We start from the raw sequence: 144,179 nt of genomic DNA, 5'->3' as shown, positions 1-144,179 counted from the left end.
GAAGCTTAAAGGCGGTCTCAGGTTTCCAGATCCAGCCCCTATATTATACTGCGGCACATATGACCATGGTTGTGGACTGGTGCCAACTCAGTCATTTGAAACTGAGTATTGCTGGAACAGGAAGCTGCCCAGGCCCCACTCGTTGGTCTACCTTGGGCAGGGAAAACTTATGTCACCCACTTGACTACTCATCCACTGATTGGACCCATTCTTGTGGAACTGAATAGGTTCTTCTGTTTATCCTCAATAAAAAAAATTTCCATTCCCAATGATGCCACTTGTTGGTCATCCGGATTTTATACCTGGTCTCACTGACCCATCTTTTCTTTCGCAAGCCCCACAGGGACTCATGAGGGCCTCTTTGTTTCTAAGTTCCTCCGGTTGGTTAACTACGGAGAGCTTGCTCTCTGGTCAGGCTCCACTCTCACTAGATCACTGGAGGATTATTCAACTATCACATTTTCTCGGCTCACTGCCCAAACCAACCCTTTTTGCCCGAAAGCTCCACTCTTGAGGAACTTTGCCTCGGTGAGGGACCGATCCGGAGGTCCCCATCAACCTCTTACAAATCTCTGCTAGATCTTCAAGCCACGGAAGACCACCCATTCGTGGCAAAATGGGAGAGGGACTTGCAAGTCACCTTCACCAAACCCCCAAAATAACGCATACTGTTTTTCGCACAGAAATCTTCTCTATGTAGCAAATATCAAGAGACCACATATAAAATAGTGACACATTGGTATAGAACGCCCTCCGTTCTATTTCCTCTACAAACTGATCGTTGTTGGTGCTGTGGCCTACACACTCTTACATATTTTCTGGGATTGCCCTGTGCTCCAAACTTTTTGGCAACCGGTGCTTAAGCTCATACATAAATTCACAGATATCTCCTTACAAGATAACCCAGCCGCAGTCCTTCTCAAACATCTACTTAATGCTGCACGGGCCTGCATCCCACCTTTATGGAAGCAACAGTCCACGCCAACGGTGGCCCAATAGCTCGCATAAGTGAAGTACATTGAGCAAATGGAAGATCTGACCTATGCTTTGCGAGATAAGTCAGAAGAACATACGTCCAGATGGTTTTATTGGGATCTCTTTGGCTGCTCTGACGAATTCCCCCAACATACATGTTAGGATCCATCGTCTAGGATCCCTATTGCTTGTTTAGTGTTATCAATCTTGGCTCCCTGGGGGTAACACCCACATTTCCCCCCCCTTTTTTTTTTTCCTCCCCCCCCTCTCTCGTCTTTTTCTTCTTCACTTTCTTTCCCTTCTCCATCTCTTCTTTTCAACTAAAAAACAAAAAGTGATGGACGGAGAAGCATATATTTACTCTGTATTAGACTTCAGCTAGTGATGTGAGCCTGACTGAGTGATTCTCTTCACTCACATGCAATTGTCTTGTATGGTTGTGCATATTGCGCTCATCACCATTTATATGCAATGCAAAGTTGTCTTTATGTTTGTATCTTTAACCAGTTGCCAACCGCCGCACGCCGATGTACGTCGGCTCAATGGCATAAGGGCTTACCTGCATGTCCCTGCCTGCCTATCGGACCCCCCCCCCCCCCCCGATGCCTGCGGTGATGGGATTCTTGTAAGGAGCGATCCGAGGTGAGGGGGAGGCCACTGATTCATGGCCACCCCCTCACGATCGCTCCTGGCGAATGACAGGCTTCCTCTGCCTCTGTAGTGTAAACGGCGGCAGATGAAGTGATGTCATCTCTCCTCGTGTCGGTCTTTCCGTTCCGGCGCTGAGGAGAGAAGACCTCAAGTAAGTTCACCAAACACTACACATACAGTAGAACATGCAGGCACACTTTTCACTCCCCTGTACCCCCTGTCACAGTGACACCAATAGCAGTTTTTGTTGTTTTTTTTTTTTTTTTTTTTATTATTATTATTGCATTGGTGTCATTTGTGACAGTTATAAGTGGTAGGGCAGTTAGTGTTAGGCCCCTTTAGGTCTAGGGTACCCCCCCAACCCCCCCCAATAAAGTTTTAATCGCGTGATCACCCCTCGTCGCCAGCGTCACTAAGCAATTGTTTTTCTGATCGCTGTATTAGTGTCACAGGTGACGCTAGTTAGGGAGATAAGTATTTAGGTTTGCCGTCCAGCAATTTATAGCGTCAGGGACCCTCATATACTACCTAGTAAAGGTTTTAACCTCCTGATTGCCTCCTAGTTAACCCTTTCACCAGTGATCACTGTATAACTGTTACCGGTGACACTGGTTAGTTTATTCTTTATAGTGTCAGGGCACCCGCCGTTTTATTACCTAATAAATTATTACCTAATAAAGGTTTAACCCCCTAATCGCCCGGCGGTGATATAAGTTAAGCTTTAGGGTCAGATAAGGTCTGCGTCGCCCCAGGCAGCGTCAGGTTAGTACCAGTACCGCTAATACCCACGCACGCAGCATACACCTCCCTTAGTGGTATAGTATCTGAACGGATCAATATTTGATCCGATCAGATCTATACTAGCGTCCCCAGCAGTTTAGGGTTCAGTCAGCCCAGATACCTGCTAGCACTTGCGTTTTGCCCTTCCACCCAGCCCAGCCCACCCAAGTGCAGTATCGATCGATCACTGTCACTTACAAAACAATAAACACATAACTGCAGCGTTCGCAGAGTCAGGCCTGATCCCTGCAATCGCTAACAGTTTTTTGGTAGCGTTTTGATCCAGTCGCTAACAGTCGGGAGCTTTTTTGCCTGTGAGTCTCACTAGTGTACCACTAAATTTAGAGCCCAAAATGGCAAATCAAAGGTACACCAGTGAAGAGGCCTACACGTTTCTGAGCATGACAGATAGTGAAGAGGAAGTCACTGGTCTGTCAGATTCAGGCTCAGAATATGAACCTGTAGACAACAGCGGCTCTATGATAGATAGCTCTGACAACGCTGTGGTCCCTGCCAAGGTCAGGCGTACCAGACCCCAATCTTCTGCTGTTGAGGTGCAAGAACCGCAGGTCCCTCGTATGGAGCAGAGAAGTACTAGCGCCGCTATTCCTTCTGGTGAACTGGCAAGCACCAGCGGCCTAGTACACCCTGGTCGTACATCCAGCACTGCAGTACCACGTGGTGATGTGGCGAGTCCCATAAGTGCAGTTCAAGCCGGCGAGGTGGTAAGCACAAGTAGTGTCCCGTTGTCACCAAGAAGACGAACACAGGCCCGTCGTGCCCATAGTGCCCTTCCTGCTGCATTCGCCAATCCTAATTGGGAACCCACCACTTCTGCAGCACCCGTACTTCCCCCATTCATTGGCCAACCCGGCATTCATGTGGAAACAGTTGATTTTACGTCCCTTAATTTTTATTTGCTGTTTTTCCCCGAAAATCTCTAGATCTATTGTGGACCAAAGCAATTTGTACGATGGTCAACGCATGGCCAATATTCCCCAGTCCTCCCTTGCCAGAGATTGGTTTCCGAATTTAAGATCTTTCTGGGCCTTTCCCTCCTCATGGGCATAACCAAAAAGAGTGAGTTGCGGTCATATTGGTCCACTGACCCAATTCACCATATGCCCTTGTTCTCTGCTTCCATGACCAGGGCACGATACGAGCGATTTTGCGGTTCATGCACTTCAACAACAATGAACTCTGTCATCCTCGTGGAGACTCTGGATACGATCGGCTCTACAAAATTCGACTCCTCGTAAACCACTTCAACCAACGTTTTGCAGACTTGTTTACTCCCCATCAAGCTGTCTGCGTTGATGAGTCCCTGATTAAGTTTTCTGGCCGCTTGTCATTCAAACATTACCTTCCCAGCAAGCGTGCCAGATACGGGTCAAGATGTATAAGCTCTGTGACAGGGCTACAGGCTATACATGTAGTTTTATGGTTTACGAGGGAAGAGATAGCCACGTAGAGCCAACAAACTGCCCTGACTACGTAGGAAGCGCTGGCAAGATTGTGTGGGACTTGGTGTCACCCTTATTCGGAAAGGGGTACCACTTATATGTGGACAATTATTGCCACTTTTTAGTCACCTTTTTGATCATCAGATTGGAGCATGTGGCACTGTGCGACCTAATCGCCGGGGCTTTCCCCAGGGGCTTGTAGATTCCCGTCTTAGGCTGGGGGAGAGAGCCTGCTTGCAGTGTAATAACTTGCTCGCTATGAAGTGGAGCGATAAGAATGTTTTCGCTCTCACCTCCCTTCATGCAGACACGACTGTCCAAATTACTACGGCGACTGGTGTTGTGGAGAAACCCCTCTGTGTCCACGAATATAACCAAAATATGGGAGGGGTGGACCTCAACGACCAGTTGTTGGCGCCGTACCTAGTTGCCCGTAAGGCCAGACGCTGGTATAAAAAAGTGTCTGTATACTTATTTCAATTAGCTTTGCTGAACGCTCGTGCTATACAGAGCTTCAGGATGGATTGGATCCTTCCTTACATTCCAGGAAGAGATCGTCAAAGCTCTTCTGTTTCCAGATGGTGCTCCACCTCACCTTCCCAATCCAAATGCAGTAAGCCGGCTGCATGAGAGGCATTTTCCTTATGTCCTCCCGCGTACCCCTACCCAACGAGCCCCCCAAAGAAAATGTTGTGTCTGCAGAAATCGCGGATATAGGCGTGACGCCCGCTATTATTGTCCCTCCTGTCCTGACAATCCTGGTCTTTGCATTGGTGAATGTTTTGAGCGCTACCATACTCTAGTTGAGTTTTAGCGTAGGGTACAGCACTGCACAGACTAGACACACTTTCACAGGGTCTCCCAAGATGCCATTGCATTTTGAGAGACCGAAACCTCAAAACCGGTTACAGTTACAAAAGTTAGTTGTAAAAAAAAAAAAAAAATAGTAGTCATTTCTATTGTTCTCTCTCTCTCTATTCTCTCTCTTGTTCTGCTCTTTTTTACTATTCTATTCTGCAATGTTTTATTGTTATGTTTTATCATGTTTGCTTTTCAGGTATGTAATTTTTGTATACTTTACTGTTTACTGTGTTTTATTGTTAACCATTTTTTTGTTTTCAGGTACGCCATTCAGCTGCAGCACGGTTTTATTTATCTTGACAGCAACAACGTTTGCTCCCACGATACATAAAGCCGTGACTCCAGCGCTGTTGGAGGTAATTTCACCACCACAGTTAAAAAAAAAAAGAGCATATATGCCGAACCATGGGGGCAGCAGGGAGCGATTTGCTCCTACCTTTTGCGGGTGGATGCCCCCATGCTTCGGCATATATATATTTTAGGCACAGGTTGCGTTAAAAAATGTTTTGTTTTATACTATGTTTTTTTTGTATTTGCTTTGCAGGTATGGTATGTCTTACTGTTATACTGTAATGTTAATTTGTTTTATTGTTAACCATCATTTGCTTAGCAGGTACGCCATTCAGTTGCAGCGCGGATTTATTTATTTTGACAGCAACAACGTTTGCTCCCACGATACATAAAGCCGTTACTCCAGCGCTGTCGGAGGTGATTTCACCACCACAGTTTAAAAAAAAAAAAAAAAAAAAAAAAAAAAAAGCATATATGCAGAAGCATGGGGACAGCAGGGGTGGAAGAGCGATTTGTTCCTAACTTTTTGGGCGGATGCCCCCATGTTTCGGCATATATAAATGGTGCATGTAGGCCCATCATTAGAAGTGGGTGGATGAAGGGAGGTAATCTAATGGTGGTCATACCCACCGATCAATCTCTCTTTTTCGTTCAGCCCACAGGCTGTATGAAAAAAAAGATTACAATATATGCCCAACAAGGACCAGCAATATACTGGTATGTTGCTGGACTTTGGTTATACCAGAATGATGCCTGCAGGTTTAGGTATCATCTCGGTATCATTCTTTTCAGCCAGCGGTCAGCTTTCATGTAAAAGCAATCCTAGCGGCTAATTAGCCTCTAGACTGCTTTTACAAGCAGTGGGAGGGAATCCCCACACACACACACACACACACCGTCTTCCATGTTTTTCTCTGGCTCTCCTGTCCCAACAGGGAACCCGAGAATGCAGTCATTGATTCAGCCAGCTGACCATAGAGCTGATCAGAGACCAGAATGGCTCCAATCATCTCTTTGGCCTAAGAAACCGGAAGCTACGAGCATTTCATGACTTAGATTTCGCCTGATGTAAACAGCGCTGTTGGGAAATTGGGAAAGCATTTTATCACACCGATCTTGGTGTGGTCAGATGCTTTGAGGGCAGAGGAGAGATCTAGGGTCTAATAGACCCCAATTTTTTCAAAAAAAGAGTACCTGTCACTACCTATTGCTATCATAGGGGATATTTACATTCCTTGAGATAACAATAAAAATTATTAAAAAAAAAAAAAAATGAAAGGAACAGTTCAAAAATAAGATAAAAAAGCAAAAAATAATATAAAAATAAAATAATAAAAAAAGCACCCCTGTCCCCACCTGCTCTCGCGCAAAGGCGAACGCAAGTGTCGGTCTGGTGTCAAATGTAAACAGCAATTGCACCATGCATGTGAGGTATCACAGCGAAGGTCAGATCGAGGGAAGTAATTTTAGCAGTAGACCTCCTCTGTAAATCTAAAGTGGTAACCTGTAAAGGCTTTTAAAAATGTATGTATTTTGTCGCCACTGCACGTTTGTGCGCAATTTTAAAGCATGTCGTGTTTGGTATCCATGTACTCGGCCTAAGATCACCTTTTTGATTTCATCAAACATTTGGGCAATATAGTGTGTTTTAGTGCATTAAAATTAAAAAAAAAGTGTTTTTTACCCAAAAATTAGTTTGAAAAATCGCTGCGCAAATACTGTGTGGGAAAAAAAAAAAAAAAAAAAGAAACACCAGCCATTTTAATCTGTAGGGCCTTTGCTTTAAAAAAATATATAATGTTTGGGGGTTCAAAGTAATTTTCTTGCAAAAAAAAAAATGTTTTCATGTAAACAAGTGGTTAGAGTGGGTGATGTGTGACATAAGCTTCTAAATGTTGTGCATAAAATGCCAGGACAGTTCAACCCCCACCCAAAATGACCCCATTTTTGAAAGTAGATGCCCCAAGCTATTTGCTGAGAGGTATGTCAAGTCCATGGAATAATTTATATTGTGACACGAGTTGCGGGAAAAAGACAAATTTTTCTCGAATCGTCTTCCAGGGCAGCATCTGAGAGGCTCCTCCTCCCTGAAACAGAAAACACATTAGTCCACCATTATAAATTTCACAGTCTTACTTGCGTGCCTCAGTTGTTTGTGTTTCCTCTGGACCCACAGGAGCTGCAAAGAAACGTTTGTTATTTTAAAACCCTGCCACCATCCCATTCAGCCCAGCGGGCTTTGGGAGGGCGAGCAGGAGCAGCAAAATTTGAGCAAAAAAGACTTTGCTCTGCCTGAGATTTCACCCCTACAGAGGGGTCTGCAATCATCCCCTCAAGCTGATACAAATGCACTGGCATTTTTCTCCCCACACTACAGGCTGAAGGGACATGCTGTTAAATCAACCCATGGCAGTAATCCTCCTGACTCCTGAGAACTCAGACCGCACCAGGATCCCACAGACGGCATAGCGTGGTAGGTGTCAGTTTTCTTACTTTCATCTGGTCACCTACCGCCCGTTCGTCCGTCCGCCAGCCCGCTTGTTTTCCCCCTCTTCTTGCCGCCGACCTTGGCATTCCACCGCATTCTGTGGAAGAGCATTCCCTCATGGAGGCCCGGCTGGGTGTACCAAGATGGCGGCGTTGCCACTTCTGGTCACATGTTTCCGGTCGGCGGCCATTTTCCCGGGGTCCAAGAGACTTCTAGGAAAGATTATAGAGCGGCACGAAGGGTGACATCACTTCCGTGTGGAGGGACATTTAATTAAAAAAAAAAAAACAAGAAAACAAAACAGCAGAGTCCCCCTCCCTAATGAAATTTCAGGAAGGAGGTCATCAGCAACTGTAGTATGTGCAGGTGCATCCACCAACCTGCACGGGGTCAGCTGGGGGCGGGGCCGGAGCTTAAGCAGGAGGTAGTTAAAAAGCCTCTCCGAACAGAGGCTCCGAGGGCTGACCATGTTGGATGCTTCTCCACCCTGCCCTGCAGATCCTGCAAGCCAGGACAGCTCCAAGGTAAGCCAGAATACTCCAGGGTCACTTCTGTCTTAAACCTTACTGCAAAAACTACTCCTAAAAATGCAGTCTTTAGCCTCATTTCCTCACGAGGGTCTCTTTATGCTTGATTTCAGGCAAGGACCCCAGAGGAAAAGAAAACTAAAAGCATGTGTGTCGTACAGCCATCAGTTTTCACCAGAATGGAAAAAACCATTATGCCAAAAATGCATAGACAAAATGGTGGCCAAGGAGTCGCAAGGTTACCTGAGAGATCTGCTCACCTCTTTTAAAAAAGAGATTAAGAGCACCATGGCACCACTACGCTCAGCAATTGAGAGATTGGAAGCACCAGCAAATGCAGATCAAGCCAGTACCCCATCTACCAGCGGGACCTGCTTTCTTTCAGGCAAAAAGGTAGGAACAAGAGGAGGACTCAGAGGAATCCGAACAATCCGAATCAGAGGACGGACTCTGCTCAGAATCAGAGGAGGAAGATCTGCACTCAGAAGGCAATCTATTTCCCTTAGAAGACACAGATAACCTGTTAAAAGCCATAGCCGACATGCTGGGCATTAAAGAGACAAAAGCCGCAGAGCTCACACTACACGACAAGATGTACAAAGGGCTACAACCCAGGAAGCCTAGAACATTCCCTGTACACCAGACTCGTAAAGATATCTATAAAAAAGAATGGGCAGACCCAGAGAAGAAACTATTCATACCAGCGGCAGTCAAACGCAGATATCCGTTTGAAGAAACAGATATCAAAACCTGGGCTAAATGCCCCAAAGTAGATGCGTCTCTGGCAAAAGTTAAATAAATCTGATTTAGCCTTTGACTACGCAGGTACTTTAAGCAACCCCATGGACAAAAAAATAGAAGCCCTTCTAAAGAGAGCCTGGGAAGCAGGGGCGGTGAATCTAAACCTAGCAATATCTTCCACCTGCACAGCCCGCACCTTGCTAATATGGCTAACCCAGCTGCAGGAACTTCTGGAAAATGACACTCCTAGGGAAGAATTAATAAAGACCATCCCTACATTGACCAGAGCGGCAGCCTTTCTAGCAGATGCTTCAGCTGAAACTGTCAGAATCTCCTCAAGAGCCACAGCGTTACTCAACTCAGCCCGAAGAGCCCTGTGGCTGAAATCTTGGGAATGGCAACATCTCTTCTAAGAACAGGCTGTGTGGAATTCCGTTCACTGGAGACCTACTGTTCGGGCCTGAACTTGAAACGGTACTAGATAGAACTGCAGCAAAAAGCAAGGGGTTTCCCCAAACCAAAAAGGAGCAAGGGAAGCCGCCCTTTAGGCAGTTCAAAAAATCTAATAAACCGGGGGCCAGGTACAGTGGGAAGAAGCGTTGGGGACTACAAAATAAGAAAGGCAAGGATGAATTCATCCTCAAGCCCCCTAACCCAAAAAACAAAAAACAATGACTGCCATCAGGTGGGGGGCAGACTCGCAGCTTTTTCCCACCAATGGAGGGCAGCAACAAAAAACAAATTCATCATACGCACGATAATGGATGGCTATGCGATAGAATTTTCCACCCGCCCCCCAACCAAGTACACAGTAACCATGGTACCAAAAGAAAAAGAGCGAGCAAAGCCCTTTCTAGAGTCACTAAAGAATCTTCTACATCAGAAAGTGATTCGCCATGTACCTCAAGAAGAGGAACAAAGAGGTTTTTATTCACATATTTTTGCAAGGAAAAAACCGTCAGGCAAACTAAGGCTCATACTGAACCTCAAACCACTCAACAGAGTAATAAAATACAAAAGATTCAGAATGGAGTTAATTTATTCGGTCAGAAACATCCTTGGGAGTCATTTATGGCGACAATAGACCTACGGGATGCTTACCTACATGTCCCCATAAAAGAGGAGCATCAAAAATTCCTGAGGTTCGCAATAAAAGGGCCAGCTACCACTCTGCACCTGCAATATACAGCTCTCCCTTTCGGCATCTCTTCGGTACCCAGAATCTTTTCAAAGATAATGGCAGAAGCACTAAAGGGTTTAAGACAACAAGGTATTGGCATCATACCATATCTAGACGATCTACTCTTCTTTGCTGACTCAGCAGAGACTCTAGAGATCAACTTGCGCACAAGTATGTCCTACCTACAGAACCTGGGGTGGATAGTGAATGCAGAAAAATCACAGATGACCCCAAGCCAGAGATTGCTGTATCTGGGATATGTGTTGGATCCCAGACTAACCAAAATCTTCCTAACAGAAGAAAAGAGCGAAAAGATAACGCAGGCAGTAACCTCTCTAACAGGGACCAACGCCATCACAATCAGACAGGGAATGGCAGTTCTAGGTCTAATGACGGCTTCAATGCCAGCTATCACATGGGCACAGATCCACATGGGACCACTACAAAACTACATTCTGTCTCGGTGGGATGGCAAACACTCATCCCTAGACAAATCCATTCCTGTTCCGACCACGGTCAAACAAACACTCCAATGGTGGCTCCATCCACTTCGATACATCGAAGGGTGCAAATGGACTCAATCCGTCCCTGTCAGGATCACCGCCAGCGCCCTAGGCTGGGGGGCACACATGGAGGACCTTTTCGCACAGGGAAAATGGAGTCCCAGATGGTCCCAAGCCTCCTCAAACTTGAGGGAGCTAAAAACTGTGGAAGAAGCATTAAAAGCATTCAAACCAGCAATACAGGGGAGAGACGTAAGAATACAATCGGACAACGCCACAACTGTGGCATACCTAAACAGGCAGGGAGGGACAAAGTCCCTAAGCTTGATGAGGTTGACGGACACAATCCTACTATGGGCAGAACTAAACCTAAGCTCTATATCAGGCATCCACCTGAAAGGAACGGACAATACACTGGCGGACTTCCTGAGCAGGAAGACCATAAAACAGATGGAGTGGTCACGAAACCAATCGATCTTTGCACAAATCACTCAAATGTGGGGGATACCCGAGGTAGATCTGTTCACCTCCAAAGCGAACGCAAAATCACCAACACTCTTCTCACTAGATCCCACAGATGGGAACAGCGGAATAGATGCTTTTAATCAAAACTGGAGATGGCAACTGTTATGCATTCCCTCCAACTGCCATAATACCAAGACTACAGTGATACTAATAGCACCGTACTGGCCCCAAAGGGCATGGTTCAGCCACTTACAGAACCTCAGCATCCAACGTCATCTAACATTGCCGGACCGGCCAGATCTTTTATCACAAGGCCCAGTCAACCATCCGAACCACAGAATCCTGAAACTCTCGGCTTGGTTACTGAAAGGATAAGACTCCAGAATAAGGGATTGTCAGACAAGGTGATCAATACCATCTTAGACAGCAGGAAACCAGTAACTAGGGCAATCTATAAAAAAGTGAGGAAAAAGTTTGTCTCCTGGAACAAAAATAAACCAATTTCCAAGCCCTGTCTATGATGGAACCATACTGTCTTATAAATATAGACAAGATAATTCTCTCGCCAGACCCGGCTTTCCTACCCAAGGTCTCTTCAACGTTCCACAGAACACAAAATATCATCATCCCTTCACTTCCAAAAAGCATGGATAGCAAAAAAAGAGACACTTACAACAAACTAGATGTAAGAAACACACTCATGACATACATCGAAAGAACAAAGGACTGGCAAAGAACAACTTCTCTTTTTGTCCTATATGCGGGGGTCAACAAAGGGAAGCAGGCTTCTAAGAATACCATCAGCAGATGGATAAGAATGGCCATACAGACGACCTACGAAGCACAAAACCTCACCCCTCCTGACAGGATCACACAACCAGAGCCTGGGCAGCCTCGGTTGCAGAGAAAGCAGGGGCAACACCGGAGCAGATCTGCAGGGCAGCAACATGGTCAAGCTTCGGTACCTTCGCAAGGCACTATTGTATAGACCAGCTGTCCGACCAAGACCAGGCATTTGGTCGCAAGGTGCTCCAGTCTCTGTCCCCACCCTAGTAAGTATTGCTTGATACATCGTCTCGGATGCTGCCCTGGAAGACGATTCGAGAAAATAGGTACCTGGTAACTCTTTTTCTAAGAAGTCTTCCAGGGCAGCACTAGTTCCCACCCTTGGAAGGACAAATACCAGGTACAAAGGGGGGGGATTTTAAGCTAACTGCGATTTCCTTTGGTGCTTTAGTCCACCATTATAAATTCCACAGTCTTACCTGCGTGCCTCAGTTGTATTAATGTGTTTCCTGTTGCAGGGAGGAGGAGCCTATCTCTCGGATGCTGCCCTGGAAGACTTCTTAGAAAAAGAGTTACCAGGTACCTAACTCTATTTTTTTTTTTTTTTTTTGCACAAAGTTGTCACTAAATGATGTATTGCTCAAACATGCCATTAGCATATGTGAAATTACACCCCAAAATACATTCTGTTGCTTCTCCTGAGTATGGGGATACCACATGTGAGACTTTTTGGGAGCCTAGCCGCGTACGGGACCCCGAAAACCAAGCACCACCTTAAGGGTTTAAATTTTTTATTTCACTCCTCACTGCCTATCACAGTTTCGGAGGCCATGGAATGCCCATATGGCACAACCCCCCCCCCCACACACAATGACCCCATTTTAGAAAGTAGACACCCCAAGCTATTTGCTGAGAGGTATGGTGAGTATTTTGCAAACCTCGCTTTTTGTCACAAAGTTTTGAAAATTGAAAAAAGAAAAAAGAAAAATTTTTCTTTTCTTTCTTCATTTTCAAAAACAAATAAGAGCTGCAAAATACTCACCATGCCTCTCAGCAAATAGCTTGGGTTGTCTACTTTCCAAAATGGGGTCATTTGGGGGGGTTTTGTGCCATATTAGCATTTTATGGCCTTCACAACTGTGATAGGTAGTGAGGAGTGAGATCAAAAATTTACGCCCTTAGAAATCCTGAAGGTGGTGATTGGTTTTCGGGGGCCCCGTATGCGGCTAGGCTCCCAAAAAGTCCCACACATGTGGTATCCCCGTACTCAGGAGAAGCAGCAAAATGTATTTTGGGGTGCAATTTCGCATATACCCTTGGCATGTGTGAGCAATATATCATTTAGTGACAACTTTTTGTAAAATCTATATATTTTGTCATAATTTAATCACTTGGGACAAAAAAATAAAATATTCAATGGGCTCAACATGCCTCTCAGCAATTTCCTTGGGGTGTCTACTTTCCAAAATGGGGTCATGGGGGGGGGTTGTACTGCCCAGACCCAGTCTTGTGCCCCATTGTTTGTGCCCTCACAAAATCCTGCATAGAAGTTCCGGATATTTCGGACATACAAAGGCAGGATGATAACATTAAGGAAATCATGCAAAAACTGCAAAATGAGACTGGGGAACTCTCTGAGGGGAATACTTTGGCAAAGTACATAAAACACCTCAAATTATCAGAAGATAAAAAGGTATTGTTGCATCAGGGAGATGAAGTAACGTGGGTGGTTCCTGAAAAATACCAGAATGAAATGATTTACATAGTGCATGACCTGCCTACTGGGGGTCATCAAGGGTCAGAGAAAACAGGTGAGCGGCTCAAGAACATAGGTTGGTGGCCTTCCATGATGACAGATGTGAAGCAGTATTGTGACAATTGTATTGTCTGTGCACAGGTTAACCCCGCACCAAGGAAGATCAATGCCCCTTTACGAATCCGACTGAAAGAAGGGCCATGGAATGCCTTACAAATGGATTACATGGGACCCTTGCCAGTCACTTCTAGAAACAACCGATACATTTTGGTAGTCACAGATTTATTTTCGAAATGGGTAGAGATTTTCCCAACCAAAAGTAACACTGCACAAACTACGGCTAAGATTTTGGTGGAACAGGTGTTCAGTAGATGGGGGCTCCCAGCATCAATAGAGTCAGATCAGGGGACCCATTTTACGGGAAAGATGGTAAAAACCTGCCTAGAGATGTTAGGGGTGGAGCAAAAGTTTCACATTCCATATCACCCAGAATCTTCAGGTCAGGTTGAAAGAGCCAATCGGCAGATTAAGACAATGCTAAAAAAATTTGTCCACATCAATGGTAAGAACTGGGATAATCTGTTGCCATTACTGGCCATGGCCATCCGAGCAACTCCCTCATATGCTACCCGGTTGACACCCTTTGAAGTGCTGACAGGTAGACAGATGAGACTCCCTGAACATCTCTGGCTAGAGATGCATACCCCTACAATAGACAGACTGTCAATGGACCAATACCTCCTTAAACTCCAAAAAGCGTTAAAAGAGATCCATGTATTTGCAGCAGCACAAATGGGTAAAAGTCAAAAGAAAGCCAAGGCGTATTTTGACAAAGGGGTTCGAGAATGCACTTGGGCCATAGGAGACCGAGTTATATTCTTGGAGCTACGTCCCCTGGATAACAGTTTATGTCAAAAATGGAGAGGCCCATTTTACATTATTGATAAATTAAGTCCGTCTGTATATAAAATCAGAATAGAAGCGGGCAAAAAGACACAAGATAAATGGGTTCATGCGAACCAACTGAAACAGTTCCATGGAGCCAAAGAAATCAACTAAAATGTGCTGCTTTCTTCCCTTTTAGAGCCATGAAGTCAATGTGGATTGTTATCCTGCTCCATCTGTTCGGACATACCAAGGGAGAGGAGACTGGACCACTCATCAGCGTGATCGTGGAGAAGAATCCGGTCTACTGCATAGAGGGGGAACCTGTCTTATTGCCTGTGGCCATTGTAGGAACTGTGGGGAAGCAAGTTTATTGGTGGAGTCCCATTGATAATCATTTAGTCTGGGTTAATGGCGTTGCTGGGAATATCACTGACTACCGGGATAGAGTCATGAGCTTTCAAAACGGATCCTTGTTGATTCAAGAGACACGGTTGAGTGATGCCGGAGAGTGGAAATATTCTTTTGTTATCTCCATCCCCTTGGCCAGCAACACACATGCATCCACTCTTCAGTACGTCCCAGGAAAAGTTACTTTGCATGTGTCCCCAAAGAGTAACACCACCCCTGCTTCTACAAATTTGCCCAAAACTACAGCTGCAATCCCGTATTACAAACCAACATCATTGGAATGCCCATCACTGCAAGAGGGACCACCTAGTGGCCTAACGGCAACATCAATCCCGGGAATAGTGTTCAATAATGTGAAGTTCATTCATGTACCTGTGGTACTTAATTTGTCCCAGTGGAACATGGCTGAATTCGGCTCATGTGCCCGGACAAATGTGTCTTTGTTTTATTCTTCCTTGCTGGTAGATTTGATTGCCTCCCATGCAAGCCGAACTCATGATCCATTTGCAGAACCAAACCTCACTCCGCACAGGGGCATTTTCAGATCCAGAAAGTTAAAGGGCTTGGACAACATACTTGGGTCCATCCCAGGACTTTTTGGATCTGGCATGTCAATTTGGAACCGAGCCGATTTGTCAGCGATTCGCAGGCATATCGGAAATTTTGAACAGAAAGAGGGTCGGCAAGTGCTGAAACCGGTTCTGCAGGGTGTTGAGGGGCTTGCAGAGGAGGAAAGGTTTACGGTCTATAACATGAAAGACATTGCCCAGTTGTTTGAAAAAACACAACAGAAAATAAACGAAATCATAAATATAAATAATAAGAAAGCTAGAGAGGATGGTATGGGCAAAGAGGTGATATGCACGGCATATGGGAATTTTGTTTTAACCAAAGTCACTAATGTTATCAGAGATATTCAAGCAGGTAAAATCCCTGATATATTAAAAGATACAGACCTTACCCAATGGTATTGTACTCACACTAATATTAGTGGTGGAATGAATGTACATTCGGGAGACAAGTGCAAACCTTTGCCGGTTTCCACAATTCGAAACATAGGGATAGTGACACCACACCCCAATAGAGGGCCATTTGCTTGCAAGAAGAGCCAGTCGCTGTGCGCCTACCGTGACCTAATGTATGTGTCCTTCACCATGTCACTGCCAGTGTTCCATCCCCAAGACGACTACTTTAACACGATGGCGTCCATACACTCCCTCGGGTACCTCGAAAACGACGTGTACAAGGAAAGGTTGCACCTCCCCGAAATGCTCATTCAAGTTCAAGGGCGATGGAAAGCACCACACACTGCCTGCTGCACTGTCAAAGACAATAGGTACTTATGCCGTTGTGATGTGTTCGAAATTGACACTCCAGTCTGTGGTCTAAGCAATGACCCGGATCCCACAGCCAAAGTAGCCAGGGACCCCCAACTGGAAAGTCCACGCCAACCACCTCAAGAAACTAGTCCAAGTAAGATGGAAGCTAACTGCCCCGTGAAGTTGTCAAAATGGAGAACACCCAGCACAAGGGTCACCTACCACATGGATGGACTGTACTGTGTCGTTACCAACCACCAGACATTTCTCTATGGGGGTCAGTCATGTCCGATACCCTATCCAAATTTCTGCTTCATTCCACATGAGTACTCTATTATTGGGGAAACTGTAGTAACTCCCATACCAGTGCTAACAGAAGACTATATCATTGAGAGTCCCCCTGATGTCCCAGATCCTAGAAACTACATACCCCATTTTGATATAAAAATTGATACTCTGTCAGTAAACCTTCACAATCTGCTTGCAAGGAAGGATACCCATATAATTCAAGTCAGTAATGATATGGTGAAAACAGAGAAAAGGTTAAATGAACTTTTACATGATGGGGATTTCAGCTTAGTCACCACTAGGACCTGGGTGGAAATGGGGATAAAAGGTCTTCTCATATTGCAGTGTGGGGTACTGTTATTTATGACGGGCATGGTAATATATCTGGGCCGACTTCTAAAATGGCAGAGGGAGAAACTCAACTCACTAATGGAGATTAGACATAAACAATTACTCAGTTAAGTGTGGCCTCGTCTCATCTGTCTCAACTTGCCACAAGGGGTCATCTGTTGCCTTATGAGGAGTTTATGAGTAATCTCCATTAGCAACTGAGAATATCTGTATATAGATGTGTATATATATTTTTGGATAAGAAATAATAGTTGTGTGTATGTGACAGGGTTTCAGTAAAGGGGTAATTTAGCTAGATGTGAATACGCGACAGGATCTGGCTGAAAAGAGCTAATGCATTTAACAGCTACTTGTAGTATGCGAGAAGGATGTGCTGGGAAGACAATCAGCTGATTACGTATATTTGATGTTCAAAGGGTCAAGGACAGATACCATCTGAAGTTTAATTGTTAAAGGGCCAAATTCATTAGGTCAATAAAGGCCTTTGTATTCCTCCATGCTAATCAACCATTTGTCCATTTCAAAGGGGTGTTTGAGAGGATGACAAATATTTCTTTCATCTGTTCAGGAAAGGAGGTTTTGCCCTGGCTAAGGCCATGCATAAGTTAAGTACCCCTTTCAAGAGAAGGTGATGACTCTCACCTTAATCCCTCTTCAAACAACTTATCCCCAGCTCGTTACCACAACAGGAGGAAGTTGCCCAAATAAGGAGATATGCCTGGTGGGAATAGAGGGCTAACAGAATAAACCAATCATATTGGCCCTATTCAATTCAATGAGAGATGGGCCTATAAGAAGGTATTCCAAAGAGAGTAGTGGAGGAGATGAAAGCTGACCTGGGCCCCAGGAACATTCATAATATAGGTAATTATCAGAACATCTTCCAGCACTTAAAGGTATACCTGCTTGTCATGCTTGTTTGTTTACCCTTTGTATTGTAATGATTATACTTTGTCTTCTTGTACTATAACCTAATATTTTCTCCCTTAAGACTATAGATATTGTCTGTGTATTAGGTAGACTTTTAACGCTTCTTTAATAAATGTTATTATATTTAAGCTTTCACTTCTGGCTATGAGAATCCTTATTTAACCAACCTCATATCTTATGGTTAATAATTCATAAATGTACGTTTAGAACGTCAAGAACCTCAAGAAATTAGATTTATGACTATAAACTAAAAGCTGTATAAATTCCACAAAATGTACCCGAGTTTGTAGACGCTATAACTTTTGCGCAAAACCAATAAGCATACGCTTATTGACTTATTTTTTTACCAAAGACATGTGGCTGAATACATTTTGCCCTTAATGTATGACTAAAATTGAGTTTATTGGATTTTTTTTATAACAAAAAGTTGAAAATATAATTTTTTTAAAAAACATTTTTGGTCTTTTTCCGTTTATAGCGCAAAAAATAAAAACCGCAGAGGTGATCAAATACCTTTAAGAGAAAGCTCTATTTGTGGGAAGAAAAGGACGCAAATTTTGTCTGGGTACAACATTGCATGACCGCGCAATTAGCAGTTAACGTGACGCAGTGCCAAATTGTAAAAAGTGCTCTGGTCAGGAAGGGGGTAAAATCTTCCGGGGCTGAAGTGGTTAAATAAAAAATGCAAAAAAAAGTGTCACCTAATTAGTAAATAGAGTCCACCTGTGTGTAATTTAATCACAGTATAAATACTGCTGTTCTGTGAAGCCCTCAGAGGTTTGTTCAAAAACCTTAGTGAACAAACAGCAGCATGAACGCCAAGGAACACACCAGACAGGTCAGGGGTAAGGTTGTGGAGAAGTTTAAAGCAGGGTTATGTTATAAAAAATATATATATAAAAATAATAATAAGCTTTGAACATCTCACAGAGTACTGTTCAATCCATCATCCATCATCCATCCATAAATGCAGAGAGTATGGCACAGCTGCAAACCTACCAAGACATGGTTGTCCACCTAAACTGACAGGCCGGGCAAGGGGAGCATTAATCAGAGAAGCAGCCAAGAGTCCCATGATAACTCTGGAGGAGCTGCAGAAATCCACAGCTCAGGTGAGATCTGTCCAAAGGACAACTATTAGTCATGTTCTCCACAAATCTTGCCTTTATGGAAGAGTGGCAAGAAGAAAGCCATTGTTGAAAGAAAGCCATAAGTAGTCCTGTTTGCAGTTTGCGAGAAGCCATGTGGGGGACACGGCAAACATGTGGAAGGAGGTGCTCTGGTTAGATGAGACCAAAATTGAACTTTGTCCTAAAAGCAAAACGTTTTGTGTGGTGGAAAACTAACACTGCACATCACCCTGAACACACCATCCCCACCATAAAACGTGGTGGCAGCATCCTGTTGTGGGGATGCTTTTCTTCAGCAGGGGCAGTGAAGCTGGTCAGAGTTGATGGGAAGATGGATGGAGCCAAATACAGGGCAATTTTAGACGAAAACCTGTCTGGAAAAGACTTGAGACTGTGGCGGAGGTTCAACATCTAACAGGACAAAGACCCTAAACATACAGCCAGAGCTACAATGGAATGGTTTAGATCAAAGCATATTCATGTGTTAGAATGACCCAAAGTCCAGACCTAAATCCAATTGAGAATCTGTGGCAAGACTTGAAAATTGCTGTTCAGACACTCTCCATCCAACCTGACAGAGCTCAAGCTATTTTGCAAAAGAAGAATGGGCAAATATTTCACTCTCTAGATGTGCGAAGCTGGTAGAGACATACCCAAAAAGACTTGCAGCCGTAATTGCAGCCAAAGGTAGTTCTACAAAGTATTGAGGGGGGCTGCATACAAATGCACGGCACACTTTTCTAATATTTATTTGTAAACAACTTTGAAAACCATTTATCGTTTTCATTTCACTTCACAATTATGTGCCACTTTATGTTGGTCTATCACATAAAATCCCAATAAAATATATTTAAGTTGTTGGTTGTAACATGCCAAAATGTGGAAAATTTCACATTTTGGAAAAAGTATGAATACTTTTCAAGGCACTGTATATACATTCCATCCTGAAAGTATTCACAGCACTTAACTTTTTCCACATTTTGTTATGTTACAGCCTTATTCCAAAATTGATTAAATTCATTATTTTCCTCAGAATTCTACAAACAATACCCTATAATTACAACATGAAAGAAGTTTACATAAGTATTCACAGTGTTTGCCATGACATTCAAAATTGAGCTCAGGTGCATCCTGTTTCCACTGATCATCCATGAGATGTTTCTACAACTTGATTGGAGTCCACCTGTGGTAAATTCAGTTGATTGGACATGATTTGAAAAGGCACACGCCTATCTATATAAGGTCCCACAGTTAACAGTGCATGTCAGAGCACAAACCAAGCCATGAATTCCAAGGAATTGTCTGTAGACCCTTGAGACAGGATTGTATCGAGAAGCAGATCTGGGGAATTGTGCAGAAAAATTTCTGCAGCATTGAAGGTCCCAATGACCACAGTGGCTTCTATCATCTGTAAATGGAAGAAGTTTGGAATCGCCAGGACTCTTCCTAGAACAGGTTGCCTGGCCAAACTGAGCGATTGGGAGAGAAGGATCTTAGAGAGGTGACTAAGAACCCGATGGTCCAGCATTTGTGGAGAGAGAACCTCCCAGAAGAACAACCATCTTTGCAGCACTCCACCAATCAGGCCTGTATGGTAGAGTGGCCAGACGGAAGCCACTCCTCAGTAAAAGGCACATGACAGCCCACCTGGAGTTTTCCAAAAGGCGCCTGAAGAACTCTCAGACCATGACAAACAATATTCTCTGGTCTGATGAAACAAAAAGATTAAACTCTTTGGCCTGAATAGCGAGCATCATGTCTGGAGGAAACCAGGCACCGCTTATCACCTGGCCAAAACCATCCCTACAGTGAAGCATGGTGGTGGCAGCATCATGCTGTGGGGATGTTTTTCAGCAGCAGGAACTGGGAGACTAGTCAAGATTGAGGGTACATCAAAATGTCTTATCTAAGATCTATAAATATTTGAATTCAGAGAATAAAGGAATGGAGCTACCCTACATTAAGAAATGGGAATTGAAGATAGGGATGGAAATCCCCAGGGAAACGTGGAAAAAGGCAATCATAGCAACTCATAAACTATCAATATCCGCTAAACATCAAGAAAGGAATTATAAAATCTTAGCCAGATGGTATAGGTGTCCCGTGGACCTACATAAGATGAACCCTGATAATGAGGATATTTGTTGGAGGTGTCATGCAGCTCAGGGTACAATGTCGCATATTTGGTACTATTGCTCTGAAATTCAACCATTCTGGCAGAGAATATTTGAGATATATAGAGATATGACCAAGACTGATTTATACCCTGGAATACAGGTGGCAGTATTATCTATGATCCCATGATTGGTGAAAAAAATAAAAAAGGGAATTTTGAAATTTTTTGACAGCGGCTCGAAACCATTATAGCAAGAAAATGGAAGAGCATATGTGTGCCTTCGGTAGTGGAGTGGGAATGTGAAATGGCGGAGATGCGTGCCCTGGAGGAAAGAATGGTGATAGAAGAGGGGTTTAAGGAACAATTATTAAATATATGGACTAAATGGGAAGAGTTCAGAGCCTCTTCAAAGCTTCTGAGGAATTTCTAATTTATCATAGGAGGGGAGGTCCCCAAATTTTTTTGTTTTGTTTTTGTTGTTGTATGGTTTGTTGGTATGAATGGGTATGATTGAGTAGTAAGAGAGGGTGGGGGTGGGTTTAGACTATGGAATGTACATCCTTGAATTAATTTTGTAGTTTAAAGGAAATAGAAAATTGAATAATGGTCTTGATAAAGAATTATAGAATTGCTTCATGTTATGGATGTGTATCTGTATTATAAAGTGTTGTTAAAAACGTTTTGATAAATAAAGATTGTTAAAAAAAAAAAAAGATTGAGGGTACATCTAACACTTCCCTCCCCCCCAGGACTGACAATGCTGCTGTCCAAAAGTGCCCCTGTGCTCCTTCATCCCGAGTGGGGGCATTCTAATTTAGGAGGTGTGTTACTGGCCAGATCACCAGGTAAAAAGACTAAGGCTGGCCATATATTTATAGAATTTTCTTACAATTTTCTTTAGATTTACCTTCAACTATGTAGTGCACGGGCTTGCCTAATTGGATACGATTAAAAGTGTTTAGTTTTGACCTCAAATTATATGGTTTTTGGTAAATCTAAAGGAAAATTGTACAAGACAATTTTTAACATTTGTGGCCAGCCTAAAAAAAAGGAAATGAATACAGCTATCACATTTTAATATTGGTAGGCTGCAATATATTACATTTTTGGTTTTGGGTTTAATACCGCTTTAAAGTGGTAGTAAAAGCGTTACTTTTTTAAAAAAATATCCAGGCCCCCTGCAGCCTTATGCCATAATGTGCTAGCATGCCCCATCTACTAGCACATTATGACAGACTTGTCTGTCAAAAGAAGCCCTCCACCACTGCTGGGGCACTTCCATCTTCACCCACTCTTCCTTCCATGTTTGGCCACTTAAATAACTAGGTTGTGATGATGTCGCTCCTGGCACACACAGGAGACGCATTGCCATGGCACATAGCGGGTGCCGTAATGTACTCTGAGCTGTGTATGCGAGGCTCAGTGTGTATTACTGCTGACAGGCAGGAAGAAACATTTATGGAAGAAGAGACCCTACTTTTTTTTTTTTTCTTCTTCTCCAGTTTATTACCACTTTAAGACCTTTAAGGGAGCCTAGACAGGTACACACAGGTTGTTCGGCATCAGTGTGAACTGGTATGGTAAAAAAAAAAACAAGTAATACATCCGCCCCTTTGAGAAAAGCAACCGCCCATTATAATAACCAGCCCCGAGCATCGTGTTGATTGTGTTCAGTGTATAACCATACATCCGCCCCTTTGAGAAATGCATCCACCCCTTGCTGTATTAAATGAATAGCCAGCCCCAAGCATCAGGAGCGAGCGGCGTGTTGATTGTGCTTGCGCAGTCCAGGCCGGGCACTATGCTCTCTGCTGACTGATGTCAGTTCCGGTTGCTGGCGTCAGTTCCGATATCGGCGCCATCAGCGTTCCATGCTGGTTCCGACAGCTTCTCCTCCGGGGGGGGGGGATCACAATTCTATATTTGAATAATCGTGGCAACTCTAATACAGAGTACTGATTCTTTGCGGTGCGATTTGCATCAACACAAAAAAAATTGGCACAAATTGCACTGCAAAGAATCGCATGCGATTTTCGTGTGTGTGTATATAAAGGCGCCATCTAGTGGGCAGTTTAGAACGCAAAAAATTCAGCGGGGGGGGGGGGGGGGGGGGGGGGCGCTGTCCCAGTAAGTAAGCAGAGAAATCAGATTAGACTCTCAAAGCAGCAATCATTTCATTTGGAAAACTGAACAGAATGATGACATTAGGTAAATAGATCACAAGCCCATGCAGGGAGATGGTAGTGTACCATTGAGGCACCGTGACTCTCGGGTTCCATAGTTTACGCCGCTGAGCCTGGTGAAACGAACGGCTGCCTCTAACCCTGGAGCACCTGCGAGCAGGTGGTGAGCCCAATGGATGCTGGATAAATAGACGGAGCCGGCAAAGGCTGGCGAACCCGGAAATGACAGCTGCGGTCAGAGCTCATCACCGCCGGCCGGAGGAAATACCAGGAGTGTGTGGAAGTGCTCAACTATGGAGACAGTACTGTGCGGGCAACCGAGGACGTCCATTGATCCGGCATCCATTGGGCTCAATCAATAATCGATTGCTGCTTTAAACGTCTAATCTGTCTCCACCTACTTACTGGAACAGCACTCCCTCTGCTGAATTTTGTGAGTTCTAAACTGCCCACTAGATGGCGCTTCTTTACACACACACGAGCAGTGGGGTGAAAATGCATGCGATTCCGATAGCAATCGTAATACATTCCTATTCGAATTGCATGCAATTTCTTGCAGTGCGATTTGTATCAACTCAAATTGCACCGCAAAGTATCAGTTGTGGTATCGGGAGCATTTGGGCAAGTACCGATACTCGGTCAAATGCCTGGGCATAGATAACGGTATTGGTGCATCCCTACTAGCAATTCAAACTTCTGATCTGGAGTAATTTCAGTTTGTCATCAGTTTTGTAACATGTTTTACTTAAAATCGCTGTAGACATTTCTACTGGAGGACTGGGGCAATGGAATTTAAGCAGACACATAAGTTCAGGATGGTTTAAACTACCGCATGACTTTCCTCTCCTTTTGCCTGATATCATGTTTCTGCACAGTACGTACTTGAAGATCTAAGTATAGTCCCCCCTCCCCAAACAGGCACTGGGCAGTCATGTATTTTTATACCTTTTAATCTATAACATAGAGAAGGTTTTCTAGGAGTCATTTAGGAAACAAAATGTGAAAAAGAGAACGCATAGTTGTGTACTAGTTGGTGAGAGGGTGTGTGTGGGTGTATATATATATATATATATATATATATATATATATATATATAAAGAAAATCTCCACTTCAGCCTCAGAAGGTTTTACCCCCTTCCTGACCAGAGCACTTTTTACAATTTGGTACTGCGTCGCATTAACTGGTAATTTTGCAGTCATGCAATGCTGTACCCAAATCAAATTCTCTTCCTTTTTTCCAACAAAGCGCTTTCTTTTGGTGCTATTTGATCACCTCTGCGTTTTTTATTTTTTGCGCTATACACACAAAAAAAAAAAAAAAAAAAAAGCGATTTTGAAAAATTTTTTTTTTCTTTTTGCTATAATAAATTTCCCCACAAATGTTTTTAAAAGACTAATTTCTTCATCAGTTTAGGCCAATATATATTGTTCTACATATTTTTGGTAAAAAAAAAAAAAAAAAATCGCAATAAGCATATATTGATTGGTTTGCGCAAAAGTTATAGTGTCTACAAACTATGGGAAAGATTTATGGCATTTTTAATTTTTTCTTTTTTTACTAGTAATGGTGGTGATCTGCGGACACTTTTGACACATTTTTGGGACCATTGACATTTATACAGCGCTCATGCTATAAAAATGCACTGATTACTGTATAAATGACACTGTCAGGGAAGGAGTTAACACTAGGTGGCAATCAAGAGGTTAAATGTGAGTTCTAACTGTATGGGGACAGGACTGAGTAGGAGAGGAGACATGTCGCTGTTCCTACCAGGGCTTTGCGTGTGCACACGATCGCACACTGGCAGCTCTTAAAGGAACCCCGTATATATATACACACAGGGTTTTGCGCAGCAGTGCCATTGTGGTGCAGTAAATGTATGCGAGCCGGTCGGGAACCATAATATATATATATATATATATTTTTATATTATATACACACACACACACAGTACCTCACAAAAGTATGTACACCCCTCGCATTTTTGTAAATATTTTATTCTATCTTTGGATGTGACAACACTGAAGAAATTACACTTTGCTACAATGTAAAGTAGTGAGTGTACAGCTTGTATAACAGTGTAAATTTGCTGTCCCCTCAAACTAACTCAACACACAGCCATTAATGTCTAAGCCTCTGGCAACAAAAGTGAGTGCAAATGTCCAAACTGAGCCCAAAGTGTCAATATTTTGTGCGGCCACCATTATTTTCCAGCACTGCCTTAACCCTCTTGGGCATGGAGTTCACCAGAGCTTCACAGGTTGCCATTGGAGTCCTCTTCCACTCCTCCATGATGACATCACAGAGCTGGTGGATGTTAGAGACCTTGTGCTCCTCCACCTTCCGTTTGAGGATGCCCCACAGATGTTCAATAGGGTTTAGGTCTGGAGACATGCTTGGCCAGTCCATCACCTTTACCTTCATCTTCTTTAGCAAGACAGTGGACGTCTTGGAGGTGTGTCTGGGGTCGTTATGTTGGAATACTGCCCTACGGCCCAGTGTCCGAAGGGAGGGGTTCATACTCTGCTTCAGTATGTCACAGGACATGTTGGCATTCATGGTTCCCTCAATGAACTGTAGCTCCCCAGTGCCAGCAGCCCTCATGCAGCCACAGACCATGACACTCCCACCACCAAGCTTGACTGTAGGCAAGCCACACTTGTCTTTTTACTCCTCAGCTGGTTGCTGGCACACACGCTTGACACCATCTGAACCAAATAAGTTTATCTTGGTCTCATCAGACCACAAGACATGGTTCCAGTAATGTATGTCTTTAGTCTGCTTGTCTTCAGCATACTGAGGGCTTTCTTGTGCATCATCTTTAGAAGAGGCTTCCTTCTGGGACAACAGCCACACAGACCAATTTGATGCAATGTGTGGCGTATAGTCTGAGCGACCCTCCCACCCCACCCCTTCAACAATGCTGGCAGCACTCATACGTCTATTTCCCAAAGACAACCTCTGGATATGACACTGAACACGTGCACTCAACTTCTTTGGTCGACCATGGCGAGACCTGTCCTGTTAAACCGCTGTATGATCTTGGCCACCATGCTACAGCTCAGTTTCAGGGTCCTGGCAATCTTCTTATAGCCTAGACCATCTTTGTGAGGTGCCATGTTGAACTTCCAGTGACCAGTATGCGAGAGCGAGAGCGACAACACACCTGCTCCCCATTCAAACCTGAGACCCTGTAACACTAACGAGTCACATGACACTGGGGAGGGAAAATGGCTGATTGGACCCAATTTGGATATTTCCGTGTACTCCAGCGGTATAGACATGAATGGCTGTGTGTCGAGTTATTTTGAGGGGACAGCAAATTTACACTGTTATATAAGCTGCACACTCACTACTTTACATCATAGCAAAATGTCATTTCTTCAGTGTTGTCACATGAAAAGATATGATAAAATATTCACAAAAGTCTTGTCTGTCTATCTGTCTGTCTCTTTATGACAACTGACAGCTTGAACTTATATCATCATCTTGTTGCAATGGCATCTTAAAATCAGCAGGGATATATTAGAAAAAAAATTAACATCACAGTTTGGTGTGTGTGTGTGTGTGTGTGTGGGGCTGCAGACTGGTCAGAGTACCCTTGCCTACCCACGTCCACAGCCAAAAGCACCTACAATGGGTACATGAGTAACAGCGCTGGAGCATGGAACAATGCAAGAGGATGGGCTGGTCTGATGAATTACATTTTCTTTTACATCATGTGGATGGCCGGGTGTGTCGCTTTCCTGGAGAAGCGATGGCAGCAGGATACACTTGAAGCAGTGGTGCTTTGGGCAATGTTCTGCTGGAGATCCTTGGTCCTGCCATTCATGTGGATGTTACTTTGACATGTATCACCTGTCTAAACTTTGTTGCTGACCAAATCCATCCCTTCATTGAAACAGCATTCCCTAATGGCAGTGGCCTCTTTCAGCAGGATAAAAGGCCCTATCACAATGCAAAAATGGGTCAAGAATGGTTTGAGGAACACAACATTGAGGTATTGACCCAGCCACAAGATCTTAAGCCATCAAGCATCACTGGGACAACAAGTCCAATCTATGGAGGTCTCACAGGCTACTGATGGCTTGGTGGCAGATACCACAGCATACCTTCAAAGGTTTAGTGGCATCTGTGCCTTGATGGATCAGGGCTGATTTTTTTTTACTTAATCATTATTGAGTGAGTGGTCATAAAGCTATTAGAGTCAGTCTCTCACCAATTTCGGCATTAGGTTGACCATGCTGTCTCCTACAGCTATGACATTATTAAGGTTGGGATCCCCTTTATAGGAGGCCTATATGTGAACTCTTTTTTACCCTAAAGATGAGTTCCAATCTTTACAAATACTTGAAAACTAAAGCCAGGCTTTAAAAAAAAAAAAAACAAACACACACAAACATTCCTGCGGCGAGGTGGATGCAGGAATCCCCCTCGCCAGAACATTGTAATCTGGCAGGGAGGCCTTTGCTTGTCAGTATACATTGATCAGCACTGTAGTCCCTAATCAAATAAAAAATATTCCAGTAGGTCCATTTGACAGAAACCAATCTAACAATCGGCTTCTGTCAAACAGAGAGGGTTACACACAGCTGTTCCCTGTTGAACCTACCAAGCTTCAAACTGTGTACCCAGGTTTACTAATATTCTCATAAATCCTTTACAGCTGCAGCATATAGACTACACAGAATGTTTTATAGAAATAAAGATAAGATTACTACACAAATGCAAGAACAATGTCACCAACCATAGTGTAGTAATCATCAACTGACAAAATGATCAGTCATTTAGAAATAAAACATTTGTGAAATTATATATAATGCTTTGAATAATAAAGTGTGTTACTTGAAGCAATTAATGTCCAAAAGGCAGCTTCACAGTAGTATATTCAGTTTTAAAATGTCCATTCTACAGTTATCAGTGCAAATCCACAAAAGGACTGCGTATACGGATTCATTTACCAACAACAATGATTGCTGTGGTCCTTCAGTTATTTTTGATTCATATGCTATGAGCAAGCATGAGCACCCTCTATGAAAGGGCAAGGCTGTGAAAACAGATTTAGGGTAGATTCACACTTGTGTTGTAGTTACATTGTATAAAAATTCAGAAGTGATGTAGTGTACGGTATTTTTGAACAACTGTAATGATTAAACAAAAATCGTGTGAGAAAAATCTTCGTGCTTGTCTAATCGGATAAACTGTCATGATCGGCTCGCGAAAGCTGTGTACTAATGATCAGATTATCATACGTCTCTGAAAGCGGTATTTTTTTTTTTGTATGATATTCTGATCATGTGTACGAGCCTTTAACGTAAAAGGTCTTAGCGCTCAAAAAGACTTGCATTAACACATGCTGTGAATAAGCTCTACCTGTTAGCGCCGATAGTTCATGCCTGCAAGGCTTGGGCTTTCTAATATGGTTGGAGCCAGAGCAGTTTTGTTAATAAAAAGAAACAGGTTACCCCACCACATGTAATGTTTACAGACATTTTATTTATGCTTGTCCCTGTTGTTGGTTTGTTTTACAGCTCTATTTCTGATAAGCAAAATGTTCCAATGACTAAACACGACAGGAATAATGACAATGGCACATAGGCTAGAGGTGAAGACACAGCATGTCTCACAAGGACATGACTGGACCACTGATCTATTTTTGCCATCACATTAAAAGCAGACATGACCTCTGCTATAATCAGGGAGAGGCTTGAGGCAGAATAATTGAAGACAAGTGGTCCCTGCTCTCTCCTTGCACCTAGGACAAGGCAACAGCCGGTCACCGCTTTCTAAAACAGAGTTCAAATGTTCTCCACAATGTTGCTTAGTCAGCCTTGCCAACATACAGAAAGAACATTACCAAAAACCATACCAAAGCATTTAAAAGGATGATTTTTTTTTTTTCATTCTGCAAGTTCTAGGCTCAGGCAGCATCAGAAGCTGAATGGGCAGTATTGCACTCCATTGTAAACGGTTTTGCCACAATCACCCATAGCTTTGCATCTCTAGTTGTGCCTTTTGGGTCCAAGGTGAAGGTTAGCTTTGTTTCCATTAATCCAATGTGATCATTGTACCTCAGCATACATACATACTCTCTAACTTTTATAAACATTACAACTACACTTCACACTCAAGACACCGGGAACCAAACCCTTTTTTATATTCACTTTGCAGCAAGTTTGGAGTCTCTAATGTCAACTGGATTCCAGCTGCAGGCTCCCATGCATACAGTATTGGGCAGCGGCACATTCTGTCACTACTAGTCTTTCATCTAGCCCCAAATCCAGCATTGTAACTGCAAAGGTCCATTTGGCACAAGGCCCCATGTCTCCCAGCATGTGGCATCCAGCTGTTATAGCACCCAGATGTTATAGCACCCTATTGCATAGATTGTTTCGTGTCACACGCTGTCAGGGGGAAAAAAAAGTCAGTGTATTGCATCCCTGTGTTACTGTAGTTTGTATCCATTATAGGGTAGGGCCACCATGCACATATACCGTATATCCTTTCAAGATAATTAAATTACAGTAGTAGTTTAGGGCATTCCAAGTGTGCTCATTAATGAAAAAGTGTGCAAGTATAACTATTGCAGATTCGGTGGAAGATTGTAGATTCTATAATCACTAGGTTTACTTTTTAATCTCAGTATTCAGGGGGCTGGGACAGAAACTATTTAATAAAATCTTAATATATGCAGTGAAACGGATAGAGGTGCTATGTGAACAAGCAGATTAAGGCTAAGAACAGTGCACAGGACAGGCAAACCTGATTGCTGCACTGCAATAAAAAAAAAAAAAAAAATTAAAATGGTCTACCGTAGCGTGCACATAGCCCCGCTCTCCTAAAGTGTGCTATTTTTGCATATGAAAAGTCGTTTCATCAACTACATAGCCCCCTCTGGAGATTCAAAAAGTAAAAATAGATCATCACACACATAAAATACCCTCCCCAGCTGCAGCATGCTCACCTCACTCCTCCCATCGGACACAGATGATAACTTATACATATATTTTTCAGCACTATCAGATGTGAAATGAAATAAATATTTGTTTTAAAAAAAAAAAAAAACAACAAAAATAAACCTAGGTGTGGTTCTGAGCTCTTATGTCCCAGTGAGTGCACAAAGTTTTGAGACTCATGTTCAGTATACAATATGTGGACTTTGGATTGGCTGGCGCGGATGTCCTATCACGGTCTCTCCCTTGGCAGCATAGCCAGTATGTGGTCATCACGTCTGATGGATTTCATGAAACATGAGCTCACGGGGTATGGGTGTTTCTGGACCATAAGTCTTCCCTGCCCGTCTCTCAAAAGCCGCAACCATCTGCTTCACAACTTCATCAAAAAAGACGGTGGCCAGCTGGGAATGCAGCAAAGAACGAAACTCAAAGGATATCTGGAAGGTTTAAAAGGAAAAAAGAAAACAAATGATAAAGCAGATTTTAACAAAAAAAAAAAAAATTAAGAAATTATGAACACACACACAAAACACATGCAACCATAAGTATTCAACTCAACTGATCTAAAGAAATGTAAATTTTGATTAGGCTTTGCACAATTTTCATATATAAAGATTCACTTTTAGTAGGAAAGAGCTGGAAGCAGATGCGCACATGGAAAGCACCAACACAGATCCACGTTGCAGTCCATGCTTATTAGAACCAGATGCAGCCTGAAGCAAAAGCTTCAATACACTTTTTCCAAACACAAGGTGCCATAAGTCACTTGGTACATAGTGAAAATACACAATTCTATTTTGTTACCCATATGCACAAGATCTGACATCAATTTATAACAGTGATTTAGAAGTATTAAAGTGATATTAAAAGGCATCCTGCCCCCTCCCTCCTGCCAAGTGCCCCCAGAGCAAGCAGCTTGCTCTGGGGGCATCCAAGCAGGCTTGCTCCCAAGCCACTGCTCTGTGTGTTCATTCACACACAGAGCCACAGCTCAGACCCTCCACCTCTCTCTCCTCATTGGCTCACTGGCTGTGATGGACAGCAGCGGGAGCCAATGGCTCATGCTGCTGTCTCAGCCAATAAAATGGGAGAGTCCCCGGAGAAACAAGGCTCTCATGCACATCTCTGAATCGTGAGGGTTCAGGTAAGTAAGAAAGGGGGACTGCTGCACACAGAAGGCTCAAAAAAAAAAAAAAAAAAAAAATCCTTGAGCCTTTAGAACCACTTTAAATGAAAGCGTAATGCTACCAAAACACCCATGTGTTAATTAGGCTGCCAATTAATTCAGAAAAAATAAATAATAAAAAAACAGCTGGTCCTGCACAAGTAGATACGGTATTTCAATAATATCTGACAGAAAGATCTACCGAAAAAAGCTTTTCTCTTCCAATTCAAGAGAGCGAGTTTTTTTGTCTTGTTAAGTGCTTAAACCACAAATATTCCAACACTGGAAGACCTATGACACTGACACAAGCTGTTTACAAAACTCTTACATTCCAAGCCATTACATAGAGTGTTTGGAGTTGCTGCATCACTTGCAGAAGCTACTAGCATGAAATATAGTCAGCAATAAAGAGCAGTTCCAGGAAACACGTGACACTAGTCTGCTAAACTTCTAATGCTACCCAGAAAATACTCAAAAATTTAGTTATTTTCTATATTTATAATTTATTCTGATTTCCAAATTGCATACCACTCTTCTTACATGCGGAAGGTGGTTCTGCTTCATGAAGCCTATGCCATGTAACTTCCTCCCACTCTGCTCAATATATAACCAGACTCAGCCTTCTAAGGCAGGTTTGAACGGGACTGGTGGCTGGAAAAACTTCTTTGGTCATAACATTCTGCATAAGAGAAATAGCCTGAAGTGAATGCGTTTAGGATTAGCTATTCGCCCTTACAAATAAGTAAACAAAAGGCGATCCTAGATTACCAGATGACTGGCAAATAGGAGCTGCAAGGACTGGTAACCAACAGCTATACCTTTATAAAAATCTGACGCCCTGGCTGGATAGAATAGCTTTAAGCGTTACTAAACCCAGGACCCTGCATTGACTATATCTGGTCTCCTACAGTACACAGAACATGGAAATGCAATAGTCTTAGTAAATATAAACTGCTAAATACCTTTTCTCATCAGCAGTATATAGCAGTCTTGTGACTTCTATCAGTGTCTGGTTAAAGCTTGTAGGAGGAGTTTTCGTTCTCCTCGACTGTCCTATGAGGCTGCAGGACCCCCTGACCCTCTGTCTGGACAGTGCCGATTGACCCTGTGCTGATCACATGCACCCTCCCAAGAGAAAATAAACTCTCTAGCAATACACACCAAACTGAGCATGTTCTATTAGCAGATGGATTGGGGACAGTAAAAGAAGGGGGGATCAGAAGAAGACAGGATTAAACAGCCTTTTCACACAATGAGGAGGATAAACCCCTTAGGTTCCACACGGAGTATACCAAGCATGCCAAATGCATATACAGACTGATTTTACTGTTGTGGGTTGCGCAATTCTGATTACAGTGAACCTTTCAACCTATGACCAATTCATTTCAGATTACCTAACACAGGGGTGTCCAAACTTTTTTCAAAGAGGGCCAGATTTGATGAAGCGAACATTTTGCCTGACATTCTTTTAACCATTAAAATTTGGTCTAAGTGTGTTCGTCCGAGCACGAATACACTGCCCAACAAGAATTCTCCTGCCTTTGTGGCTGTGTGTAGTGAAGAGTCTAAGGATGAGCTTGGGCGTGTTATTTGGATATACTGTATTTATCGGCGCATAACACGCACCTTCACTTTAAGAGGGAAGTTTCAGGAAAAAAAAAAATTTTAAATAAAGAACTGAAGCAAAATAAGGGTCAGTTTCCATCAATGCAGCCTAATCAGTGCCCATCTGCTGCCCCACTATTGCCATAAATGCAGCCCCACCATTGACATGAATGCACCCTGATTCATGCCCATTTGCAGCCTTGGAGGGGACAGGGAGGGGGTGGGACGAGTGCCAACAGATTACATACAGGAGAAAATCCCATTTTCTTGGCGGCCTCTTTAATACAAAGTCCTGCCTCCTATGATGGACAGAACAGTTGTTCAATGGCAGCGCAGGAAACGGGACTTCCTATTACAGGGGCCGCCGTGTAAACAGAGAATGCTCACTCACTGTATGTACGGCACTCGTCCCACCCCCTCCCTTCAAGGCAGCTAGCATATATGGGCGGCACAGTGGTGTAGTGGGTAGCACTCTCACCTAGCAGTAAAAAGGGTCGCTCGTTCGAATCCCAACCATGACACTACCTGTCTGGAGTTTGCATGTTCTCTCTGTGCCTGCGTGGGTTTCCTCCAGATACTCCGGTTTCCTCCTACGCTCCAAAGACATGCTGGTAGGTTAATTGGCTTCTGTCTAAATTGGTCCTAGTATATGAATGTGAGTTAGGGACCTTAGATTGTAAGCTCCTTGAGAGTAGGGACCGATGCGAATGTACAATGTATATGCAAAGCGCTGTGTAAATTGACGGCGCTATATAGGTACCTTAAGTAATAATATTATATATCTTTTGTGGGCCCCGGTGCTCAGGGATTTGTTGGGGGCCACAAAAGATATACATGTCCAAATTACTAGGTGGCTGTTTGAAACCGGAACGCGGGCCGGACTTTGGACATGCCTGACCTAACAGAAACGATCAGGAAGAAATACAACACATTAAAAGTGCACAGGGGAACATAAAAGCCTTATGTAAACTGTATTAACGGGGGGCGTGGCTTGGACGTTCATGTAGGCAGACGTGCTTCACTTCAGCTCCTGCATCCTGGACTACAAATCCTGTAAAGAGCCACATATACCGCCGAAATAGACCGCATACTTCGCTCCCGGAGTGGAGCTACCCCCTCTAAGACACCCGGTCAACAGAAAGATAAAGCAGGGATGCCTAAAAACAAACCGGAGAGCGAACCCGCCGGCGGAGCGGCCCAGCATGGCGGACCTCCGCTCCAGCAACGTGGGGGGAAGGGATCCTACGCCGCCGCAGCAGCTAAACTGGGTCAATATGCCCACGACAGCAGCGCAAAAACCGGACATTATCTACAGTCATCCAGCGCTGGAAACTCTGCTAAGCATGGCTCTCCTGAGAAATCCACCCCTGCTAAACAACATGTACCTGACAAGATGGCGCCGGCGGCCCAGGGGGACACAGTGAGTACACCAAGCTCTCCTATTGCCACATCTGACCTAGCTAGACACTCTGATATAGACTCCTCAGAACCGTCCTTGCAGGACATTCTTACAGCAGTGCACTCATATGGCTCTTCTATTACTGAACTGTCAGCAGATATTAAAAGTGTGAAAGAGGGCCTGTTGCATATAAGGCAGGATATGCAGAAGCTCAGGGAGAGAACCACTGCTTTGGAGGGAAGAGTAAGCTCTTTAGAGGATGAATTACCCCCCATGGCACTTGATTTGCATAAAATATCTACAAAACATAAGGAAACAGCAGAAAGAGTGGAAGATATGGAGAACAGGCTGCGAAGATCAAACATACGCATAGTTGGCATGCCTGAAAAAGCTGAGGGGAAAAATCCCACTGATTTCATTGAAGCATGGCTGGCTGATACCTTTGGGAAAAATAACCTAACTCCATTCTTCTCAGTGGAAAGAGCTCACAGGGTGCCATCTAGACCACCGCCACCAGGGGGCCAAGACAGACCATTCCTGTTGAAGCTCCTACATTATAAGGACAGGGACATTATACTTCGTCTAGCCAGACAAAAAGTAGATATGGAGATACAGGGAGCTAAGATCTCTATTTACCCGGACTTTTCAGCTGCTGTACAAAAACAGAGAGCAAAATTTACGGAAGTCAAAAGAAGAATGAGAGCCATACCATTGGTGTACTCAATGTTATACCCTGCTAAGCTGAGGGTGGTGGCGGATGGAGCAGTTCATTTCTTTGATAGCCCAAATATGGCTGTGAATTGGCTAGATCGACACGAAAGACGCCTAAGAGGAGAACCTCGAGGTCAATCACCCGCCTGATGATTTTCTGGAGGGAGAAAATATTTACCTTCAATCCTTTGCTCACGACTGTTTTCATATAGGAGCATTAAGAAGAGGAGTATCTGAGTTTAATTGTTAACTTTTACTTAACGCCGACTACGTCTTGTGCCTTAAAATAAGATCGCAGGGCCCTGGCCCTCACTACTACCCCCTGCACAGCCCTGCGGGGCAATTACAAAAGTTCTTTTTCAAGAATGCCTAAGTTCACGGGCAACATGTTTTTTGGTTTTTATGGTTTTTACGTTTGGCTTTTTTGTATTGATTACACTGTTTTTCGATCTGGATTGCTCGGATCGCACCTCTGCAAGTGCCCAAGCTGCATGCTTCCGTCTCACTCTGACATAGCTGGAAATAACACATCTCTACACATGGATGATCTCTGTCTACCATCAAGTAATGACTCAAGTAACCTTTGGTCATGGTCGAGGAGGTATTTTGTCTGGGCGGTGAACACCTATAGGCATGACCATCCGGTATTGTACCCCCCCTAGGATTCAATGAGTAACAAGAGAGACACAATTCTTTCGTGGAACATTAGAGGTTTACATGATCCTATCAAAAGAACTGCATTACTTACTTACCTATCTCAACAGAATCCCACTATAATCTTTTTGCAGGAATCACATCTTACCGGTGACAGTATACATTTATTACGTATGTCTAAATTTCAGCAGCAATACCACTCTACCCATACTAGATACTCTAGGGGAGTGAGTATTCTTTTTTCTAGGTCCACAGCATTTAATAAGCAAGACGCAGAAATAGATGCTGAGGGCAGATATATCTTCTTGATGGGTGTATGGGAATCTCAAAAATGTATTTTTGCCAATATATATATACCTCCACCTTTTACACTAACAGTACTGCAATGTTTTGCTAGATTTTTGTCTAAATACCCCCAGTTGCCGGTGTACGTTCTGGGAGATTTTAACAGTGCAATGGATTTATCTTTAGATGTACGTAAAAAATACTGTCCCCAGGGACCTAGAATATACACCCCGCTGGCTAAGTTTCTGGGAGAACTTGGACTGATAGATATATGGCGACGCTCATCTCCTCTGCAGGCCCAGTTCTCCTGTCACTCGCTGACACATTCAACTCTATCTAGAATAGACTACGCTTTTGGGAATGAGTTAATTTGTCGATATGATCCAAAAGTGATATATTTGGCTAGGGGGTTGTCTGACCACTCTCCGGTGCAGCTTAGTCTAAACCTCCAAAAAACTAGTATGCCTGTACACTGGAAACTAAATCCATTTTGGCTCCAATTGTTCACAAACACTGAATATATGCAAATGAGCATTGGCAATTTTCTAGAAGATAATAAACATTCGGCTGCACCTGGGATGGTCTGGGACGCCCTGAAGGCATTTATCAGAGGGATATGTGTAAGGGAAATTAGTACTATCAAGACCAGGAGCAAACAATGGGCTGAGGATGTGGCTAAAGGGGTAGAGAGAGCAGAGGAGGTATTTCTGAAGGATCCTAACTCTGATAATGAACGGCAGTGGATAAATGCACAGAAGTTATCCCGCTCTGTACACCTGCAACAAGCTAATAATAAAAGATTTTTTACAGCCCAAACATATTTTGAGGAAGGAGAGAAAACTGGGCACATGCTGGCAGTGATAGCTAGATCACAAAACCCCTCTCAAATTATACATAACATAAAAACTAAATCGGCATTGCTAGTGTCTGATACACCGTCCATACTGCAAGAATTTTCATCCTTTTATCAGGATTTATATTCCTCCAAAGTTTCTTACTTAGAGGAAGAGCTGACACAGTTTTTGGAATCCATTACACTGCCCAAACTCCAGAGTTTAGATAAAAAACTTCTAAATGCTCCTCTCTCCCTAGAAGAAATACAACTTGCTATGGCCACGTTCCCCAATTCAAAAGCTCCAGGTAGCGACGGTATACCGATCGAACTATATAAAAAGTTTGGAGGAATACTCTTGCCAGAATTACTACACACACTCACAGAAGCAATTAAAGCTGATTCTTTGCCGGGATCTATGTATGAGGCGGTGGTAGTGGTAATTTTAAAACCGGGGAAAGAACCGGATCAACCAGAATCATACAGACCCATTTCACTTTTGAATACGGATCTGAAACTTTTTACAAAAATTATTGCCATGAGGATTTCCAAAGTGGTGTCTAAACTGGTACACCCGGATCAGGCCGGTTTCATACCAAATAGGTCCACGGCAAATAATCTAAGACGTCTCTTTCTTAACATGCAAATCCCCACAGATAATCAGGGACAAAGAGCTATACTATCGTTAGATGCCGCTAAGGCATTTGATAGTGTGGAGTGGGAATACCTATGGAAAGTATTGGCGAAGTTCGATCTTGGGGACACCATAATCTCTTGGATCAAGCTGCTATATAAATCACCTAGGGCCTGTATCAGAATCAATAACACCTTATCATCATCATTTGATTTATACAGGGGAACCCGACAGGGCTGCCCTCTGTCGCCTTTACTTTTCGCTCTGGCTGTTGAACCACTGGCGGCGGCTATAAGGGGAAACACAGAAATAGTAGGCTTTAGGCGGGGAGAAACGGAAGAAAAAATTGCATTATATGCAGATGATGCCCTCTTATTCTTAGGCGACACATCCACTTCTCTGATTAAAATTATGGAACTGATTGGGAGGTTCGGAAAATTTTCCGGATTTAAAATAAATTGGGATAAATCGACAATACTGCCCATAGACCCATTAGTAGGACCCCTTCCTCAAATAGCCGAACAAATTAAAGTGGTGAATAAATTTAAATATTTAGGCATAATCATACACCCTAATTTGAATCAATATATAAAACTAAATATAGACCCACTCCTCAAAAAATTCAAAGAAAAGCTTGTCAGCTGGATCCGGCTTCCGCTCTCTGTAGTTGGTAGGTGCAATCTAATCAAAATGATTTGGAGCCCACAACTACTTTATGCACTGCACAATGCCCCTATTTGGATCCCTATCCATGTGTTCCGCAGATGTAATACTCTATTCCGAGCACTGATTTGGAGGGGACAAGTCCCAAGAATTAAACTAGAAACATTACAGGAGATGAGGGACTCGGGTGGATTGGCGGTCCCAAACCCATTTTATTATTTTATAGCGGCTCAATTGCAACATTTAACGGGCTGGCTCCACCCTGAGTCTTCTGATCCTATTCGGAACATTGTGAGTACACAACTATCTTGTGATGGTCTTGTGGAGTGCATAGAGGCAGGCGAGTTGGGAGCGCTGATACAGCTCCCCACGCTAATACTCATTGACAAAGTTTGGAACAAAACAAAGCAACATCTCCAATATGACGGATATACAAACTGGTCACGAATATGGAATAATCGTAATTACCCGGAACTTGGCAAGTTGGAGAATTTCTCTAACTGGGGGAAGAAGGGAGTTCAATACATTCCACAATTGTATTATAGGGGGGTTTTACGAGATTTCCAATCAATACGCTCAGAATTTAATTTGCCAAACACCTCATTTTATCAGTATTTACAACTTAGACATGCCATAACAGCACAAAGCAAAACATCCAAATGGGAACTGGTTAAAACTGGGGTGCTTACACAACTAGTTACGTCATCATCCCGGAAGGGACAAATCTCCGCTATATATGGTTCCCTTATTAACCATGTATCTAGGGCAATGACTTTGGGCTGTAGGGGGGGCTGGAGAGAGGACATAGGGGAAATCTCAGATGAGGAATGGAGTAACATTCTAGAGAATGTACTTAAGGTGTCCCTGTGCCCCTCTCAAAAGCTCACTCAATTATTTATTATTCACCGTACATATCACACACCTGAAAAACTACATAAATGGCACAGGAGAGATGATCCACTATGTCCTCGCTGTCTTATTGACAACGGTACACTTATTCATATGTTGTGGAAATGTCCGAAGTTACAGAGGTATTGGGCCTCAGTGATAAACACTATTAACAGTATATGGAATATCAAACTTATAAATGACCCTAAACTTTGTTTACTAGGATGGTTGGATGAAGAACAGTACACTCCTCATACGTACACTGCCATTTTAAGGGCACTATTCTTAGCTAGGAAGCTTATTGCCAGAAAATGGCTATCCACAATGAGCCCTACAGTAACGGAATGGACTGTGGCAGTAAATGATGCTCTAATCAGAGAACAACTCACATATAAGCATAGAGGCTGTCCAAACAAATTTGTAAATATATGGGATCCCTGGCTAGACACACCTGGACTAGCACCATTGAGCTTGGTCCATAATAGAATTTTGGGTGGCAGAGTCCATACAGTAGGAACACCAACATAGAAAATAATATGGAACAGGATACAATGATATTGATCTAGAGATGGAAAATCTTATATTGTACGTGTGACGTCTGTAACTGAAACAAATGTGAGGTGGCAGATGGGCAATGCAGAGGCCAATATGTACATAGTTTGCCTAATCTAATAATAGGTATTGTTGACCCCGTTGGGTCCAGCGGAAAGTAAAAGAAGGAAAGGGAACAATACAAAAAGTAATTGGAAAATGACTAATAGAAGTTATATAGAACAAATAATGATCTGCAAAAATCATAATTATAACAAATGCATCGCACAAATGCATATAACTCAGAGATAACGATTGATAAGTGCATTATGAGGAATGTCAGGATGTATTTGACCATGTAACATTAATATTGGTTGTTCCCATGTACTATGACATTGAATTTAAACTATGTGCTGAAATGTAACAACTTGATTTACTGTATTCAATGGAATCTTATTTTTTAATAAAAAAAAGATCTGATTTAAAAAAAAAAAAAAAACTGTATTAACGGAAAATAAAATTCATAAACATTCCATATTAGTCTAGAACAGCAGAACACTGAGATCTACTCCTCAATGCCCAAACTGCAGCCCTTTGGCACTTATTGTAGGGCACTTGGAGCCCCCCTTGTAGGCAGTAGTGCGTCTTCCTACCTAGGTACATGGGTAGTAAAAGAAACATTCTTTGAGACCCATTCACACCACAGCTCGTGTGTCATTAACAAGCAATGCAGTGCTTTTTATTAGTAAATGTATTTTTTTACTTCAATGGCATGGAAATGTATTACAGTGTACCAGAATGTGCTGCACAACAATGCAATGTTCTACTTTTTGTTAAGTCTACACCGACAGCACTTTAATGTGAACTGAAGCAAGAGGACATAAGGCAAATGGCTTTGTTCTTGTGTGATAATGTGCCCGACTGTGTTGGGCAACATGTGCGTAACCCATTACACCAGGTACTCAAAGTTTTAATTACTTATTTCACTTAATTTTAATCTATTTATATACATCTCCCTGTTCAGTACCAGTGTGTGCGTTTTCCTAAAATTTTAATGCTTAATACCTTCTTTGCAGAGCTCTGCTGTCCTGTCATGTGACCTGCCTCTGCTTTCCTTCCCAATGTGAGTACAGTGGGAGGGGCCGAGATTCCCCTCTGATGAATGCAAGCGGACAGAGGGAGGTCACATGATTGCATAGCAGAGCACTGCAAATAAGGTATTAAGCATTATCATTTTAGGAAAATGCACACATTGTACTGAACCGGGATCTAAAACCGAGAGGATCAAAGTAATTAATATAGGTTTCTTTACTTTTTAAGCACTGGAGCAGCTGCAGGGAACAGAATTACACAGGCAGGAGAGGAGGAGCTCGGCTCTCACACAGAATACGGAAGAGACAAGGTGAACTTATCCTTTAAGAACTTTCAAGTATATATGGAGAATTCGTAACAGAAAAGGGAAACAAATTTGGCCCCAGCACATGTGACTTGTCCCATGGTAAGAAGTGGTGCGCACACAGGCTTTAATGAGAAGAATAGGAGACTTCACACTGCACATAATCACAGGCCATGAGGAAAGAGCGAGTGTGCAGAATCAGTGGCACTGCAGACAAAAGCAAAGATAGATGCCAGCACACCAAAAGATCTGCAGCAAGTAATGCAGAACTTTGCTTACACAACATACCACCAACAGCATTTTGGAGATGTGGAGGACCCCTTTATCAGGGTCTGTGTGGCCCCCCAAAAAAATGTAATTGGTGGCATGTGTGCAAGCTGATCTTTTGGTGTGCTGCTGTCTATCAATAAGGAGAGATGGATCGGTTTTCTGTCTTACAGTTGAAGAATCTATGTGAGCAACAGAAAATGCTTTTGACATCAAAATCACTTGTTATCACTCCACTTGGTTAGCCCTAAATGGCCCAGTCCTCAAAAGAGGAGTACAATGGCTAATAAGGGTAGAATTAGCAAATGTATAGCCATCTTCACTTCAGAGATCTTCCAACGCCACAGAACAAACAATAACCAGACTGGCTGCTTAGCGTGATCCTTAAATAAAAGGACTTTGAAAACAGTGTTGTCCAGTTCAATAAGATTATAATTATAGTAATATAACATACCGAAAAGTCTACAGTGCAGGTGCGAGGATAGCCAGGGATGCCAGGACTAAAACGCCAAATGGTTTCCAAATGGTTGAAAAGTCGACCATCTGTACAGATAGCCTATAAATAAAAAAAAAAACAAAAAAAACATACTAATTATTTGTGGTATTCATCTAGGCAATATGAACATTTAAACACACATAAGTCTCCCAAATACAATTTAATAAGTGTGTGCTTTCTTTAATGTTGAAAATATCTGTTGTTCCTGTGAGTGACTCATTCTGCCTGCCTTGTGGCAACTAAATGCAGGCGCGTCTAGACTCTGCAGTGTCGCCCCCACAATTTGCATACTCTAGATCAGTGGGGGAAAAAATGCCATGTCTATGGCTTACTGTGTCCCTTGATGCACCCTACTGCCTCTGTCACAGGCAGCATATTCTCAAAGGGTGGATCAAAGCTACTGACAGTGGCCCTTTCATAGAGCCTTGATGTAATTTGTTCTCTCAGCAGTCCTGCAAAAGCAGACCATCAATACTAGGCTCTGAGCCCCCTCGCCCCCAGTGCTCAGATCACAGAGGACAGAAAGTATTCACAGATGAGCTCATAAATCACTGATTAAAATTTATTTTTCAGGCATTTGTTGGATAACTATTCTATTGTAATATTCAAGTGTAACTGTAAAAGGATGATTTTTTTATTTGGCAGCCTGTGGCTTTACTTGCACTTTACGTGCATGCCCAGCCATAACTTGTTTAGTTTTGGATAGAACAGGTAGGTAAGGATTAGAACCCGTATCTCAGTGGCAACCATTTTACAAGAACGGAAATTAGATAAGATATGCAACAAAGCTGGTGGGGTTTTCAGCCTTCCCATATTGTACTAATAAAAATAATTGTGTTTATTCCTCCCTTCCTGTCAGGCTGCACATACAAAAAAAAAAAAAAATCAAAAATCTTGTTTAAAGTGATTATTCCCCAGCTGTAACTTTCCTGGCCTGAAGTAATCTTTAGTAATATGTTCTCTTCTCATGTCTTTTGACCTTGAAATCTACCTTACCTTTTAAAAGAAAACCATCTGGAGTGTATCCAGCCTGGCAGTGACTAATTTAGGTTTACGAACAGAAGAGACGATATTACGCAACAGCAGAGTTGCGTCTGCATGTACCCAATATAAATATTCAGATCTTTCACACACACCAATGTGACCTCAAAATAGTAATAGATGACAGCAATATACACCCAATCTAGGTTACCAATATTATATACAAAACTGACTCTCACATGTCTGCCAGGAGTTTGATCACACACAAAATTTGCACATGTGCAGTGAAGCTGGTCAGTTAGAAAGAAACACTTTGTCTTATCTGTAAATTCCTGATCTTGGAATACAGAACAGCTGGATATTTATAGACCCTGGTTATAATATGCGATCTTCAGATGGTTGAACACGCCCCCTTGGGAATACCCCTATAACCCAACTCCACTTCTTAAAACCTAGTTTTTTTTTAGCAAGCAATGCAAAGTAACAAAAAGAACAGAGAAGAGGAACTTGAGTAGAACTAAGCAAAGGGAACAGCTTTGAATGAGGCAACCATGAGGCCTAGAACACGTGCAGAGAATCTCACAGGAGGGATGCCTTTTTGGATATTAAGGTTCGAGACCTTAGAGATAGCTTGTTTGGCAGAAGAAAAACTTGCTTGGGGTGTATCTAGGTCTAGGATAAGGCCTAAATATTCCAGACACAGGGATGGCTGGAGAGCAGAATTTTGGAAGTTGATCACCCAACTGAATTCCTGGAGATTTTAGATAGTCCTTGGACGTTTGAAGACAGTTGTGAGGGAGACGAATCTTTCAGACAAAGATTGTGTAGGCACTCGGTAACCTTGAAAAGGAAAAGTTCACCTTTTGCAGCATGCCACGTAACACCCATATTTAGGGCGTAACTCTAACATGCTCCAGGTCTGCACCTGCAAGAGTAAAGACAGCGCTTAAAAGCATCTAAAATGTTCTCTCTGCAGATTCCTTAAAGGGGTTGTAAAGGCAGAAGATTGTTTTTATCTTAATGCATTCTATGCATTAAAATAAAAAGCCTTCTGTGTGCAGCAGCCCCCCTAGTACTTTACTGTGCCCATCTAGATTCAGCAATGTTGCAGCAGTGTCTCGGCCGCCCGAGACTCCCCTCCTCATTGGCTGAGATAGCAGTGCAATGCCATTGGCTCCCGCTGCTGTGCATCAAAGTTAGTCAGCCAATGAGGAGAGAAAGGGGGCGGGGCCTTAGTGTCTGAATGGACACAGGGAGCCGTCGCTCAGCTTGGGTGCCCCCATAGCAAGCTGCTTGCTATGGGGACACTCAACAAAAGGGAGGGGCCAGGAGCAGCGAAGAGGGACACGAGAAGAGGAGAATCTGGGCTGCTCTGTGCAAAACCACTGCACAGGGCAGGTAAGGAAGACATGTTTTTTTTGGGGTTTTTTTTAAGTTAAAAATAACAAAAGTAGTGAATACTTTTTCCACTGGATATAACGCCGCAATGATTCTCGGAGGCAGTGGCTGCCCCCTCTGTGTAGAATGAATAGATTCATGCATAGCATAAATCTATCCATGGCCGCTGTAGCCACCCCCTATTCAGGCGTGTGTCCCCTGAATTACATCGGCGGGTGTGTATTTGTGAAGCACCTGATTAGAGCCATAGGCTCTAATAGGCTTCAAAAAAGGTGGACTCGGAGCGCAGAGCATTGCGCTCGGAGCCCACCCAGGTGTGTTAGAAAAGCGAATAAACATTCGCTTTTCTAACACTGAACCGCCTCTCAGCCAATCAGGAGGTGCAGGTCTAATACCCGTCGCCTGATTGGCTGGAGGCACAGGCGTACCGATTGGATTCCTAGCAGGAAGGAAGAAGAGACAAATGGGAGGACACAGGAGCCGCCACCTGACCTACTGCTCATCTCACCATGCCACAACTCGCCGCCATTACCCGCTGCCTGATCCACCGCCAAGATGGGGTAAGTGTCGGGCAGTCAGCGAGCGGGCAGGCAGGGTCACAGTGGCTGCATATGAAGGGGCACAAGTGGCTGCATATGAAGGGGAACAAGGGCTGCACTTGATGGTTTTTTTCAGTATTTTTCAGAATTTTTTAGTTAGTTTGCGTCCCCCAAAATTTTGAGCACCAGCAGCCACTGCTCAGAGGGATGAAAACCTTTTCAGGAGAAACCAAAACATTATAAACTGCCCATTCTATTTGTTCATTAATTAGGAAGGTCTTTTTAAGCCTTGCAGGTCTCTTATTCCTCCTTGGGGCCTGGCAAAACTGGGAAGAATCAAGACTGACTACTGAAGCTTTCGCACACAGTAGAATTGAGCATATCCACATTGGCAGGCATATTGCATTAAGCCATAGCATTAAGTGTACAAGAGGCTGGCGGTACGAGATCTTCTGCGGTTATCGCTAACACCTCCTCCAGGTTTTCTTTAAAACTTTACATCTACCTCTTGCTCCATTTCCAACTCCAGCTAGAGAAGGTGGTGAAGAAGCCTGGACCTCTTGGGCTCTGGACAGTGATGGCTGTATTAGGAAAGTGAGCTGTCCTGAAAATTCTGACATAGTTGCAGAGATGTCTGCCTTGGTCAGATAGTCTGCTGGCTGCATGCCCGAGATAAAGCTAGAATCAGATGGATATTGGTGTTAAAACAGGGTCCTGCTCTAAACCACTCTGAGTGGTTTGAGCGCTTGCATCCTATCGGCAGAGCAACAGTTTTCCTGAGCTTTTGCCACAATTCCCATGCGCTCAATTTCTGCCATTGTGATCAGAGGTTATTCCCCGAGTAGGGTGCAGAAATAGGATAAGCATGTCCAGAAAAGCATACCATAGCAACCCAAGTGTCAACCATCCTGTAGTGAAGTCTTAATGGCAAAAAGGCAGGAGGAAGTGTATTTGTACCTTATAAGGGCTCTGGGCAGAAGTAGGTGCCGATAGTGTGACCTGAGATGTGATGTAACACCTAGTCATCCACCTGAGACAAAGCTCTGAATAGTGGAATTTTTACTATCAAGTTTAAAATGTTTGAACACGTAATAATCAAATTGGGTCAAATAAACTCCCCGGTTTTCTGATAGTTTTAAATCGTAAAAACGATTAATAAGTGTACTGCAAGTAGTATGGATTAAGTCTCATACTTGCTATAGGGCTATATTAAAGTGGAACTTCACTCTCCCAACCAACAATGAATATTTTTAATCCTCATGCTGCCAGAATTAGAAAATAGATAGGAAAATATATCATATTTACTTGTTTTAAACTTTTTTTTTTTTTATTACATTTCTTCAGTTAGTTCCTGGTTTCTTGCCTAGGCAAAATGTTGTCGTACATCTTAGGAGTCTTCAGGTGGGGAGGAGAGCTAAGGGCAGATAGATTCCAGGAAGTAAATGCTACATGAATGAAACATTTGTCCTTACTAAAGATGGCCACAGCAGAAATGCTAAAAAGTGATTTCTCAACAAAATAGAGAGTGTGGAGACATGGGTGGATGGGCGAGTTTGCTTTAAAAATTAAAAATGAATTAAATAGTGTTTTTGGTTTGTAGTGTTCAGATGCAGTGAAGAACTGCTTTAATCAGTTAACAATTTGAACCTGTCTTAACGTTTCATATGTTGCTGGTCCCTGTGTGGGTCCAGGCTTTGCCTGTCATGGTGAGCATACCCCTGGAGGGGACTTCAGGGTCTAGGATCCTGGATCTGTATAGCACCCTGCAATTAACTACAAACACTGCACTGTGTGCTGAGGTGAGCACCCACACAGAATCGAGTTCCCAAGGTTTCACCAAGGTTGCTTCTATTGCTGTAGTAGAAGACTGTGAAGAGGCTGCTTGAAGGGTAGATTGAAGAAATTAAAGAAAGAACTAGTTAAGCATAGAAACTTTTTCCTAAGGGAGAAGAGGTCCATCACTTAAATGACACTAGCATAAAACTGAGGTCCCACAGAGTGCGGTAAGGTTATTGGTATTCACCGAAGGGGTGTGTCCAATGGCTTTGGTAGTGTCTAATCATCTGAAGGCAGGAGCCTATAACCCAGGGTCTATGAATATTCAGCCTGTGTCCTATACTATAATGTTAGGATAAAGTCAACTTGGGGTCTGATTCTAGGGAGCTGTATGAAAGTATACTCCTGCACCTTTGGCCTTACATATGCCCACCCCCCACACCCTGGGCATTACACACTACTGACTGCTGCACATAGTGTATTACTTACTCTTGGTGCAGAGTAGGCTAACGTTTTATTCAACCATACCACTTCCCTTACACTGTTATCTCAATCTGGCCTTATCCAATCTGCTGAGGCACCCTACATCATTTCTCTACTCAGTGCCCAAGGCATTTTGTTCTTATACTTTGAATGTTTGCTTCTTACTCCAAAAGTCTGTGACCTATTGTTTGAGAGAAGGGTTACAAATGGGGCATGAATTTGAGGTTGTGAATACAAACCAGGGTGTGGTTTTTGTGGGTGTAGTCAGTAGGGCATCCCTGGATATTTTGCAAATTTGGTGATAAGATAGATAGCAAGGGCATATGTGCACTACTACAGTTACAAAACATTGTTTTAACTCATTTTAATTAACATTTCAGTGTGGCTGTGTATGTTTTAATACCCATACATATTACCACATATGTTAAAAGGGATACTGTATTATATGAACACTTAAATAACATGTAGGATGCCATTATTGACCCATTTTGGGAAAAAAAAATATATATATTTAATAGCTGGTTGTCAAGGACATTTTTGGACTTAAATATTTTTTAGTATCGTCTCTATACTAGATCAAAAAGACAGCTAGTGAAGTGAGAAGTTTTGATCTGCATACTTGTTCCTGGCCAGCAGCCAACAAAGTATTGAAGTCACTGGATCAGAGCATCACAGCCAGGCAATTAGTTCAACAGTGATGGAAGAAGAAAGAAAAGAAAAGAAAAGAAAAAAGAAAAGAAAAGAAAAGAAAAAGTTGATTTCAAACTAACACATTCACAAAGCTAGCAACATAGTACAAAACGGAAACATTTGTGTACATGTTTTAGATTGTAAGCTCTAACGAGCAGGGCCCTCTGATTCCTCTTGTACCAAATTTTAAGGTAACTGTAATGTTTGCCCTCGTGTTGTAAAACGCTGCGCAAACTGTTGGCGCTATAAAAAATGTGTATAATACTAAGGGTGCCCCACTTCACTGCGATGTTGCCCGTAGTTGACCATACACTGGCAGATTAGGCCACCGAAGGCTTCTTTCCAATAGGCAACCCAGTATTCAACAGACTTGGACATCCATGGCGACAGCTTAATTTTACAGGGATGCTGGGTGCCAGGGAATCCCTTATTTAACTGCATCAATTCTTTTTGGGTCAACACACATGCAGATTTCTGTCAGTCTTAAACGAGCCCCCACTGTTAGTAATCTATACATGTATGAGCATGCGTTTATGTGCATGTAAGAATTATTTGCAACAGACCAACTATTAACAACTGTCCTTAACCACCTCAATACAGGGCACAAAAGAAAAGGGGATGGGGTAAAATTACCCCAGGGACTTTAAAGGTGCGTAAATATAATAGTAATTGGAGTAAAGTAGTATGCATGCAAAAGTCTATCCTAACAAAAATGTATTTATTATATTTAATACATATTATCAAAAGTTAAAAACAGGTTTCACATGTCCATATCTGGCTTTACAGAGACAAACAAGAAAACCACTTAGTAGATACCACTCGACATGTTTCGCTCTTTATGAGCTTCATCAGGAATTCTGGTAAATGTGGTATACTAGGAATGAGAAACACAAAGTAAATATCACATATTATGAGAATTATAAATAAAATCACACGGATAGAATAATTACTGCATACATATATAGCAAAATTTAATCAGAGAATCTCATAAAGGTACTGAAATCATAACCAATAAGAAATGAAATAAATTCAACACAACCAAAAGAAACAATTGAATCAATAAATAATCATGATAAAGACTATCTTACCAAGCCAAATAATACATAAAAGGTAAAACAATTGTAGTTTAATGAACGCGATGAATGGCATTCACAAAATTGGATGGGTCTCCTCTGCCTGGGCCTCCCACATGGTTGGTCACAGAGGGGCTAAGTATAAATATATCCTTGCTGGAAATTAAAAATAAAAAAAATATTGATTACAAAAAATGGTCTGCAGAGCACTCAGGATTGAATATCCAGAGGTCAAGCATAAAATTACCTTAGGTTGAATCAACGCGAAGATGAGAGTGTAGCGGCATGACGTGGGATACATTCATTCTTTACCAGCATGGTTATTTTGGTATTTATAATATTGAGACCGATTTCAATGACATTAGTTCATACACTATTTATATAGGAGACAAGAATGTATCTCATCCGCTCTTTTTCTTCCCTTAGAATAATGATATTGGCCTCGAGGGGGGATTTATATATACCATTTATTCTCCTTCCCTCTTCCAAAATGGCGACACCGGCCTTTCTGTGACTTCCTTGTTTTTTGTTCCGACGCATGCGCACTATGGATACATGTACAGCCAGCGTCATGATCCTCGGCGCATGCGCGGTACCGGCATTGACGTATCCCACGTCATGCCGCTACACTCTCATCTTTGCCCCGATCTATGTGCCCATACGTGGAATGCCTCAATGTATGTCTGCATGCTGGCGGTGACGTCAGACGCCGCCGGGATGGAGGGACTATAAGTATGCGGCAATTGGCTGCTACTCTCTGTTGGGGGCTCTTCTGCGAACAGGGGAGGCTGTGTCTCTCTCTCCCCTCCACTGCATGCTTGCCTACACTTCGTTTTCAGGTAACTGCTTCCACACACTGACTCTGCTTGTCACTAAAGCGATTCACTGCTGTGGTCAGCATACCTTATTGATATGGATTTCTTACATTGTTTCTCTTTACAGTGTACATATATCCTTCAACATTCCTTTGTTGTCTGCGATTTGCTAAGTACCAGTTATTGCTAAATCTCTCATTAGGGAGACGTGAAGCGCCTGTTTTCATGTTGCAATAAGGCTTTAATAGCCTTAAGCAATCTACATTTGATTCAACCTAAGGTAATTTTATGCTTGACCTCTGGATATTCAATCCTGAGTGCTCTGCAGACCATTTTTTGTAATCAATATTTATTTATTTTTATTTCCAGCAAGGATATATTTATACTTAGCCCCTCTGTGACCAACCATGTGGGAGGCCCAGGCAGAGGAGACCCATCCAATATTGTGAATGCCATTCATCGCGTTCATTAAAACTACAACAATTGTTTTACCTGTATGTATTATTTGGCTTGGTAAGATAGGCTTTATCATGATTATATATTGATTCAATTGTTTCTTTTGTGTTGAATTTATTTAATTTCTTATTGATCAATTGGTTATGATTTCAGTACCTTTACGAGACTCTCTGATTAAATTTTGCTATATATGTATGCAGTAATTATTCTATCCGTGTGATTTTACTTATAATTCTCATAAATATGTGATATTTACTTTGTGTTTGTCATTCCTAGTATACCGCATATTTACCAGAACTCCTGATGAAGCTTATAAAGAGCGAAACATGTCGAGTGGTATCTACCAAGTGGTTTTCTTTTTTTATTGTCTCTGTAAAGCCAGATATGGACATTGTGAAACCTGTTTTTAACTTTTGATAATATGTATTAAATATAATACATTTTTGTAAGGATAGACTTTTGCATACATACTTCTTTACTCCAATTACTATAATATTTACGCACCTTTAAAGTCCCTGGGGTAATTTTACCCCAACCCCTTTTCTTTTGTGCATTTCTTTACGGGATGTGGTGCCAATGGCTGATTGTTTTTGTCCTCTATATATAAAGCTCAATACAGGGCACTTACACCTACACCCCCTTCCTGCCCAGACCAATTTTCAGCTTTCAGCGCTCTCACACTTTGAATGACAATTACTCAGTCACGCAACACTGTACCCATATGAAATTTGCGTCCTTTTTTCACACAAATAGAGCTTTCTTTTGGTGGTATTTAATCACTAGTGGTTTTTTAATTTTTTGTGCTATAAATAAAAGACTGTACATTTTGTGAAAAAAAAGCCTTTTTTTCTTTGTTTCTGTCATAAAATTTTGCCAATTAGTAATTTTTCTTCTTAAATTTTGGCCAAAATTTATACTGCTACATATCTTTGGTAAAAATAACCCAAATTAGTGTATATTATTTGGTCTTTGTGAAAGTTATAGAGTCTACAAACTATGGTGCCAATCACTGAAAATTGATCACATCTGATCAGGCCTTCAGTACATCAGGTGAATCTCAATCTCATTTCTTGAGACACTAACAAGCCAGGAAAGTACAAATACCCCCCAAATGACCCCTTTTTAGAATGTAGACATTCCAAGGTATTAAGTAAGTAGCATGGTGAGTTTTTAAGTTGTAATTATTTCCCACAATTCTTTGCAAAATGAAGATTCTTTTGTAAAAAAAAAAAAAAAATAATGTCATATTATCAGGTTATTTATCAAACACAGCATATGCATACAACAAATTACACCCCAAAATACATTCTGCTACTCTTCCAGAGTATGGCGATACCACGTGTGAGACTTTTACACAGCCTGGCCACATACAGAGGCCCAACATTGAAGTGGTACCTTCAGGTGTTCTAGGAGCATAAATTTCACATCTCATTTTATTCCTATTTCCTATATTTCATTCACGGCCGATCACGTGGTAAACAGCCATGCCCAATTGCTGTTCACCCCCCCTCGGTGGCGAGCGGTGTGTCAGTGACATGCCGCCACCGAAGGTACAGGGATACGTGCATACAATCACGTGCATTCCCTGTTTAAATGGATGGACGCCATATGACGCCCGCCCAGAACAAGAGCCGAGCCGCCTGCCCGTCAATATGATGGCGGGCAGCAAGCGGTTAAAAGAACTTGTATTACCTCTGACTACTGAGTTCAGAGAAATGAAATGGACCACTGTACATTATACACACCCAATAATAATAATAATAGGTTTAAAATAAAACCAAAAAAATTGGATTTTTATAACAGCTTACCTGTAAAATCATTTTCCTGGAGTACATCATGGGACACAGAGCCATAGTTATTAACTTAATGGGTATATAGGCACCTTCAGGTGATGGACACTGGTATACCCAATACAGGAAATTCACTCCCTATATAACCCCTCAAATAGAATTGCTATGGGACGTCCCATTAAGTTAATAACTATGGCTCTGTGTCCCATGATGTTCGATAAAGAAAATAGGATTTTTATAACAGCTTACCTGTAAAATACTTTTCTTGGAGTACATCATGGGACACAGAGGTCCCTCCCCTCTTTTTAGGGTTTAGATATCTTGCTTTGCTACAAAAACTGAGGTACTCCTGGAAGGACTCCTCCTTAGAGGTAGAGTGCACTTTGACTTGAGAAGGGGGAATCTTATCCCTTAATCATAAGTCTGAATTATAACTTGCCAAATCCAGTTAGCGACAGTGGATTTCGACGCTGCCTGTCATTTATTCTGCCAGAGGGTCCTAAGAAAGACGACATCAGTCTTCCGAATCTGAGCAGCAGTCTTTAAATTTGACCGCTCTCACCACATCAAGACAATGTAGTGACTTTTCTTCCCTGGAACATGGTTTTGGAAAAAAAAAAAAAAGGATGGCAGGACAATATCTTGGTTCAGGTGAAAACCTAACACCACTGTCCTCATGAATAATCAAGTATGGCTCTTTACAAGAAAGAGCAGCCAACTGCGAAACCCTCCTTGCTGAGGATATAGTAACCAAGAACACCAGCTTCCTTGTCAGAAGGACTAAGGGAATATGCTGTTTCGGTTCAAATGGCTGTTTTTGTAACACTGACAAAATTAAGTTCAAGTCCCAAGGGTTCAAAGGTGATCTAACTGGCGGATTAATCCGCATCACCCCTTGCATAAAACCCCTGACTAAAGAATGTGTAGCAAGCGGTCTTTGAAATAAGACCGATAAAGCTGAGACTTGGCCTTTAATAGTACTCAAGGCCAACTTCATCTCTACCCCCAATTGTAAAAAGGCAAGAATTCTGCCTATGATATATCTCCGAGGATGCCAACCCTTGGAGTCACACCAGGAAACATAAGCCCTCCAGACTCTAATATATAGTTCTGGAAGCTGGCTTCCTTGCATTAGAGATAACTGACCCGGAAAGCCCACGTTTCTTCAGAATGTGGATTTCAATAGCCAAGCCGTTAAATTTAGCGTTCGTAATGTAGGATGGAATATCGGCCCCTGTGAGAGTAGGTCTGGCCGTAGTGGAAGGGACCATGGATCCTCCACTGCCATCTTTACGGATTTCTGCATACCATGAACTTCTGGGCCATGCTGGTGCTACCAAAATTACTGGCTTTCTTTCCAGCTTGATTCTGCAAAAGAAGTCGAAGTAGTAACTGAAGAGGGGGAAAAGCATAGATCAGTGAGAACTGATCCCACAGGGTCACCAACGCTCTGTTCCGTATTCGAGAGGATCCCTTGTCCTGGACACAAAGTTGACTAACTTCATATTGAATCTGGACGCTAGAAGATCTACGTCCGAAGTCCCCCATCTTTGACAAACACCCCGAAAAATGTCGGGGTGAAGAGACCATTCCCCCGGGAATAACTGCTGGCGACTTAGGTAATCCGCCCGCCAATTCTATACTCACGGAAAGAAGACTGCCGGCAGGCACGTAACATTCCTTTCTTCCCAAGTTAGAATATGGTTCACCTCTGCGCTGCCAGACTCTTGGTGCCCCCTTGGTGATTGATATAGGCCACCGCTGTGGCATTGTCGGATTGGATCCTGACAGGACAATCCCGTAACCTGGAAGTCCAGGCCTTCAGAGCCAGACGCAGTGCCCAAATCTCTAGGATATTGATAGGTAAGGCTCTTTCGGTTCCCGTCCCTGGACAGTTGTCTTCTCTAGAACTGCTCCCCAGCCTGAAAGGCTGGCGTCTGTCGTTAGCACTTTCCAGATAACTGGTCTGAAGAATTTTCCTTTTAGCAGACTCTGGGAAAATAACCAATGGAGGCTTTGGGTCACCCTTGGGGGCAGCCGCATTGGCAAGTCTAAAGCTTGGATCATTTTGTTCCAAGCAGATAGAATACTGTTTTTCAACAGTCTCGAATGGAACTGGGCATAGGGAACTGCTTTGAATGAAGCCACCATCTTTCCTAACAACCTCATGCAAAGGCGAATGGAGGGATCTCCTTTCGACCTGACCATCCGCACTTTCTTATGGAGTTAATTTTTGCCTGAGGCAAGAACACCTTTTTCTGGGCTGTATCTATGATCAGACCCAAATACACTAGCTTTTTCAGCGGTCTTAAGGAAGACTTCTCTAGATTGAGAATCCAACCCAGACTTTTCAGGTAATTGGTTGCAATGTGTACACTTTGCTCCAAACGAGCCACTGATTGGTCTATTAGCAATAGATCATCTAGGTACGCCAAGACTTTTATGCCCTGTGCCCTTAACCTGGCTAGAGGTGGGGCAAGTACTTTTGTGAACACCCAGGGTGCTGTGGCTAGCCCGAAGGGCTTCTGTTCCACTTTGTACCGCAGAAACCTTTGGCGAGCGGGAAATATAGGGACATGCAGATATGAATCCCTGATGTCGATAGACGCCAGAAATTCTCCTCCTTGTAGGATAGAAACTACTGACCTGATCGACTCCATGCGAAAGCAGCAGATCTTCAGGAACCGATTTCGATTTTTTAGATCTAGAATGGGTCTGACATCTCCATTCGGTTTTGGTACCGTAAAGAGGTTTGAATAAAACCCCAAACCTTGCGCTTCTGTGGGGATCTGTATGATCATCCCCTGAGCTAGTAATCGGTCTAATGCCTGAAACAGAGATTTCCTTTTCCCTGGATCTTTGGGAACATTTGATCTCAGAAAACGAGACGGTGGAAACTCCCGAAATTCTAGTTTGTATCCTAGATGACCCATCTGTCCTGAATTTCCTCTTGCCAAACTTCTGAGTATTGCAGAAGTCTTCCCTCCCACTCTGGTGAGGGGGGGGGGGGGAGCGCCTGTTCATAATGAGGCTTTAGTATTCTGCTTTGCAGATTTCCGGCCCCAGGTCTTCTTCTGTGCCTGGGCCTGACCCTTAGGCTTTCCTTTGACAGGGGAGGCCATCACCACTGCCTAGAGACGGATGCCCCTGGCACAGGGGAAAGGGTCCGTTTAAATGAAGGACGTTTACACTTTCTTTTGACTGGCAAAAGAGTACTCTTCCCACTGGAAATCGTTTGGATGTATTTGTCCAAATTCTCCCCAAATAGTCGACCCCCATGAAAAGGGAAACTAGTCAGGAGCCTTTGGCAAGGTGCTTCAGCTGACCGTTTTTTTAACCACAGGGTCCTACACATGTGTACCAGCACAAGCGCAAGATGGACACCTGGTGAATAGAATCTTTCATGGCGTCTATGGCAAAACATAGCGCCTTTGGTAGTTCGGCCAAATCGCGGGCCTGTTGTGCAAGGACCTCTTTAAGGGCCTGTCTAAACTGGTCCCTTAGGGACTGACAGATGCCTATTGCTGCAACTGCAGGCTGAGTAACCGCACCAATCTTTTATCAGTTGGATCTTTAAGCATTTGTGCATTGTCTACTGGACAAGTTAGGCTATTATTCACACTAGAAATTGCAGCGTCAACTGCTGGTACCTTCCATCTTTTGGTGAATTTCTCCTCCATGGGATAGAGTGCTGTGAATCTCTTTGGAGGGAGAAAATGCTTATCTGGGTGATCCCATTCAGTATAAATAAGCTTTTCTAATAATGCATGTACAGGAAACGCATGAAAAGGTTGTGAAGGTTTTAAGGAACCTAAAAAAGAAACAGAACTATCAGCTGACTCTGCTAGAGGTAGCTTGAAAGAGGCACAAACAATCTCTCTAAAGTCTCATACACACGATAGGACTTTGTACAAACTTTCCCTTGGATTTTTGTACAAAGGGTGTTGGCCATAAGTTTTTATTGCATACACACGGCACAACTTTTTCAGCCAACTTTCACCAATTCACGTGGTTTTTCAGCTCTTTACCTCCACCCTTTGGTCAACTTCTGTATTGTTGTCTGATACTGTGTCAATCTCGCCGCTTCTCTTGGGAGCCGGGTTCACACTGGTGCGGGGATCCGGCATGCCAGGTATTGTATGGATTTTAAAGGGAACTTATCCGAGCACGCAGCCCGGCCGGTCAGGAAAGGGAGTGGGGACGAGCGAGCGCCCCCCCCCTCCTGAAACGTACCAGGCCGCATGCCCTCAACATGGGGGGTGGGTGCTTTGGGGGAGGGGGGGCGCCCTGCCCTCCCCACCCCAAAGCACCTTGTCTCCATGTTGATGAGGACAAGGGCCTCTTCCCGACAACCCTGGCCGTTGGTTGTTGGGGTCTGCGGGTGAGGGGCTTATCGGAATCCAGGGGCCCTCTTTAATAAGGGGCCCCCCCACCCTATGTGAATGAGTATGGGGTACCTACCCATTCACCTAGGGAAAAAAAGTGTCAAAAAAAAAAGTTCTTTATAGTAATTAGACAGCTCCGGGGGTCTTCTTCCGACTTCGTGGGTCTTCTTCCGGTGTTTGACCTCTTCTGCCGGCTCCTCCGCTATCTTCTGCCGCTCTTTTGCTAGTGGTGGCCCGGAACTCTGGAAACAGAAGAAGTTTGTCCGATGGAGCGTACACACGGTCGGATGTTGCTCCAAAACAGCTAATTTGCATGTCTGTTGTCAAAAAGTCCGATCGTGTGTACGGGCCTTAAGAGATTGTATCAGCAATTTCCCAGATTGCGAGGCTGAAAAAGGTTCATTTACCGTTGTTTCCTCCGCAGAGTAGTAATCAGTTTGCCCTTCATCCTGATCACCTGAGGGTAACCCCTCATCCTCTACCCACTGTTCCCTTGGTAAGGGGTCTGAGGTGGGGGAGGGGGATTTAACACGCTTCCTATCCTTTTGGATAGCGGATGCGAATAAAGTCGCTAATCTTCCTTCTAGGCTCTGCAGGGTGGAGGAAAATGCATCTTCAGTCACGAATACAGAGGCTGAAATGTGAGAAGCAGTTGCACCACCAATTGGTCCCAATGACTGACCCTGGCTTGCCATATCTGGTATCTCAGGCGAGGATGACAGTGTGGAGACACAACTGGAGTTCCCAGTGCCTGGGGGTGACATTTTTGGTACCTTTGGGGTGTCTTTTGGGAGCCATAGTGCTGAGCACAAAAAAACAGAGGCACTAAGTAAATGCACAACTCGTTGAGCAAAATAGTTTAGCAAAAGACAATGCTAATAAAGTTCAGCTTTAGTGGTTATCAATGTTATTTCCTGTACTGGAAATGCCTGCATCCCTTACGTGCCCTCAGTGCTCATGTCCTGTGTGTCCGCTGCAGCTGTGAGCCTCTCTGTCCCCAGCGCCTGTGGCGTGTGCTCCTCGTGTACTTACGTCCCACACATGGCGCCGCGCCTTAGCCACGCCCGTAAGCCACGTCCTCTCCGTCAATCAATGTCCCCCCTGTTTTAATTAGCCCTAGTCCGTGGACGGCATTGACACGCTTCTTGAGCAAGAGGGGAGGTATAGAAGGGCTGGGAGGTGGGAAGTTTCAAACTTTCTGTGGGGAATAGAAGAATAAACTCTAAATGAAAAGCCGATTCAGCCGCATCCCCCAAGGGGGGGGGGGGGGTGTAGGGTGGGGTATACAAGCTACAGTTGTAACTCCCTCCCCCAGGGGGAAATGTTCTGGATGAGGATCCACCCTGGCTTGCTGAGACCACACACATGCTGTTTAGCTGGGACTTCTGAGCTGACTGAGAAGCAACGTACTAAGGTTTGCATTTACTCCCTCTAGTGGAGAGCTTAGGCATGACAACATTTTACTTATGTAAGAAAAAAAAGCATAGGTGGACTTTTTACAGTTCCTAGGCTTCTTCCCTCACCTTTTCCTCGCTGCAGGATACTGCTGTAACAGACAGATCCCAACTTCACCCATCACGGCGGGCTGCGTTTAGCAAACCTTCAAGGACCGGGTCCCTATTATAGGGGTTCCGCTCCCATGGACCTGTATGGCACCCCTCAGGAAAAACTTTAGGTAATGTAGCATGACCAAAAAAGTCCCGGGCCCTGGGGTCCAGCCCTACAAAGAGGTGTTAGAGGCAAAAACCTCGTTCTTAAGCGAGGCCCAGGTACCATCCACCTTGGCCTCAGTGGCACTTTGGATGGATCCGGTCTATGAAGGCTGTTTAAATCCATCAGGGATCCCTCCAGCTTGGAGCTCTTCAGAGCACATCTTCGCTCGTGAAAAACACCTTAGACACTGGCAAAAAAATCGAGGTACTCCGGGAAGGAGGAGAGGTTATATAGGGAGTGAACTTCCTATATTGGGTATGCCAGTGTACATCACCTGAAGGTGCCCTATATACCCATTAAGTTAACTATGGCTCTGTGTCCCATGATGTATGCTAAAGAAAGTCTGATACTTTGGGGTATGACTGTCCACTAGAGGTTGTCAAAATGTGGGATCCAGATCCCCTGGTCACAGACTACTTTCTTACTAATGACTTTATCAGACTGTGTTCTGTAATAGAGCAACAAGTGGTATCTACTCTAACCTCACAGACTCCGAATAAAATGTAGAATAAGACCTACTCAAATAAAGGCATGGATAGGATTAGTCATCCTTGTAAATTTTTACTGGACTGGATTTTTAATGGACAGTGATGTGCACATTATGAATTCACTTACTTTTACTAGATGAGGGCGCACTAGTGTAAGAATGGATGTGTATTTCTCCAGGATGGGTGGAAACCCAACTTCCAGCTGTGCTTTTGCATATCCTGTGCGCTTGGAGACAACAGTAGACTTTTTACACCACGGTACGAATAGTTTGTACTCTTCCACATTGGACACCACTTCATACATCTCTTGCATGGAGTAGCTGGAAATCATATAAAAGTTCAGTGACATATTTTCATTTCCCCAGTTTGTCTTGTGACTCACAGCAGCAGATGGAGTTTTACAAATGTACTTTCTTTATGTAATCATTAGGGCTAAGCAAGTTTAACTAGGGTGCATATAACATTTTTTTTTCAGCTTTGGCTAGAGGAGAGAAAGGTTAAGACCCTTTTTTTCTGCTGTCTGCATCCCATCAGGCAGATTTCCAATCATTACCTGTCCCAGAGATACCAACAGGAAGTGAGATGAGATCCCTCCGAAAGCAAGGACCCCCCCATCCTTAGAGGCTACCAAATTGCTTCCCTTCATCTTCTGTTCCTTTATGATTGTTCTACTTGAGACAATGGTCACCGGGGACCAATATTGAGGATGAACTTCCCCAGCAGAGACACAGACAGCAATAAAAACCTGACAAGGGTTCCAACCCTTACCTAATCAATCCAAAACTAAAATAAAATGTTTTAACTTTATACACTTTAATACAAGAAAAGCTATAATACAACCTCAATTAAAAAAAAAAAAAAAAAATTGGGACTCTTTGTAAACACAACATAAAAACAAGGCAAAAATGGGACATCATCTCCCAAAACTCCAGCAACTGGCCTTCCCAATTCCCAGATATTTACAGTGTTGTGTATATGTTACCCATTTTCTATTGTGAATAAAATATGGGTTTATGAGATTTGCAAATAATTGCATTGTTTATGTAGATTTTACACAGCGTTCCAACTTTTTGGGGATTTGGAGTTGTTATATACACACATACATACACTTTTTTTTTACATTTTAGGACATAAACCTGTTTTAATCAATCACTTTTTTTTTCCAGATTTGCATAAAGTTATTATTTTAAAAATAAACGCTGAAGAGCCCTGTAACGCCTTTTGCACATGATACTTCTGTTTGAGCATCTACTTTTTCAGACTGTTTTTTTTGGTATGTATTTGCACGTATTTTCACGTACATGCGTTTGAACTTTTGCGCAAATGCGTGGAAACTTATTCTCGAGTTCTTTCTGCACGACATGCAAATGGGCATTTGCGCACTTGAGGTGTAAATTACCGACCAAAGAAGCAGATTTTTCTATTTATTTTTTTTACTGAGGAATGCACAGCGCTTGTTTATGCGCCTGTGTGCAAAAGCTCATTACAATTGGAGCTCAGTCTGGTTCAGTTTGTCAGTCAGATCGAGACTGAAGAAGAACAATGGAGCAATTTATCAAAGCTGGAGCAGACACAATAATCAGCATCTGTGCATAGTACCCAATCAGCGTCTATCGCCAGCTTGTTATGGTCATTTAGTCCTGGTTCACACTGATGCGGTGCAGGATTTGCAGCAATTCCTGTATGTTTCCTTCACTGCATCACAATCGCACTCCATTCAAGCGAACCACTGCAGGTATCAAATGTTAAAGTGGTTGTAAAGTCAGGTTGATAAAACACTGCCACCCCCTCTGTTTTATCAAGAGCTATAGCACTATGTGTCCGTTTTTTTTAAATTCTAATCGCAAGTACCTTATCTCACAGCAATAACTTGTTGTCAGCATCTTTCCTCTGCTCGGAAGAAGAATGCAAAGGGAAGGGCAGAGATAACCCCTCTGACATCAGCCGCTGTTCTGTCGAGAAGTGCCCCCCATCGAATAGTGCTCAGTATGTACTGCGCACGCACTGTACACAACAGCTGATTTGCCAATCAGCTGGGCTGATGTAACCAGGGCGCATGAGCACATCGTGGGAGGTCTCTCGACAGGAGAAAACCGTCCGTTCAACACATCAAACCCGCCCTGCAACACAGACAAAACCAGACCATCAGCACACTGTAAAGCTGCCCCGCAACAGCAAGGCACAATGTGAGAACTACAGTCTCCCCCCTGCTGTTTGTATAGGTTTCAATTGTGGCCGTGAAATGGTATCTCCCATCGAGAGATGCCTCCTACGATGTGCACTTGCGCCCTGGTCACGTCACTCCAGCTGATTGGCAAATCAGCTGAAGTGTGGCTCCGTCCTGCGCATGCGCGGGCACTATTCGATGGGGGGCATTTCTCGACAGAACACCAGCCAGCAGAGGAATGTCATGTGACCACTGTGATATAAGGAATTTACAATTAGAGGTTTAAAAGAAGGGATATCTAGTAGTTAGGCTCTTGATAAAACAGAGGGGATGCAAGGTATTTCAAGTGACAGGGAAGAGCAGTAGGGGGGAGGGGCTGGAGGAGTTCGCTTTCACACACAGGCATCAGAACTAACAGGCTAGGAGGGAGGGGGAGAGACAGAGGAGAGAGCAGACAGCATGACGGCAGAAGCACGTAATCTGACCACAGTATCCTGGATCAGGAGCCATGATTATCGTGGTCAGCAGACACAGGGGGACACAGGAACAGGCAGGATCAGCCAGGTATTTCACATCATACAAAGGTGACAAATGGCATGGCACAAGCACTGTGCTATTTAACATGCTTTAACCACTTCCCATCCCAGCCAGTCATATGATGTCCGCAGGAGGGATCTCTCATCCTGGGCGGGCGTCATATGACGTCCTGGGCTTCCTGGCCGTCTGGGGGGGGGTGACGCGCGCTCCCCCGCCGCGTCACTCGGGAGCCAATGTGTGGGCACCTGCGATTGCCCATTAACAGAGCAGGACCGTGCATCTGTGCGTGTAAACACACAGATCCACATCCTGTCAGGTGAGAGGAGACCGATCATGTGTTCCCAGTACAGAGGAACACCGATCTCTTCCCCTCGCCCTACAGTTAGGATCACTCCCTAGGTAACACAATTAACCCCATGATCGCCCCCTAGTCTTAACCCCTTCTCTGCCAGTTACATTTATACAGTAATCAATGCATTTGTATAGCACTGATCGCTGTATAAATGTGAATGGTCCCAAAATAGTGTCAAAAGTGTCCGATATGTCCGCTGCAATGTCGCAGTTACGATTTAAAAAAAAAAAAAAAAAACGCAGATCACCGCCATTATATAGTAAAAAAAAAAAAAAAAAAAAATATATATAATAATAATAATAATAATAATAAAAATGCCATAAAACTATCCTATATTTTGTAGACGCTATAACTTTTGCGCAAACCAAATCAATAAACGCTTATAGCGATTTTTTTTTTACCAAATATATGTAGAAGAATACATATTGGCCTAAAATGAGGAAAATTTTTTTTTTTTTTTAAATTGGCATATTTATTGTACCAAAAAGTAAAAAATATTGTGGTTTTTTTTTCAAACTTGTGCTTCAGGTTAATGACAATGCTTTAGGTTTTAGGTTAATGACACCCCAAAAACGGGTCGCAAAACGCAGTGCGATTGACTGAACACCCATGCACTCAGATTCCAGTGAGGCAAAAAAAGGTGCATGCACCTTTTTCGTGCGGGTGCAGTGCGATTTGAGCCATACAAAATGAATAGGCTGAAATCGTACTGCAAAGAATTGCATGCGATTTGAACAGGAATGCAGTGTCCCTCATCGCATTAAAGTAGTTGTAAACCCTTTACAACCACTTTTTGCCTATTATTAGGCTTACCTGTAGCTACACTGGATATCTCCTAAACTGTGCAATCCCCTGTATTAGCAATGTGCCAACATCATCGGCACATGCGCACTGAAGCAATGGCACGTAAGTGCCGTTGCTTCGGTTAGACTGTGCCATTACCGGTGGCTATGGCCAATCACAGCGCCAGAGCCCGCAATATCCTGGAAGTAACTCCAATGTCGGCCGCCGGAGCGGGGAGCGAGGACCGCTGCGGAGGGCTTCGATCTCAGGTAAGTAATTCATAATGAGCTAGTATGGTATGCATACTAGCTCATTATGCTTTTATCTTGCAGGCTTTTTTTTTTTTCTAGGGTTTACAACCACTTTAATATGAACCAGGAATAAAAATAGAATCTGTAGCAGTTGTGCCTAACAAACAAAAAGCTTCTGCATTGCTCCAGTTTTGATAAACTGCCCTCACTGAGAAGATAGTTATTTGACAGCAGACCCTGCCCACTGTCAAAATACGCAAACAGTGCCTAAATGCGACTGGATGCAGGCGCTGATCAGTTTGGAATATTCCACCCAGCTCCTTCGTCTTTTCAATTGAGGAATGTTGAGTGGGAGGAGTCCAACAGGGCCACCCACTGAGGGAATTTTGTTTTGTGGTTTCCCAGCTTTGTGAACTGCACAGACATATTCAAACACCCTGCACAATTGCTGCAACAGGAGAGTAGAGGTGAGACTATGAAATTGGAGGTTGTTCATACAATCTGACTGGGCTTTAAAAAGTGTATGCCCAGGTATGGCCTAGATTTATCCCCAAAACTTCTCTCACCCCAACAAGGGCATTCTTTTTTTTTTGTTACTTTGTTCTTGTAGGGAGAAACCGTTTTATTACTCCCTTTAACATCACTATTCAATAACAGTTGATGGGATGTCTGCCTCTACTGATGAAAACTACATCTCCCAAGAGCCCTTCCGCTACACACTGGATGTAGGTAGGCTCTTGGGAATCAAGGCAGCAACATTGTTTGCTAGAAAAGATATCAATGTATGCATGTGGAAATGGAGATACGCAAGAATTCTGCAGTCTACAAAGCAGAGCCAACAACACTGCTTGGGATTTCAGTGTAGCAAAGGCAACATGTCAGGCTTGAAGAGGTTACTAGGAGCAAACTTGATTCCTGGCAGATCAATTGGTATTTTTCTGCACGTGCAGAATTAAAAAAAAAAAAAAAAAAAAAAAAAGATAAAACACAGGGATAATGTGCATGTGTAGCAGAGTTGTACTGAATGATTTCTGTTATTTTGCTACCTGCACACACCAAGTTAGAGGTTGCTGAATAGGCAGATTGTTCAATTATTTCATAACAGATTAAAACCATTTTTGCAAGAGGGACAAGCTGCACTTGTGTCCAGTGACACGAGAAAAGACATATAAAAAGGGATTCCAAATCATGCACATCACTTGAATTCAAAACACATGATGAAGCCAGAAACATTTAGAAAAGCTAAATAATCATTGCTAGACTGTCCTAAGAGGACAGCACCAGAGCACTATTAGGTGGTGTTAAAGTGGTATTGGAGGTCGCCACATTAAACGTGACAGAGCAAAAACTATACTAGACAAGTGTAGTCAGGAAAAAAATAAAAATAAATAAATAATACACACAATGCTGACATAAGCAGATTAGTAGAACATTTACAAGCTTCACAAGCTTATCAGTATCTATCACAAGCTCTAAAATTTAGTCAGCAAAATGTGCTTTCATTTTCTGTTTCAAATCCACCTGTATGAACTCTAGAGTCTCTCTGCATTTGTAGGACATTTCAGTGTATAAATGCATGTAATGATTTTAAATAGTCTGTGCATTTAGTTAGGGGCATTCTGTTTAGAAATCAGGGGGCAATTTACATAGCCTAAATGCACCAAAAACGCATGTATACACGTAGGTACATTTAAAGGCAAGATAAATTATTATGGAAAGTAGGTTTATAATTCCAAGATCAATTTCTCTTGCACTCTAATAAAACAAATGCAGGAGGCCCGTATGAATGACAACACACCAAAAGAAGAGAGAATTTTTTAAATATTTTTATTAACCTTTTCCCACCATCACAATGCATATATGTGACTCTAACTCAATGGGGGTCTGGGTACTGACACCGCACACTGACCGAGCTGTCACAGTTCTCGCTTTGAGAGCCAATCACGTAACTGGAAAAACTGATTTGTCTCCTGGCGCCAAGATCTTCTTAAAAGGGCCACCGAGAGGCGATAAGTGGTGAAAAAAAATCTGAGCACCAGAAGTTAAAAAAAAAAAAAAAAATTGTGAATTTTTTGTACGGATTTTAAATATGCATTAAATTAGCTGGTTCCTGTGCGAGGTTAGGTAACTTATAAGCACTTACAGTAAACGTTTTTTGTTTTCCTTTTGAGATAAAGGTTATACATAAATAAAGGCCGAATCATGGTAAGCACCCCCCGCCAGCGTTAAATGGTTTTGTCTCATCTCTGTAACTGATGCATTCTGCTGGAAAGCCTATTCTTTTGAGAAAAAAAAAAAAGGCTTACTGGCTGGATCACCAGATAAAAATAGAAGAAAGCCCAATAAAGAAAATGAATACAGCCATCACATCTAAGAATTGGTAAAGAGGAAGTTAACCTGATGGGTTTTACTTCCTCTTTATTCCCCTGCAAAGTAAAAGCATAATGGGCTAGTATGCATCGCCTGTGTTGTCCCCGCTGGTGGCCACATCCATATTTGCTCCTCTTCCTTCCGGGGCTGCGGACTCAGGCTATGTGACTGACTGGAGTTGCGTGATGTCACATGCGCTGGGGAGCAGTCAGTCACAGCAATTGCTACTGAAGAAATGGCACGGCTCCTCCTCCTACATGGTTGGCAATTTTTTCTTGGGGGGGGGGGGGGGTTGGGGGGAAAGCAGGTACCTGGTTTTCAAGTGGAAGTGTGGCCCTCCCTATCCTTCCCCACCAGCCTTTTAGGACATCACAAAAACAACAACAAAAAAGCTGTGGGACCATTCAGCTCTTGCACATGTGCAGTGAGCAGCCAGCTGTGAAGCCACAAGCAGTCACAGCAGGCTGCCCACAGTTAGTACAGGGAAACTCGGTGAAGAAACCGACCCGGGTGAGGGCAGCACTGGATCCTGGGACAGGTGAGTGTGTTTACAGTTTTTGTAGCTGCTGACTTTAAAATTTTTCAAAAAGATGACTAAAGAACTACTTTACATCCAAGTGAGCCACACAGTTGAACCTATTGCTTTGCCCATGCATGGCAAAGAAACGGGTTTAACTAAATGCCACCCCTTGTCTGCTTATACAAACCCTATATAAAATTCCAAGCTCCTCCAGTCAGGCTTAGACAAGACTGTGAACTCTCTCTGCTCCTACATGTCAGGGCTGGGGCCAAGCGACTGCTTACTCTGGCACCCAGTGCTGCATTAGGAGGAAGGGAAGAGAGTCAAAGGCTTCTAATACTCAGAAGTACCAGATATTCAGGTATTTCTCTTTGTCCAGGATATTGGACAGGCAGGGAGGGGGGACTTTACAAATACAAGTTTAATATTAGTGGGGGGGTGGGTAATTAAGTGAACCTGTTGCTATGCATAGACAAAGCACAGGTTCACTTTAAGAGGGCATTAGCCATAATATTTGCACGATGATCAAATTACTATTTTAGGTTTACTCAAAAAAATTAAAAAAAAAAAAAATGTATTCAACACAACAACATGATTTACAAATAAGCAAAACACAACAAAAGAGATGGATAAGTAATGGCCAAAGATGAAATTAATAGATTTTTTACCCAATGATTCTCCTCTCCGAGTACTCCTTTCTCTTATTAGTGAATGGTCCAGTGAATCCCAGAAAGCCCCGACAGTGCTGGATACAAGGGTCACCAACATCCTGCAAAATCCTTTTTGGTGTTCTAGCCATAAGAATGCCACACGAAGACAAATGTCTGAAAATAAAAGAATTGGTAAGTCAGACGAGGAAAACATCAAGGCTGAGGTATTTCATATCATCTGAAAGCCTGGTTATGGAATTTCTTAGTGAGGCTGTATGCCAATAGTGAAGCTGGGCTGCTGCCAGCTGGGCAGTCTAAGGAACGGTCTCTGCCCGATTACCAAAATTATAGTTTACACCAGTCTATTTTTACATTCAAAAGAATGAATCTGTTTTTTTTTAATCCATGTGAAAAACGGTTACATACTCCATCGATATCAATACAACATATAATTACAGCAAACACAGCTAAAAAAAATAGGCATTGGGAGATTTCCCCTCACATCCTTTCAGGACAAGAAGTGAAAATACATTTCTCCAATGAGGGTAAAAGGAATTTAAAAAATCTTAGTGTGGAGAAGGTTACAACTTCTGATAATGTTTTCGGGCCCTTTCACATTGATCAGTATTTGATGCGGTTTTGTTCAGCTTGCAGTCTGTGCCTTCCCATTTCTTTCACAGGTGTCGCAGAACAGGAACAGGAAGTGAGGAAAATTTTCCCCAATGAGATTGTAAACAGAAATAAAAGTCTTATATATTGTGGGCCATTAACTGGCAGGATTGTAGACAATGTATGGGTCACCTAGGTTTCACACACATAGTGGGGGACGGCTTCAGGGTTTAGGTTTGGTTCACACTACTATAATGGCAAAGTCTTACGACTTTGCCTGCGACTTCCTTCCGATCTGGATGCTATTTAGGAGCCTGTACAAGGGCTGAAATGGCACCAAGTCCGACCAAAGTAGTGCAGGCATCTTTTCTAAAGTTGGAGCGATTTGTGTAGTATCAGTGTAGATGGCTCTCATGAGGAAACATTGAATTTGACAGGTCATGTGACTTGGTGTCTCACAAGTCGGATCCCATGTCGCAGCAGTGTGAACCGAGTCTTAGAACTGATGGAGAAAATAAATAAAATATTTATATATTTGTTTTTACTTCATAGAAGGCGAAACAAGCAGGGATGTGTAAAACGTAACACTAAAGTTGGCAAAAAATGATTATGACAGATTCTTCCATCTACACAAATGAGGTAGAAGGAAGGACCCTCCCCTGATGAGACACTCTATTCTAGCAAAGGGACTCAGCGCTGTCAGAATACACTGATCAGTGACTGATACTGCTGATCAACAAAAGTTTTCCAAATTGTTCATTTGACAGAAGTTGATCGAACAATCAAATTCCGACGAACATAAATGGCCACATACAGACTGACTGAAATTTGTCCAGTCCCCGCTGAACCAGCTGAATTTTAATCTGTTTGTGGCCACCATAAGGGTATGCACATCATATGCATTTGGCTGTGCTAGGCAGTCTTGCCCAACACACAGACAAGGCAATCTGCCTTATATCCTAAAAGTTCAGTTTTGCGCTGCAGTGGTGTGCTCTGAAAAAAAAAAATAAAAAAGATAAAACAGCGAGATGCATCAATAACAATGCATTGGCACCACTGCCTTCATAGCACACACCAGCAGCTGTAGTATACTGCATTATACAATCTCATAAATTTCTGTATCTGTGGAACAGTCTGTATGTCCTTGGCTGTGTGTATACAGGTTCTCTGACACAGCTTGGTAACCTGCAACTGCCTCTAAATTTGTGATTAACCTTATAGGTTCTATTTCATGTGTTCTATTCCACACTTTAGAACAGCTATTTCAGGACAGCATTTTTCTTAGACCTCTTTAATAGAAATAAATGGAATGATTTCAGAGTGAAATCACTAGCATTTTACCTTGATTAGCCCAAAAAGGAAAAGTAGAGCCAAATCTCTTCTTGCGCTGCTTCTGAAAAATCACAGGAGTGCACTTAGTTCTGCAATCCTGTGACCCCTATTCAGCAGACAGTGGGCTAAAGCCTGCTGTCGGCTGACGCCATTGAGCAGGTCCATGCTCTGGAGAGATCAACTTTAAAATCAGGATCCATCAAGATTACCAACGGGAGCTGGTTCAACCTCTCAACGAGCCATTGAAAGCTTGAGCTAGCAGCTCCCGCCCCATTCACAACCTGGCGCTCCAGTGAGCACTGGAGGGGCAGAGCAGAGAGCCGTTGACTGACAGTCACCAGCTCTCTGTTCTCTGAAGACCAAGAACTGAGCAATCAGCAATCTTTGATTGCTCAGTTCTTGGCCTAGAGGCGGCGGGGGAGCAATGCTGCATCCACCTGAGTGAGTATGTTTGTTTTTTATAGTCTCAAACTTTCTTAAAATATTGACATGTGGATTGAAATTTGCTTGAAAAAAGAAGAAGAAGAAATCAAAGCCACGTGGCTTCATGGTAATCAATGGCTTTGTTGAAGTCACCAACTAAACAAGGGTCTTTTTCGGAACAAGTACAGGTCAATGAAAGTTTTTTTTTTGTTTTTTTTTAAAAAAGGAAATCCCGTAAACCTCAGAAGCCATTTAAATCCCACTGTACTCTTCAAAACCCCCCAAAGAAACCCTTCATATAGTCTGTTAGGGGGCTCATTTATTCAGGTCATGATATAGTAGTTTGCAGCATTCAATTGGACTTGCCCCGTAATGCTGAAAATGTTTCACTGCCAGGTAGACAAAACAACCTCCGACACATTGATGCCTCAACATATGATGAACTCTGCAGGTCAGGATTTGGCAGTCACCCTACCCATTAGGGAAAAGGGATAGTCTTTCAAGTACAGTGAGCTGCACATTTTGACAGAAAAGACAAATAGTTTGCAAGAGGCATAAAAAAAGGCCATCTACATTACTAATTTGTAGCAGCCATCCTAAACAGGGTTGAGAGCCTTGGACGCCATCTCTTCCCCATCTCTTCTGCTATTTTAAAATAGACAACCTGGCAGTTCAACACCTCCAGCCATGTAACTTGAATGATTAATACCTGTCTCAGACTTAGAGGTTGTATACCCCTCCTGTATACATTGTACCTATAGGCAAGCCTAGAATAAGGCTTGCCTATACTGCGCTGATGTCATCGGTGCATGCGCTCTGAAGGAACAGCCTCCCAAGTAGTTTCTTCAGGAGCGTGTGCCATGACCGGAAGCTCCCGCGCAGGAGTGACTTCATGCTATTTTGGCCAGTCACACAGCCGTAGTCCGTGGCCCCAGAAGGAAGCCGGGCGAAGATGGGTGCGGCCTACCACGGGGACTTCATTTGCAGGTAAGTTTCACATAATGTGCTAGTATGCAATGCATACTAACACATTAAGCCTTTACTTTGCAGGGATGGTTAAAAAAAAATATTATTATAACGAGTGGTTTTATGAACGTTCATACCTCCTATCATGTTTGGACAATTAACTTCTGTCTTGACATATCTCATGAAGATTAGATTAAGGAGACAGTTAGGCAGGCCACTCATTATGCAATTTTCTTTCCTTCAACCCGTGGTTGAAGGAAATAAAATTACTTGATTGCCCCATCAACCCAGCATGATCTCACACATGCAAAGTGGGGAGCCAGTCGGCTTTCAGTCATACAAGGTGGCACCGGCTGGGGTTAAGACAGCGTTGGACTGCTGGACTTTGAGTACCTGTTTATTAAGGGCTGGTTCCAGATGCAGTCCAGTGAATTTTTATTCTGCAAAATGCATGGACAGTGTATCATATGGATTCCAATGGCTCTAGTTCACAGTGCAGCGCAGTCAACAAAAGTAGAACATGTATTTTTGTGTATGGAACGCATCTGGAAAATGGCAAAACACATCTAAAACCAAATGCACACGTCCTCAATTGAGATGAAAAAAAAAAAAATAAAATAACCGTAATGCATCAAAATCATGCATGCAAAAAAACGCATTCAGAATGCAGAAATTGTGGCGTGAGCTGGCCTTTAAAGTTAGTAGCTGCTGTATTTGTAGTTGCTGAGGTTAAATTTTTTTTTTTTAAACTAAGCTTCAGTCATTAGTGTATTCTGATAGAACAGCAGTTACCCCTACCAGAATACAATGTTCTGGTGAGGGGGATTCCTCCATCCACCCAGCTGGAGGAATGAAGGAAAAAAAAAAAAAAAAAAACTACCCATTAGCCTTAAAGGAGAAGTACAGCCAAAGCTGGTTTGGCCGTACTTCTCCTGTGGATCACAGCGGTGCAGTTCATTCACCGACAGTCACCAGCTCTCTTGTCACAGAGCACTGAGTGATCAGTGATGTTTGAACGCTCGGTTCTCAGTCTTAGAGCTGGTGGGGGACGGATGCTGCATCCACCTAGGTAAGTAGGATTGGCACAAGAAAAAAACAAAACAAAAAAAACCAAAAAAACACAACCCCCTTCTCTAACTTCTCAAATAACAGAGGAGCGGTGCGGCTCTCATTCTGGGTGGACATCATATGACGCTGCCCCAGAACAGCCGCTTCGTGTTCCTAGGACACGGCAGGACCCCGATCTCTGTAAAGAGCGCTCTTTAACCATATGTACCCAATCATAGCTGGTCACATGTAAATGCGGAAGTGCCAGTAATTGGCTCTCATCGCCTCACACTGACAGAGTGTGTGGCGAGGAGAGCCGATCAGCCGGACAAGTTATGATCAGGGTCCTGATTACAGTAAAGCCCCCCAGTGCCACCAATCAGTGCCCATCTGTGCCACCATTCAGTACCCATTAGTGACACCAATTAGTGCCGCCTTTCAGTGCCTCCCATCTGTGACACCCATCAGTGCCGCCCCATCTGTGCCCAGTGCCATCTATCAGTGCCGCCTCAACGCACATCACTTATTTACAAAATTTACTGACAAACTAAGAAAAACTTTTTTTTTTTTTTTTTTTACATTTTCGGTCTTTTTTCTTTTTTTTTTGTAAAATATAAAAAACCCAGCCGTGATAAAATACCATCAAAAGAAAGCTCTATTTGTGTGAAGAAAATTACTAAAAATGTATTTGGGTACAATGTTGCATGACCGCGCAATTGTCATTCAAAGTGCGACAGCGCTGAAAAATGGTCTGGGCGGGAAGGGGGTGCCCGGTATTGAAGTGGTTAAGGGGTACAAAACCAAAAACAAATCATGCCAATTCTGCCTGTAAATAACTTCAAGACAAAGACTTGTAACAGGAAAACCTTAAATGTATGCAAGCAAAGGATATGCATAATGAAACAGTTGAAGAGAAAAGAACAAGGAACAGAAGTCTGCAGTATTCAAACACTGGCTTTATGTGAGATAATGGAAAGGTATTGCATAACATGGCACAATATCAGCTATTCAGGTCACCTCACCTTGATGTGACCTCTAGTTACTGCTATCTGGGAGAATCTGATAATAGAGCTGCACTACAGACAGAAATACAGACCAATAGGTTTTCATAAGGCCATTTATTGTAAGGCTGCATGCACACTGAAGCTCATAAGCATTTTTTTTTTTTTTTTTTTTTTAACAGCCCATAAACTCCCCTCTATGTTATCCTATGTGTCCATGCACACATGAACGTTTTTGGACATTTATCAGCGGTGGAGTTTATGGGCTGTTTTCTGAACGCCATAAAATTGCATTCAGGAGTCATTTCTCTGACCACAAAAACCGCCAAACGCTCATAAATGCCAATAGATGCTAAAAAAGCTAATAAATGCTATTGCAAAAACGTTAAAAGACTCACTGCAAAACTACTGGCATTTTTCTAACATTATTTTAACGTCCAGTGTGCATGGAGCCTAAATGTAATAAAGCGGCAGTGGAACCATTATTTCAGTATTGTCCACAGTTCTCATCCACAGATTAATGAAGCTGCAGTCCTTTCACACTTATCTACTTGATTTGATTGTAGCCGTATTAGTGCAATTGTGAGTACCGCTTGGACCTTGAAGAAGGGGACATACCCCGAAAGCTTGTCCTGAAAAATTGTATGTTAGTGCAAATAAAAAAAAGTATCACGGACAGTACACACTTGTCTACTATAAGGTGTACAGTTAAGGAGAAGTGCGCTGATAGAAAAGCATACATACATAATCTACCTGAGAGAGAGAGTATGTACTTTTCCAGTTAGCAAAGGCTTTTCACTACCTCCCAATGTATAGTGTCACAGATGATTATGTAATATTTCACAGTCATTTCGAATACACACAGAGTAACATCCCCGCCCTTTGGCCCTCCTTTTGTCTATCACGTACTCTGAACACAGCCATGTTAACATGCCAAGGCCTTGCTGGCAGCACTGCACGTCCTAGCAAGCTTTCAACTCTGCATGTACGGTATGATACCAAGTTATGACTTCCTGAAAGCCTCATTTGACCACTATGTTCCTAGTCTGCAACTCAGCTATTGTTTAAAAAAAAAAAAAAAGTACTAACAAGAGTCTACATTTTCATTGCCAAATGACTTAAGAAGTGTTCAACAGGTTTTTTTTTCCCATTCTTTGAGTTTTGTTCCAATAAAATGGAATGGATACATATATTATGCATAGAAGGATGTTATATACAGATTCAGATAAACATATATATCATATGGTATCCGACTTGTATATATTATATCAAATGAAGAACATCTCAAAATATCAGCAGACTAAAAAGAGTAATCATACAGTAAAGTTACAGTAATTTGAAAACCACTGTCAGCAATGTAGTATTAAAGTCAGTCATTGTAAAGGATTTTTTTTTGTAATAATTAAACAGGTTATACTAAGCTGTTCTGCGCAATGCAGTCCTGGCTCCTCTTGTCTTCTGAGCAGAGCACCCCCCAGCAAGGTACTCACGCAGGCTCGATCCAGAGATGATCCAGAGAGGAGAATCTTCCATTGGGGACATTACTTCTGCTAACCTGGGAGGGCCCATAGGATTCCCTTAATTTTCAGGGATTTCCTCTCACTACCTGTTTTGGCTATGGGACAGAAAGTGAAGGTGAATCTCCCCAAAGAGACACAGATGGGAAGGGGAAAAAAAAAAAAAAAGTCAGGGGTTATAACCCATCCCTTACTCTTTAAAAAAAATAAATAAAAAAAGGTTTACCCTATAGTTCTACTTTAAGGCAAAAAAAACCCAAAAACCTTTAGTCTGGGTTCACTTTAGTCCAGTGCGAATTGCAGCTCCGGTTTCCCTGCGAAGATAAAAATGATTCGTTCAGCAGGTTTCTCTCCCTTGTAGCTGCTGATCAGCTGACCTGGAAGAGGGGGGGAGGTGTAGTGAGGAGGGGGAGAGCATTCGTGTTCAGAGCGGAACACATCTGTGAATCAAATGCGTTCCCATTGAAGATTATGTGCCTGCAATTCGCACTGCACTGCCTAGAAAACGCACACTTTTGTGTGCAATGCAGAGTGCGGATGCAACGCACATATGTGAACCAGACCCATTGAAAAGAACATATTTTCAAACAATTTACATGTGTGAACCCAACCTTAGCCTTTACAACCACTGGAAGTGTATTGTACCCTGATCTCAAGCAATGTCTAACATCCCTTAGGCTTACTGACCCATGAGTAGAGAAATCCCCGTCATTGATTGGAATTATGATCACATAAAAATAAAAAATAGGAGACATGAAAGAGACACTCATAAAAATAAGACAGAAATGTTTGGAAATGCTATACACAAATATTAATGGGAGTGCTGATTACCACTTTAAACAAGCTTCAAGTAGTGCTGAAGCCTGCTATCAGCTTCTTTAAAGTGGCAATCGGCACTCCCATTAAGATCTGTGTTCAACATTAACAAACTGGAACCGAATGGTACTTTAAAAGCTTCAACAAATGCTTTGTAAAAGCTTGCTTTTCACACTGTAAAACAAAGGGTCTCAATCACAGTCATTTTTGTGACAATAAGCCCTGGTTTACACCGGTCGGGCTATTAAATTGAGCTACTTCAGCACAATTTCAAAGCCACACATCAGTGCAATTTGCACTGCCAATTTCATTGCAGCTTGCCCCCTTCATTTAACAAAAGTCTTTGCAAGTCGCAATGAAATTGGTAAGAATTAGTGAAGGACCCTTGTTTATAATCACTGCGACATGAGTCGATATGAACAGTTCCATTGCCGGCAATAGAGTGCGACTTGTCATACATTTTGGAACTGTCAAAAGTTGCACCAGTGTGAACGAGGGCTTAAAGAATACGTTACATTATATCAAGGAAAAAAAGACCAACCAGATAACTATACCCTTCAGTAATCTTGCTCTACACACCAGGAAAAAAAATCAAAGAAAAAAATATATATGTTAAAAGCACCGTGTTTTCCTCGGTTCTTCTTAAAGTGGTTCTTTAGGCAGAATGTTTTTTTTTGCCTTAATAAATTAAAGTAAAACTCGTGGCAAAAAAAAAAATTCTCCCATTTTAGAGTAAGGGATGATTATAACCATGCAAGGTTTAATTTTTTTTTCCATCTGTCTCATTGCAGAGAGTTCCCTTTACTTCCTGTCCCATAGCCAACACGGGAAGTGAGAGAAAATGCCTCCAAATTAGGAGAATCTCTTGGGGAGCCCCAGGTTACCAGAACTAATGCCCATATTGGAAGATTTCTCCTCTGTTCTTTATCTGTGGACGAAACTTGTAATTTTATTTTACTTTCAATAATAATGGTAAACAGGACAAAGAGAGGGGGAACCTCCTGGGGGCACAGGCAGCATTAAAAACTGACAGGTGTTATAATCCATTTCTCCTCTAGCAAAAACGTAAACATTTAATAGGAGTTTTACCTTCAGTTATACTTTAACCACTTGCTGCCCACCCACCGTCAAATGATGGAGGGGCGGTGCGGCTTTCGTTCTGGGACAGACGCTCGCAGGGACGCACGGCGATCGCAGCCGCGCTGTGCTGCTAGGACGGCGTGACCCCCATCTCTGTATAGAGCCGTGGCTCTTTAACGACGTGATCGGCTGTGTCTAATCACAGCCGGTCACATGTAAACACAGAGATGCCAGTAATCGGCGCTCCTCGCCTCACACTGACAGTGTGAGGAGAGCCGATCAGCAGCATCTCCTTTCAGGGGGACATCTACACATCTAATCAGGGCACTGATCAACAGTGCCCGATTACAATATAGCACCAGAAGTGCCAAAAATCAGTGCCAGTCAGTGCCAAAATTTACTAACCTGACAGCTTATTATTCTAAATAGGAAACCTTAATTTTGTTTGCTAATATTAAAGATTCTAACTACCATCAAGAATAATTCCTTACATTTAAAGAGCAGCTGCTGCCGCCACGTCCCTCACCTCGTTGTGTCACTGCCGCATCACCAACCGTCCCATTAAAATGAATGGGACTGTCGGTGAGTCAACAGCGGGTCAGAGGAGCTGCTGTGGGACAGAGATGACAGTTGCTCTTTAAAAATTATGATTTAAATCAAGTCGATTTAAATCAAGCTTTTTTACTATTGATTTAAATCAAATCCACTCTGAGAGGCAGCCATTGGCTCCTGCTGCGGTCAGTCAAATCTAGTGAGGAGGGAGAGAGGGGAGCAGGATCAAGCAGCCCTGTGTGTGTCAATGGATGCATACAGCCTGCACAAGTGCTGTGCAGGCTGTATTAGAGAAAAGTAGGAGCATAGAGTGCCAGCAGGGAACCGCTGAAAATGCCCAGTTTTTAGCATGTTTCATAAAAAAAAAAAAAAAAATGCTTTTGGCCCAGAGTGTACTTAGCACCGCTAGTGATAATATTATACCATATGTACTCAACGCAATTTTCTAATGGTTGGAGCAGAATGAGAACCCAATTTGCATTGTCAAACATACATATATATATATATACTTTGGGTAAAAAAAACTAAATAAACCCACACAGTTTTATAAGGCCCCTTGTCAATGCGCATTCGGTCAGGTTGTTTTTAACTCTTGATTAGATGAAAAATGGACTGCAACGCACACCTATGGGTAACCAGGTGTACATCCATTTGCATACAGCTCTGGTTTTGCAGGCCTAAAATGTAAAGGAACAGATGTGAATGGATATAAATGGACGCACATCCATTTACTTCAAGATGCCCCTAGGGATTACATGGGTCAGTTTTCCATTACAAGATGGGGGAGAAACCAAATTAAATCTAACGGACATGGATGTGGGATATCTGGCATCCATTTCGGTTTTGTTCTGGACACAGCAGGGTTATCTGTCTACGGATCCCCCACTAAGACCCCATACACACTATTAGGTTTTCTGCAGATTTTTGTCTTCAGATTTACCAAAACCATATAATATGAGGTCAAACCTTAAGAGTTTTAATTTGTATGCAATCAGACAGGCCCTTGAACTACATGGTTTTGGTAAATCTGAAGACAAAAATCTGCAGACAATCTAATAGTGTATATGGGGCTTAAAGTAGAGTTCCTCCCAAAAATGGAACTTCCACTTTTTGGATTCCTCCCCCCCTCCGGTGTCACATTTGGCACCTTTCAGGGGGGAGGAGGGAGAAGATACCTGTCTAATACAGGTATCTGCTCCCACTTCCTGGCATAGATCACCGTGGAGCTTGCGGTGATCTATGCCACTTCCGGCGCCTACCCGGTCCTCCCTCGCTGTATTCTGGGAGACACACAGGTCCCAGAACACAGCAGGGACCTGAGAGGACGCGCAGCGCGACTCGCACATGCACAGTAGGGAACCAGGAAGCGCGCATGGCTTCACTTCCTTATTCCCTTACCGAGGATGGCGGCGGCAGCAGCCGAGAGCCGAAGGACAGATCGGCTTCGGCTGCTGACATCGCAGGCTCCCTGGACAGGTAAGTCTCCTTATATTAAAAGTCAGCAGCTGCAGTATTTGTAGCTGCTGGCTTTTAATATTTTTTTTTCAGCGGACCTCCTCTTTAAGATGGAACAGAGGTGCACGTGTGAGAGGGTTTCCAAGTGGAAGGAGTTATTCACTTCTAAGAATTTTCAAACACTGTTACTAATATCAATGGAATCTGACAGGGCAGCGTATACTAGAATTGGTTTCCTTTCAGGATAGACTGGAATTTATGACCACAGCTTGTCCTACTCAAGCACATTCCATAGCAGTTTTTAATTGTCAATGAGCAAGTACCTGAAATACCTGAAAATACACAGCAAGCACAAAAGCATTTTCAGTGTATTTTCAAAGTTAATAGAAAATATTCTTCATAAAAACAAACAAAAAGGTTACATATAAGCAGGTAAAATAAGTATTGAGCACATCACCATTTTTCCAGGTAAAGCCATTTCTAAAAAGGTGCTATTGACATGAAATTTTCACCATAGGTCAGTAACAACCCATACATACAAAGAAACCAAAACAAATAAGTTCAGGAATTAAGTTATGTGTACTAAAATGGAATGACACAGGAAAAAAGTATTGAACACATGAATAAAGGGAGGTGCAAAAAAACATAGAAAGCCAAGACACCAGCTGCAATCTATCAGTAATTAGAAAGCAATCCTGCCCCTTGTCAGTGCAAATTAATATCATCTGGTCCAGTCTCAACTGATGGCCTATAAAAAGGTGTCTCATTACCAAGGTGTCACACAAGAAATATCTCATGATGGGTAAAAGCAGAGAGCTCTCTCAAGACCTTCACAACCTTATTGTTGCAAAACATACTGATGGCATTGGTTAGAGAAGGATTTTTTTTAAGCTTCTGGATTTTCCAGTGAGCACTGTTGGGGCCATATTCTGGAAGTGGAAAGAACATAATTTCACTCTAAACCGGCTATGATCAGGTGCTCCTCGCAAGATTTCTGACAGAGGAGTAAAAACTAGAATTATTAGAGCTGTCCAAGAGCCAAGGACCACTTGTGGAGAGCTTTAGAAAGACCTGGAATTAGCAGGTACACTGTAAAACAATAGGCAATGCACTCAATCGCCATGACATTTATGCACAGTCACCACGCAAGACTCCATTGCCAAAGAAAAAGCATATTAAAGATTATTTATTTAACCCCTTCCCGCTGAGCGTACACAGATGTGCGTACTCGGCTTTCCGGGGCTATACCGGGATGATGCCCGCAGCTGCAGGCATCATCCCGGTACCGTTGTTTACAGTGAGCGATCGGCTATCCGAGTATATCAACCAATGCGGCTAAAAGCCGCTCGCTGTTATACCGGAGGAGCGGGAGGGGACGTCCCCCCCCTCCCGCCGCTCTTACCGGGCCTCCTGTGCCATCGGGAGGCCCAGTGACCAATCGGCTGCCTCTGGCGGCTGGGGGCAGGCTGGAACGAAGCCGTGGGCGGCTTCGTTCCAGCCTTCTAATTGTAAATGCGGAAGGGACGTCATGACGTCTCTTCCCGTTTACTCGGCTGCCAATGGCGCCGGTTTTAAAAAGATACACAGTATTCAGAATCGCCGTTTTCGGCGATCTGAATACTTTGAAGTGCAAAGGAGGGATCGGGGGTCTTTTAGACCCCCGATCCCTCCATAAAGAGTACCTGTCACTTCCCATTACTGTCACAAGGGATGTTTACATTCCTTGTGACAGCAATAAAAGTCATAAAAAAAAAATTTTTTTAACACAAATTTATAAAAATAAAATAAATAAGAAAAAAAATTTTTTAAAGCGCCCCCGTCCCTGCGAGCTCGCGCAGCAAAGAAAACGCATAGGGAAGTTGCGCCCGCATATGTAAACGGTGTTCAAATCACACATGTGAGGTATCGCCGATCGTCAGAGCGAGAGCAATAATTCTAGCACTAGACCTCCTCTGTAACTCTAACCTGGTAACCGTAAAAAAACTTAAAGCGTCGCCTATGGAAATTCTTAGGTACCGTAGTTTGTCACCATTCCACGAGTGCGTGCAATTATAAAGCATGACATGCTTGCTATCTATTTACTTGGCGTAACATCATCTTTCACATTATACAAAAAAATAGGGGTAACTTTACTGTTTGGATTTTAAAAAATTCATGAAAGTGTCCCTTTTCCCAAAAATTTGCGTTTAAAAAACACCGCTGCACAAATACCGTGTGATATAAAATATTGCAACAATCTCCATTTTATTCTCTAAATTCTCTGCTAAAAAATTATATATATATATATATATATATATATATATATATATATATATAATGTTTGGGGTTCTAAGTAATTTTCTAGCAAAAAATATAGATTTTAACTTGTAAACACCAAATTTCAAAAATAGGCTTAGTCATGAAAGGGTTAAAGTTTGCTGCACAACATTTACACAAGCCTGTTGAAATACTGGGAGAATATAGTCTGGTCAGATGAGACCAAAGTTGAACTCTTTGGATGCCATAATACACACCATGTTTGAAGGTCAAATGGCACTGCACATCACCCAAAAACACCATACCAACAGTGAAGTTTGGAGGTGGGAACATCATGGTGTGGGGCTGTTTTTCAGCATACAGTACTGGCAATCTTCATATCACTGAAAGAAGGATGAATGGGAAAAATGTACAAAGACATCCATGATAAAAATCTTCTGCCATCTACCAGGATGAAGATGAAACAAGGGTGGAAATTTCAGCAAGACAATGATCCCAAACACAAAGCCAAGGAAACTGTCACTTGGTTTCAAAGAAAGAAAATAAAGCTGCTAGAATGGTCCAGCCAATCACCTGACTTGAATCCAATAGGAAATCTATGGAAAGACCTAAAGATCAGAGTTCATAGAAGAGGCCGACAGAATCTTCAACATTTGAAGACCGTGTGGAAGAATGGGCCAAAACCACACCTGAGCAATGCATCCGACTAGATTCTCCACACAGGAGGCATCCAAAGGATTTTGTGCCAAGTATTAAATACATTTTAGTTAGCGTGTTCAATACTTTTGCCTGTGTCATTCCATTTTATTACACAGAACTTCATTTCTGAACGTATTTGTTTTGGTTTCTTTGTATGTATGGGTTATTACCAACATGTGGTGAAAATGTCATGCCAATAGCACTTTTAGAAATATATTTACCTAGAAAAATGGTGACGTGTTCAAATCTTTTTTTACCCGCTGTATAAACAAATTTTATCTCAAAATGTACATATATATAGCATTTCACAAAAGCATCCAGTTCAGCTTGCAGTAATGCTCACAATCCCACTACAACTTTTAGCTCATCGGACTTTGTATGGGAAACCTTTATCTGCAATGATCACTTGCTTAAAGATTTTTTCTCGCATCTACTGAAGTATAGAAGTACGCACTTATAGTTTACATAAGAGCAGATTTCCTTGAAGTCATAGATTAGGCAGTGGTATGCGTGCACAAGGACATGACATTTTCTGTAACTGGATTCTCAGGTCACACTACTCTGTTTCAAAGCTGTCAAAGTTTTTTCTTATATACCAGAGGTCTCAGTCCCAGCCCCACAATCAATTTGAAACAGCTGACTAAAACCATTTTATCTTCACATGATGTGTCTGGGTATGCTGCAGGTTAGCTATCAGATAACATTGCCTAATTTCAAGCTGCATAGGGTTACTGTATGTCGTATGTCAATAGGCTATTCCTACACCACACACCCCTTAACTCCCGACATAATCAAGGCACATATGACACGGCTGCCTTTTACGAAGCACTACCTTTTTTTGTAGCAAAACAGATAAAAACTTGGTGTTCGTTGTATAGTATGTACAGTGGTTGCTGTATTCCCCCAACATAAAAATTACCTCATATGGGAAAGAAACACTTCTTGCAAATTATTAACCAAAAATGAAGAAAATATTTTTTGCAGTGGTGGTCCTTCATGCATTTCATATGTCGTGCATTAACCTTAATGTGATTGTAGCGGCTTGTTTTTTTGTTTTGTTTTTTAAATAACAAACGTGTTATACTTAGCTCCTCTGTGCAGTTGGTTTTGCACAGGGCAGCCCAGATCCTCCTCTTCTCGGGTCCCTCTTTGCGGCTCTTAGTCCCTCCCTCTGAGTGCCCCTCAGCCATGGGCTTGCTACAGGGGGCACCAAGCCGAGTCAGAGCTCCGTGTATCCATTTTGACATGTTGCCCTGACCTGGCCTCACCCCTCTCTCCCCGATTGGCTGACTGACAATCGCTGTTGCTCTGTCTCAGCCAATCAGGAGGAGTGTCCTGTATGGCTGAGGGGATCGTGGACATCGCTGGAGAAAGAAGTGGCTCAAGTAGGTAATTAGAGGGGTGCTGGGGCTGCTACACACAGAAGGTTTTGTATCTTAATGCATAAAATGCAAAACCTTCTGCCTTTACAACTCCTTTAAAGTGACCCCGTCAGCACAGGATTATTTCTACAATAAAATACCTGCTAAAAGAACAGTGGAAATACCTTTACAGTGGCCCATATGATTAAACACAGCTACAAGTATTTAATCCCTCAGATCGGTTGAATATCTGTTATCCCCCCCCACTGCACACTCTTTCCTCTCCATTACTTGCATGTCCTGCGGTGATGTACACGCCAGTGAAGAAACAAAAGTATGTGGCAGGGGTGCAGGTATTCCACACATCCAGAAGTCTGGAATACTTGCAGCATCAGTTGGAGAGCAGTGAAGTGGAGGCATTTCCAGAATCTGCTGCTGATCATCTTATAGCAGGTATGTTATTGTGTAGAAAGCAGGGTGGATATAAATCAATGATTAAAAAAAAAATCAGATTTTTTTTTTTTTTTATTTAAATAGATTTTTTTGATTTTTATCAAATTTGTTTTAATAAAATGCTTTTGGAGTAAAGATCTATCTAAAGATATTTTTCCCATTTAAGATACATTAATAATTTAGTTTATTCAGCATGAAATGGAGCTTAGTTATGTAGCATGAGGCTGTATATTCTGCAATATTTACATTTTTGGTAAACTCATTCAATGAATCCAAGCTCTCGAGCTGCGACAACATGCACTGCATTGATGCATTCACACAATTTCACAGTAACCATGAGATAAACCAAAGTTCAGGAATATTCCCTTATCCCATTGTTTTGGAAATCTATGCACCACTACAAACTGTATGATTGAATTGGTTCTGATATTGCCGTTTTACTAACCTGACAGCTTATTATTCTAAATAGAATGTTTAATATTTGCAAGCAAAACTAAGGTTTCCCAACTACCAGCAAGAATGAGTCCTTACATTTAAAGAGCACCTGTCATTTCAGATCCATCATGGCAGCGCCTGTTAGCGGGCATCCACTCACCTGCTGCCGCCACGTCCCTCACCTTGTTGTGTCACTGCCCCATCACCAGCCGTCCCATTAAAGTGAATGGGACTGTCGGTGAGTCAACAACAGTCAGAGTAGGAGCCACTGCAGGACAGATGACAGTTGCTCTTTAAAAATGATGATTTAAATCAAGCCTTTTTACTAATTAAATTAAATCGTGATTTAAATCAAATCCACCCTGGTAGAAAGAAAGAACCTGTGCTGACAGGGTCCCCTTAAAAGGAACACGGCCATTAGAAATTGAAGAGTATGTAAGCTCAATGTTTTATATTCCTAATATGTGCCTGCTGTACCATGTACTTGTATGAAAAGTCTCTTGTTCTCTTTGCTTCCTTTATGAGAAAACCCCAGTAATCCTGCCAGTCCCTATGCTTTCCTAAAAACTGACCACACTAAGCAGGAGAATACACCCTGGTCAGTTCTCATGCTGCAATTATCAGACTTGTCCTTCCTACTGATTCTGGGGCCCTTTACAAGCTCCGGTTTACACTGCGACACAAAGTTGCATGATGAATCAAAATATATTTATTTCAATGGGTGCCTGCTTAATGTGACTCAAGTTACAGCGTTGGGGGAGGAGATTCCTGCAATACTTTTCTACGACTTTGGTGCGATTTAAAGTGTCATAAACTGCAATGTTAACCACTTGTCGACCACGCTATAGTGCGGTCCTCCAGTTCCGGGATGGGCATCAATAGACATCCTCCCAGAACCCCACATCCTGTGATGCGCATTGGGCAAGCTCTGTGACTGATGTGTTCTTTGGACACAGCTGATCTCAGATCAGGGTAAAGGGCTAATCACAGCAGCCCTTTACCACATGATCAGTTGTGTCCAATCACAGCTGATTACATGTAAACAGACTTGCCAGTTATTGGCAGTCCTTTTCTCCCATGCTGTGTCTGTGGGAGAAAAGGAGAGCCATTAACTGGCAAACCTGTTTACACCAGGGATATGCAATTAGCAGACCTCCAGCTGTTGCAGAACTACAAGTCCCATGAGGCACAGCAAGACTGACAGCCACAAGCATGACACCCAGAGGCAGAAGCATATCCCTTGTTTACACTAATAATCAGGCACTGATTATTAGTGCAGCCCCATCAGCACCCATCATTGCAGAAGAAAAATTACCTATTTGCAAATTGTTATAAATTTGTTCAAAATTTTTTTGGGGGGGGGGTTAGTTTGTTTAGAAAAAATAAAAAACAATTAAATACCACCCAAAGAAATCTCTATTTGTGTAAAAAAAATGATAATGTCATATGGATGCAGCGTTGCATGACCGCACAATCATCATTCAAAGTGCAACAGCACTGTATGCTGAAAGTTGGTCTGGTCAGTAAGGGGGTGAAAGTGCCAAGTGGTTAAATCACAAAAGTCGCAAGCAAGTCACACAATTTTGGGATTGCAGCAGTGTAAACTGAGCCTTACAGTGATGGTAGGCACATTCACGTGCATTACATACAACTTGTATTTTCATTAATCTGAAATCGATTGGAAACACACAGTATATGAAACTGCCAACTATACCCGGGAGCACTGAACGAGCAAGCAAAATCCAACAAAGCCAGACGATTTTCAATCCATGTAGGGCCAGTAAATGTTAACTATTTTCTTCACTGGGTAATCAGTTCCACCTAAGCATTTTAGGAAAATGGAAAGTGAACTTGTCACTGTGAAAAATAAAAATGAACAAATATGTCTATTGCATATGGATATGCACTAATGGTCAGATCAACACACAAAATGTTTTGTAGAAAGAATAAATATACATACTTAAAAAGGAAAGGCTTATGCAATGAGCTGGCACCAACCTAAAAAAGGAAATTATAGTGTACTTTCAGTGAGCACATTGAGTTTTTACTGTAGTGTTTAACAGTGAAGTAAATTTTCCTATGACTATCACATTTTTATGAGTATGTTCTATACTTCTGTTATTGTATTAAAAATGGAGATTTGTAGATTAGCCCAGAGGGAGGACTCGCTAAAAACGGACGTATCAGGAGTCAGCAGGCTAAAGCTGGATATACAGGTATTTGGCCAGTTTGGCAGCAACCGGCTGAATCTTAATTCGTATGTAGCCTTGTCTGTTCAACAGAAGCCGGTCGGGCCTGTATTCCGACAGACCCCACTGTCAGACTACAATAGCAAAGCAGGGGAGATCCCTGCAACCACATCGCTTCTCCGTAAATGAATATTTTGTGAAAGTCACATCCGCTTAATAAAGTTGCCCAATAATGTCAACATGTCTCCCTTTTATATTGTAAAGCGCTGCGTAAACTGTTGGCGCTATATAAATCCTGAATAATAATAATAACAACATGTGCAAGTGTGTAAAAATAAAATCGATTTTAGGTTAAAGACACATGACTGACCTACATTTTATACATACATTCTATGTCGAGGTGAGGCATTTGCACCACATTTATGGTGCAACATGTAACATACCTCCCTTCACCCATGCCTCCCCTCCACTTTCACATTGCACGCGCCCCCCCCCCCCCCCATCCACAGCTACTATCACATTTAAAATCAGCACTTGCATTTAGCAGCATTTACAGGCGTTTTTAATGGAGATGAATTTTTGACCATTTGCAAAAAAAAAAAAAAAAAAAAAACATGCTTCTTAAAACACAAAATGTGGCTAAACGCGGCAAAACTGACATTTTTAAACATCGGTTACTATCTGTCACGTTAAATCGTTCAGGAGAGGTTTAAAAATGTCCTGTGTAAATTAAGCCTAAATGTTTTTTTTTTTTTCACATGCTTGTGCCTCTATTTTTTATACTGTAGTAGTAGATCTGCAAATTTGTAGGTTAGCCTAGCCACTAGAGGGAGATTAATGCAGAAGTTCAGTCCTGCTAGGCCCGCAGTGGTGTCCAAACTATGGCCCTCCAGTTGTTAAGTAACTACAACTCCCATCATGCCTAGTCATGTCTGTGAATGTCAGAGTTTTACAATGCCTCATGGGAAGTGTAGTTCCGCAACAGCTGGAGGGCCGTAGTTTGGACACCCCACAGCTAGGGGAAGGCTCCAAACCCACTTCAAGCACAACCATTATGGCACATGCACAGATGTGCCTATGGGCTCTGCCTGGCACTTGGACTTAAGGCAGAGCCGGTTGGCACATCTGCACACACGAGTTTCCACGCATTGGCGCATGCACAGATGTGCCACAGGGCTCACAGGACCCAAACCATCCAGCAAATCTGCACAGGGGGAGGGAAAGATTCTTGAAGATTGTGAAAGTATTGCTTTGCCTAAAAAAAATAAAAAATAAAAATACATTTGTATGAGAAGAAAGGGGAAAAAAAAAAAGGCAACACGCACGCTAATGTAAATATATTTTCCATGTAAAAATCTGAGATGGCTAATATCAATCTGGAGGCTTTAAACATTTCCAAGTCATCAAACCAGAATACATAGTTCAGGAGTTCTTACTTCACTTGTTGCATTCCAAGACAGCCACACTAAAACCTTGTACACATGATCAGATTTTTTTGGCATGCTAGTCTCATGTCGAAAGTGAAGAGGTTACTCACAATACAATACAATGGATGCATTAAGGTGAAAAAACATGAGGGTTTACAACCCCTTTAAGGTTTGACCTCATATTATATGGTTTTGGTAAATCTAAAGGAAAAAAAAGCTACAGAAAATTGTACAGTGTGTATCCAGCTTTAGGCTTAATGTACATAGGACGTTTTACAACCTCTCCTGAACAATTTAACCTGACAGATAGTAACCGACATTTAAAAACACCCGTTTTGCCACGTTTACAAGCCACGTTTGCGTTAAGAATTTTTTTTCTTTCAAATAGTTAAAAAATTAAAACGCCTGTAAATGAAATGTTTACTGTTACAGGCGTTTGGCATTTCAAATGCCTCTGAACATCCATCCTGAACGTATTTTTTTGCTTTCCAAAAAAATTCTTCTAAACGCAACTGGCTAGACATGACCCTGTGTACATGTACTGATAAGATAACAGAGGAGAGTTCAGGGTCAGCACCCTGAAAAAAAAAAAAAAAAAAAAAAAGCCCAACTGCTCCTAAATGTCCATTTACCAGCAGCAGTGTACACAAGGCCTTACAATGGGTAGAGAAAAGAGGAGCCCAGAGGTCAGAAGAAGGCGGAGAGAGGGGACATCTCCATGACACATTCTCTTTCCCTCTCAAAGAATGAAAATGGTGGTTGGCAGGAAAAGGAATAATTACCAGACTTCTGAACCCAGGGTAGCCTAGCAGACTACACCCTATTCATATATACTCCATCTTACTCTATACAGCTGATCGAATTCTTAGGTATTGACAGGTGCTAAAGCAATTAGACAGATGGTGCATTACCGCAATAGACTATCTCACGAGTACACCATATGATGAAAAGAAAAGCTGTTCACACGTGATGAAGCTATTAATTCCACATGCAGAAAGGTCCATCCTGCATATTGTGCATGATGTATAAATACTAGGGCTGTTACTGATTAAAATTTTCGTGTTCGATTAATTGATTTTTTTTTTTAATCGATTAATTTCGATTATAAACGCACATACAGATCCAACTACTTTTAGCTGATGTCATGCGTAGCTCCTCCCCTGTACGCGTTACGTTCAATCAGAACTTCCTCGGCGGGGCGGGGCTACGGCGTCACCCTACAGTCTATTTAAATAGCACCGTTGTGCATCAGGGGGACCGATGGAGAGCCAGAGACATCCATCACCTGCTGAGACAGCAAAGTGTCAGCTCTTTGGAAAAAAGTGCCCTCATCATAAATGTTTCTTGATTGCTGGATAACCAATCAATGTCAGTTCATTGTCAAACTGACTTACAGCCAGGAAAGCCCTCAGATATGTTGATTTTCATAGCCAAGTCCAGGATTTACATAGATGTTTATCTGAATACTTTGACCAGTAAGATCAAATCGTTAGGCTCCGTCTTCCTCAATTTATGATTTCACGGACATCGACATCACCGGACTCCTCCCCCCTTCTCTTCATTAGCAGACGGAGGCACTTGGGGAAGGGGGGAGGAGTCCAGTGATGTCGATGTCCGTTGACGTCACGCGGATCTCTGACGGAACTCCCTAAAGACCCGGAAGCCGTCGGAGAGGTGAGTACTGATCAAAACAATTTTGATCAATCAAAAAAATTAACGATTAATCAAGGATTTAATCGTTAATTTCCGCAGCCCTAGTAAATACATTTATTTTCATTAGATGGTGTCCTAGTGATAATGTCAGGAAGCAGAGCACAACACCATCTGGAGAAAATAAAATAGAGTGAAGAATACTGCAGCCCCTGTACACTTATTGATTGCTGTTGCAGTGCTGCGTTGCAACCAAAGTGTGTTTAGGAGGTGTACTGGGGTGCCATTGAAAATAAATGGCACCAGGGTGCATTACCTGCAGCACGATGATGTGAACTCTGCGATTGTGACCTTTTCCTTGCAGCTGCTATCCATCCCAGCAAACAAGCCTGAATACACCGGATATCAGAGGGGAGGGGGGAGTGGGTGACAGCCTTGCATTGGATAAAGAAGTGAACCAGTGACATTTACCTATTTTTGGCAGTGGTTCTCAACCCCAGTCCTCAAGTACCCCCAACAGGCCATGTTTTGGGAATTTCTCTTAGATGAAATAGCTGTCCAAAATACCAAAGCCATTGACTCGGATTTAAAGCACCTGTGCAAGATAAAGGAAAACCTGCAAAAATGGCCTGTTTGGGGGTACTTGAGGACTGATGGTGAGAAACACTGCTTTACATGACTTCTCATTAATTAGGGGGTCATGTCCATCTGGTAAGCTAATATCCTATCACACTTGGTGAAGGTTGTGGATCCATTCTGGCACCTCTTGTGTGAAGAAATATCTTCTTTTATCACATCTAAGGACTGTTGTATTAACTTTTTCGGGGACTTTTCTCGCCTTTAAGGCCCCTTTCACACGATAGGACCGTTCAGGTCCGCCTGTCAGTTTTGACGGCGGACCTGAAGGGTGCTCTATGTTAGTCTATGGAGCGTCGGATGTCAGCGGAGACATGTCTGCTGACATCCGACCCTGTCCGATCCGCTAAAAGCAGACGGAGGGCCATATGTCCAGGTCCGTCGCTGACGGAACGGATGAGATCTGATGAAAACGGACATGCTGTCCGTTTTCATCCAATCCCTCTATAGGCGGCAGCGGCGCCTGACAAGCCCCTCCCCGCTCAGTGAGCAGAGAGGGACCTGTCATCTGCCGGCTCAGCGGAGATCAACGGACAGATCTCCCGCAGAGCCGGTGGACCAAGGCGGCTCCGTAGAAACGGAGTCCACCTCGTGTGAATGGGGCCTTAGGAGTTATCCTATACAACATACACTTTTTATATTTATTTATATAGATTTATTCACTTTTAATGGGCTGAATATGTAGCGTAACTCACTGAATGTACATCTTTGTATGTAGGGCTATGGATGGTGTTGCTATATTACTTACAATCAAACTTGAAAGAAGTAATCATGTGAAGAATATGTGATGAACAAGTATATATATAGTGATTAATATGGCTAAACACATATGGCTACAGCTAACAAGTGTCCACGTGTTGGAATTCTAATAAAGTGCTCTGTTTTTCTTAGGTATAGACCAGTGGTCTCCAAACTGCGGCCCGGGGCCAGATGTGGCCCTTTGCTTGCCTTTATCCGGTCCTTGGGGCACTGTTCCTCTCACTGATACGACACCATTCCTACCACAGACACCAAACTATGGAGCACTATTCTTCCCACAGACACCAATGATAGGGTAAATTTTTCCTACTGATACCAATAATGGGGTACCATTCTTGCTACAGGGCACCAGTGATGGGGTACCATTCTTGCTACAGGGCACCAGTGATGGGGTACCATTCTTGCTACAGGGCACCAGTGATGGGGTACCATTCTTGCTACAGGGCACCAGTGATGGGGTACCATTCTTGCTACAGGGCACCAGTGATGGGGTACCATTCTTGCTACAGGGCACCAGTGATGGGGTACCATTCTTGCTACAGGGCACCAGTGATGGGGTACCATTCTTGCTACAGGGCACCAGTGATGGGGTACCATTCTTGCTACAGGGCACCAGTGATGGGGTACCATTCTTGCTACAGGGCACCAGTGATGGGGTACCATTCTTGCTACAGGGCACCAGTGATGGGGTACCATTCTTGCTACAGGGCACCAGTGATGGGGTACCATTCTTGCTACAGGGCACCAGTGATGGGGTACCATTCTTCCTACAGAACACCAGTGATGGGGTACAATTCTTCCTACAGAGCACCAGTGATGGGGTACAATTCTTCCTACAGAGCACCAGTGATGGGGTACAATTCTTCCTACAGAGCACCAATGATGGGGTACAATTCTTCCTACAGAGCACCAATGATGGGGTACAATTCTTCCTACAGACACCAATGATGGGGTACAATTCTTCCTACAGACACCAATGATGGGGTACAATTCTTCCTACAGACACCAATAATGAGGCACTATTCTTCCTACTGACACCAAAGGGGTACTATTCCCCCCAATGACACCAATGATAGGGCACTATTCCCCCTACTGACACCAACATTTGGCCACCTTGAAGTCTACACAACTGTAAACTGGCCCTTTGTGTTAAAAGTTTGGAGACGAGACCACCGCTCACGTCATTTCGGGTCTGCCGTCTGTTCCAACCACTCTCTATGCGTTAAGGCATGCCTTCCTCAGGGTAACTGGATTTGTTGTTAACTCACTATTTATTTACTGGTGACAGGAAGTTTAGAGGCCCTCATTTTGTTGAAGACAATATTAATATAGCGGCCTATATATATATATATATATATATATATATATATATATATATATATATATATATATATATATATATATATATATATATATATATATATATATACATACACACACACACTATATATATACACAACACTTGCTAGCTACCATGTAGCTACACGTGCTTAATCACTATTAGTTTATATACTGGTTACTCACACACATTCTTCACATTATTATTTCCTTCAAGTTTGATTTATATTAGGTGTATGTTTTTATCCTTTGCTTTCACGTGTAAGTATTATAGGGATTGCGCAACACCACCCACATTTATTATTACTGAACGTGCAGTTGTGAAAATACACACACGGGATTACTAAAGGCAAACCACTATGCACTACAAGTGCAGTGCAGTCACTGTAGATCTGAGGGGGACATGCAAGGAAAATAAAATCCTGCATTTTTGCTTGCACATGATTGGATGATAGAAATCAGCAGAGCTTCCCCTCATTTCAGAGCTTCCTCTCAGATCTAAAGAGACTGCACTTCCAAGTACACTTGTAGTGCAAAGTGGATTTGCCTTTACTAAATCAACCCCTTTGTGGTGCAACAATTCCCACTCCTTTATTCTCTGCTCTTTTGAGCGAGTATTCACTCACATTATTTTATTTAACATTAACACCGCCAGGTAGCGCAGGGGACAATACACAGTTTTGTATGTAGGGCGATGTCCCTTATTGTGTTGGCAGCTCATTCTTGCACCCATGCGATGCAATTCCAGCAATCGCACTGCGTTTTGCAAACCGTTTTGGTGTCTTGTTAATCTAACATTGACACCCGCAGCAGATCACATGGACGCTGTGCGATTGCAATGCGGTGCGGGAAACAGGATTTACTACATTTCCTGCATCACATTAGTGTGAGCCTAGGCTGAATCGTTCAATTCAGCCAGGAACTGTATACAATTAGGCCCCTTTCACACTGATGCAGTGCGGTTTGACCACACCATGGGTGTAGCACAGTGTACCCGCAGGTTGGCATCCAATTCGCATAGCAGGAGATTGTGAGCGGCTCTCTAAGGAGCCGGTTCACACATCTCCGCAGGAGTCCTGTGTGTCTTTTGGTCCATTTCAGTCCAGAATTCGGGCCGAAATCAGACCCGATACGGTGATCGAACACACACCGGACTCCTGCTATGAGCCGCTGGGTTCTATAGTGTGAACCCAGCCTTAAGAAAATGTGTGTTTTTTTTGGTTTTTTTTTTTATTCATTAGTGGAGTCAAATCAATGTTCATTTTTAACCATAGTGACAAGAATATTTGAAGGAGTAGGATAGAAATGTTTTCTCAAAAAATGAATTTCTACAAGTTGGGGCCCTGTTCACACTGCTTTTTCCACACTACATCACACTAAAAATGCACCCTTCAAGTTAAACAAAAGTGCAAGAAAAATTGGCCCTATTAAAAGAGATTATAATACCTAAACATTTTTTTACCTTAATGCATTCCTTGCATTAAAAGGTAAAACTGTTTAGGCATCAGTATCCACCCTCACCCCCCTCCCCTTTTACTTACCTAAACCCTCATTCAATCCAGCGCTGCTCACTTCCTGATAAAAGAAACAAGGGGGGGAGGCGCCTCTAAGTGTAGTATTAAAACAGTATCATTTATTGCACAAGATTAAAAACACTTACAAGATATAGGTGGGAGTAATACTCGTCATAAGTATGTAGTCCTGGCAGTTCTACTACATCCCACAGGCTCCTCACACGATCCGCGTAGCTGGTGTGATATTGTGCTCAACAGCTGTACATTCAGAAAAACCAGGAAGTAGTCGGCTCCATCCATGGAGCCGACTACTTCCTGGTTTTCCTGATTGTACAGCTATCAAAAAACTGTGATATGCATTTTTTTATGCACACTAGTCTCTTCACTCAAAAATCGAATGTTAAATGCCAACATTTTTGCCAAGTCATCAAGTGGTAATGACGGGAATATTCATAAAAATGTAAATGTACTACTGTATGGCCAGCCTAACTCCTACAATTCCTGATGCTGCATGCTAAGGGTGTGTTTACAAGGCAAGGCCTTGCTTACACTTGTGGTTGGGAGAGGTTAAAACATGCAGGGTAGCTAGGTTTTTACTGGCCCCCAACTGCTCCCCCTTAAGCTGCAGAGGCCGGGGTGGGGGGGGGGGGGGGGTGATTACACGGCAGCATTGCCTGCTGAATGTGACCTCTTCACTTTCATGGGGGATGGGGGGGGCAGCTACCTTATAGCTGTTAATTGCTGCAGACTGCAAGGTCCAGTGAATGTATAGATTTGTAATTTAGCCATCACAATGACTCTCCCTAACAGCTGTTGAGATAAGATATCAGCTAGAAGGAATGCATTGTTTTCATCAGCTGATGGACACCACTTTTGAAGCACTGCACAGCAGGAGAAACTGTCAGCATATGCAATGAGCAAATATGGCTGCGTCTATGTACTATGTATTATTCCAGATTATATAAACGGTTTTATTAAAGGATTAACATAAATCCATAGATTGATCACATCAAGCTGATCTATTTACATCTACATACTGGAGCCGAAAAAAAAAAAAAAAAAACCCCTATACTTCCTTCCTCCTCTTATATTACCTTTACTTAATGCAAAATTCATACACAATTGCTTAATCAGTTTAGGTATGTCTCCCTGCAGTTTTTCACAGAGACTGATATCTGAAGGTGACATGTACAATAAAACTAAAGCTTGGGGGGGGGGGGGGGGGGGGATGCTATATATTCTCTACAAATAACTCATGTATAACCTAATGTATTGGATGGATCGTTTCCCCTTGTATACATATATACTGAGCTAGGGGCCATCAGATGTTCAGTATACACATATAGCGATATATTGGAGACCAAATGGGGTAGATTTACTAAAACTAGAGAGTGTAAAATCTGATGCAGCTCTGCATAAAAACCAATCAGCCTCCAGATTTTTTACTTCAAAGCTTAATTGAACAAGTTGAAGTTAGAAGCTGATTGGCTACCATACACAGCTCCACCGGATTCTGAGTGCTCCAGTTTTAGTAAATCTCCCTCAATGTGACTAGACTTCAGGCAGTTTCAGATAACCTAGGAAATATTTAATGTTTGAGCACCTTCAGTAAGTCCTGCATATGCAGAACAGACACCGTGGACTGCTGTTTGTGACCAAAAGAATTTGAGAGAATTAAAGTGTGCTTGCACAGCTGACTGTTCTCTAAAATCTATTGCCAGCTTTAAATCTTATGTACAATTCACGTTCCTTAGATCTGTGATAATGTATACTGTAAATAAATGTGAAGTATTGGAAAATCATGCTGCAGTCACCATCTAAAAAGTGTATATACTGATGGATATCTGGAATCATACATACCTAGACAAAGGTTCCTAGTAAACATTTGTATCTGATGCCTGGGTACACAAAGGATTAAAAAATGCCCCTTTACCAAGTGATGTTCAGGACTTTTTGTACACATGACTAAATGAGTTAGATAACAGTGCCCAAACAAAAATACCAGAAAACAGTAATACAACAGTTCACAAAGGGAGTTAGCAAACAATGGGACTTCCTTTTCCATTCATTCCATAGCCAAAAAAATGGTGATTGATCACAAGGTTATTTTTTTTCTCTACACCCCAACTACCTGCACACTACAACTAAAACCATTTAGAGCCCTTTCACAACGAGCCACCCATAGCATCGGCTTTAAAACGCCGCTATTTTTAGCGGCCTTTTACCGTTGGATTAGCGGCGCATTTACTCCATGCCCTCGAGTGGACTAACATACATACACAAGCCTTGTAGCCCTGCCTTGGCATAAGTTCAGGGGGTCCACACCCACAGGTGAGACTGCACCCTGGTGGGAGCACACACGTACGTTTGATTTGCAGTGGCAATTGCACAAGCACGTAGCACTTTGGCTAATTTTGATGAACTTTTTACTCACTACTTTCACTGGCAACATACTTGCTTTTGAGTCTATGCACTGGATCCATTTTTCACTTTTTTCGATTTATAAGTATTATATGAACTGATGAATATGTTGTTTTTTGAATAATTGGATTTAAATAGCACATCAGCAATTTACTTGGATTTTGGTTTCAACACACAATGTACATTTATGAGGAAGAGCAGTACATCGGTAGTATTTACTATTAGGCTGCAGCATTCCAGTATTGGGAATTTGTTTACCCACATTTATATATTTTTTTTTTTTTTTTTTGATACTTTGCACGAGTGACATTTATAACATACAATGCTAAGGAACCCCGGCCACGCTGCACTTGTGCTCTATGCATGATATCAAAGCAGGCACAAGGCCCACTGCACAAGCCCGCCCTATGCATTGTGTCAGAGCACACCCAGAATGAGAACAACCCAACATCAAGGTGGCTCCAGGGAGTCTTGGAAAAATCTCCATTCCGTTTCCTACACTTCACCCTAGCTTCCAGTCGGGGAGTGCACACTGCTATTAGGGCTGGGGGGAAAAAAAAAAAAAAAAAAATCGATTTAAATCTTGAATCGAGTTGAGAGGTCAAATAGATTAAAATTTTCAGCAAATTGATTTTTTTTTTTTCACCAGGACCAGCGCCTGAGGAGCTGCGGGCAGGAGTTTTTTGGCGAGGCTGGACGCTGTGGACTAGGCTGAAGCTGTGGCCTCGCCTAAAAACTCCTGCCCGCAGCTCCTCAGGACCGGCGCGGTGTCCATCAAAAAAAAAAAAAAAAACACCTCGATTCGAATCGTGAATTGAGTTTTTTTTTTTTTTTTTAAATGGCAGAATTTTTTTTTTTTTTTTTGAAGAAAATCACCCAGTTCTAACTGCTACTGTTATAACACTTTGGAGCTACACGTCCTATGATTCCTTGCGCATGCGAGCTACAAGCACAAAAAAGACCCAAGTCATGCTGCGCATTCACTGCCCTAGCTAAGCACCCAGGTGGAAACAATGCAATGTACCCTGGCCATACTGTGCACCCTTTTCCATGGTACCTGAGCAGGGGCAATGTTAAGACCCCCAGGTTTACTGCACATGTGTGCCCTATGCATGGCGTCAGAGCACACCCAGAATGAGCATGACCCAGCTTGGAGCGCACGCATCAAGGTGGCTTCAGGAAGACCTGGAAAAATCTCCAGCCTGCGTCCCTCTTTGCTCCACTTCATCTTAGCTTCCAGTTGGATAATGCACACTGTGCTATTGCTATAACACTTTGATTTCTTGCCCATGTGCGTTCTAAGCACACTACGCATGTCCTCCCCTAGCTAAGCACCCAGGTGGAAACAATGCTACGTACCCTGGCCACACTGCGCACCCTTATCCATGGTACCTGAACACGCACAATGCTAAGGACCCCAGGAACAATGCGTATGCACACCCTTAGATAAGCAACCAGGTGGACACAATGCAATCTACCCCGGCTACACTGTGCACCCTTTTCCATGGTACCCAAGCATGCACAATGCCAAAGACCCCAGGCACACTGCGTATGCACATCCCTAGCTAAGCGCCCAGGTGGACACAATGCAATGTAGCCAGGCCACACTGTGCACCCTTATCCATGGTACCTGAGCATGCACAATGCTAAGGCCCCCAGGCACACTGTGTATGCACACCCTAGGCACAAAAAGGACCTGGACCACACTGTGCCAAGGACTCCCCCAACACGGCACCCACGCAGGAACTATGAGAAGAACCCTCTGGCACACCCTACGCTTGGCACGCACAGAATGAGAGCCCCAGCTGGCAGTATGAACACCATGGTGACTCCAAGGAGACCCTGCAGTGTAATGGAGCCAGTTAGGTAGAAATGAGTGCACTCCAGCTACAAACCGAACACTAACAGGGTCTGCAGACACAGTGTGAGCTATGGGATACATTCCATGTTCATATGTGATGCTGGAGCAGACAAGGCCTTCCTCTATGAGAGCTGAGCAAAGAATAAGGCGAGACTAAGCTACTCTACACACTTCTACTCAGGAATATGGAGGAATGGGAGAAGTATTAAGTGACCCACAGAAAGGGATGTACTGATTAGTGTGTACTGAGAATGTACCTAGAACTACAATGTACAAAGTTTTCCTCCTCCCAGGGCCCTCACATAAACCCCGCCGACGCCTGCTTCCATTTTACCAACACTACACAATATTCACGTGACTTCCCCCCAGGCCCCGCCTCGGAGCCGCGCGCCCCCCCACAATTCCCCTCACCTGATTGGGTGACGCTGCGCTCGCGTCCGGCAGCCCCGGAACCCCTGGAATGTCGCGAGCCCGACGAAGTCGCTGAGGGAGCGCGCCCCCACACCGCTCAAGCGGCCCGCGCATTTGGCGGCCATTCAGGTTCTGAGGGGAGACGGCGGGCTACCGTTTCAGACGGAGTGTTGGCTGAGGAGGGGCCGCCTCTCGCTCCGGACTTCTGAGTCTGACCTCGGAGAGGGATGCCGGTTCAGAACACCACTGTCACTAGCTCCTACGTCATCTCGTCACCATGGCGACCCCTGGTGACGTTTGCTCGTGAGGTCAGGAGTGACGTTGGCGGCTGAGGCGCGCTTGGAATGCCGGGAGTTGTGGTCCTTGTTGTGGTGATGGGGGATGTTGAGTGAAATCTGTACATGGCGGAGGGTTGGTGGTGGTAACGGCGGAGCAACGGAAAACGGGGATAATGTTCCCCGGACACACGGTCTTCTCTCTGTCGTTAGCTCACTATACTTATTCTGAGGGCGTGTATATTGTTCACAATGGTATTCTTATGAGGGGTCAGGTCCTTGGGATTTTCACCCCTCACCCCCCCGATCTCAGAACATTTCCCCCATCCATATCTCGGTTCTGCACGTTATGGTCTCTTACATGTGGATCCAAAAGGCCATACAGCTTCTTGAGGCCCCTTCCACATTTGGTGATTTAGGATCGCAGGAAGCATCTCTGCGTTTCCAAATTGCACTGCAGAAGTGGCAAAATGTGCCATATGTGTTTAGGTGACATTCATTTTTAACAGCTTCCTGCCCACGCTATAGCCGAAAGACGGATTACTTTGCCGGTGTTTCGTCAGATTTTGTGACGGTCCGTCGTGGCCATCTTGGTACACCCCACGCTCGGCCGCAGTAAGGATACAGTGAGAAGGCGGTGTAGCGTCACATATGGCGACCCATCACATTTGGCTACCCGCTGGACTGTGCATGCGTGACGCCACCATATGCATTCCAACACTGGTGATCTGCGCTTGCGCAGAATTTTGTGGCCACACCCCTGAGTCCAGGTTCAAGCCCCACCATCCAAGTGGACATAGAGCTGGATTATGATTATGCTGAGAGAAGCGTGGCGAGCAAAGCAAGCCCGCGAGGGGCCCCGTGGCAAAGTGGTCTTACAACAGTGTTGGAACGCATATGGCGGCGTTGCGCATGCGCACTCCAGCGAGTAGCAAAAATGTGATGCTTAGCCAAATGTGACGTGACAGCGGCAAGCGGACATATTTGTACACCCACCGGAGTCTTGCATTTCACACTTATTTTCACCAGCAAACTGAGCTTATATAGAGAAATACAATATTTAGAAATCCGCTTGACTGTTTTGATGTTGAATTGTTAAAGCAGCAGTAAGTCTGCTGATCTCACAGGTTTGCTAATCTGACAGAACACCCCGGCGTTTACTATTTATTATCTAAGTCAGCCAGATTGCTAAATACTGTATTTCACTATATAAGCTCAGTTTACTGGTAAAAATAACTGTGACATGCAAGACTCCGGTGGGTGTACAAATATGTCCGCTTACCACCTTCTCACTATATCCTTACTGCGGGGTGTAGCAAGATGGCCATGATGGAACATCACTTCCGTTACAAATTCTAACGGGTCCACTAATCTGACAAAACACCGGGAGGGAGTACATGGACATCCTCTCATGCAGCCTTATAAATAAGGATGAGCTCAGGCATGTTCACAAACCGCACGTGCAGAGCCCCCCAGGAAGTCGGCACTGCACAGCCCTAATCACAGGCAGTTAGACATTTCCCGATCTCTGCAGCCGCGCATCGGGACAATGGGGGTTATTTACTAAAAGAAAACCCACTTTGCACTGCAAGTGCACTTGGAAATGCAGTCGCTGTAGATCCGAGGGGGACATGCAAGGAAAATAAAAAAACAGCATTTTAGCTTGCATATGATCGGATGATAAAATCAGCAGAGCTTCCACTCATTTCAGATCTACCCCTTATGCCGCGTACACACGGTCGGACTTTTCGTCTACAAAAGTCCGACAGCCTGTCCGACGGACTTTTGGCGGACTTGCGGCGGACTTGCAGCAGACTTTCTTACGAACGGACTTGCCTACATACGATCACACAAAAGTCCGACGGATTCGTACGTGATGACGTACACCGGACTAAAATAAGGAAGTTGATGGCCAGTAGCCAATAGCTGCCCTAGCGTGGGTTTTTGTCCGTCGGACTAGCACACAGACGAGCGGATTTCTGGGTCCGGCGTAGTTACGACGTAAAGATTTGAAGCATGTTTCAAATCTAAAGTCCGTCAGATTTGAGGCTGGAAAAGTCCGCTGAAGCCCACACACGATCTGATTGTCAGCCAGCTTTAGTCCGTCGGCGTCCGTCGGACTTTTGTAGACGAAAAGTCCGACCGTGTGTACACGGCATTAGATTTAGAGCGACTGCACTTTCAAGTACACTTGCAGTGCAAAGTGGATTTGCCTTTCGTAAATAACCCCCGATTTCTCACTGCTTGTGATTAGCGATCCGCAGTGCTGACATCCTGGTGGGCTCTGCACGTGCGGTTTGCAAACACGCTTGAGCTCATCCTTACTCATAAGCGCACATCAGTGAAGGAGAAAATGTACCTGTTCACAAACAAACTATGAAAAATGTTTTTGTTTTTCAAAATTTTCAGTCTTTTTTTCATCTCTCTCCTCCAAACATGACGAGTTGTGTTTCTACCAAACAGTTCTACTTTGGTTTCATCTGACCATATGACATTCTACCAATCCTCTTTTGGATCATCCAAATGCTCTCTAGCAAACCTCAGACGGGCCCGGACATGTACTGGCTTAAGCAGGGGGACACGTCTGGCACTGCAGGTTCTGAGTCCCTGGCGGCGTAGTGTGTTACTGATGGTAGCCTTTGTTACGTTGGTCCCAGCTCTCTGCAGGTCATTCACTAGGTCCCCCATGTGGTTCTGGGATTTTTGCTCTCCGTTCTTGTGATCATTTTGACCCCACGAGGTGAGATCTTGCGTGGAGCCCCGGATCGAGGGAGATTATCAGTGGTCTTGTATGTCTTTAATTTTCTAATTATTGCTCCCACAGTTGATTTCTTCACACCAAGCTGCTTGCCTATTGCAGAATCAGTCTTCCCAGCCTGGTGCAGGTCTACAATTTTGTTTCTGGTGTCCTTCGACAGCTCTTTCGTCTTCACCATAGTGGAGTTTGGAGTGTGACTGTTTGAGGTTGTGGACAGGTGTCTTTTATACTGATAACAAGTTCAAACAGGTGCCATTAATACAGGTAATGAGTGGAGGACAGAGGACCTCTTAAAGAAGAAGATACAGGTCTGTGAGAGCCAGAAATCTTGCTTGTTTGTAGGTGACCAAATACTTATTTCCCCCATAATTTGCAAATAAATTCTTTCAAAAATCAGACAATGTGATTGTCTGGATTTGTTTCCACATTTTGTCTCTCATAGTTAAGGTATACCTATGATGACAATTACAGGCCTCTCTCATCTTTTTAAGTGGGAGAACTTGCACAATTGGTGGCTGACTGAATACTTTTTTGCCCCACTGTGTGTGTATATATATATATATATATATATATATATATATATATATATATGTGTGTATATATATATATATATACAGTATCTCACAAAAGTGAGTACACCCCTCACATTTTTGTAAATATGTTATATCTTTTCATGTGACAACACTGAAGAAATGACACATTGCTACAATGTAAAGTAGTGAGTGTACAGCTTGTATAACAATGTAAATGTGCTGTCCCCTCAAAGTAACTCAACACAGCCATTAATGTCCAAACCACTGGCAACAAAAGTGAGTACACCCCTATGTGAAAATGTCCAAATTGGGCCCAATTAGCCATTTTCCCTCCCCGGTGTCATGTGACTCCTTAGTGTTACAAGGTCTCAGGTGTGACTGGGGAGCAAGTGTGTTAAATTTGGTGTTATCGCTCTCACTCTCTCATACTGGTAACTGGAAGTTCAGCATGGCACCTCATGGCAAAGAAGTATCTGAGGATCTGAAAAAAAGAATTGTTGCGCTACATAAAGATGGCCTAGGCTATAAGAAGATTGCCAAGACCCTAAAACTGAGCTGCAGCACGATGGCCAAGACCATACAGCGGTTTAACAGAACAGGTTCCACTCGCCATGGTCGACTAAAGAGTTTGAGTGCATGTGCTCAGCATCATATCCAGCATCATATCCAGAGGTTGTCTTTGGGAAATAGATGTCTGAGTGCTGCCAGCATTGCTGCAGAGGTTGAAGGGGTGGGGCGGTCAGCCTGTCAGTGCTCAGACAATTCGCCGCACGCTGCATGAAATTGGTCTGCATGGCTGTCATCCCAGAAGGAAGCATCATAAAGATAATGCACAAAAAAGCCCGCAAACCGTTTGCTGAACACAAGCAGATTAAGGATATGGTATACTGGAACCAAGTCCTGTGGTCTGATGAATCCAAGATAAACTTATTTGGTTCAGATGGTGTCAAGCGTGTGTGGCAGCAACCAGGTGAGGAGTACAAAGACAAGTGTGTCTTGCCTACAGTCAAGCATGGTGGTGGGATTGTCATGGTCTGGGGCTGCATGAGTGCTGCCGGCACTGGAGAGCTACAGTTCATTAAGGAAACCATGAATGCCAACATGTACTGTGACATACTGAAGCAGAGCATGATCCCCTCCCTTCAGAAACTGGGCTTCAGGGCAGTATTCCAACGTTATAATGACCCCAAACACACCTCCAAGATGACCACTGCCTTGCTAAAGAAGCTGAGGGTAAAGGTGATGGACTGGCCAAGCATGTCTCCAGACTTAAACCCTATTGAGCATCTGTGGGGCATCCTCAAACAGAAGGTGGAGGAGCGCAAGGTCTTTAACCACTTCAGCCCCGGAAGGATTTACCCCCTTCCTGACAAGAGCACTTTTTACAATTTGGCACTGCGTTGCTTTAACTGCTGATTGCACGGTCATGCAATGCTGTACCCGAATGCTGTAGCGAAATTTGCGTCCTTTTCTTCCCACAAATAGAGCTTTCTTTTGATAGTATTTGATCACCTCTGCCGTTTTTTTTTTTTGCGCTATAAACGGAAAAAGACAGAAAATTTTGAAAAAAATGGATATTTTCTACTTTTTGTTTTAAAAAAATTCAAAAACTCAATTTTAGTCATACATTTAGGCCAAAATGTATTAGGCCACATGTCTTTGGTAAAAAAAAATGTCAATAAGCGTATATTTATTGGTTTGCGAAAAAGTTATAGTGTCTACAAACTAGGGTACATTTTCTGGAATTTACACAGCTTTTAGTTTATGACTGCCTATGTCATTTCTTGAGGTGCTAAAATGGCAGGGCAGTACAAACCCCCCCCCAAATGACCCCATTTTGGAAAGTAGACACCCCAAGGAAATTGCTGAGAGGCATGTTGAGCCCATTGAATATTAATTTTTTTGTCCCAAGTGATTGAATAATGACAACAACAAAGAAAAAATAACAAAAAGTTGTTACTAAATGATATATTGCTCACACAGGCCATGGGCATATGTGGAATTGCACCCCAAAATACATTTAGCTGCTTCTCCTGAGTATGGGGATACCACATGTGTGGGACTTTTTGGGAGCCTAGCCGCGTACGGGGCCCCGAAAACCAAGCACCGCCTTCAGGATTTCTAAGGTTGTAAATTTTTGATTTCACTCCTCACCACCTATCACAGTTTTGAAGGCCATAAAATGCCAAGATGGCACAAACCCCCCCAAATGACCCCATTTTGGAAAGTAGACACCCCAAGCTATTTGCTGAGAGGCATGTTGAGTCCATGGAATATTTTATATTTTGACACAAGTTGCGGGAAAGTGACCAATTTTTTTTTGTACAAAGTTGTCACTAAATGATATATTGCTCAAACATGCAATGGGCATATGTGGAATTACACCCCAAAATACATTCTGCTGCTTCTCCTGAGTACGGGGATACCACATGTGTGGGACTTTTTGGGAGCCTAGCCGTGCACGGGGCCCCGAAACCAGGCACCGCCTTCAGGATTTCTAAGGGCGTAAAGTTTTGATTTCACTCCTCACTACCTATCACAGTTTTGAAGGCCATAAAATGCCCAGATGGCACAAACCCCCCCCAAATGACCCCATTTTGCAAAGTAGACATCCCAAGCTATTTGCTGATGGGCATGTTGAGTCCATGGAATATTTTATATTTTGACACAAGTTGCGGGAAAGTGACCAATTTTTTTTTTTTTTTTGCACAAAGTTGTCACTAAATGATATATTGCTCACACAGGCCATGGGCATATGTGGAATTGCACCCCAAAATACATTCTGCTGATTCTCCTGAGTATGGGGATACCACATGTGTGGGACTTTTTGGGAGCCTAGCCACGCACGAGGCCCCGAAAACAAAGCACCGCCTTCAGGATTTCTAAGGGCGTAAAGTTTTGATTTCACTCCTCAATACCTATCACAGTTTTGAAGGCCATAAAATGCCCAGATGGCACAAACCCCCCCCAAATGACCCCATTTTGCAAAGTAGACATCCCAAGCTATTTGATATGAGGCATGTTGAGTCCATGGAATATTTTATATTTTGACACAAGTTGCGGGAAAGTGACAATTTTTTTTTTTTTTGCACAAAGTTGTCACTAAATGATATATTGCTCAAACATGCCGTGGGCATATGTGGAATTACACCCCAATATACATTCTGCTGCTTCTGAGTACGGGGATACCACATGTGTGGGACTTTTTGGGAGCCTAGCTGCATACGGGGCCCCGAAAACCAATCACCGCCTTCAGGATTTCTAAGGGCGTAAATTTTTGATTCACTCCTCACTACCTATCACAGTTTCGAAGGCCATAAAATGCCAAGATAGCACAAAACCCCCCCAAATGACCCCATTTTGGAAAGTAGACACCCCAAGCTATTTGCTGAGAGGCATGGTGAGTATTTTGCAGCTCTCATTTGTTTTTGAAAATGAAGAAAGACAAGAAAAAACTTTTTTTTTTTTTTTTCAATTTTCAAAAAGCGAGGTCTGCAAAAAATTCCATGGCCTCCAAAACTGTAGGCAGTGAAGAGTGAAATCAAAAATTTACGCCCTTAGAAAGCCTGAAGGCAGTGCTTGGTTTTCGGGGTCCCGTACGTGGCTAGGCTCCCAAAAAGTCTCACATGTGGTATCCCCATACTCAGGAGAAGCAACAGAATGTATTTTGGGGTGTAATTTCACATATTCCCATGGCATGTTTGAGCAATATATCATTTAGTGACAACTTTGTGCAAAAAAAAAAGAAAATTGTCTTTTTCCCGCAACTTGTGTCACAATATAAAATATTCCATGGACTCTACATGGCTCTCAGCAAATAGCTTGGGGTGTCTACTTTCCAAAATGGGGTCATTTGGGGGGGGTTTGAACTGTCCTGGCATTTTATGCACAACATTTAGAAGCTTCTGTCACACATCACCCACTCTTCTAACCACTTGAAGACAAAGCCCTTTCTGACACTTTTTGTTTACATGAAAAAATAATTTTTTTTGCAAGAAAATTACTTTGAACCCCCAAACATTATATATTTTTTTTAAAGCAAATGCCCTACAGATTAAAATGGTCGGTGTTTAATTTTTTTTTTCACACAGTATTTGCGCAGCGATTTTTCAAACGCATTTTTTTGGGAAAAAACACACTTTTTTAAATTTTAATGCACTAAAACACACTATATTGCCCAAATGTTTGATGAAATAAAAAATATGATCGTAGGCCGAGTACATGGATACCAAACATGACATGCTTTAAAATTGCGCACAAACGTGCAGTGGCGACAAACTAAATACATTTTTAAAAGCCTTTACAGGTTACCACTTTAGATTTACAGAGGAGGTCTATTGCTAAAATTACTGCCCTCGATCTGACCTTCGCGGTGATACCTCACATGCATGGTGCAATTGCTGTTTACATTTGACGCCAGACCGACGCTTATTTTTAAACTGTTCATTTCATTTTTATTTTTTTTTTAATCATTTTTATTGTTATCAAGGAATGTAAATATCCCCTATGATAGCAATAGGTAGTGACAGGTACTCTTTTTTTTAAAAAACTGGGGTCTATTAGACCCTAGATCTCTCCTCTGCCCTCAAAGCATCTGACCACACCAAGATCGGTGTGATAAAATGCTTTCCCAATTTCCCAATGGTGCTGTTTACATCCGGCGAAATCTAAGTCATGAAATGCTTGTAGCTTCCGGTTTCTTAGGCCATAGAGATGTTTGGAGCCACTCTGGTCTCTGATCACCTCTATGGTCAGCTGGCTGAATCACCGGCTGCATTCTCAGGTTCGCTGTTGGGATAGGAGAGCCAGAGAAAAACATGGAAGACGGTGTGTGTGGGGGGGATTCCCTCCCACTGCTTGTAAAAGCAGTCTAGAGGCTAATTAGCCGCTAGGATTGCTTTTACATGAAAGCCGACCGCTGGCTGAAAAGAATGATACCAAGATGATACCTAAACCTGCAGGCATCATTCTGGTATAACCACTCAAAGTCCAGCAACATACCAGTACGTTGCTGGTCCTTGTTGGGCATATATTGTAAACTTTTTTTTCATGCAGCCTGTGGGCTGAACGAAAAAAAGAGATTGATCGGTGGGTATGCCCACCATTAGAATACCTCCCTTCATCCACCCACTTCTAATGATGGGCATACATGCACCGTATATATATGCCGAAGCATGGGATCGGCATCCTCCCGCAAAAGTTAGGAGCAAATCGCTCCTCTGCCCTCTGCTGCCCCCACGCTTCAGCATATATGCTGAAGTATGTAACTGTGGTGGTGAAATCACCTCCGACAGCGCTGGAGTCACGGCTTTATGTATGGTGGGAGCAAACGCTATTGCTCAAGATAAATAAATCCGCGCTGCAACTGAATGGCGTACCTGCCATTCAGTTGCAGCGCGAATGATGGTTAACAATAAAACAAAGTAACATTACAGTATAACAGTAAGACTTACCATACCTGCAAAGCAAATACAAAAAAAAAAAATAGTAAAAAATAAAACATTTAGCGCAACCTGTGCCTAAAATATATATATGCCGAAGCATGGGGGCATCCTCCCACAAAAGGCAGGAGCAAATCGCTCCTCCACCCACTGCTGCCCCCACGCTTCGGCATATATGCTGAAGTATGTAACTGTGGTGGTGAAATCACCTCCGACAGCGCTGGAGTCACGGCTTTATATATCGTGGGAGCAAACGCTGTTGCTGTCAAGATAAATAAATCCGCGCTGCAACTGAATGGTGTACCTGCTAAGCAAATGATGGTTAACAATAAAACAAAGTAACATTACAGTATAAAAGTAAGACTTACCATACCTGCAAAGCAAATACAAAAAAAACATAGTAAAAAATAAAACATTTAACGCAACCCGTGCCTAAAATATATATATGCCGAAGCATGGGGGCATCCTCCCACAAAAGGCAGGAGCAAATCGCTCCTCCACCCACTGCTGCCCCCACGCTTCGGCATATATGCTGAAGTATGTAACTGTGGTGGTGAAATCACCTCCTGCAGCGCTGGAGTCACTGCTTTATGTATCGTGGGAGCAAACGCTGTTGCTGACAAGATAAATAAATCCGCTCTGCAGCTGAATGGCGTATCTGAAAACAAAAAAATGGTTACCAACAAAACACAGTAAACAGTAAAGTATAAAAAAAATTGCATATCTGAAAAGCAAACATGGTGAAACATAATAACAATAAAACATTGCAGAATAGAATACAGTAAAAAAGAGCAGAACAATAGAGAGAGAGAGAACAATAAAACAACAAATATTTTTGTTTTTTTTATTTTATGTTTTTTTTTGTGTTTTTATTTTTATTTTTTTATTTTTATTTACACTTTTTTTAGTAACTTTAACTTTTGTAACTGGTACCAGGTTTGGGTCTCTCAAAATGCGATGGCATCTTGGGAGACCCTGTGAAAGTGTATCCTAGTCTGTGCAATGCTGTACCCTACGCTAAAACTCAACTAGTGTATGGTAGCGTTGAAAACATTCACCAATGCATAGACCAGGATTGTTGGGTAGGGGTACTCGAGAGGACATAAGGAAAATGCCTCAAATGCAGCCGGCTTACTGCATTTGGTTGGGGAAGGTGAGGTGGAGCACCGTCTGGAAACAGAAGGGCTCTGACGATCTCTTCCTGGAATTTAAGAAAGGATCCAGTCCATCCTGAAGCTCTGTATAGCACATGAGCGTTCAGAGCGTTCAGCAAAGCCAATTAAAATAAATAAACAGACACTTTTTTGTACCAGCGTCTGGCCTTACGGGCAACTAGGTACGGCGCCAACAACTGGTCGTTGAGGTCCACCCCTCCCATATTTTAGTTATATTCGTGGACACAGAGGGGTTTCTCCACAACACCAGTCGCCGTAATAATTTGGACCGTCGTGTCTGCATGAAGGGAGGTAAGAACGAAAACATTCTTATTATCCGTCCACTTCATAGCGAGCAAGTTATTACACTGCAAGCAGGCTCTCTCCCCCAGCCTAAGACGGGAATCTACAAGCCGCTGGGGAAAGCCCTGGCAATTAGGTCGCACGGTGCCACATGATCCAATCTGTTGAACAAAAAGGTGACTAAAAAGTGGCACGCTCATGTAATAATTGTCCACGTACAAGTGGTACCCCTTTCCGAATAAGGGTGACACCAAGTCCCACACTATCTTGCCAGCGCTTCCTATGTAGTCAGGGCAGTTTGTCGGCTCTACGTGACTATCTTTGCCCTCGTAAACCATAAATCTACATGTATAGCCTGTGGCCCTGTCACAGAGCTTATACATCTTGACCCCGTATCTGGCACGCTTGCTGGGAAGGTACTGTTTGAATGACAAGCGGCCAGAAAATGTAATCAGGGACTCATCAACGCAGACAACTTGATGGGGAGTAAACAAGTCTGCAAAACGCTGGTTGAAGTGGTTTACGAGGGGCCAAATTTTGTAGAGCCGATCGTATCCAGGGTCTCCACGAGGATGACAGAGTTCATTGTTGTTGACGTGCATGAACCGCAAAATCTGCTCATATCGTGCCCTGGTCATGAAGGCAGAGAACAAGGGTATATGGTGAATTGGGTCAGTGGACCAATATGACTGCAACTCACTCTTTTTAGTTATGCCCATGTTGAGGGAAAGGCCCAGAAAAATCTTAAATTCGGAGACCGTAATTGGTCTCCAATCTCTGGCAAGGGAGGACTGGGGAATAGTGGCGATGTGTTGACCAGTGTATAAATTGCTTTGGTCCACAATAGATCTATAGAGATCTTCGGTGAAAAACAGCGAATAAAAATCCAGTGGCGTTTCCACCTGAATTCCGGGTTGGCCAGTGAATGGGGGAAGTACGGGTGCTGCAGAAGTGGTGGGTTCCCAATTCGGATTGGCGAATGCAGCAGGAAGGGCACTATGGGCACGACGGGCGTGTGTTCGTCTTCTTGGTAGCAGCGGGACACTACTAGTGCTTGCCACCTCGCCAGCTTGAACTGCACTTATGGGACTCGCCACGTCACCACGTAATACTGCAGTGCTGGATGTACGACCAGGGTGTACTAGGCTGCTGGTGCTTGCCAGTTCACCAGAAGGAATAGCGGCGCTAGTACTGCTCTGCTCCATACGAGGGACCTGCAGTTCTAGCACATCAAGGACAGAAGAAGAAGCTCGGGGTCTGATACACCTGACCTTGGCAGGGACCACAACTCCGTCGTCAGAGCTATCTGTCATGGAGCCGCTGTCCTCTACAGGATCGTATTCTGAGCCTGAATCTGACAGATGAGTGAGATCCTCTTCACTATCTGTCATGCTCAGAAACATTTAGGCCTCTTCACTAGTGTACCTTCGATTTGCCATTTTGGGCTCTAAATTTAGGGGTACACTAGTGAGACTCACAGGCAAAAAAGCTCCTGACTGTTAGCGACTGATTCAAAACGTTACCAAAAAACTGTTAGCGATCGCAGGGATCAGGCCTGACTCTGCGAACGCTGCAGTTATGTGTGCTTAGTGTTTTGTAAGTGTCAGTGATCGATCGATACGGCACTTGGGTGGTCTGGGCAGGGCTGGGGCGAGGAGCAAAACGCAGGTGCTAGCAGGTATCTGGGCTGATCCCACTAACACTGTGTTTATGGGAACCCTAAACTGCTGGGGATGCTAGTATAGATCTGATCGGATCAGATATTGATCCGTTCAGATACTATAGCACAAAGGGAGGTGTATGCTGCGTGCGTGGGTGTTAGCGGTACTGGCGCTAACCTGACGCTGCCTGGGGCGACGCAGACCTTATCTGACCCTAAAAATGTAACTTATATCACCGCCGGGCAATTAGGGGGTTAAACCTTTATAAGGTAATAAACGGCAGGTGCCCTAAAACTATAATAAACTATAAAAAACAAACTAACTAACCAGCGTCACCCGTAACACTTATACGGTGATCGCTGGTGAAAGGGTTAACTAGGGGGCAATCAGGGGGTTAAAACCTTTAGTAGGTAGTATATGGGGGTCCCTGTCGCTATAAAACGCTGACGGCGAACCTATATACTTACCTCCCTAACTAGCGTCACCAGTGACACTAATACAGCGATCAGAAAAACGATCGCTTAGTGACACTGGCGATGGGGGGGTGATCAAGGGGTTAACCTTTATTGGGGGGGTTAGGGGGGTACCCTAGACCTAAAGGGGGGTACCCCAGACCTAAAGGGGGCTAACCCTAACTGCCCTAACACTTATAACTGTCACAAACTGACAACAATGCAAAAAAAAAAAACAACTGCTATTGGTGTCAGTGTGACAGGGGGGGTGATCAGGGGCTGACTGGGGGGTGAAAAGTGTACCTGGCGTGTTCTACTGGAAGTGTAGTGTTGGTGCACTTGATGTCTTCTCTCCTCGGCGCTGGAACGAAAAAGACCGGCTCGAGGAGAGATGACATCACTTCCTCTGCCTCTGTTTACATTACAGAGGCAGAGGAAGATTCTCATTGGCTGGGAGCGATCGCGAGGGGGGAGCCACGAATGGATGGCCTCCCCTCACGTCTGATCGCTGCCAGACAGAAGCCGACCGCCTCAGGCACGGGGGGGGGGGGGTCCAATAGGACCCCCCGCCCATGGGAGACAGATCACGTACAGGTACGTGATTCTGCCTGCCCGTGCCATTCTGCCGACGTACATCGTCGTGAGGCGGTCGGCAAGTGGTTAACATCCACCAGCTCTGTGATGTCAGCATGGAGGCGTGGAAGAGGAATCCAGTGGCAACCTGTGAAGCTCTGGTGAACTCCATGCCCAAGAGGGTTAAGGCAGTGCTGGAAAATAATGGTGGCCACACAAAATATTGACACTGGGCCCTTTTTAATCATTTTCACTTAGGGGTGTACTCACTTTTGTTGCCAGCGGTTTAGACATTAATGGCTGTGTGTTGAGTTATTTTGAGGGGACAACAAATTTACACTGTTATACAAGCTGGACTCACTACTTTACATTGTAGCAAAATGTCATTTCTTCAGTGTTGTCACATGAAAAGATATAATAAAATATTTACAAAGATGTGAGGGGTGTACTCACTGTAAGATACTGTATATATATATATATATATATATATATATATATATATATATATATAGATAGATAAGTATTCAAAATAAGCACTGCTAGAGATTCTGTATTTGATAGGGGAGAGGAGTACCACCAATAGCGATAGGGATCGTAGGGCAAACACATAGGAGTCCATGTATCTTGAACTACTTTTCAATGCCCATACATGTGTCTAAAACGATAAACAGAAAAAGGTATTGCACTTCAAGGATATGCCTTCAAATTGAATCACATAGGTTGTCATTATATGTCAGCCAAATGAGTTCACCAGCCCAATCCTTCCCTCACTCAGGGTCACAGTGTCCTATCAATGAGCTAGAAAATTGTGCTAACGGCGTCCCCCAACTCACTGCAGGCGCAATATCTTTTTCTGTTTATTGTTTTGAGAATTGAAAAGTAGTTCAAGATACACAGACTCCTATGTGTTTGCCCTATGATCCCTATTGCTATTGGTGATGCTCCTCTCCCCTATCAAATACAGAATCTTTAGCAGTGATTATTTTGAATACTTGTAATATATACAGTTGCTATATATGCTTTACAGCTCCTGAAGAAGCGAAACATTTCGAGCAACAGGCATATTTGAATAGCACAGTATCTGTATCTATTATGTATGCTATGATTTTTTAAACAATGTATTGGGGAGCAACTTGCATCCCCCAATTTTAATTTTGGAATGAAATAAAATCAATGTGTTTTATAAAAACTTGATGTGTCCTGGCACCATTAAAATCCCCTTTTCTTGTTTTCCACCTGTGGGGAATTCTGAAGAGACACCTTGAGCATCACTCTCCATCCATCATCCAGGCTCAAAGAGCCTTGAAGAATGGAAAAAGATGGATGTTGCAATATGTCACCAACGTGTTCATTCCATGCCTAGAAGACTTGGTGCTGTCCTTACAAACACGGAGGTCATACAAAATACTAGATGGAGCAGTTTGTGTTGTGAGGTGTATTTATTTTTGCATCAACTAATTTGAGTAAAACTGAAGATTTTGTAATCTAAGTTATATTATTAACTTTACTTTCATGTAATTAACTAAACAAATGTACTTTAAAACTCATTTTTGTCAAAATTTTGGAAATTGTTCCTGTGTTCATTGAGATATTGATTAAAATCTTACTTTATAAAATTGGTGTACTCATTTATGCTAAGCAATGTATATTCCTTGGTAAGCTCATAATTTAAGTCTAAACAAAGGTGAAAAATACATTATCATTATGTACAAATACCCATCTTTACACAAGTATTTTACTGATCATTATGCTGTAACTTTTCACCTAGAAAATGTGTAACAACATCAGTAGAATTTTTACTGCCGTGTGAATACATTCTTTTACATATTTACGACTGTACCCAAGCTTATTGGCTGCTATTGGTGGCTGCGGAGTTGTCTCCCCAGGAGTGGAAATACGCTCGCAATTTACATTGTGCGGCCCTTATGTGACCCTGTACTATGCATGAGGCCTATGTTTATAGGTTTTGTAGTTTGCCCTGTTTTTTGATTTTTCAGACATAGAGGGTGTCAATTTGGTAGCAAATTTGAATACATAAAGTATAGTTTTATTTCCTTGGTTCTTATTGGGAATAAATAGTATAAAAAAATTCCCAATTTAAGGTTTGCATACCCATAAATATATATATACCCCCAATATATATATATACCCGTATATATATATATTTACCACAAAATAAAATCAGCGTCGGCTGATTAAGATATCACATTAGTGTGACTTTTATGTAATGTAGAAGAATGGAACTGCTCATAGTGAAGAAATATGCTTTACTTTAGAAACATTTTATTCCCATTTCAATGCTACATTGTGACGCAAGCAAAAAAAATAAATCAATTTGTGTAAATTTGTTAGCGTAAGATTAAAGCAGAACTGTTTCCCAAAATGGTTATGTTCAGGGCATGTCCTAAATGGTAACTGTCACAGTTGGTAACTACGGTTGGAACACTTACGGCAACTACAGAAGAGGCAGAGGCTAAGATGGCAGTTTCCTTGGCTGCAAAGGAGAGGAGGATTTCATTCCATTACAGTGCCTTGAAAAAGTATTAATACCCCTTGAAATTTTCCACATTTTGCCATGCTACAACCAAATAGACACATTTATTTTATTGGGATTTTATGTGATAGACCAACACAAAGTGGCACATAATTGTGAAGTGGAAGGAAAATGATAAATGGTTTTCATTTTTTTTTCCAAATATCTGAAAAGTGTGGTGTGCATTTATATTCAGCCCCCCCCCAGTCAATACTTTGTAGAACCACCTTTCGCTGCAAGTCTTTTTGGGGATGTCTCTACCAGCTTTGCACATCTAGAGAGTGACATTTTTGCCCATTCTTCATTGCAAATAAGTTCTGTCAGATTGAATGGAGAGCGTCTGTGAACAGCAATTTTCAAGTCTTGCCACAGATTCTCAATTGGATTTAGATCTGGACTTTGACTGGGCCATTCTAACACATGAATATGCTTTGATCTAAACCATTCCATTTTAGCTCTGGCTGTATGTTTAGGGTTGTTGTCCTGCTGGATGGAGAACCTCCGCCCCAGTCTCAAGTCTTTTGCAGATTCTAACAGGTTTTCTTACAAGATTGCCCTGTATTTGGCTCCATCCATCTTCCCATCAATTCTGACCAGCTTACCTGTCTCTGCTGAAGAAAAACATCCCTACAACATGATGCTGCCACCACCATGTTTCACGGTGGGGATGATGTATTCAGGGTAATGTGCAGTGTTATTTTCCGCCACACTTAGCGTTTTGCTTTTAGGACAAAAAGTTCAATTTTGGTCTCATCTGACCAGAGCACACCTTCTCCCACATGTTTGCTGTGTCCCCCACATGGCTTCTCACAGACTGCAAATGAGACTTCTTATGTCTTTCTTACAGCCACTCTTCCATAAAGGTCAGATTTGTGGAGTGCAGGACTAATAGTTGTCCTGTAGACAGATTCTCCCACCTGAGCTGTGTATCTCTGCAGCTCCCCCAGGGTTACCATGGGATTCTTGGCTGCTTCTCTGATTAATGCTCTCCTTACCTGGCCTGTCAGTTTAGGTGGACGGCCATGTCTTGGTAGGTTTGCAGTTGTGCCATACTCTTTCCATTTTTGGATGAAGGATTGAACAGTGCGCCATGAAATGTTCAAAGCTTGGGAATTTTTTTTTATAACCTAATCCTGCTTTAAACTTCTCCATAGCTTTATTTCTGACCTGTCTGGTGTGTTCCTTGGCCTTCATGATGCTGTTTGTTCACTAAGGTTCTCTAATATACCTCCGAGGGCTTCACAGAACAGTTTTATATATACTGAGATTCAATTACACACAGGTGGACTCTATTTACTAATTAGGTGACTTCTGAAGGAAATTGGTTCCACTAGATTTTAGTTAGGGGTATCAGAGTAAAGGGGGCTGAATACAAATGTACGGCACACTTTTCAGATATTTATTTGTAAAAAATGTTAAATGTTTAATTTTCCTTTCACTTCACAATTTTGTGCCACTTTGTATTGGTCTATTTCATAAAATCCCAATAAAATACATTTACATTTTTTGGTTGTAACATGTCAAAATGTGGAATATTTCAAGGGGTATGAATACTTTTTCAAGGCATTGTAAGTCAGGTTGATGAGGGCACAAATTAGAATGATGACTTATTTTTCACAGATTTGCAATTGCTAAAAATTTTGACATTCCAGCAAATGAAAGTGTAATTATGGCTAAAATTTAAAAATGACATATGATACAGTCTGTCAGTAGCAGTATCACAGCAGAATTGTTTATCTCAGTCTTCCCATAACATATTTTTTTACCTGGTGATCCAGACAAGTAAGCCTATTGTTTTTCAACTTTCTCTGATGGACAAAGCTGTTCAGACAGGGGTGGTGGTTAGAGGGTTGAGATAAACTAATTAGCACTGACAGGGGTACTTACAACGGTCAGCTTTTATTTAGTTGGGTAAAATTTTTATCCCCCCTAAAAAAAAAGTATTGCTGTACCTATTTTAAAGTGTTAGCTGAAGTTGGGCTTTACATTGTTAGTCATGCATGTCAAGTCCATCTAATCTAGATGGACTTGACATGCATGGTCCATCTGACCATTTCCTGTACTATGTCTGCAGTCTCTGACCATCTCCTGTACCATGTCTGCAGTCTCTGACCATTTCCTGTACTATGTCTGCAGTCTCTGACCATCTCCTGTAGTATGTCTGCAGTCTCTGACCATCTCCTGTACTATGTCTGCAGTCTCTGATCATCTCCTGTACCATGTCTGCAGTCTCTGACCATCTCCTGTATCATGTCTGCAGTCTCTGACCATCTCCTGTACCATGTCCCCAGTCTCTGACCATCTCCTGTACCATGTCCCCAGTCTCTGACCATCTCCTGTACCATGTCCCCAGTCTCTGACCATCTCTTGTATAAAAATATTTTTTAAAAACAGTCATTTTCGTTATCAGTCAGTTTCGGTATCGGTTTTAGGCCTAGTGTATTTTTCATTTTCGGTATTGGTTTTGGCACCAAAAAACCCATTCGGTGCACCCCTACTATCTGCACATAACTGCAGGTAATCGCAGTGTACTATTTAACCTTCAGATAGCAGCACCAACTCAGCTAAACACAGCCGCATGTAAACGCACATAAACACAGCTAATCGCAATGTACAAATGCAAGTAATCGCTTTGCCTGTGAAAGGGGCCTAAGGATGCAGCGGTTGGCTTCCCAGCCCGCTCCTTAACAACCAGCTAATGTTAACCACTTCAATACCAGGCATTTACGTCCCTTCCTGCCCAGGACAATTTTCAGCTTTTAGCGCTGTCACACTTTGAATGACAATTGCGCGATCATGCAACACTGTACCCAAACTACATTTTTATCATTTTCTTCCCACAAATAGAGCTTTCTTTTGGTGGTATTTGATCACCTCTGTGATTGTTTTTTTTTTTTTTTTTTTGCTAAACAAACTAAAAAAGACCAAAATTTTTGAAAAAAAATTAGTTTTTTTAGTTTCGTTCATAAAATTTTGTTTTCCCCTTCACTGACGGGCACCGATGAGGCGGCACTGATGAGTTGGCACTGATAAAGTGGCACTGATAAGGAGGCACTGCTATGTAGAATTGATGGGCACTGATAGGCGGCACTGATATGCAGCACTGATGGGCACCAATAGGCGGCACTGATATGCAGCACTGATGGGCAACAATAGGTGGCACTGATATGCAGCACTGATGGACACTGATAGGCAGCACTGATAGGTGGCACTGATGGGCACTGACAGGCGGCACTGATGGGCACTGACAGGCGGCTGTGATGGGCACTGACAGGCGGCACTGATTGGCACTGATAGGCGGTACTGATTGGCACAGATGGGCAGCACTGATGATGAGGTACTGATAAGTACTGACAGGTGTTACTGCTGGGCAGTGATTGGCACTGTGGTGGGCAGTTATTGGAACTGTGGTGGGCAGTGATTGGCACTGTGGTGGGCACTGGCACACTTTATTGTTGGGGCACTGCTGAGCACTGATTGGCAGGTGATTGGTACATTTGAGGGGGCTGTGCTGATAATCAATGTGCTTGGTCACAGCTGATCACGTGGTAAGAAGCCTCTGGCAGAGACTTCTTATCACGACCGGAGATGCGGGGTGTCAGACTAACACGCCAAACACGCAATCGCCGCGCTGCGTGCCCCCACGGGCGCACGCCGGCATGTTATCCTGCTGGATGTCATATGACACTCAGTCTGGATAACAGAACCACTTCCCAGACGTCAATATGCCATTGACTGGGCGGGAAGTAGTTAAAGACGCAGGTGGCCGCTGGCTGCAAAAATGTGCATCTGAACCGTATCTAAAATCGCAGCTGAACAGCTGCTTAGGGAATTCACAGTGAAAATGGAGGGGAAATTTGCATCGGACATGTGTGAACCTAGCTTAAGTTTGATACATGTACACATTCGCAGAGCATATCTATAAAAAAAAATCCTAGCAGTTTACTTTGTTTATGAGGGAGTTAGGCAGTTGTGTTTGGTATAACTAACCCTATCTGTACTGTGCAGGCAGATTTTTGTTGTCAAATAAAACTAGATTTGATCAATGTCTGTCCTAAAGAGTTAAAAATGTGGCGGCTGGATTTCTTGCATTGTATGTAAATGAGGGCAGAACTAGGACAGGCTCACTCTAAAGCAGTGGTTCTCAACTCCAGTCCTCAGGACCCACTAACAGGCCAGATTTGAAGTATTACCTTGGGGAGATGCAGACTAGAATACTGCAATCACTGAGCAGCAAATTATATCACCTGTGATGTATTTCAATTATCTTGCAAACCTGGCCTGTTAGTGGGTCCTGAGGATAGGAGTTGAGAACCACTGCTCTAAAGCCTGGTACAGACTATAAGCTTTTTTTCAAACAACACAGCAGGCTAAACAAAAGAAAATAACAGATCACTGTACTAACACAAGTGATGTTAGTGCAGCTATCTCCCCTGCTGTGCTATTGTGTTCTGACAGGGGGACTCCCCACCACAGCCACCCCCTTCCCCCCCAAATTGATGTTAGTACAAAGATCTCCCTTGCTGTGCTATTGTGTTCTAACAGGGGGACTGCCTGCCCCCTATCCACCAGGCCACCATTGGCTGCTGGTTTTTCAGCATGCTCGTTCGACAGAAGCTGGTCAAAGACCAGCTTCTGTCGGAGAGGGAGCTGCACACACGAGCCGAAAGTCGACCGGGTTTGGCCAATTTTCAGGCCGTGTGTACCCAGTATAACATTATTCAAAAGACCTTGCAGTCAGTCATGACATTTCTTGAGAAACATCTAAAATAGGGGTGTCAAACTCAATTTCATCGTGGGCCACATCAGCATTATAGTTGTCCTTAAATGGCTGGTTGTATCTGTAAGACTATATACAGCGAGTAAAATAAGTATTGAACACGTCGCCATTTTTCTAGGTAAATATGCTTCTAAAGGTGCTATTAACATGAAATTTTCACCACATGCCCGTAACAACCCATGCAATCCATACATACAAAGAAACCAAACAAATAAGAAATTCAGAAATTAAGTTATGTGTAATAAAATATATGACACAGGGAAAAAGTATTGAACACATGAAGAAAGGGAGGTGCAAAAAGGCATGGAAAGCCAAGACACCCACTGAAATCTATCAGTAATTAGAAAGCAATCCTGCCCCTTGTCAGTGCAAATTAATATCAGCTGGTTCAGTCTCAACTGATGACCTATAAAAAGGCACCCCATTACCAAGGTGTCACACAAGAAGCATCTTATGATGGGTAAAAGCAAAGAGCTCTTAACCACTAGGCGCTTGCGCTATAGCCGAAAGACGGCTACAGCGTGGTGCTCAATTGCTGGGATGGCGTCCCTGGACGTCCTCCTGTTTACTGCTTCCCTGCACACCGCCGCGGGTGTGTATCGGGGAAATTTGGGGAAATTCTGTGTTGGCCGTGTCCCTTGGACACAGCCAATCACAGATTGTGCTAAATGGCCAATCACAGCCGCCATTTAGCACTCGATCGGCGTGTCCAATGGGAGATGATCTCAAGTGTATACATATGAGATCATCTCTCATTGCTGGCTCTCCCTCCTCACACAGAGACCGCGTGTGAGGAGGGAGAGCGACCTGTGCTGCAGTGTGAGTAAAAAAACAGTAAATACAGTGCCCACAGTACCTGTCCCCAGTGCCATCTGTCCCCAGTGCCACCTATCAGTGCCATCTGTTCCCAGTGGCATCTGTTCCCAATGCCACCTGTCCCCAGTGCCATCTGTCATCAGTGCCACCTGTCAGTGTCACATGCCATCTGTTATCAGTGTCATCAGTGCCACGTGTCAGTGCCATCTGTCATTAGTGCCACATCAGTGTCACATGTCATCAGTGCCACGTATTGGTGCCATCTGTCATCAGTGCCATGTATTAGTGCCATCTGTCATCAGTGCCACGTACTACTGCCATCTGTCATCAGTGCCACGTGTCATCAATGCCATGTATTAGTGCCATCTGTTATGAGTGCCACATCAGTGTCACGTGCCATCAGTGCCACGTATTAGTGCCATCTGTCATCAGTGCCACATCACTGTCACGTGTCATCAGTGCCATTTATTAGTGCCATCTGTCATCAGTGCCACATCAGTGTCACATGTCATCAGTGCCACGTATCAGTGCCATCTGTCATCATGCCACATCAGTGTCACGTGTCATTGTCCTGGTGCTCCAGGGCCTTCAAAAGTGTAATAGGTAGTCAACAGGTTAGATGTGTAATTTATGCTCCTAGAGCACCTGATGGTGCTCCCTGCATGTTGGGCCTCTCTATGTGGCTAGGCTGTGAAAAAGTCCCACAGATGTGGTATCGCTGTACTCGGGAGTAGTAGAAGAATGTATTTTGGGTCGTCATTTGTGGTATACACATGCCATGTGTGAGAAATAACCTATTACAATGACAATTTTGTGGGAAAAAAAAATCTTAATTTTACAAAGAAGTGTGGGAAAAAATGACAGCATAAAAAAACCTCACCATGCATCTTACTAAATACCGTGGAATGTCTACTTTCAAAAAAGGGGTCATTTGGGGGGTATTTGTACTTTCCTGGCTTGTTCGGGTCGCAAGAAATGAGACAGGCCACCAGTACATCAGGTGTGATCAATTTTTTATGATTTGCACCACAGCTTGTAGACGCTCTAACTTTCACACAGACTAAATAATATCCACTAATTTGGGTTATTTTTACCAAAGATATGTAGCAGTATAAATTGTGGACAAAATGTATGAAGAAAAATTAATAATTTGCAAAATTTTATCACAGAAACTAATAAAAATGTGTTTTTTTTTTAATTTTCGGTCTATTTTCATTTATAGCACAATAAATAAAAAACCCAGAAGTGATCAAATACCACCAAAAGAAAGCTCTATTTGTATGAAAAAAAGGACAAAAAATTCATTTGGGTACAGTATTACATGATTGAGTAATTGTCATTCAAAGTATGAGAGCACTAAAAGCTGAAAATTGGTATGGGCAGGAGGGGGGTTTAAGTGCCCAGTAGGCAAGTGGTTAAGACCACTGCAACCTTATTGCTGTAAAACATACTGATAGCATTGGTAACAGAAGGATTGCTAAACTTCTGAATGTTCCAGTAAGCACTGCTGGGGCCAAAATCCGGAAGTGGAAAGAACATAATTTCACCATAAACCAGCCACAACCAGGTGCTCCTTGCAAGATTTCTGACAGAGGAGTGAAAAGAATTATCAGAAGAGTTGTCCAAGCGCCAAGGACCACTTGTGGAGAACTTCAGAAAGACCTGGAATAAGTAGGTATAATTGTATCACATAAAACAATAAGTAATGCACTCAACCGCCATGGCCTGTATGCACTCTCACCACGCAAGACTTCCATTGCTGAAGAAAAAGCATGTTAAAGCTTGTTTAAGGTTTGCTGCACAACATTTAGACAAGTCTGTGAAATACTGGGAGAATATAGTCTGGTCAGATGAGACCAAAATTGAACCCTTTGGATGCCATAATACACACCATCTTTGGAGGTCAAATGGCACGGCACATCATCACAAAAACACCCCAAAACCAACAGTGAAGTTTGGAGGTGGGAACATCATGGTGTGGGGCTGTTTTTCAGCATAGGGTACTGGCAAACTTTATACCATTGAAGGAAGGATGAATGGAAAAATGTACCAAGACATTCTTGATAAAAAACTGCTGCCATCTACCAAGATGATGAAGATGAAAGGAGGGTGGACATTTCAGCAAGACAATGATCCCAAACATAAAGCCAAGGAAACTCTCACTTGGTTTCAGAGAAAGAAAATAAAGCTGCTAGAATGGTCCAGCCAGTCTCCTGACTTGAATCCAATAGAAAATCTATGGGAAGAACTAAAGATCAGAGTTCATAAATGAAGCCTATGGTACCTTCAAGATTTGAAGACTGTTTGTGTGGAAGAATGAGCCAAAATCATACCTGAGCAATGCATGCAACTAGTTTCTCCATACAGGAGGTGTCTTGAAGCTGTCATTACCAACAAAGGATTTTGTACAAAGTAATAAATACATTTCAGTTAGTGTATTCAATAATTTTTCCCTGTGTCATTCCTTTTTATTACACAAACTTATTTGTTTTGGTTTCTTTGTATGTATGGATTACATGGGTTGTTACCGACATGTGGTAAAACTTTCAATAGAACCTTTAGAAATATATTTACCAAGAAAAATGGTGACGTGCTCAATACTTATTTTACCTGCTGTAAATGTACCTACTCTTTATCATATTAAATAATTACCTCTGCATTTGATTATTACTGGTTTTAGTAATAACTTAAGACTTAAGCTGTGAAGGTCGGGTACAGACAGGAACAGAGACCACTCACACTCCTGTAACAGATGATACAAGGAGGGTTGCATATTGCTGGTATCATCTACAGGGCCAGATTAACATAGGGGCTTTTGGAGCTGCAGCTCCAGGCCCCCATCATATTATAGGCCCAAACACTCTAAATACAATTGCCACGGCCCAGCCATCGGCCGCTGGCCACTATATACATTAACATTGCCATGCAGCTGCATTATTTATAGGCCCACGTGTCAGTCAGATCTAATAGCGGCAATGCGGCGAAGCAGAGAGCAGACGTTGCAGACAGTGTGGGCGGTACCAGTGCGCCGCCGAGGCTGAGCGTGCTAGCACACAGTAGGCGGAGCTTGACGTCTCGGCCGGCGTGACGTCATCTGGAGGCCTTCCCCAGCGTCCTGGGAGGCTTGATCGGGAAAGAACCTGAGACTGGAGTGGTGTGTGCGAGCGGTACTGCGAGCCAGGAGAAGGAGGATCTGCATTCATCATTCTGCACAACTAAGTTCAAGTAAGCTATGGGCGCTGGGCAAGTTCTATCTGTGAAATTGTGCAGCAGTGTGATGTATACTAGTAATGTGTGTACCGGCTGAAGTGAAGTGGTTAACTTACTTTTTTTTTTTTTTTGGGGGGGGGGGTGCAACTCATCACATCAGTGACTGTGCAGGCAGCTCATCAGTGCCCATTTAGTGCATCTCATCAGTGCCCTCTATCAGTGCAGCTCATCAATGCCATCCAATCAATGCCAGTGCCACCTATCAGTGCAGCTCATCAGTGCCACCTATCAGTGCAGCTCATCAGTGCCACCTATCAGTGCAGCTCATCAGTGCAACCTATCAGTGCCCATTAGTGCAGCTCATCAGTGCCAGTGCCACCTATCAATGCTGCCTAATAGTGCAGCTCATCGGTGCCACCTATCAGTGCCACCTTGTCAGTGCCACCTATCAGAGCCCATCAGTGCTGCCCATCAGTGCCCATTAGTGCAGCTCATCAGTACCACCTATCATTGACCATCAGTGTTGCCTGTCAGTGCCGCCTATCAGAGCCCATCAGTGCTGCCCATCAGTGCTGCAGTTCAGTGCCCATGAGTGCTGCCCATCAGTGCCCATTAGTGCAGTTCATCAGTGCCACCTATCATTGACCATCAGTGCTGCCTATCAGTGCAGATAATCAGTGCCACCTTTCAGTGTCAGTGCCACCCATCAGTGCTGCCTATAAGTGCCCATCAGTGCCGCATAATAGTGCTGCCTCATCAGTGCCACCTTATCAGTGCCCATAAGTGCTGCCTGTCAGTGCCACCTATCAGAGCCCATCAGTGCTGCTCATCATTGCCCATTAGTGCAGCTCATCAGTGCCAGTGCCAGCTATTATTGCCCATCAGTGCTGCCTATCAGTGCAGCTCATCATGGCACATCCGTTCTGCATATCAGTGCAGATCAGCAGTGCCTCATATTAGTGCAGCCTCATCAGCGCCACCTTATCAATGCCCATCAGTGCTGCCTCATTGGTGCCCATCAGTGCCTATCAGTGCTGCCTCATCAGTGCACGGAAGGAAAATGCAAGGAAAATGCGGCATGCGAAGCGAGCTGCGGCAAAAATGGGCATGGTTTAAACTAAACATTGGGAGTGGCTTAAAGGGGCATGGCTCAAAGGGGGTGTGGTTCGAGTCTGATATGAACGAGGGCTGGACGGAGAAAGAAAAAAAGAAATAGGGAGGGAAGGAGACAGAAGGAAGGAAAGAAAGAGGAATGGAGGGACAGCAGGCCCAGATCCTACACCACAATAGAAATATGTGTATGCCATAAAGTTTAACAATCAGCAGATAAAGATACTCCAAACAAGTGGTGTTAGTGCTTCAATCATCACGGCACCATGGTTGTTAGGGTGTCAGGATGATTGAATCGCATTATTTCTATTATTACATTGTAATAAAAAAAGAAATAGTTCTACTCACGATAATGCAGAATCAGTGGAAGACCTGAGCGTGTCACTTGCCACATCTCCTGCCACCAGATGCCATCAGGAGTCCCTCCTTATACCAGGCATTCCCAGCAGAGTCTCTCCTTACATCAGGCATTCCCAGCAGAGTCCTTCCTTACATTAGGCATTCCCAGCAGAGTCCCTCCTTACATAAGGTGCCCCCATCAGAGTCCCTCCTTACATCAGGTTCCCTCAGCAGAGTCTCTCCTTACATCAGGCATTCCCAGCAGAGTCCCCTTTGCATCAGGTGCCTCCAGAAGAGTCCCTCCTTACATCAGGTGCCCCAGCAGAGTCCCTCCTTACATCAGGTGCCCCAGCAGAGTCCCTCCTTATATCAGTTGCCCCCAGCAGAGTCTCTTCTTACATCAGATATCCCCAGCAGAGTCCCTCCTTACATCAGGTACCCGCAGCAGAGTCCCTCCTTACATAAGGTGCCCCCATCAGAGTCCCTCCTTACATCAGGTACCCTCAGCAGAGTCTCTCCTTACATCAGGCATTCCCAGCAGAGTCTCTCCTTACATCAGGTGCCCCCAGCAGAGTCCCTCCTTACATCAGGTACCCCCAGCAGAGACCCTCCTTACATCAGGTGCCCCCAGCAGAGTCCCTCCTTATATCAGTTGCCCCCAGCAGAGTCCCTTCTTACATCAGGTGTCCCCAGCAGAGACACTCCTTACATCAAATGTCCCCAGCAGAGACACTCCTTACACCAGGCATTCCCAGCAGAGTCCCTCCTTACATCTGGCATCCCCAGCAGAGTGTCAGGGCTGGGCTCAGACCTTCCTTCTAAAAACTCTGTGCTCAGCTGTCAGTTAATTGCTAAAGACTCTTCCTTCCACAGTGACTCACCTGGCCTTCATTTCCTGCTCGTCAGCTAGAGCTGCTGGTTATATAAACTCCTTGGATCAATTCTTCTGTGCCTTTGCCTTAGTCAACATATCCGGACTCTCTCTGCTGTGTTTTCCTGTGAAAGACTTTTGCCTGGCTGACTTCCCTTCTGGTTCCTGATCCTGTTTGCTGCACCAGACTTCGCTGATCTCTGGACTCCTGTTTCTCTGGCTTATTCTGACTACACATCCTGGTTACCGAACTCTAGCTATGTTTTGACTACCTTTGCTCTGTTTATACAATTTTACCATTTTATTAAATAATGTGATTTTTACTGCACTTCTTTCTCAGTCTGATTCATGGTTCTTGACACAGAGTGCCTCCTTAGATCAGGCATCCCGAGCAGAGACCCTTTTTACACCAGGCATTCCCAGCACAGTCCCTCCTTACATCAGGCATTCCCAGTGGAGTCCCTCCTTACATCAAGCATTTCCAGCAGAGTCCCTCCTTGCATCAGGTGCCCCCAGCAGAGTCCCTCCTTACATCAGGTACCCGCAGCAGAGTCCCTACTTACATCAGGTGCCCCCAGCAGAGTCCCTCCTTACATCAGGTACCACCAGCAGAGTCCCTCCTTACATCAGGTGCCCCCAGCAGAGTCCCCCCCCACATCAGAGGCCTGGTCAAATGTTGGCTGCAGCCTGAAGTGCTTACAAGGCCTCAAATCATGCAGAGGGTCACCATGGACTGAATTCTGATGATTCTACCTTCAGAGCTAAGGAGGTGGGGGAGCGAAACTGATCCAAAGTAAACTTATCAACTGGTCAAGCTAGTGGAATGCTGTTCTGCAATAGAGGATCTCTTGACCTGAGCTACTGCTTCAAGATCCCTAAAAAACAAAAGTTCACCTCCTTTGGCCACCAGTTCAAAACCAGCATCACAGCCGATAAAGCCACAAAGCGTAAGAACTGAGAGGCTGGCAAGAGGGGTCGGTCCACCACCTCCTGTTGCAGAACTGGTGGGCATCCCCAGTGTTGGGGACCCATTGCTGCCAGGTGCCCCCTGACCCCAGAGCCTAGGGAGTGTGGTTTAGTCCGATAGCTGTCCTTGTTTGCATGACCGGGTCTACAATCCCAATTCCAGAAAATCTGGCTCAGCAAGATAGGTGCTGCGGGCTATGTGCGTCCACAGACACTCTAATCTATGCCCTGCTCCCTCCTCACAGGAGTTTGACAGCAGCAGGAATGTGACAGACCCAACCAGGACAGGGGCTTTTGGAGGGGACTGCAGGGTAGCCTCTTGCCTACTGACTATGGGCCCTGGCATTTGAGGGAGCTGCATTCAGGAATATGTCCTGTTATATTATGCAAGATGACATTACCACATTTAACAGTCAAGGAAGCCATGATGGTCTCTGCCAACTTAAAACTCAGAAGATGGATGTGAAACGAAAGCTGGCTAATGAGATTTGGACAGCCCTGGGTCTTTTTGAATACTGGAGCCAGGCTGTCTGGAGGTTGGACTCCCTAACTAATCAAGGCTTGTTCAGGTGTCTAGCTCTTGATTAGCTTACTGATATTTAGATCACTGTTAGATGTTAGTTGCTAGCTGTTGATTAGCTTACTGTTTATGTTAGCTGTTTATTAGATGTACTGATGATATCACTGTTTAAAGTTTGCATGGTTTAGGATAATGGGGTTCCCCTTAAAATTCATACCAGACCCAAAGGCCCGGTATGGATTGGAGGGGACCCCCACGCTATTTTTAAAAACATTTTTCAATTGCCAATTGACAGCGGTATTGTATTGCTGGCAATTTAAATGTCATTTTTTCTTTAGAAATGTCAGTTTTGCTGCAGCAGGTTCTATGCAGGGTACAGTTGCACCACTGTATTTAAAGGAATTTTCATTTTTCATTTTTTATAGTTTTACTTTAAGCATCATTAAAATCACTGCTCCTGTAAAAACAATGTTTACAAAAATTTTTTTTTGCATTGATACATGTCCCCCGGAGCAGTACCCGGGCCCCCATACCCTTTTTATGGCCAATAACTTGCATATAAGCCTTCAAAATGGGGACTTTTGATTTTTCAACTTCGGGTCCCATTAACGTTAATAGGGTACGCAGTTCTGGTCCAAACTTTCTATATGTTCTGGAGTTCTGGTGTGAACCAAACCAGGGGGGGGGGGGGGGTGTTCAGCCCATCTCTACTTGTAACTCAACTGTGCATAAAGAAGTATTCAAGCATTTCCCTCTTCAGTGTCAGACATTAGTGGCAATTATACAAATTCCTACAAGAAGTCATTCCTGCTATAAGAAACAATAAAAACTTTTGATTCCAAAGGTGTATTTACTTTTTCCACAGTGCACCATTACATCTATTAATATATATTTTTTTTACAATAAACAGCGTTAATACTATATGTAATATACATATAGGCATGTAGCATATAAAATACAATTTTACCCCAACAAAAATGTTTTAAGTTTAGATACACTTTAAAGTCTACTGTTCTATGAATTATCTTGCGAAACGAATGGCCTCCTACGGGGACAAATATCTATGGTATATGCCACCCTTACTGATCCAAATACTAAACTCCCTTACATGATTCAATGGGAACAGGACTTAAATACTCATTTTGGCCGGGTGGGTACAATGTACCATGTTTGGTGGCAGTGTCCTACTATCACTAGATTTTGGATTCGTATATTCAACCTGGTGTACTCTGTGACAGGGGTTAATATCCATAGATCACCGGAAACAGCACTTTTTCAAAAGCTTCCTGAAGGAGTTCCTAAAAAAATCGATGAAGCTAATCATATACATAATCTTGGCTGCCAGAATAACCATTGCTAAATATTGGAAGCAGTCGATAGTTCCTTTTGAATCTCTGAAGAATAAGCTTAACTGGATTATGGTTAATGATACACTCACCCGTATTGTTCGCAACAATACTAAGAAATTTGATGTGTTATGGGACCCGTGGATAAGATATATATATTCCTCCTAATTCACCTCTGGCTGACCCCCCCCCCCTTTTTTCCCCTCTTTCTTCTTCTACTTTTCTTTATTCCTCTCTTTACTATTTACTGTGTATCAGATAGTCTTATGCCCCGTACACACGGTCGGACTTTGTTCGGACATTCCGACAACAAAATCCTAGGATTTTTTCCGACGGATGTTGGCTCAAACTTGTCTTGCATACACATGGTCACACAAAGTTGTCGGAAAATCCGATCGTTCTGAACGCGGTGACGTAAAACACGTACGTCAGGACTATAAACGGGGCAGTGGCCAATAGCTTTCATCTCTTTATTTATTCTGAGCATGCGTGGCACTTTGTCCATCGGATTTGTGTACACACGATCGGAATTTCCGACAATGGATTTTGTTGTCGGCAAATTTTATATCCTGCTCTCAAACTTTGTGTGTCGGAAAATCCGATGGAAAATGTGTGATGGAGCCTACACACGGTCGGAATTTCCAACAACAAGGTCCTATCACACATTTTCCGTCGGAAAATCCGACCGTGTGTACAAGGCATTAGAAGTACAGGATGACTTGATAGTACATATAATTCCATGTAGATAATACTTACAGAAAGGAGCACAAGGGAAAGCCCTCCCCCCTTTTTTTTTCCCTTTTTTTTAGGGCTGCAGAAATTAACGATTAATTCCTCGATTAATCGTTAATTTTTTTGATTGATCAAAATTTTTTTGGTAGGCTGCCTGCTCTGGGGGTGCTTTGGGCCAAGCTGTGGCTGCAGCGCAGCGCTCTGCTCCCTCCTCCTCCACTATATGTCATACATAGTCTGCGGGCATCTCCCGCTGTGTGTCTCCGAGCTGAGTGTGAAAACTTTGGTCGCGCTGTGAGAAAAGTCCTGCCCTCCTCCTAGATCAGCTCGTGTGATAGACGCAGTGTTCTGTCTATCACACGAGCTGATCTAGGAGGAGGGTGGGACTTTTCTCACAGCGCAGCCAAAGTTTTCACACTCAGCTCCGAGACACACAGCGGGAGATGCCCGCTGACTGTGTAATCCAGGCACAGGCACTGACTACAGTGAGGTTGCGATTATGGGCACGGTGAGACTGCATTATGGGCACGGTGAGACAGCATTATGGGCACGGTGAGGCTGCGATTATAGGCACGGCGAGGCTGCGATTATGGGCGCGGTGAGAATGCATTATGGGCATGGTGAGGCTGCAATTATGGGCACGGTGAGACTGCATTATGGGAACGGTGAGGCTGCGATTATGGGCATGGTAAGTCTGAGATTATGGGCAAGGTGAGACTGCGTTATGGGCATGGTAAGGCTACGATTATGGGCACGGTGAGGTTGCGATTATGGGCACAGTAAGGCTGAGATTATGGGCACGGTGAGGCTGAGTTTATGACGTGTGACATCCTAGCCATGCCCCACTATGTCCAGCTTCGGCCGTTGCCATAACAACGGTGCTAAATCAGCTAAAAGTAGTTGGATCTGTATGTGCGTTATAATTAATCAAAATTAGTCGATTAATCGATTTTAAAAAATCAATTCATTGAACACAAAAATTTTAATCAGTAACAGCTTTTTTTCTTTTTTTTTTTCCCTTCCCCTTCCCTATCCCTTTGGTTCCTACATTATACCTTTTCCCTGTGCTATAGCCATTCCCAGTAACACAGGTCTAATGCCGCGTGCACACAAGCGGACTTTACGGCAGACTTTGCCCGGCGGACGGCATTTTGTCGGACAATTCGATCGTGTGTGGGCTCCAGCGGACTTTGTTTTCTCAAAAGTTGGACGGACTTAGATTTGAAATATGTTTCAAATCTATCCGACGGACTCGAGTCCGGTCGAAAAGTCCGCTCGTCTGTATGCTAGTTCGACAGACAAAAAGCCACGCTAGGGCTATGAACTTCCTTATTTTAGTCCGGTCGTACGTCATCACGTACGAATTAGACGGACTTTGGTTGATCGTGTGTAGGCAAGTCCGTTCATTCAGAAAGTCCATCGTAAAGTCCGTCGAAAAGTCCGCCAGGCAAAGTCTGCCGTAAAGTCCGCTCGTGTGTACGCGGCATAAGTCTCTCATTGGGATTCTACATAACTAATCCCTAAAGAATTGGAAACATATCTCACGACCTTGCCACTAACGAATTATATCCTTCTATGTTAATTCACCTTGTCAAACTCGGCAATATTTCCACCAAATATACTTTATTTCTCAGTTTAAAGTTTTGAGGCGTTGTATCTTTGCATATCCTGATGGAAGGACATTCAGACAATTAATGCTTAATCTTACATTTATAGGTTATGTTGTTCATTGAATGTACTTTCTAAAACATTGTCTTGTAACTTGAAAAATAAAAAAAAATATTGAAAGTTAAGGTCTACTGTTCTAGAGGCAAATAGATTGCATGTCAGGCAAACTAGTGACAGTGAACAGAAAAAAAAACATTGTGGTTTACTAGAGACGTACATATGATACTAAAGAAGACACAAATTAACATATAAAGATACAGAAAGTGTAGTAGAAGTGTATAAAAACAGACAAAAGGAAACAAAACATTATCAGTGCTGCTAAAGCACAGAAAGTGAAGGGAATATTTAAATCTATTAAAAAAGGAGACAAAACCTTTTTGGTATATTAGTGACAGGAAGAAAAGATACTATGGGATCACAAAAATGAAAACTGGAAACACTTCTATTTATACAGTGGCAGCTTGTCCATTCAGGGCGCAGCCCCCTAATCCATGTGCCCGGCCCCTAATCTACATGCAGGGCGCTGGACGCATGGATTCCAATGGAATTTTTTTTTTAAGCACATGATTAGAGCCTAATGCCCCGTACACATGGTCGGATTTTCCGATGGAAAATGTGCGATCGGAGCCGTGTGTGGGCTCCATCGGACATTTTCCATCGGATTTCCCGACACACAAAGTTTGAGAGCAGGCTATAAATTTTCCGACAACAAAATCCGATCGCGTCAATTCAGACCGTGTGTGGCCAATTCCGACGCACAAAGTGCTACGCATGCTCAGAATAAATTCCGAGACGGAACTGCTCGGTCTGGTAAAATTAGCGTTCGGAATGGATATAGCACTTTCGTCAGGCTGCAATGTTTTAAATTGTTTAATGCAGCGCACTCTGTTCTTCTTTATAATGCTAGAAGAATGAAGTAGTTTTTGCTGCTCATATTCACACAGACTTCTCACAAACTTCTTTCTTTATTATTTATCATGATTCCATCAATATATTTTGATTTGTCACATCTGACCAAAAAGAAATACATTTTTTTTTTGTTTGTATTTTTTTCAAGCCTGATCTTGTTTTTTTTTTTTTACTCCAGAATATTTTTGTGTGTGTTTTGTGTGTCAAGTTACCACAACACCATTATTATCTTGTATTATTTAATCTCAAGGAGATTGTTTGGTGTTGGTGTCTCTTGTTAATTTCACATTGTAGTTTGGAAATGTACCTGCCTCCTCACAAACAAACTGTCCTTTTTGAAGGAAAACACACATAGGCGAGTATAATAAAACAAAAAATCCTTTATTAAGGGCTCAGAACCAAACAAAGAGGGAGGCAACGCTGGATAAACATCAGAAGTTGGTGAAGCCATTGACCCCCAGGGCACACATCAATTATTTTACAGCAAAATTGGTGGCCTGAGGAGTCCATATATAAGGGAGTACAGTCTGGTCCAGAAGTCCAAGAGATCACGAACAGAAGATGACATGTATGTTCCCAGGCTGTGGTCATACAAGAGCTTGCATCTTTTGCCAGACCAGACTTAACCCAGGTCATCACTCTCTGGTCTTCCTTACACGCTTCTTTCCCGGCTGTGGCTCTGGTATTGGAGGTGTGGCAGGAGGAGGAGTAGGACCTGGAGGAGGAGGAGGAAGAGTAGGACCTGGAGGAGGAGGACCTGGAGGAGGAGGACCATGGGTGAGTTGACAAATGTGGCTTTCACATTGAGTTGGCCCCTCAACCCCTTATTTAGAGCTTCTAAAATCACAAACTCGCATAAGAGGCATTGGTCCTCCTCCATTTGCATCATTTTGCATGCAGTTAGCTCACCAAAATCCTCTTCCACAGTGTGGGGTGTTCTGAGGGCCTCAGTAGCCTTCCAAAATAGGCCTATTGCAGCCTCCTCCAGGTTACTCCTCTTCCTGCCACTTTTTCTTTGAAGGCAGAGGGGAGAGACCTGTGTATTGGGCAGCCTGCTTGGCCCAGCCACCTCCTGGCTGAGACTTCCCTGTGTATGAAAAAGGGACATGATTTTAGTTTTTGGTTCATCAATCACAATCATAAATTAGTACTCCAAACTCTACTCAAGCTGGGCTCCTCCACATGTTGCTGCTTGGAAGGCCCTGGTTGGGCGTCATAAGCCTCAGCTGGGGGGGAAGGAAGCGTGGAAGGAAGAGTGGAGAGTGCTGGCCTGGGTTCAGTCTGACCTGCCAGAAAATGCAGCCTGTCATAGTACCACAGCCTGGGGACATAAATGTCATCTGCTGCTCCTGATCTCTGGGAATCCTGGACCTTCTTGTGCTCCCTTAGATAAGTGCTCCTCATGCCACCAATTAGGATCTTCAAATCGGCGATGTCTGCCGTGGGGATCATCGGCTTCACAAATTGCAGCAAATTATCCAGCGCTGCCTTCCTCTTTGTTTGGTTCTTATATTTGGGGTGGTTCACCTGCCACAGACAGGGCAGCTCCCTGGACATATCTGTGAAGATTGGCATAAAGTCCTGATCATTGACTAGATCCATTTTCACTGCAAGACACAACACCAGACAAACCCTAATGTCATCCTAAAGTCTTCTAAACTTGTCCAAATACAGGCTTCAATCTAGAAGCAGTATAGGCCCAATTTTAAATCTTACCTTCGTTATCACCATCGGTGCCTCCGATACTCCTCCCTCCGCTCACAGATCGTACGTACTACGCACGCGTCTTACGCTTTATATACACTGCGCATGCGTGAAACTCATCCCGCCCCTGATGTTCTTTCTAGTCTATTCCCCGCCCCTTCTCGTTTGGCGCAGTGGGGGAAGAGCAGATGGCGAGACAGAGCAGGTGCGTGCTAATTACATGAACGAGGAGGAGGAGGAGGAAAGCCCGGAGCCTGAAACGTCTGAATCCAGAAGGAGACGGTTTAAGGCCTCAAATATGTCCTTTGGGGAGATGTTGGAGATGGTGGGTATCCTGAAGAGGGCCGACTATGACGGGAAGTATGGACCTTACCCCAACCCCAATGTCAGAAAGGCCAAGATCATGGTGAAAGTGGTCAAAAGTCTGCACAGGAATTTTGAGGTACGACGATCCAAGGATCAGCTCAGGAAGTGGAGGTCGGACCTCAAATTAAGGGAGCACGAGCAGTACAGAAGGATCAGGAGAGTGCTGCAAAAAAGTAAGTATTTTGTCGTGTGTTCCTATTCTTTATTTTTATTACGTTCGTGCTGCTCCATGTGCTTTTTTTAACTGTTGTACAGTTTAAAATGGCAACTTTCATGTTCATGGACACATTGTTCGTTCGTATGAAACATTGTTCGTTCGGCCTAGAAAACACCATTGTTTTGGCCATATGCATTTGAATACATTTTCGCTAGCCTACTTCTCTTAAAATAATTTTGTTGTGTAGATGGGTTTGTAACTAGAATGAAATGCAAACTAGATTCTGTGTAAGGAGAGGACACTCAGCAGCTGTTTACACATCTGGATGCTGGAGCACTAGTGTGGGACACAAGAACACCCTTTTTATTAGGGGGCCCCACACAGTTGCTCCAGTGTAGACTATAGGGGAGTCTCCATCTGTGAAGCTTGTACAAAACAGGTAGTATTCAAGCTTGACAAAGGACAAAAATATTTCTTCATCTTGGAACTCTGCCAAAACACACAATTGTACCCCACTTTCAAGCAATGTTTCATATTCCTATTTCTGCCATCAAATATCTGTGTGCTAAGTATACCAATTTTTTTTTAACATAGGGGAGAAAAGACTCGGAGGACACCACTCATCCGAGGAGACCACAGACCCCCCACCTCAGGAAGAAGGTGAAATCCCCCAAAGCCAACAGGATGAGGAGGAAGGAGACATAATCGATATAGTCACCACAACAGGTGAGTGTCTACGACCGCAGGCTCAGGTAAGAGACGGATGCCGGCATATTTATAATACATGGTGTGTTTTTGTTTCTATATTTTTAGGTGATCGTGATGTTGTGGATCCAGGTCATTTCACCAGTGAAAGTGCACAGATCCTGATCGGGGAGATCATGGGGTGTAATAGGGACTTGGAAAACATCCTGAAAAACATCAATGATGTTCAAAACAAAATGAAGAACATCATTGATGTTTTAGGGAGGGTTTAAAACACCTCCAAATCCCTTCCCTCTTTTGTGCTTTTTGGAATCTAAATGTCTCAAATTTTTTTACATATTCGAGAAAAGCCAAATTTTGAAGATGCACACAGTGTGTCAACATGTGCTATCTGCCATCACGGGAGATCAATGTAGGCGTTTTGGGGGTGCAACCCCTTCCTCAATAATAAAGTACCTGAGAGGAAGGGGTTGCCCCCCAAAACACGTCCCTTGATCCCCCGTGATGGCAGCTAGCACATGTTGACATTCGGCAATTTGTGTGCATCTTCAAAATTTGGCTTTTCCAGGGGTGACTTCACCCCATCTGAACGCAATATCAAACACAGTTTATAAATACTCATGTCTGATATTGCCTTCAATTTATAACAAAGTTGAACTTTGTAAGTTCCAGATTTGTGTATTTCTTGTTGGTTTTAAACATGCCTGTTTTACCTTAAATGGACATTTCTACTTTTATTAATGTGACCAAAAAATTGTTATACAACAAACATGTTGGTTTGTTTTAAAAACCTTTTATAAATGCACATGTGATTGTGCTTGTATTAAAAAGATTGATAATCAAGAATGTGTGGATTATTGCTTCAATGCTCGAAAACTTTATTTTTGGTTAAATTGTGGTTTTCTGTGAAAATGGGGGTTATTTCCCAAGGGCAAATCCACTTTGCACTACAAGTGCAGTTTCTGTGCAGTCTCAAGAGCACTTGTAGTGCAATGTGTCTTTGCCTTTAGTAAATAACACCCAACAGTGCTTTCAAATGTTACAGAATCACGCCATTTTCAGGACTACCCACATTTCAGTCAGGGTCAGCTAAAAGAAACACAAGCAGTAAATGTCAGCCAATATTTTAGTAGTTAAAATATTTTTTAATTGAAAAAATGTCTCAGACATTGTCTGGCATATCGATGGCCCCCCTACCTGCAAAGTATTCAAGGTGTTTTAGACGGACCTCGCGGGCACTCAGGGGGGGCAAGCCAGGATGGCCAGCTTCAAGTGCCGTCAGGGTTGGTTCATTTACATGAATTCCGAATTCAGGCCCAACTGAGGCAGCATAGTTGGCAGAATTTCTCCTTAAAAAGTTGTGTAGAACACAGCAAGCCAGGATGATGTGATTCAGTTTATACTCCGCCATGTGTATGGGTGTAAGAAATAGGCGGAACCGGCTGGCCATGATTCCAAACTTGTTCTCCACCACTCTTCTGGCTCTGGCCAGCTGGTAATTAAAAACCCTCTGGTGCGGGGTAAGGGTCCTCATAGGGAATGGTCGCATAAGATGGTCCCCCAGCGCAAACACTTCATCCGCAACGAAGACGAATGGAAGTCCTTCCGCATTGTCTTCTGCAGGTGGTAAGTCCAAGCTGCCATTCTGGAGACGCCTGTAGAACTCCGTGTGGGCAATGACTCCACCATCTGACATCCAGGCCATTCTTCCCCACATCCACATACAGGAACTCATAAGTAGCCGACACCACCGCCAACATCACAATACTATTGAACCCCTTATAGTTGTAATAGTATGACCCCAAGTTGGGTGGTGGGACAATGTGGACGTGTTTCCCATCAATTGCCCTTACGCAGTTAGGAAAGTCCCACCTCTGGGCAAAGTGGGAGGCCACAGTCTGCCATTCCTGTGGGTTGGAAGGAAACTGTGGAGTCAAACAAGAAAATAAAATTAATAATTTTGCACATAAACATGGAAAGCAGATTAGACACAAACATTCTTGGCCAACATCAGTATAACATTTATTTTAGGGAGTATTTAAAGACAAAGGTATAAGGTCCACCTATCAGATTCCCCCCCCCTCTCATGGGCCATTTCTAACATTTTATGGGGGGGGTGTTTTGGACAGGTAACCCTCTCCATCTCATTGAGAGATGAATGCCTAAATAATGTGTATTACTTTGGCCAGCCCCTCCTTACTTTACACTAATACAAAGAGATAAATACACACTGTACATATTTGAGCACATTTTTACATTCTGCTATTACCTATCAAGATAATAATAGGATACAAAAACGTTAAACAGTACCATTTAAAAGTATTCAGGCAGGCCCTTGCACTACATGCTTTGGGGAATTCATCCATAAATCTGACCACAAAAGAGGTGGGTATAGTGTGTATGGGTTTGGCAAAGTCAGCAGATAGAGGATTGGTATCAGCTGAGTTAGCAGTTGGGGGGAGGGAGGGTTCCAAATGATTTTGGGACACAAAAAAAAAGCCTCTGGCACCCTGCCTGAATTTAAAGCACAAATCACATTTTACACATTTTAGGGGGTGTTTAGGGTAAAGCACTACTATGGAGCTGACAAAATACATTGTTAAGTGACTACATGAGGTGAATATAGGGCCAGGAGAACATGCTGGGGAGGTAAGTGAAGGCGAATATGTATGAAGGACAAAAAAAATTAGATAAAAATCCAGCATGCTTGAGGACAAATGGGACATTCACAGCATATTACAATCATGGTAATTAGGGAATGAGGAAAGAAATACAACATATTATCAAACATTAAATACAATAAAATGTGATGTTAAAGGATAAAAATCTTACCTTAATTTACTCCTTCTGCAGGACCTGGATGATGGCAGAACAGGTCTCTGGGATAATGATCCCCAGAGCCTGGGGGGAGATGCCTGTCGAGAACTTGAGATCATGCAGGCTTCTCCCTGTCGCCAAGTACCGCAGAGTGGCGACTAGCCTCTGCTCCAGACTGATGGCTTGCCTCATGCAGGTATATAGGGGGTCAGCAAAGCCAACAAACGGTGAAATACGGGGTCTGTCATCCGAAGAAAGTTCCTGAAATCATCAGGATTATTCTCACGGATATCACGGAGCAAAGGCATGTGACAGAACTGGTCGGAATGTCCGATCAATGTCCGATCGTGTGTACGGGGCATAAGGCTCTAATTGGCTTCAACAAAGGGTGGGCTCGGGGAGCAGAGCACTGTGCCCCGAGCCCACCCACTTGTTTGACAATGGCAAATTAATATTTGCTATTGTCTTCCTGATTCTCCTCCCTGCCAATCAGGAAGCGGTCATGGTTCCTGAGACCCGATTGGCCAGGGAGTCTCAGGACCCACTTCCTGTTAGGCTGGGAGGAAAAGGAACGAGGTCTCCATGGATGGCTCACCTGCAGGCATATCCAGCACTCTGGCTCGGACAGTGGAGGGGGGAGGAGGGGAGATCACAGTGTCATCTTGGGTGGACTCATCATTTGCCTTCTAAGGTAAGGAGGCCCTCCGCCTTCCCATCCGTCTCCCGCTGGGGGGGGGTTTGGTGATGCTGGTGATCGCCATCTTATTGTCCCGCAGAAGGGAGTGGGAGATGGGTGGTTTGTGGTGCTGGTGATTGCTGGCTTTATGTCCATCTTCTGCAGAGGGGAGAGGGGTAAGGGCACCCCTCTCCCCCACGTCTCCCACCCGGGGGGGTGGCATTGGTTTGCTGCCCCCCCCAAATATTGAGCACCAGCTTCCACTGTATTAATTTGCATAAAAAAGAAGCTGGGTGCTGTTTCTATAAATGGTATCTTGCCAACATCCTGAAATTCAGATACAATAGGTGACACCAATGGGACCTTTAAGGCAGAATCCTAGGTAACACAGATTAAAAAAGTGAATGTCGATATTGATTACTGCTTTCCTAAAACTCACAAACGATCTGCTAACAGCCAAATCCAATGGACAGTATTCTGTACTCCTACTCCTGGACCTCTCTGCTGCCTTTGACACAGTTGACCACCCCCTCCTCCACAAAAAACTCCATGCCTTTGGTCTCCGTGACTGTACTCTTCGCTGGTTCTCATCCAACTTATCCAAAGACACCTTTAGCGTTACTTACAATTCTACTTCCTCCTCTCCTCTCCTTTTCTCTGTCGGGGTTCCCCAAGGTTCTGTCCTTGGAACTCTCTTATTCTCCATCTACACCTCCTCCCTGGGTCAGCTGATATTCTCCTAGGGCTTCCAATACCATTTCTACATTGACGACACCCAAATCTATCTCTCTACCCTTCAGCTCACTCCTTTAGTCCTCACGTATAACTAATTTACTAACAGACATATCAGCCTGGATATCATACCACTTCCTCAAACTCAACCTATCCAAAACCTAGCTCATAATCCCCCCCCCCCCGTCTCTTCCCCTGATTGCTCTGTCAAGATTGATAGCATTACTTTTAGCCCCTCACATGCCAAGGTTCTAGGTGTAATCCTGGACTCTGAAATATCCTTTGGGCCCCACGTCCAATCACTTTCCATATCTTGCCGCCACAACCTTCGCAACATCTCCAGAATACGCCCCTTCCTAACCAATGATACCACAAAGCTCTTAATACACTCCCTGGTCATCTCCTCGCCTCAACATCTGCAACTCCATCCTCACATAATTACCTTTACATAGGCTATCCCTCCTTCAGTCCATTATGAATGCTGCTGCCAGACTTATCCACTTTACCAACCGTTCAGTTTCTGCTCCTCTCTGCCAATCCCTCCACTGGCTTCCACTCACTTAATGAATTCAATTCAAAATACTAACAACAACTTATAAAGCCTTTCACAACTCGGCCCCCAGCACATCACTTTGTCAGAAAATACCAACCAAATTGTTCTCTTCATTCCTCCCAAGACCTCCTACTCTCTAGTTCGCTTGTCACCTCCCACCATGCTCACCTCCAGGACTTTTCCCGAGTCTCTCTTATCCTATGGAACTCCCTACCCCAATCTGTCCAACTATCGCCTACTCTGTTTGCTTTTAGACGATCCCTGAAAACCCTTCTCTTTAGAGAAGCCTATTCTGCCCACACCTAACAACTGTACTTTTATTTTCTCCATCAGACCATCCCCCACAGTTACTAAGTTTTGTATCATTTGACCCTCCCTTCTAGATTGTAAGCTCAAACGAGCAGGGCCCTCTGAATCCCCCTTTATTAACCCTCTTATGACTAAGCCTATTTTTCTAGAGAATAAAATAGCGATTGTTGCAATATTTTATGTCACACGGTATTTATGCAGCAGCGTTTTAAACGCAACTTTTTAGGAAAAGGGACACTTTCGTGAATTTTTAAGAACGAAACAGTAAAGTTAGCCCAATTTTTTTTTGTATAATGTGAAAGATGATGTTACGCTGAGTAAATAGATTCCAAACATGTCACGCTTTATAATTGCACGCACTCGTGGAATGGCGACAAACTACGGTAACTAAAAATCTCCATAGGCAATGCTTTTTTTACGGTTAACAGGTTAGAGTTACAGAGGAGCTCTAGTGCTAGAATTATTGCTCTCACTCTGATGATCGCGGTGATACCTCACATGTGTGATTTGAACACCGTTTACGTATGCGGGCGCGACTTCCGTATCCGTTTTCTTTGCTGCGCGAGCTCGTGGGGACAGGGGCGCTTTAAAAAAAAATTTGTTTTTTTCTTATTTATTTTATTTATTTTTATATTAATAAATTGTGTTTAAAAAAAAATTTTTTTTGATCACTTTTATTGCTGTCACAAGGAATGTAAACATCCCTTGTGACAGTAATAGGTGGTGATAGGTACTCTTTATGGAGGGATCGGGGGTCTAAAAGACCCTGATCCCTTCTTGCACTTCAAAGTATTCAGATCGCCATTTTTGGCGATTCTGAACACTGTATATTTTTAAAAACCGGCGCCATTGGCAGCCGCGTAAACGGGAAGTGACGTCATGATGTCGCTTCCATCTTTACATTCAGGAGACTGGAACAAAGCCGTTTCCGGCTTCGTTCCAGTCTGTGGCTAGCCGCCGGAGGCGGCAGATTGTTGATCGGGTCTCCCGTGGATCATGAGGCCCATTGAGAGCGGCAGGAGGCGGCAGGAGAGCGGGACATCCCCTCCCGCTCCTCCGGTATAACAGTTGAGCGGCTTTTAGCCGCATCGGTTGTTATCCCTGGAAAGCCGATCGCCGGCTCTAAAAAATGGTACTGGGATGATGCCTGCAGCTGCGGGCATCATCCCCTTATAACCCCTGAAAGCCGAGGCCGCACATCTGCGTACGGACGGCGGCAAGGGGTTAAATTGTATTGTAACTGTACTGTCTGCCCTCATGTTGTAAAGCGCTGTGCAAACTGTTGGCACCATACACATCCTATATAACAATAATAATAATAATTACAAAATAAATATAAAAAAGATCAAAGGTCAACATGAAAAGATAAATACAAAATACAGTAAAAACAAGTTACATTGCGGTGTACAATTCAAGTTTAGGATACCCTGTTACTCTCAGTATTTGGAGCACCAGATCGGCCTTCTAGGGTATAAGAGACCCACTGAAAAAGAGACACGGGCGGACCAAGCTGCTTAATAAGGGATCATTTTATTACAAAAATGTATTTAATACAAAAAATCCAAAACCAGGTACCCATCACCAACACCAATATCATATTAAAATTAGACAACGTTGTCTGTTTAAAGAGCAGCTGCGTCACGCTATCACCATACATGCACACACCTATAACCCAAGCAGATTACTAAATAAAGTGTGGTTGTATTAATGGACTAGACAAGGGGTCTCCAAACTATGGCCCTCCAGTTGTTCAAGAACTACAATTGTCATCATGCCTAGTCATGTCTGTGAATGTCAGAGTTTTACAATGCCTCATGGGACGTGTGGTTTCACAACAGCTGGAGGGCTGTAGTTTGGAGATCCCTGGACTAGAATAAAGATCCCGGTGATATACACCATAAGGGAAAATGTCCATCCTATCACTATATTGATTTAATAAACCTCCTTCAGGGGAATAGCTTGGTTAAAAGATGGTTTGTTAAAGCGGGGTTCCACCCAAATTTTGAACATTATCTCTATGCATTCTCTTCCTTGCCTAGATGCTGACATGCTGTGTAAAAAAATTTAAATCGCCGTAATTACCTTTTTTTTTCTAATCTTCTTAGCACTTCCTGGTTTTCCTCCCATGGGAATAGGCATGTTTCTAGCCTCTCCCAGACCTCCCACAGTCCCCTGGGAGCTAGTCTCAGGCTTCCCAGCATGCATTGTGCAACAGCGTCATCACAACATCTCGGTGAATGCTGGGAGCACAGCATTCACCGCATCCAGGAAATACATGCTTGTGGGCTTCAAATGCCCACAATGAAGATGGAAACTGCCTTCAGTGAATTTTATAAGTTATTCTTTACAACGAAATCGGACACAGGCGGACTTATTACACAGAACATGTGAGTAGATAATCATGAGAAGAAAAGTTTGTGAATGAACTCCAAAAAAAAAAAACGATAGATAGGTGGACCCCCCGCTTTAAGTCTATTTGCTAATCCCACAGGAACAACTTTGGTTGAAATTGTGGCCTGGTGTTGCTGCAAGTATGAAAAAGTGGCAAAAATCCACATTGAATAACCAGTCCAGAAACACAGATGTAGTCCAGTGCTTCCACTGGAAATCTGAAAATCTCACTGTTGGATAGCAATAGCCAGTTGACACTGTAATGAGGCAGGCTAACACAGGTTGTAGTATGGCAAGATACAAGGAGCAAAAATAGAGGAGGCAAATCAATTTGGTGGCTACAAATAGTGAGTGTTGCTCCAAAACGCCTTCCCCCTCGCTAAAAAAAAAAACGCATGTGGGAATGCAAGTTCCCGCTATGCAGAGATGTGAGTGGGGCTTTACAGCTGAGTGTTTCTGTCTAGTCCCTTCTATGTACTCGTATAAAAATGGCCATACACTATGCAATCTGATTGTGTATTTAGTGATAAGGGTGATCATTGATTGATTGCATTTCATTTAAAAAATGTGCAGCTGAGGGTGGATGATGCAGGGTGTGTGCTAATGAGGTCAGCTGGTCAACTCCTTCCTGTGTCATGACCTAAAGTCTGTAAGGATGTAAGACAGAAGCAATAGATATGTTTGGAAACATGGATTAAGGACAGCAAGGTACGTGTCTGTAGATTTTATGGAAAGCTTTGATATTTTTGCAAAAAAAGTACATGAATGCTATATGGGTACATAGGGGTGCTGGAATTTAGAAGCAAATAAAAAGGTGAACTTAACCTTTAACTATATAAACTGAGGCTAGAAGCTGATTGGCTACTTTGCACAGCTGCTTCAGCATATCTGACAACAGTCCCGAAACGTGCAGGACTGTCCCCCATTTTGATGAACTCAAACTGCAGACTTTTCTCACTGAAGATGTTTTCTCCTGTTTCAGTGCTTTGTGTAACTGGACTGTAACAACCATGTGGATAAGGAATTTTGACTTTACCTGATAAGCATACTTGTTTTGGGTTAGTTATTCAATAAGTGTTGAAGCCATTATAGCAAGCATGCAACTAGAATTTCCAGAATAAACAATGCAGCTCTGGTATTTTGTTAAGAACAGCTTTATTTCAACACACATTGGCAGGATTATGTTTAATATATAGTTTAATATATAGGACAACATTTATTAAGTTTTATTTTATAATGTGGTATTGACAATTTGTCGATGTACATTTGGTTCATATATTTAAAAAAAATGCTGCAAATATTATTTACAATACAAATCAGGCTATGCACATGTACAACCTTTACATAGAGAATTTTACCTTTATAAAACTGCAATGTAAATCATCAATATTATTTTATTTACATTATTTATGTCTTCCCAAACATATAGAAACTGTGTGGCACAGACAAGAATAATCTTTGCCACATTTAGAAACCCAAACAAAACAAGGGCATACTGTACATCTGGCATACTGTACTTACAGAATTATAATAGGGACAAAGGTTTTTCATTTTTAGTTATATACATCTTCTGATCCAATTAAGTCTGAACCCATTCCAAAATTACATTGATATAAGCCCAGGATGATGTAATTATATGTACCTTGTACATTTCTGTAGATTTTATTTCCTATATGAATAAAACAAAAACAAAAACAGAAAAACTGTTTCTATATAGAAAATAATATGTGCTGGTTTGTTGTCATTTTATGCAGCTTGAATGTATCACCACTACACTTGCAGAGATTCCAAAAAATGTTTGTACAAGTTGTACCTTTAGGAACCTATGGACATACTGTGCTAGACATAAGATGGCCATACACTGGTAGATTTTCAAACAAACATTCATACGAACATTCATACAAAAATCCTCATCAGTGTATTTGAAAACATGAGGTGATGGTAGCTGTATTAGTGCAGTTGTGACAGAAACAATTGAGTACTGTCTGTGATACTTTTTTTTTTTTGCGTACAATTTTAGGACAAGCTTTTGGGGTATGTTCCCTTCTTAAAGGTACTACTCAGTATGCAAATAAACCACATTCACTGTTAGAAATTCATTCTATAAACATGTTCCAATCTTGCTCCAAGTTTTCTTGTCACTAAGGATGACAAGGAACATTGGTTTTACCCCACTAATGATTAGAAAATGAAAGGAACGTTCTTAAAATAAGAAACTTTAAACAACATTCTACTAGTGCATTGCTAGCTACATAGACAAATATCTCTTTATTATTAAAGATTTGTGTGTTGGGTCTGTAATAAAGACAATGTAAATGAGTTGCCTCCTTTTTCTACAAGGTGCAAAACCCTTTTTAGCACATGCTGCCATGTGGCATACAACTGTCATAAGAATTCTTTTATTAAAGTAACTTTCATTTTACTAAGAAACTTATATTATGAGATCATCATTCATATGCTTCTTGTTTAGGGAGTTGTATAATCATGTTACATGCAGTGAACTAAAAGATTATAAATGCAATGTTTTTTGTTTTTTTTCATCAGAAAAATATCCAAAAGTTATGCATGATTTATTTTTACATTTTCTCTATGTAATGAAATGCTTTACAAGTGCTTATAAAATGGGAACAAGAATTGGGCATATAATTAGATGAAACACAAATGATAGGGGCAGTACATAACTATGCTTCCGACATAACTATGATAGAGGCAAACTATAAGTGTATGGTTCGCTGGCACATGACACCACAAAGAATCAATAAAATTCAGCCAAGCAAGTCCTCTCAATGCTGGAGGAACTGCGGGTGCCTGGGAACGACAATACACATATGGTGGGACTGCCCAAAAATAAAAGAATGGTGGTTTTAGAACATATTAAGGAGATTACCGGAGAGAGGATCCCACAAAACCCCTGGAACTGTCTATTCCATGGGGCGAACAAAACAATAAAACAGTATAAGAAAACTCTGGTCCCGTTCCTGCTTAATGCAGCAAAGGGGCTCATTCCAAAAAAATGGTTACACACGGAGAAACCAAGTATAAGAGAGTGGCTACAAAGAGTAGACCAAATGAGTAATATGCAGTTTTTGTGCCGCGGAGAACAGGGACAAGAGGAGACCTATAGAGAAATCTGGGAGAAATGGCAGGTCTATAAAAATTCAAAGGGGGGGATGGGATAAGGAGGGGGGGATAGAGGGGAGGTGGGAAGGAAAGGGAGAAAGGGAAGGAAAAAAAGGGAAAAGGAGGATGTATGATAACATTTTAATATATATAGAACTTTGTGTATTTTGTAAAGGAAAAATTCCTCAATAAAGATTACATTATGAAAAAACAAGTGCTTATAAAAATGTAATAAGGTAAAAGTTTAGATTTTACAATATCAGTATAATCATTAAATAGAACTATCTTCATAATATAAATGTTTCTGTTTGCATTGATTCAGACATTTTTGTAAGCTAATTGCCACAAGAATAAAGAAGAGTAAATTCTTGGTGGGTACCTTCATTGATTCAGACATGAAATTTGCTTTTATATAAATATCAGGTTAAAGTACAACTCCAATCAAAACCTAACTATTGTTTCAAATATTGTGGGCATGATTTGAAACCTTTGTAGGGTTTTGTTGGAGTCTTGGTCCTTTGGATAGATTTTCAATCACTTGCTATTTCAATAATTCCCCCAACAATAACTGTAAAAAAAATAATTCCCCCAACAAAAACATAAACATCATAAAAACCTGACAGGTTGTTACCCTTCTATACTTTATTTTAAACATGTTTTTCTTATTTAAAGAGAAGTTCTCTTTAGCTTCATGGTTCATTGGTCCATTGCCCATACACATTATATTCTAACTGTTTAATTTTTGTACAATCTTTTTACAATTTACCAACAACTGTTTTGTGTGAGAGTCTAATGATCAACCCATTAAATTCATATCTAATTATTGGGGATGAGGTTCGGGCTGGAGGCGAATCCCAAGGAAGTTTGTTGTTTGAACTGTTGGTCTCCAAAAGTTTGTAGATTCACCACCAGGAATAAGGAACCATCTATAATGTAACATGTCACAAGAGTCAATAATTTGAAGGAATTGATAACCCAATCTTCTTTTATGAGGCTGTTAGGGAGATCTAAAAATTCTGTATGGGGAGAGATATTTGTACTTTTTAATTAGTTATTTAAGTGTTGAAATTGGTACTTGTCCTGTGGCAGTGTCCAGCACCCACTGCCTTTTGTTTACCTTTTGTTTATTAGCCCTACAAATGGCCAGAGTTGAATAACCATTTTTTGTCCATATGGACCTCAATAAAATTCACTGAAAAGTTTGCAAACTTCAAGCAAGATTCCTAAACCTATTTGCAAACCAAACCCAGGCAGATTCGCTCATTGCTAATAATCATGTAGGCCTGCACGCTAGGCCAGCTAATAAGGAAACTATCTCCAGTTGAACACAAAAAGGGCAAAATATCTTACCCTCCGTATTCTATCTTAAACAAAAGTAAAACATTTTGCCTAGAGTTCAACTTTAAGCCTAAGGCACAGTAGGCCTGTGCCTATGGGTGGCAGAGTGCCCATGTTATAATTTTATCATCTAAATAAATAAGCAAGAAAAAAAATTGGAAAACTGGTCCATTAAGTACCTAAAACTTCAAAACGACCATTTAGAGAAACTAACCTACTTGTATTTCATTGTATTTTATTAACTTTCTATGAAACCTGGACATTGGTGGTGTGACAGCTTATCAGGATAATGTTACATGTGTATCAAAATGACAGTGTTTCTTGCTGTTTATTAACATTAATTACTGATTAGATATACACGCTGCGCTTTAAA

At 42.9% G+C, this 144,179-nt stretch overlaps 2 protein-coding genes across 2 annotated transcripts; one reads left to right on the top strand and one right to left on the bottom strand.

Annotated features, from left to right (window-relative positions):
• The first annotated feature begins 13,220 nt into the window (after positions 1 to 13,220).
• Positions 13,221 to 14,526, top strand: LOC141126569 (protein NYNRIN-like). The gene has a single exon (XM_073612493.1). The coding sequence runs from the start codon at positions 13,312 to 13,314 to the stop codon at positions 14,524 to 14,526; it is 1,215 nt and encodes a 404-aa protein (XP_073468594.1). The 5' UTR covers positions 13,221 to 13,311.
• A 14,031-nt stretch (positions 14,527 to 28,557) lies between these two features.
• On the bottom strand, positions 28,558 to 96,295 carry COQ10A (coenzyme Q10A). The gene is made up of 5 exons (XM_073614003.1): positions 95,989 to 96,295; positions 65,799 to 65,954; positions 58,278 to 58,470; positions 41,522 to 41,623; positions 28,558 to 30,474 (listed from the first exon to the last, which is right to left on the bottom strand). The coding sequence occupies exons 1-5, from the start codon at positions 96,111 to 96,113 to the stop codon at positions 30,307 to 30,309; spliced, it is 744 nt and encodes a 247-aa protein (XP_073470104.1). The 5' UTR covers positions 96,114 to 96,295; the 3' UTR covers positions 28,558 to 30,306.
• Between the last annotated feature and the right edge of the window lie 47,884 nt (positions 96,296 to 144,179).

Source organism: Aquarana catesbeiana, linkage group LG02, assembly GCF_042186555.1.
Source record: "Aquarana catesbeiana isolate 2022-GZ linkage group LG02, ASM4218655v1, whole genome shotgun sequence".
Lineage (NCBI taxonomy): Eukaryota > Metazoa > Chordata > Amphibia > Anura > Ranidae > Aquarana > Aquarana catesbeiana.
Note: the sequence above shows the minus strand (reverse complement) of the source record. Positions and strands in the feature narration are given on the sequence as shown.

Excerpts from the sequence above, each read along its gene's own strand:
- COQ10A (XM_073614003.1), bottom strand. The coding sequence starts at position 96,113 with ATGGCCGCCAAATGCGCGGGCCGCTTGAGCGGTGTGGGGGCGCGCTCC. Across the intron at positions 41,624-58,277 it reads TGCGCCCTCATCTAGTAAAA|GCTATCTGTACAGATGGTCG; the intron begins GTAAGTGAATTC and ends TTTTATTTATAG. Across the intron at positions 30,475-41,521 it reads CCTGCACTGTAGACTTTTCG|ATATCCTTTGAGTTTCGTTC; the intron begins GTATGTTATATT and ends TAAACCTTCCAG.
- LOC141126569 (XM_073612493.1), top strand. The coding sequence starts at position 13,312 with ATGCAAAAACTGCAAAATGAGACTGGGGAACTCTCTGAGGGGAATACT.